Raw genomic sequence first — 141465 nt, 5'->3', positions numbered from 1 at the left:
AGTAAATTAAATTGAGATAAAGTAATAAGAAATTTAAATTTGAATCAGAGTTTTAAAGTATCTAAAGAAACTAATATCTTTTATCCGCAAATTTATTAACTGTAAGTTTTGTTAAGTAGATATTTCTCTATTTCAAAAGAATTGTACTATAAACCAACTACATGGATTCAGAGAAGTAAAAGAACTTTGACCGTATTTTGGAGGTACCTAAAAAAAATAAAATTGATCAAAAGTATAAGATACGGATTTTATCAGTATTACACGCAGATTCGTTCAAAGCCAGTTTTCCAGAAGGAGAGTAGCAAAGACCAAGAAAATCACATCACAAGCAAATCTGTTATATTGTCTCTCAACGAATGATTCTTCCTCACTGTCACGGCCAGGAAGCTTCTTCTTCATATTACTCATTTTTTCAACTCAAAAAGACTGTTTTTTGCAGTTTTCCTACTACACAAGGCAAAAAAAAATAATAAAAATTCCCAAACTTTCTTTGTGCATTAAGTTGCATCTTGACTCTATTCAGGCTCAGGCCATTTTCGTTTTTATCTTTAGTGATCCTCAGACTGTTCTCCTTTTAACATGTCTTTGAGGCGCGTAAATTCCAGTGGACTTGACTTGTCTAAACATGAAGAGAGCCCTCTGGCGTTGGCAAAACGTCAACAGTAGAAGATGCGATTGGCTTTTGCGGCAATATGTTTCACCAGCTCTGTTTCTTGTCAAGAAAAGCTCCGGAAAGGACGAAACATCTTTCGTTCCCTCTCTATGTTGCTATCCATGTCAATAACACATAGACGTCGGATGATGGCGCGGCTTTCTCATATTGATCAAACCTACTCTCCGCGGGTCAGAGAGAATAGCTTGGATCTTTGAGTATCTTGGAGGCGTGAACCAGTTGCTCAAATTCTCGAACCGATTAGAAGATGGTCTTGAAGGTACTGATGCTAAGCTTTTAACATAGACAAATATGTTTGGTTCAAACAGTTATGAAAAGCGCTTGCAAAAAAGTTTCTTTCTTCACGTTTCGTTTATGAAGGCATTCAAAGATCCACCTATTATATACTTCTATGTGTGCTATAACTTTCTCTGGCCTTTGTTATCAACAACACGTTGGAAAGAAGTGCTTATGATGGAGGAAGCATAATTTTTTGCTTTGGTTCTAGGTACATTTGGTGTTTGCTGTGAGTAACCTTCTAAGGCAACTCGACCTTTGAAAAAGCTTTCAAATGAAGTGGTGACTAAAAGTTTGAAGTAGTACGCGATGGCAGGCGTGCCAAGCCGTGTCAAATCTTTGAGTTGTAGTGGTGATGTTGTGTGACTTGAAGATTGGTGATCAGTTCCTGCTGATGGGTTGTCTTGAATGGTCACTCCTTGAAGTGGATGAATCTAGCTTAACGGGTGAAAGTGACCATGTTTAGATCAATGCCGCAAGAATCCTTTCTTGCTTTTCTGGCACGACGAAGGTCCAGATGGTTATGGTTCTATGCTTCATCATCTGTCAGTATAAAATCGGCATGGGAGAGAGATGAGTTCTATCATCCGTGACTTGGAATGCGGCGACTCCCCTGCAAGTTCGCCTCACAAGCCTGACTTCCTATATCGGAAAGCTGGATTGGCTTGGCTTAATGGTCCTTCTTGTTTTATTGATTCTTTACTTTACAGAAATACCACAGATGAAAATGAAACCAAATTCACCGGCGGCAAGGCGAAATTTGATGATATAATGATGCGTTGTTCGTATTATTTGTCTGCAGCAGTAACAATCTGGTAGTGTGGTGCGATTCCTGAAGGTTTGCCTCTGGCTGTTCCCTCACTCTGGCTTATTCTATGAATGTGGTGGCTTTTGAAAAAATAACGGCGTTGGTGAGAACACTCTCTGCTTTGTGAAACATGGGCTCGGCCACCACAATCTGTCACGGACAAAACAGGCACCCCTCACTTTAATGTAAATGAAAGTAACGAGTTTTGGGCTTGGAAAAGAAGCGATGAAGGATTTTGATATGGCACTAACGTTAATGAGTTGCTGCCGATGGGGTTGTTCAAACACAATTTGGTACTGTTTACCATCAAATTCCTGCTCACTCCGAATTTCTGGTAGTCCACTGAGAAAGCAATACATCTCTTGGCTGTGTCAGACTTGGAAATATCATGGATGAGTCAAAGCAAATTGTCATATACTCCTGTAAAGCCTTCAATTTCAGAGAAAAGAGAAGTGGTGTCTTGATGAGGAGATCAACGAAAGGCTTTCCACAACTGCTGGAAGGGAGCTGCCGAGATATCTGGCCCATATTTTCTCTATTATTATGACGAAGCGTACGATGAACGTCATTGTATGGACGACGAATGCACAATTGAGACATTAATTAAGGGTATGGCAGCTAAGAGCCTCGATGCATTGCCTTGCTCACACAAAAGTTGCAGAAGAAAATGGGAAAAGTCATGAAAGCTGAAGAATCCTGTCATTGACCTATCCTGGGTAAGGCCGTTGTTTGAAGGTCCATGTCGTCAGGTGTGGGTACAGCTTTAGATCCTGCAAGAGCTGGAGTGAATGTCAAATATCACTGGATACAACATCCCCCGCAAGAGCTCTATCTATTGAATGTGGAATAATTCGTCCTCGTAAAGATTTGAAATATCGAAGCTGTCGTCGAAGGTTTTCATTCAGGAATTACTCACCTGAAGAGAGAATGAAAAATTGATAAAAATCAGTGTAATGGCAAGCGGTCATCACCTTCGGACAAGCTTTTGATGGTACATGCTTGAAGCAAAAATCCAGTGGTAGCTGTTACCGAGATGAGACAATGATGCCCTGCTTCTAAACGAAGCTGATATTCGTCTCTCCATGTGGATCCAGGCACTGAAGTGGCAAAGGAGAGCTCAGACATAATCATCTTGGCTAAACTTTTCCTCTGGTCGTGACAGTTTTGAAGTGGGGAAGGTGTGGTCTACAACAACATTCAAGTTCTTCATTTCAGCTACAGTGAGGTTGCAGCCCTTGCATCAATTTTATTGCAGCAGTTTCTTCTGGTGATGTCCACTATGCGGTTCACCTTTGTGGGTTCATCTAATCATGGACACCTTGGGAGCTTTAGCATTGGCTACTGAAAGACCCACCAACCAACTTATGATCAAACCACCAGTGGGTCGAACCGAACCACTTATAACCAATGTCATGTGGAGGAACCTCACCGCTCAAGCATTGTATCAAGTAAGTGTGCTACTGATTCTGCAGTTCAAGGGAAGCTCCATCTTTAATGTGAATGAGAAGTTGAAGAACACCCTCATATTCAATACATTTGTCTTCTGCCAGATCTTCAATGAGTTCAATGCAAGGAACCTGGAGAAGAAGAACATATTCAAGGGGTTGCACAAGAACAAACTCTTCGTTGGGATAGTTGGGGCAACACTAATTCTGCAAGTGTTGATGGTGGAGTTTCTCAACAGGTTTGCAAACACCAAGAGGCTGAATTGGGTACAATGGGGTGCCTGTGTTGGCATTGCTTCCATGTCTTGGTTGATCGGTTGGCTTGTGAAGTGGATTACAGTTTCTGGAAAACAGTTTCTCTTCTTTTTCAGGCGAGGAGCACCTGCAACTTGAACAGTTCATTGGAAACCGTAAGATAGTAGAATTGACAAAAAAAAAAAAGATAGTAGAACAGTTCTTCTCTTAATAAATAAGAAGTATTTGTACTTTCTTTTAATGGAAATTTCTTCTCTTGCTCATAATTTACTGTTAAACTCTGTTGATGTTTCAGTCAAGTAGCTCCAAAAAGACTTTTCATGTGTGGGGTTCTTTTGACTGCCCAGCGACAGTAGTTTCATGAAACCATGGGTTCATCAATCTCCAGTTGACAAATTTCTGAATAAATAGGAACAGAAAAGACAACTTACAACCATGTTCCATTTAAATAAAGCTTTCTGTCTAATGTCTATGTTGGAGTTCAGGAGTGGTTTAATTAATAGAATGTGTGAAATATGGCCAAACCGATGAACATGTTCAATCCTTGGGCTGTTTAGGTTGGATTTCTAGGAATTTTGGTTCTAAAGCAACTTAATATTTCTTCTTTACGGCATTATTAATTTTCAAATCTTATATCCTTCTAGACTTATACAAAATACAACTCCATTTGATTTCTTTTTTCTTTTCTATGTTTTATATTTGGAAAAACTATTCAGAATTACATTGTTTAAATAAAAAAACTGATCATATGACCAAGAAATTATTAGAACTTGAATAAAATAAGATGTTTATGTTAATTTTTTTAGTGTTTTTATAACTGACAACTTTAGAAATAAAAGATATTATGAGATTTCATATCTAGAGTATAATATAATAAACATATTTATAAATTCTTACTAATATTTTTGAATATATAAAAACCATTGATACTATTTTTTTTTTTAAATACTGTTAATCTAAGGTAGAAGATGGGGTCTCCAATTTTAAGTTTACCCAAATTAGGCTATATTTGTCAAACTCAAATTCATCTCAAATCTCGCATTTATATATATAATTACTTTTATAAAAAAAGATTATAATTAATTTCCTGCATTTCAATATTATTAATATGATCTTGACTCTTAATCACACAAGTTTGTACGGACAAAGAATTCCATGCAATATCGAAATCAGTTTTTGGGCTCATTTTGGGCTTAGGTCCAAATTGATTGAGTTCAAATGAATCAATCCAAACACCATTTTAAGTTGTTTTTTAAAGGGAGAAATACTGATTCCCACCCAAGGTTTGGGGAAATGACTTTTCCCTCCCATTAAGTTTCAAAACGACACTTTCCCGCCCACCGTTATATTTTGTTAAGAAAATCCGTTCTCTAACACTGTATAACGGTGTAAAGACAAAAATACCATTCTCTTTTCCTCTTCCCTTTTCTTCTTTCTCCTTCACCGAAATCGCATCCATCGATTACTGGCTTTGACCAAATGCTGCGGACTGAACATATCCTTTCTGTTTAGATATTTCAATCTTAATTTCTTAATTTTCTCTTTGCTGCTTATTTTTGAGCTGTAAATATAGAATTCCTTGACTCCTAACAAATAGCTACTCTTGAATGGAATGAGTTGGGTAATCCTCATGATGATTAAGCCATGGCTACAGTTAGCACGCCACGGGCCCAAACTCCACCATCCAACCCAACAGAGGTGTCATCTACTGCCAATCTTGGAGGTTGAATCAGATATGTTGATAAATTAGAAGTAAAGGTAAATGGACATGTTTTTATCTACAACCTTGCGGGAGTTTCTGACTCAAGGTTCTGAGAGTTGCCTAATGTTATTTGAAATACGAGGCTGTAAAGAATAGGAATGAGGTGTTTAGGTGTTATACATTTGAGTGATACGAATGATCCAATGTGATATTGAAGTAAGTAAAGTTCGAATGATGTTGTAGTAGTTTGAATGATGCAAATAACAGGAAGAAACCTGATGGATGGAGATTCCAATTTACATTGGTAGGACAAGAAGAAAATAGAATAACAGACTTTTTATTTGGAAAGAAGGAAGATCAAATAAGAGAAGTATGGAAACCTTGCACCGTCGTGCAGTGGCGCGGAGAAATGCGGCAACGGGCTTGGGATGGCAAAGGAACCCCAACGATGTAAAGAAATGGACAATCCAGTTGACTAGTGGAGGCGGCGCAACTGGATTTGCAAGTGCGCACAAGCAAACATGCGTGAAGGACAACAACAACCTGAACGGCGCGGCCACCAGAGTGCAGGTGGCGGCGGGAAAGACGGGGGGAAGGTGAGGGTTGAAATAGGCATCAGAATAGTGCCAGAAATGGCTGACTGCGGCACCCCCTATAGCCAAGAGGTTGAGAGAAAATGACATTATTATCCTTTCATTGTTTTTAGTTTCCATGTACTTTTTTTTTTTTGTTTTTATTTGTTGTTTCCTTATGGCACCCCATTAAATTTCATAAATGCCCTTATTCCCTTTTTTTTAATAGCTTTTAAAAGAGAGTTTTTTATTAACATTTATTCCTTCACTTATGTTATATACTCCCCACCATCATTATTCCTAAATCAAATTCTGAAGTAAATTGAAATTCGGGAAAAAAATACCATACTTTGAACTTTGAGAAAAAAATCAATAGTAGATTTATATGTGAAGCAATTAAAAATCTAAACATTTTGTATGCTTGTACCTGATATATTCCATTAAATTTTCTTTCTATAAACTATCTTTTTGTCTGGCAGATTATTTTGAACAGCATAGAAGAAAAATTAGGGTTTATGAGGATAATTGTAGGGTGTCAGTATTTGTGAGCAATGGCGAGATATGATACGTGTTGTAATTGTTGAGAAGGTGCGGGAAAATGGTCGGATAATTGGGTGTATGGCAGTGGAATGATGGCTGAAATTACTGATTTTTTTTTTTTTTTTTTTTTTTTTTTTTGGGTGAATCAAGGGGTTTTGGCTGAATTCGGCTAAATTTGGCCAAGATAGGCTCTATCCAAATGGTTGAATCAACCAAATGAAATGATTTCGGCCATATTTAGCCACCATATTATCAAAAGGCAGAATTGGCCGAATCCGATCAACATATGGGTTTTGGCCAAAACTCGTCTTCAACCCTCCAACCAATTTTTTGTGTGAATCCTCCGAAATTATTATTTTTTTTTTTGGGTAAGCACAGTAATTTTATAAAAAAAAATAACACATCCTAATGCCAACCCCTTAACAATCCAAGGAGCTGTGAAACTAAACAAAAAAGGGTAACCAAAGAAGGATAACCAAACCTGGAGCCCAGTTGCAAAGCAAACTATAGCATAGCAAAAAGCACTCTAGCTTGCTACAAAAACAAAAGAACAGTAGACCCTTTACACAAACAGCAGAATCCACAAAAACCAGCCAAAGGAACATGCTAACCCCTGATCGCAACACTACACAAAAAGCCAATATAACCTAGCAGTCCCAAGACAAAAACAAATTCTACTGTATAAGATTTTAGTACTATTATCAAAAGCAAAAGTAGGGGAAAAAACGTATAAGCAATGATCCAATCTGTTACACTCCAGCCCTATACAGAGACAGCAAAAATTAAATTATAAACAGCTATAAGCAACTGCTGTCCAACCTAACCAATTCAACAAAACCCTAGTGAAGTTCAGATCTGCATAGTCACCAAAATAACCACCTAGATAACAGAAGAAAAAAGTTTCAAGTAGACCATTATATTGCCCTTTATATGTACAGATTCTGACCACAATAGCACCAACTAACACAATATTTGGTAACTCCCAGCAGCTATTATCCATCCTAACACAATCATCAAAACTATCAGCCCCACCAATCCTTATATTATAGCTACAAACAGGCAACCTATACATCTTCTGCCTACAAGAAACACCCTTGGTCCCAATGTTTCCCTTATCGAAAAAGGTTCTATCCCTATATCCACACAAAAAGTACCTGCAAGAAAGATAAAACATATACAAACCAAAACAGATCCATTGAATCTACCATCTCAACCAACATCCATAATCATAATCAACCAGCCTTCCTAGAGATCTCTGATCGATCCTCTTAGCAACCATCTGAATTTGCCAAGAAAGGATCACCATAAAGCTATAATTCCCACAAGGATAAGGAGCAAACCATCCTTGAATTTTCCTATCCTTGCTCATAAGATCGGTTGTTGGTAGGATTTCTACTAATAATACAATCTTTAAGAAGATTCCATTCTTCAACCCCTTTATGTGTTCTGGCTGTATCCTTTAGCTTTATGCTGCTTAACCTTAGTCTGACAACCTCAAAAAGTTGATGTTTCATGTAGTTAATGCTCTTGAATTTTCCTTTGAATAGATGCATATTCCTCTCTTACCAAACAAGATACACAGCCGCCCCAAATAAAAGCCGTCCTATCACAACTATAATATTCTTCCTTCTTAAGATTATTTGCAACCCAAACAACAATATTATCCTAGTCAATCACATTGGCGTAGAAATGACCTTTGATTGAGCAACTCTCCAAATGGGTTGAGGGCAATCAAAGAAGAGATGGTCATGAGTGTCTATTACATTATCACATAGGACACAAGCTAAGTCAACCGACCCTCTCCAAGCTTGCATCCTATCTTGAGTCAACAATTTTCTCTTGATAGCAAGCCAGAGAATAAAGGTGTGCCTGGGGATACAAGTACTATTCCATATGATAGTGCTCCAGCTCACCCACATGTTTGCATTAGCTAAATCCCGCCAAATTTGCTTCGATGAAAGTGTGGTTGGCTTACCCTTTGCGGTTCTCCAATAAGTAATATCCATCGATAAGTCCGGAAGTAAATGTGGAGATTAGTCAAAATATGGGGAAAGTTTCCCCTAAATATTTCTGCTCATCTCCACTGGCCATTAATCAACACCTCGCTAACTTTGGCATTATGCCCCAAACCCGTACTCAAAAAGATTCTTCAAGGGACGATACGATCAAATGGGCCAAGAGGATGCCAGGAGTCATACCATAGAGAAGTGTTCTGTCCATTGGCCAAATTGACTCCCACATTAGCCTTCAATAAATCTCTCATCAAAAGGATTTTACGCCAACACCAGCTAGCATCCCATGGGATATTTACACTCCAAAAGCTATGCTTGCAAAGCCTATATGAATGGATCCATTTCACCCATAAAGAGTCCTTTTGGGAAACCACATTCCAAGCATGGTAAGTTATCAGAGATAAATTCCACATGCTTAAAGACCGAATACCCAGACCTCCCTTTGATTTTGGTAGGAAAATATCTTTCCACGCCACTTTAGCTTTCCCTTTCCCCATATCATTACCAACCCAAAGGAAGGATCTAAGGATCTTCTTAATAGCCTTAGAGACAGAAGAGGGAAGAATAAAGATTGAGGCCCAATACACCTGCTTAGACGATAAAACAGAAATCACCAATTGAAGCCTACTCGCATAAGATANATCTATGTGCAATATGGTCTTTTTGGAATAAAAAGTTAAATTTTTAATTAATTTCATGTACTCTTTTTTTTTTCCTTTTTTCTCTTCATTTCTTCCCTTTTCTCTTTTCTCACTTCTTTTCACAAAGACAGAGTTGCCGGCTGGTGACTTTCTCTCTTCCCTCCCTTTTCTTCTCTCATTTCTCTGTTCCATCTCTTTTCTTCTTTTTTTCACTCTTCCTTTTCTATTTTCTTCTTTCTCTTTCCTTTGCTTCTCTCTCCCCTTTGTTTCTTCTCTTTACAAAATAAATAAATAAACCCTAGAACATAACACAAGCAAATCTAGGTTTTTAATTTGGTCCTCTGTTTCTTCTTTTTACAAAAAAAAATAAAAAATAATAAACTAATTAACCAGAACATGACACAAGCATAGCTAGGTTCTTAATTTGAGTAAGACATGTGGGTAATGTATTTGCTTTGCTTTGGTATGGATCTTGGTTCCAGTTTTGGTTCTCAGTTCCGATAGTAGTGGAACCGGAATTGAAACTGAAACTGCACAATACTAGTTCCAATTTTTGAGAATCGAAACCGACCTTGTGAGGGCTAGTTTCAGATAGGAACCAAAGCCGAGACCCTAGTTACTCGCCACTATTTTGACCAGTTCTTTTGCACACCCCTAGATTTGAGATATATTTTGGTATTTTGTATCCCTTGTGAATATATATATATATATATATATATATATATATTGCCACGCACGACCCAATAGGAACAATTTCAGCGCCCCTCCTAGATAAGACGCAAAACGCGCCATCACCTATAGCCCTAATGTATCCAGCAAGACAATAAAATATAGGAAAGGTTTAGATAAACGAATGGTAATGCTAATTGAACGGTGTGATAAGCTACTAATTCTTCAACCAAAAAAGATAGTAGAATTGGAATAATGGACTGCAAAAGCAGGCTAGCCACTCAGGAGAGTGTAGATGCAAAAAATCTACCGTCATGAAAATAAGGTCTGATCTCGTGAGGTTGAGGCCACTAACAATCTATTAGACCTGCACACATGAAAGGGCAAGTGTGAAGCTTCCGAAAAACACTGGGGTGGTGTTTGCCGAAGGCACTCCGACGCTCAAGTCAACAAGGCTGAAAAAGATTATTTAATAAGAATTAAGGAGATGATGAATTACCAGGAGTCTTGTCCGAAGCTAGGACTACGGCGGAGGCATCGAGTTCTTGGGAGCAAGAACTTTAGGAGCAAATAGATGGTTTTGAGTAGTCTAGATTGACTATGGGAGATTGCCCCTTAATGAGAAGGCAAGCCTCTGTTTTTATAGTGAACCCAAGGGGTTCGAATCCTAGTAGGACATTGAGTCCTCTTTTTTGGGAGATAATCCCTATCAAGAAAGAAATATGATTTCTTGACCTTATCAGATTAAGTTTAATAGTTTAAATAANGCACACTAAATTATTGGTTTAAATCATTAAAATTGACACATTCAGAAGCACACGTGATCAGATACGTACAGCCACACTGCATGCAAATGTGTTATCAGTTGTTGCTGCTTCAGTAGTTTAATGGTGAATATGATAATAGTTTGTGATGGGGCATGACTTTTGTTGACTGTTTAGCACAACTTCTTGGACTGCGTTTGAATTAATAATAATAAAATATAAACAAAAACTTGCATGTGTAGGAAGTGAGAAGGAAGCTGGAATAGACATTGTATGGCTGTAGAAGCACACTCTTAATTCAGAGCATCTTGATGATGATGATGACTATGACGATGAATCGATGATGATGAGATCTTAGAGATGAGCTGTAGCAATTGTCTTTGCCGGGAACTCTGCCCATTAGACAGCCAAGTCCTGTGCAATGTCAGTGAAACTTCTCACCTTCTTTCTCTCATCTCTATTATACAATATATATACATCCAATCAAGCTGTGAAGGACTATTATTATTATTGTATTCAATTCTATTCAATGAAAACAAAATCACCATTGTTTCATTTGCGCTTTCATCAAACACCTTGGATATATACTTTATTGGTACTTATTTTAATGTGTCTAAACAGATATCTTTCCATATAAAAATCCCTGAAATTAATGATTAAGAGTTGTCCAATTGTTATTAGTTTAGATAACCAAATATCACATTCAAAAAAAAAAAAAAAGGTTGGAATAATTAATAGGACCATCCTTAATTAAAATGGTTTAGAGAAGAAAAAATGCAATTTGTACAATAACTCTTGGTGAACATATATAAGGACATTTATATTGTTCTATCCAATATTATTCTTGGGTATATATATAGGAATGCTAATTGATTACTCAGATCTCAAGTTAGATTATAGAAATAATGGAATGAAGGTATTACATTTTTATGACATTGACACACAATAGTTAATATTCCAGTAAAATTATGTGTTGTGCAAGTCCGGATTTTAATTGACTTTTGGGGTATTACCCAATAAGTCCTAACTTCGATTCACCTCAATTGCTAATAGATGTGACCATTATAGGTTTACCTGACTGTTAACTTTAATGTCTCAAAGATTAGTTGAGATATGTGTAAGGTGATCCAGATACCGTAGTCACAAAAAAAAAAAAAATAAAAAAATAAAAAGTCCAGCTTATAAAGGAACTTCCAATTGGCAGTAGAGCTGGTCAAGGACCAGTCCCAAGCAGGTCCAGGTCTGGGCCCGTTTGGGACTGATCCTTTTGGGATTGGTCCCAAATGGGACCAGTCGCTCATGGGCTTGGGTCCCAGGCCCATGAGCAATTCTAGGACCTGGACCAGTCCTATGGGCCCAGGACTGGTCTTATAGGCCTAGAAAATTTATTTTCCCCTCTGATTTTTTTTTTTATATTTTAAGGGTGAAACGACATTTGGCACTAGTTAAATTCCACCTTTAACACAAAAAATTTAATGAGGTCCAACAACCCAAACGAATAAAGACTTTGCCGGATGACTAATGTTTGGTTTGGGCCCAAATCGACCATGCGATGTGAATGGTCATCGGTTTAATTATGTGTAGACTGTAGTCAAGAATTCGCTAAATAGTCAACGCAAACTCTCCAGACTAGGGCCCACAAAATCACAAAGCTCGTCCTCTCCAGATCAGCACCATATTATTGTTTACGTGCAAAATGACCTCGATTATAAGGATATTGTACTACTATTTCATATTATGATATTAAATTACAAGCAGTTTCTAAAAACAAAAACATAATTTTCTTTTTTATCAAAACAGAAGGAAAACTAAACTCACATTTCAACCCTTAAATTTAGAACAACAGTAAACTATTCATATTTAGATCTCATTTGTTTTGGTTAAATCTAGCTGCTGCAGCCATGGAAGACGCCACTCCACCAGGTGTGGTTCTCAAATCAGCTTTATTTCTTATCTCTGAGCTAATCACTCCTTCAGCGTCTTCACGCGTCACTGGTTTGTCACCAGGCAGTTTCGTGGTTGCATCCTGCCACAGAAAAAATTAAACAATTAACACACACACTATCCTTCAAAAAAAATGCATCCATCTATAGAAAAATAAATCAACAAGAATTACCGCCAAAACGTCCGAGATGGTGGTCTTATCTGCGAAGAACATTGTTCGTTGATTGTGGGCGGCTGCAGACTGCGCTATGGCACCAACCCCACCAGGTTTAATCTCATTATTACTGCTCGCTCTCACCTCCGCCGCATAAATAGCAGCGGCGTCGCTCTTATCCACCGGTTTATCCCCCACGGAAAGAGCCGTTGCCTCTAAAGCTTCACCGATTGTAACTGAATCAGGATCAAAAATTGCTCCAGGAGATCTCTTTGGCACATCTGGTTGCTCATATTGCCCCACAATTTGGTCACCAACCGCTTCGACGATAACACGTTGGCCGTCTATGACGGTTTCAGTAACGGTGACGCCTTGGTCTCTGGCTGTATCGCTAACAGCGCCGCGGTTGACAAGACCGGCCCTCTGGTTCACCGTGGCTGCCGATTGCATGACGGCAGCCGGGCCGCCTTTTTGGGTCTGTCCGAGGACCATGTTCTCAGCTGCCTGAATACTGGCGGCGTCTCGTGGCGCAATGGGATTCGATGCTAGCTTCCCAGAGACGTCGAAAACGTCACCGTATTTGATGGGTTCTTGCTGCGGTGACTGGTCGGCCTGGGGCCTTCGTGGCTGTTGCTGGCTCATATTTGGCTTAACTTAACGGAGTTTGGACAACAGAGATTGTGTTAAACCGAGTTCCAATGTGAAAGAAAGAAGACAAATGTGCTGGTTGAGAAGTGGTAGCGAGATGTTGAATATAAGCAGTGTGAGTACGAGGCTGCGGAGAGTTCAAGGTTTGTAGAGAATTTGACAGCAGGGTTTCTAATTGTACACGTGTGCAAGTGGGAAAGAGATTTTTGGAAGGTTTTTGACAGGTGGGGATATGTTTCATGACAAGTGGCATGGAAAAATGGGTTGAAATGTATAGGACTTGCCACCTGTTACATACATTTCTGGACCTAGATTTTCTTTGGGAAACACATAGCACCGCTTATATAGTTATATGCAGAAATGTTAATTGCATTAGTGCTAGGTTGTACACAACCGGTTAACCGAACCGGTTTTTCAGTTGAAATTTTTTTGACCCAAAACCGGTTATAAAAAACCGGTTACCAATTTGAACCGGTTTCCCTTTACCTTATTTTTTATTTTGTTAATTTTGTTTTCATCTTCCATATGAATATGTTCCCCACCTTGCTTGGTATGAATCTCACACTAAATTTTAAAATTTGTGTTTATGTGTAATAAAAGAGGAGAAATGCGTAAATCGTGAAGAGTAAAGGGAAACGGATTTAGGGATTTTAAATTTTAAATTTTAAAGTGAAAACCAGTTTATAAAATCGGTTCGGATTAACCAGTTTTATAAATTCTTTAAACCGGCAACCGAACTAGAAATTGAGTTTATGTATTTCTTTGAATCGAAACTGAACCAGAAATTGGGTTTATGTATTTCTGTGAACTGAAACCGAACCAATTTTTCGAAAAATCGGTTTGGTTCGATTTCTGCATTTTTATGAACACCCCTAATTAATAGAAGTCTTTTATGTTATTGCAAAAAAGTATTTTATATAATAGGATGTAATACAATGCATGCATGTATCCCTTGCTATGGCATGTCCATGCATGCATGCATGCATGCATACACTTAAGGAATAGAATAAAGTTCCGATGTTGCCAATTAGAATGTGTTGTTTTCTGAAAAGAACGACGGAATGGAGAATATGCTTTATAGAAAAGCAAAATGTTGAGAGTATGCTGCTTAGGGTAATGGGTCTTTTACTTTTGTGATGGATTGAGGTCCATGAAAGTTCAAATGGACCACAGTCCCAAACCCAACCCACTATCATTCATAAGAGAAGAGAGTGTGAGTGCTACAAGATTCTTGAAGCTGAAAGTGGAGAGCCCTTTTTCCTCCATCATCCATGGCGTGGCATGCACAAAGGGAAGGCAAAATTTAACAAATCCCTGACCTAATTTCCACATATCTTTCTCATATAAACAGTGCACCATAAAGCAAAAACAATAGTCTTTCAATAGTTGAGTATATTGTATTATATAATACGAAGTATATGTGTTAGATGTTCATGAATTATAATGTTGCATGGATTATAAAAGCCTTTGATTGAAACATAATTATTTATGTGACATAATTTTTATTTGATTTGGTCTACGGATTAAGTAGAGAGAGACAAATTAACAGCAAAACTAAGTGCTGAGTTTCTTCCTCTAACAATTGAATATGCATAATGATCACTCAACAAGAACAAGTCTTCCTTTTCCCATTCACTTCACCACAATCCGTTACCTCTTGAACTTGTTCTTCACAATCGTTTACTTTTTGGCACCGTAATAACCAACTCCCTGGCAAAACATTTTGCCGTTGCCATCTCTGGCCGGGTGCAAGCTGGAAGCCGAAACCGCCACAAATCAAGCTCGTATTTATCTAACAAAAAATCATCACCACGGCCCTCCATTTCTGTTATCACCACCTTCATCACCCCAGGATATATCTCAATCACATGAGCCCGAACATTCTGCAGGCTCATATCATCGATGGTAGCCGTGAAGAGGAAAGACTCTGAGGTTTCTTGAACAGAAACGTCGGTGTCGGAGTGAAAAGGGAGTTGAAGGACTTTGGCAAATACGTGAGGGAGTTTCTGGAGCTTTGATGGTGCAGGGTGGACCTTCATGATCAAAACTCAGAAAGATTCAATAAGAAAGGAGAACTTTCTTGAACGAAGTTGCTGATGGTACAATTAATTCATATACATAAAAAGAGGGAGAGAGATTCTTAGCTTGGATTAGAAAGTGAGGAGAAGGAGAGTCTCGGTGAAGTCAAGAGGTTATATAGAAGAGAAATCTCAGACTTTTGGTACAAATAAGGAACCTTTAAACTTGAAGAATAATGGAGGGCAGGGCAATACTTTATTATCGCACCATATGGAGCTGCCTGCTGTGCTTATCACTGTTCCACTCGTACAGTGGATTCCGTGATGGCACTCCACCGTCCATGCTCAATTTGCCACATAAGTTTTATTTCTTTCGATCTTTTTATTTTTTATTTTTCTTATAATTTAGAAATCTTTTTATGAATCCAAGTTTAAAACTAGAATCCTATCAAAATTCAAAACCTATAATTTTTAAATTAAAAATAATAAGTTCGATAGAGACTATTGAGCATAATACTCAACAGATCTTGATTTCGAATCCCTTTTCAAGTATAGCCACTGAAACTGTTACCCGACCGGTGGTTCCAAAGTCCCGTGGGATTAACTCGACTAACTACTCTCATTTAATACATAATTAATCATGCCATGCATATACATTTTGCTTATATCCTTCCCTCTTCCTAGTACAACTATTGGTAGAGTCAAGTATAAATGCCGGAGCCCGGCTAGCTTGAGGGACTCACCCTTATGATATATCCTTCATCCATAGTTGATATATTTGGGCGTCCACCACTCTATTAAATTAAGCAGCTTGCATCAACACCTTCTGTCAAAGAATATGGAATCCTTTATTGATTTATAAGCTAATTAAGAAGATGAACATGGCTATTCCTTGCTTGGTGCTCGGTGGTTGAGACATTAATGGATGTTTTTTTATGGGCAGACACTATTAATTGTGTGATAAATTCCATGCCTTTATTACGCTACAACTGATGCAAGAAGGCTTAGACTTATGTATTTATTTCTCAATTTGAATATGTGAAATTCTAGGAAATTAAGGTAATGACAATATTATACATTACAAACATCATGAATAATAGTTAGAAAGTGGATATATTCTTAAATTATAAAAATTGAAATAAGGGCATTAATGAAATTTGTAATATGTTCCAAGAAGAAAGATGATTTTAAAATCTTGAATGGGCGAGTTTTTCAATGTCGAATACTACCACTAATTTCTTTACTTTATTGTTTAAAAAAAAATAAAGTTAACATCCGGCCAATCAAATTTGTTCTATAATTTAATTAAAAGGCCAATATTTAAACTTTGTACGGTCATTATTTATTTATTTATTTTGGAAAGGTAATTGTGTTTGAACATTTTATTGTTAGACAGATCAACGCGAGCGACTGGTTAAACTCAGTGAGCGGAAAAAGGCTGACAAAACAGAACAAAATAATATGAAATAATTAATTATTTTAAGTCCATAAAAAATATCAACCTTAAACGGCTAATTTTTCCTGAAATTAAAAAAAATTATTTAAATTATCATAAAACCTTTGCAAAAATATAAAAAAATTCACTTAAGAAAAGTGTTTCACAGTTTTCAAAAATACTTTAAATTTAGAGTGAGGATACACCAATAAAGCTAGGGACACCGAAAAACCTGTACCGAAATTTTATATCGGCCTACGTGTAACACGCCTCTGATTTTTTTAACAATTTTTTTCTAGTAAACGACCGTCCATCAAATTTGGACAGCCGTTCACTCGTATGGACGCCCGTCCATATTATATGGATGGGCGTCCATATACAAGGGACGGGCGTCCCCATTTAAAGGACGCCCGTCCATAAATAAAATACAATAAATTTTTTTTATAAACATTTGAGATGGCCGTCCATTACGTTTGGACGGGCGTCCATTACTAAAAAAAAAAAAAAAAAAAATACACTGCTCAACTTCTACACTTTCGCTTCTTTCTTCTCTTCTTCTTCTTCTTCTCTGATCATCTAATAATTGCCACGACTTTAACTAATCAGACTTTTAAGTAAATGCATGTAGATATGCATATGGACATGTACATCTCCATACTCATACTGATTAAGACAAGATACATTATATTATTATATTATTATTATTATCATCATATCATCATTAGCTCGACTTGCCTTAATAACCATCCCATCCATTATAGATAGCTCGCTCTTGCCTTAATCACCACCCATCCATTATAGATAGCTCGACTTTGCCGCAGTTGCTGGATCTTTTTGATCCTTGGACATGAAACCATAAGTTTTTCGTGGAGTGGGAGTTCTGTATAATGGAGGTGGCTCGTCCTCATCTGGGATCACAAAGCTGTCTTGTACAGGCCAAGGTTGAGTACTTTTGCTGTTGAGGGTGCTGGTATAGGCTTTGATATTGATGGTTTAGTGGCTTCTTCCTAAAACCTAGAAATATTCCTCTCAAAAATTTCCATAGCAGATGATTCAGTGTTGACAAAAAGCTTGCAAAGGATCCAAAGAAGCCTTCTTCGTGCTTCTTTTGCTCATCCTCCGTAGGAATTAAAGGCGGCTGTGATTTCAGAGCCACTTATTCCTTCAACTCAGCAGAGTAGACGTCATGGCCTCTGGAGGCCACTGTAACAGGTACCATGAAGCTCTCTCTGATAAAAGCAGGGCCAGAAGCACCTAAATTAAGATCTACCAGTGGCTCTGGTCTTCAACTGAATAGCCTTCTAACTAAAGAATGCTAGTTTTAGAAAAAAAAAAAAAAAGAAAAAAGAAAAAAAAAAAGGAATAGTATGGACGGCCGTCCCAAAGTTTTTTTTTTTTTTTTTTTATATTTTGGTTAAGGACGGGCGTCCCTTATTTGCGGACGCCCGTCCAAAACAAAGGGACGACCGTCCATAACGGATGAACGGCCGTCCCTAATGTTTATAATTTTTTTTTTTTTGTATTTTAATGAGGGACGGGCGTCCTTTAAATGGGGACGCCCGTCCCTTGTATATGGACGCCCGTCCATGTGAGTGAACGGCCGTCCAAATTTGATGGACGGCCGTTCACAAGAAAAAAATTGTAAAAAAATTCAGAGGCGCGTTACACGTAGGCCGGTACACATTTTCGGTATAGATTTATCGGTGTCTGTAGCTTTGTTGGAGGATACACTTGTAAAGAAATCTTACAAAGATTCTCACACAAAGTGATGTGACAAAAAATGAATGAAAAAGTGATTATAATGAGTTTGACTTTTTGTTTCACTATTTCATTCATTTTTTGTCACCTCACTTTGTATGGAAACATTTGTAAGATTTTTTTGTAAATATAATATTATTATTAAATGAGTAATGATACACTTACAAAGAAATCTTATAAAGATTCTCATACAAGTGATGTGACAAAAAATGAATAGAAAATTGATTATAATGAGTTTGACTTTTTGTTTCACTCTTCCATTCATTTTTTGTCATCTCACTTTGTATGGAAATTTTTGTAAGATTTATTTGTAAATATAGTATTATTGTTAAATTTAACATTCTCTTTATATTAAAATAAAGACAAACGCCCAAATTATAATATAATAACAAAACTCTCCTTGCCTTGATTAATTGTTATTGAATCGTTAAACTTTCCATTCTTATGAGTTAACAAATATTACCAAATTACCTTCCGTCATTTTTGACACATCAAACTTATTTTTGACACCTAAAATTTAACAATAGAAGAATTTTTGCCATCTTTTAAATCTTAAAAGGATTAACTCTAAAATTAATCATTTAAAATACTAAGGTACTCCAAACTGCATATCTAGTTTATTATTTTGAATGTTACCTAAGGATCCTATGCTTTATATATATATATTTTTTATACATGTTATCTTTACAACCAACATCGATTATATAAAAGAAACAACTCTGTCTCACCTTTTGCATTTAAAAATAAACAAATGTAAACTTTGTTGGACGAATATGTGTCACAAATTAATCATCTTTCTTTTTCCAATGTATTTCTTTAATGCCAAAGATTTGCTTTAAAACAATGCCCTTTCCTAATAACACTATAAATAAATAAATTGAGGACTTACTTCCCCGCCCCAAAGAATAATGTTGGAGGCCCGTCCCGCCCCGTTAATTTTACATAAACATAAATTAATTTGAGCATTATCAAATACAATAGTTAATTCTCATATACATGACAAACACTTAAATTAATCGTTTACAAATATGAAATTTTACATAAATATGGATTAGAGTTTGTTTTTGTTCAATTGTTTAGGGTGAGGGAAATATGGGCATCACCTACCCCCGTCCCATCCCCGAGGACAGGGATTAAAACACCTCCCACCCCCGGCCCTATCCCCGAAAAAACTGGGGCTTCCCCGCCCCATATAGGGCGGGGTGGGATGAGTCACCAGAATTACAAGGAACATTGCCATGCCTAACTGGAAAGTCTAGTTATGTATATAAGGCCGAACGACTTACACCTACCCAAGGTTTGCCGTAATGATAAATTGGTACCCAAAAGGATTGGAAACGACAAACTGGTACTTTCCGTCATGTGCTGTTACTGATTTTCGTTTCCAAAATGATAATACAGTAATTTCATGTACAATCACCAAACTTTATTTGAGAAATATTAGTCTATTTTTAATTACTTTTAGACCCCTTAAGTTTATTAATTTCATCAAATACCCTCATAAAAGAAAGTTTAAAAATTAATAAAAACACCCCCACCCACCCATACTTGCCAGATTCGGGCAACCACCGCCGGTGATAGTCGGAACTGTCACAACGGCCTACACCATCACCGGAAATTGCCATTAATTATGGATCTGGTCGAAAAAGGTCAGATCGGGCCGTCAACGACGACCAAAGAAATAGCCGTCGTTGACGGTCAACAATGGCCAAATCTTGACCATCTCTGACAAATAACGACGGCCACACCTTTAGCCAAAGATGGACCTTTGCGGCCGTGTAAGTCATTCCCCCTATATATATAATAGTCAAAGTCCAACACATTTGCGCAATTGCCCTCCCCCCATAATACACGTAATGGGAATAACAAAATATTTATTTGAGGGAGCTCACAAAGTCCAACACATTTGTGAAATTGTCCTCCCCCCATAATACACGTAAAGGGACTAACAAAATACTTAAATATTCACTCATAATCTCTTAACACTTATAAACCCGATTCAAACTTGAGTTAAGACTTAACTTCATGATGTGCGAGTCTGAGGATTTATTATGTATTACCCTTGAGGTTTGACATGAAACTTTTCACCCTTTAATTTTGGGAAAACTAACACTACCAACCCATAATGGTTTATCTTACAATTAAATATAACGGTTTAAGGGGTAAAAAAAATATTTCGCATGAATCGTTTACAATTTTGGCCGGACGACTAGAAAATTTTCTTTTCACCAAACCTCAAGGATGATAATGTAATTTAATAAATATCAAAATGAGTGCGTTTTTGGTCTTTACTCCTAACTTTGGTTTTGTTTGAACAACTTGCCATCACTTTAGGAAAGCTTATTGTTTGGTGGATCTTAGACAATTATCCTCGCAAAGAGACAGCATTTTTACTCCAATTCCTAAGGGTTATTTGGACAAAACACTATGGACGGTGGGGGGTACATTTGACATTTGCCAGTGGAGTAAATGTTTGGCTTGAACTTGGAGTTACTAGCCTTCGGCGTGCAAATAAAAGGTGAATAAGAACAATTTTTTTGACAGCCTTTTTATTTATTTATTTATTCACTTTTTAAGCCTACCAAGCAAAGAACCCCCCACCTACTTTATTTTGGTTTCCCAAAGAACGTGTAAAGTAAAAGACAATTTGATTCCTCTCTCTCTCTTTAACCTGCCCTAACTTTTCATTTTCCCGTTGCTCACGAATACCTTGTTTTTCTGATTTTAATTTCTATTATAAATATATTCACGGCCAAATGACTTGTGCATACCCAAAGTTTATCATAATAACAAAGTGATACCTAAAAGGTTTGAAAATAACAAACAGGTATCTTCCATCATGTGCTATTAGTGATTTCTGTTTGTTAAAAGTGAAAAAACTAAAATGCCCTTGAAAGTTTGATATTTTAGTTTTTTATAAATTTAAAAATTTCTAAAAAATCTCATAGGTTTGCTAATTTAACTAAACACCCTCGTATATAAAAAATTTCTTAAATGACAAAAACACCCTCACCACCTGCAGTGCCAGATTCCGGCCACCACCACAGGAATTTGGCCGGAAATTGCGTTACGACACAGATCCGTCGGATCTGTGTCGTAACGCGTTGATCTGGCCATCAACGCCGCAGATGGAGTTTTGCGGCCACGACGGCCAGATCTAGCCGTAGATCTGGCTTTTTTCGGCCAGATCAGTCACAGATCTGGCCGAAAAATGCCAGATCGACACGTTACGACATAGATCTGACGGGTCTGTGTCATAACACAATTTTCCGACCAGTTTTCGGCAGTGGTGGTCGGAATCTGGCATTGCGGGTGGTGGGGGTGTTTTTGTCATTTAACAAACTTTTTATATATGGGGGTGTTTAGTTAAATTAGCAAACTTAGGGGATTTTTTAGAAATTTTTAAATTTATAAAAAACTAAAATATCAAACTTTTAAGAGCATTTTAGTCTTTTCACTATTAACAAATATAAATCACCTAACAGACAAAAGGTATCTGTTTATTATTTTTAAACCTTTTAAATATCAATTTGTTGTTACGAAAAACCTTGGTATGCGGGAGTCGTTGGCCATATATTTATATACTGAATTTACTTACCCACGAGGCTTTATTCGGAAGATTAGACATGTAATTTTTGCAGGGCATAAAAATGTCATGACATGTTATAATATTAATTTTTAAAAGATACATTTAATTTCAATCAAATAATGAAACTGACAGGTGTCAGTGCATGAATAGAGCCATAGCCCTCACCGTACCCACTACGCTCCAACCAAGCTTTTATCTCTATCTTTTGTCCGGATGTGTAGGACCCCAACTTGTTCCATGACTTGTGGCCACCAGGCCAACATCTCCATTTGTATCTTTTACTAAACTACCCCCATCCATATTGTCATTTCAAATTTGCCCTATTATAAGAAAAAATACATTTAAGTAAAAAAAAAGTTCCATATGTATATTAATTAATTGTATGCGTTATCACCATTACATAAGCACTTTGATCAGTTTCTTTGGTTATTATTTTCACATTTTTTCGACTAACATGATTATATGTATAAAGATACGATAACACTAAATTAAATAACAATACAACTCTTACTAATAATATAAAAGAAAATACTTATATAATTAAGTAAGGATAAATTTTTCAAGTACGATTATATCGCAATAAATGACAATAAATATTTGATTTTGTAATATAAAAAGTATTTTAAATAAGATAAATTTTATTTACTTTAAAACTTTTTAATAATTTTTTAAAATAATTAATATCTATTTTACATTTACGCAACAAAAATTAGGAGTTTTACAGCAAACAATGAACGAAAAAAATATAACAAACAAAAAACAGATAGGAGAAATTGAGAACGGACCCAGACCAATAGTCCTCTAATTACATTCACCAGCTGAGGACCATTCTCGTAATCATTTCAAACACAGGGGCATTTCTTATCACCAGTGACCATCGAAAGGCTGTGATATTTAGAACATGACCATTTGCAGTTGTGATCAGTCATTTCAGATCCGTGGTATTCCTTTCTCATTTCAATGGCAAATTAAACCCAAAAAAAAAATTCCCACTTAAACAAAAATCGAGAACATCAACAACCACTACAAAGCCCTCCCCTCGCGCCCTCTAGAATGACAATCTCTTCTAACCTACTTCACAGTCAACTTCCTTCAGGTCGGGTATTTTCCTTCTCGCTTCCTCTAGAAAATCACGTCAAACTCTTTGTTATCATGGTTTTTGGCTTTTATGATTTTTAGTTTTCCTTTCGATTTTTACAAATTTTATTGTGTTTGTTGATGGAAGATCTGGAAATAATCGATGTATCAACATTCGATCTATGCTTGGAGAAGATCTTCCAGTCGTATAGTGCTTTTCGTGCAGTTCGGGGCTTAAATTGTGATCTTTGACGGGTGATTGCGGCACTTGGCAGAAACTTAAAGAGTAGTGTTGTTTAAATCGTGATAGGAGACATCGTTGTTGTGGCTCAACCAAGAACAATATACGGCAGAGTCAAGCCAACGCCGTGTAGGGTTCGGTCGTAGAACTCAGAGATGTTAACTGTAGGGCTTTCGAACCGGAAGCAGGAAATATCCTCCAACCCCGATCAGTACTTCTTTCTGCTTCCCCTTTGACCAAAAATCTCATCTCTTGTTGTTTCGTTTTAATCTTAATCGTCGTCCCAAAAACACCAATCACAAGTGTTAATGGAACCGTGCATCCGCTGTGACAACCATAACAACGAAGCGGATAAACCAGGCAGAAGCAACCCTATAGCTAATCAACATACAACCCCCAAGAAATGGAGAGACCTTCACTGGGAAACTCCTGGGTGAATTGAAAACCCTCTATTGTCGCGAGCTGTGGGCGGGCCGTGCCGTTTCCAACTCCCGCCGCCGAGCTCGTTGCCGATTCCCAAGTTTTCCATGCAGCCGAACGCACCGGCTTCACTTGATTTGCCAGGAATGGCGAGAGGCTGCTGTTGAAATGGATCGTCCATGGCTAAATCTGCCCCTCGTCACCACCAGGGACCTTATGGTCGTATAGGGTATATTTCTTAGATGCTGACTCAGCGACAAAGACTCTGCGCTTATCAATCTTGACAATGTCGATGAGTGAAGTAGAAGGAGCTTTATTGCGCTCCTGTAATAACTTTAGCTCGTGAAGTGGGTTCGTGTTAGATTGTATATACAGTTAGAAAATAAGAGTTGGTTGGTAGAGCAAGTGGTTATGCGGTCGTTTCTTAGTTTTTGAGTGTGGTTGATAGTTTGAGTCGTACGGGTGTGTTTGTTTTGTTGGTGTAGTGGATGGCTGGTGTGGGTCAACAATCTCAGATATTTTCATTGAATTGAGCTGGAGTTGGGCAAGGTGGTAACATGTGTGGCTAAACGGAGGGAAGTTGACTTGAATGGAGCAGAAGGTACTGGGAGTCGTGGTGATGAATGCATGCTGCAATCTTATTTGGCGTGGGATGGAGCAATAACTACTATCTACGCTGCTGGGCTGAGAACATACGTCTTGTGTTAATTGGGAATCTATGATGTAACTTATCAGTAAATCTAATCTCTCGGGTAAAACTGTTGCTTCTCACAGTCATGACTTAAGCACAAGTTTAGGTCTCTAGTGTTGATACCGTGTATATATAGTAGATACCTTGATTAGACACATTCATGAAGTTCTTTAGATCTCTGTTATTCTTGTTATTCATCTCTATCTCCTGATTTCGATTTCAAAAAGCCCTTCTTTTTCTATCTGATAATCTTACATCGTATAGGCTCGTTTGTTTGCTTAGTTAACTGTGTCAATTGGCAACTTATATGATCCTTAATGTAACTCTTCTTCTTGGTTCAACTTCCTCAATTAGATGCTCAGCAACAAGCACCTTCTCTTGTAGTACCCATTTTACTATATCTCGTTTATTAGAATCTTAATCCTTGTATACATTGTTTTCTTCCCCTTCACCACATTTGTGTTTTTGAGAGGGAAAAGTGGGAGGGGGAGTGAAAGAGTTATTTGCAACTTCTGTCCTTTACGTTAAGCTCATCCGTGTTGCCCTGTCCTGTTCTAAGTACTATTATTTCTTGTTCTTCTGAGTTGAAACACCACTTGTCTCCTGGTCTTTCGAAAGCTTATTTCCTGGAGATTTCGTTGACTGTGCCAAGGCCATTTACAAGGTAATATTTCCATGTCTTTAACTTTCATCCTTTTGTAGATTTACTATCATGTTGAAGTAATTATATGTTTTATGACGTTAAATCAATTCGCTTGTGTTCCAGGGTACCATTGTGAGAAGTGTTGGAAGGCTTTCTCAGGACTAGAACATGTTCGTGATAGTTATGTCTTGCCGTTAAGTCTGTAGGAACTATATGAAATGTCTGTGTTCTTTCTTGTAAAGAACTGTATGCTTCCGTGAGTTCGTTGTAATCAATGTAGCTGTTTCCGATATATGCAATCTCTTTTCTTTTCACCTGTGTCTAATACTGCATGTTATTTGTCTTTGCGGTATGTACCAGGAGTCTCTTGAAGCAGAGAGTCATATGTAGTGTCAGACTAGATGTCACTCTTCTATTGGTCCATATGTAGTGTCAGACTAGAGGTTCACTCTTCGCATTACTTATGTTGATAGCAATGTCGCTGCTTTATGTTGGATTTAAAGGAAGTTGAGCTGTGTCATGTTGTGCTAGTTTTTGAAGAGTATTATATTGTTGACTCTCTTTTAGGAATGAATCAATATTCAGAATGATGTGTCTTTGGATCTTTAACAAGTGATAAAGCTTGAATACTGTTTACTTGAAACCTTAACTGTGTGCTGGTGTTCTACTACTTAGCTTTCTCTGTCCACATCTGCCAAATGGCAATTACATGATGTGCCAAGGCTCCTTCTCTTTCATATTGATTTTGGGTTAACTAGGATTTTGCTGCTTTGTGTATGTTGTTACTAGACCTGTCGTTTTGTCCATTTGTACAGATTGATGCTTTTTTAGCTCTTTTCTTACGGTAGTTTTGAGTTCCCAGATGATCCTCTAGTTTCATGATGTTGTGGGTTTGTGAGATGTAGAATCTTGAGCACTCATGACTAGGTCTAGTGTTTGTGAATTTTGATATTTCAAGTGGGGGGTTTCATTTTGTTTTACACATTTACTTGATTCATTTCCCGTTGATATCCGATCCTAAATTTCATCTTCTTTTGTCGTCTCTATTACCATATTCAGTTTGAAAGTAACAGCGCTCTCGTTTGGGGCTTACTGTCTTGTGCACAATAATATCGGCTGTAAGAGTCCGGGTGGGGTAACACTTCCTTTTGTTGGGCAGATAGTCACATTTAATTGTCCATAGATTAGATTATGACTCTTTGTCGGCCAGCCTTTAAATGAGTATGCATAGTGAAGTATAGTATTTAATCTGTGAAAAATCATCAGAGTAATATGTATACATAGCCAAAATGATGAATTAATATTGGAGAGGCCGTTACTTTCTTTTGCATTGGAACAGTATTAGTGTAATACTTCCGCTTGTTGAATACTACTAAACAAGGATATATAACATGTATCATATATATTAAAAGAAGCATGAAAAATTAACCACTCTTCTTTCTATTTCAATCCTACTCTGAATCATCACAGAAATTGAAGTACAACTTTATTTTCTTATCATTATCGTCCACTCTTATAGGCCTTTCTTATTTATCATATGAGGGATGAATCGGTTAAAACTTTACTTAAGATTGTATTAATTGATTGGATTTATGTTATCACACAAGACGACAAAGAGACTCTTTAATTAATATACAGTATTACAAGAGTTGAAAAATACAGTCCCATGTTTGTTGAGGTGTCAACCCCTCATTACCACCCCGAAAGCATGAAATAAAAACAGTTTTCTCATACACTGCACGACAGATGACAATTATCCCAGCAAGTATATATATATTCCATGAAGTTGGTAAATAGGGTTGAGCAGACATTGAACAACTAAAGATGACAGCATGTTTCGTTTCTATAACTATTCCATTGAAGTTGTCCGATGATAATTTCTGATCGGATAGGTCAAAATAAAAACTAATTGTCACATTAATATTTTTGAGGGTGGACAAAATTTAGAAATTAACATCCTGAGTACGTAAAAAAAAAAAAAATTGAGGGGTGGGACATGCCTGATCCGCCCTTATTCATGTTAAGTGTATTGTTTTGAACTCGAGCATTTTTTATTGTATTTTTCATGTGACCAGTACAAGCGATTGGTATCGTATCTCAAGCTTGTTTGTTACAATTTTCTATAAGTTGGTTGAGATCATATTCTTCATTAGGCATTATTTTAATATACAAGATATTGAGTTTCAAAATACGAGAGTGGTCAATCCATGTGTCAGCCACATCTTAATTAACAATTATACATCCTCTGTGATTATATTGATGTTTCAGCCATTAAGAAGGGCAGATGTTGTTATTATTTCTTATGATGTCAAAACGTTTTACATGAAGATTGAAATTAAACCTACAAAGTTAACGAATATTTATTTTCAAACTTGATTTATATTCATAAATTGTTTATTGGGTATTTGCCATTTCAAAAGAAAATGGAGTAATTGAATTTTAAACAGTTTGTAAATAACAAATATTTAAATGATTTATTATTAACAACTTTAGGAGGTGATTCTGTATTTATATTTTTCGTTTATTTATTATTTTTTGTTTCGTTTGAAAATCTGTAATATTTTATCACGGACGATTTTACATTGGAAATCCAAGAAAAAAAAATGTTTCATTCTTTACTTTTATTATAAGAAAATGAATCATAAATACAGTTCATAGCAACTACTATTTTGAACATCATATGTTTTATTTACCGTTGAATCATACAACTGGTTATACAAATAAACAAAAATTACAACAAAATTCATAGTAATAATTACTTATTTTTTTTTTTTTTTGTTGTATAACTATTGTCAGCATTATATTGCTCTTAATATCATAATAATGAAACAACATTTTAAATTTTAATAAATCATAAAATCCAGTTTTGTTTTCATTTTCAAAATTTTCTTATAAACAGAATACTAATATCCTAACATTTTGGGGGTTTTCGGCACCCTGAGGATTATTTGAATCGGCAAAATTTTTCTTAAAAATAACAAAATTCTCCTATCAATAATGAAACATTAGTTAGCCATTTCAACTTACACTATTATAAACTAATAAACATTTACCTAATTTTTCCTTAAAAATGGACTCACAACCTAATCTTACAATTTTTATGTTACAATTCGACATGATAACTCACAATTGGTGAGTTTGTAAATGGGCAGACATGATCCATAACGAGTAGCAAGACCCATTTACAAGCTGACTAATTGAGAACTGTCATGTCGGAGTTGTGAGATTGGGTTGTAAGTATAGTATTACTTAAATCTTGGGAGAATTATGTTATTAACCTTAAGTCTCAAAGAAGTCCACCTGTTTCTGGGGTTGGTGAGTAGTAACCCTCAATCTATCATGAAAAGGAAGAAAAAAAATATATATAGATATAAGGGAATACAAATCTGTTTAAACTTTATCTCTTGATCAAGTATATAATTTCCCACCTACTGCTTACTGAATTGGTGAAGAAAAAGACGTGAAATTTGGATCTGTCTCTCTTTAAAAAAGTCAGTTTCAGATTAATCTATCCCATAATATATATAAACCAATAATTAATACCAAACTGTAGTCATCACTGAACCATAATTCAGAAATGTTTATGGCCACCAGAGATAAGATAAAGAAACTACACTCATCAAAGGAAGAAAAGAATCTTCATGACTCAAATAATAATTGGTCCCATCAACAATAATCATTAAATAATAAAAGATAAGGCAAAGTTTTCAATCATACATCATCTTCTTCATCTTCTACTGCAACCCAAAAACGAAAGCTTTGGATATCAATAAACCCTAGAAAGAAGCAATCAAGTTTACATTATCTCTCTTCTATTATTTTGAGAAAAAAAAAAAAAAAAATTTAATTTTGTTGTCCCTCTACAATCAGATTCATGGAAATTTTTTTGGTTAATTCTCCAATTCATCGAGCAGTATTTCTTGGTAGCGGCATTCTTGACTGCAAAAAGCTTTTTCACCCCTGCAGTACAATTAGCTTATCAATTAATGATGATTAAAGAAGATAAAAAATTACTTTTTCTTTAAAAAAAAAGAACAAAAGAAAAAAAAAAATGAATTTAGCATGCAAACCTGTAGATGTAAATGTCGTTTTTCTGTTCAAGATTCTTCTTGCAAGTATGGCAAAAGCTGAGGAAGTTATTATTAATATTAATATTATTATTTTTATTCCCCAGTGGGGAGTTGGGTTTTTCGGATGAAGAACAGTAGCTCTCAATAATGCAGTTGTCAAATATGTGAGTGGTTTTCGGATTTGCTCCACGAGATATCACGCACGTATAATCTTCAGAAAGCTCCATTTCAGTCACAGAAATACACCCTGTGAAAACTCCTGGAGAAATATCGTTCGTTTTGACAGTAGAATTATTGGCTGGAGACTTAATCCCAAACTCAGTTGGAGATTTCGTAGACGGAGACGGAGAAAGATTAGAAACAGGCAATGGAGGAACTTGAACTCTGATTTTGTTTCCAAAGAAAACTTTTTTGTAATTTGGCTTGGAAGAAGGATTCTCTTCAATGGTTTTACTGTCAGTTAATACGTCAATAAGACCTAAACCAATGGATTTAGAGTCTAAACTTTCCCTGGAATAATATTTGTTCTGATCAGCGAGAAGTTTTGGGGTCTTTAATATGTCATCGGAGAAGAGATTTCCGAAAGGAGAGAATGGTTTTGTGTCGAGGATTGAAGTTGGACTTATCACAACCTCAGTGTCAGCGAGACCCTTTGTTGTAAAAGCTCGGAATCGTGGAGAAAATAAGAAAGAGATCGGTCTTTTGTTGTTTTGGGAGTTTGATGATGGTTGAAAACTGTGATGATCCGCCATTAAACTTTGCTTGCTGGTCGCTGCTCTTGATCTCTTTCTCAACATTACTAAGATTTTTCCGCACAGACAAGAAAGAAAGATAGATGTAAATTAAATGAAGAAAAGAGAATAACTGATGCAGGTGTAAACAAATATTACATCAACTCACCTGAATCAAGAGATTAAAATAAGGCAGAGACCGCCGTGATTATCAAACTTTTGAGGCTCAAAATCTCACAAAGGCTTTACTGTGACCGCGTCTATAGGAGTCTATGTTACACACAAACCCAGAAAAAAAGAAATGAAAAAAAAAAAAAAAACTGACGGCAGACACTCTCGGGAAGCTGAAATGCGTCCTAAATCTCTGTAGCCTCCATGTTTGAAGTAAAAACAAATGCATAAAAACTGGGTTTTCCCGTCTTTTGTGTTAGTATTTCTGTAATTGTTGCTTAACGAGAACAAGAATCAATTCCTGTACTCATCATAATTACACGCATACAACAACCCACATGATAGAACCGCAAACATGAACAAACACCTCTGAAAATTTACTGCAAAAAGAACTGTGATCTTTATATACCCCTGATGCTAATTTCTGTCGGAAACAGAATAAATTGTTTTGCTATTCCCAAAGAAGAAGAAAAAAAAAAAAAAAAAGATAACCCACTTTCTCTCTCCCTCAACTTTACTTTGTTTTTGTATGTCTTTGTTTAGTTACAATCCTGCAAAAATGGCCATGAAACTTTGCTTAAAGATAAACGTAAAGAGAAAACAAAAGGTGAGTAATCAAAAGAGATGGAGAGAGAGAAAACTTTAATAAGACTTTAAAGTTGAAAGGGAAGAGATAAGCCGAAGGGTTTGGGGTTATAAAGAGAAAGTTTTGAGTTGAGAGTCGTGTGCATGAGAATGAGCTGTGTTTAAGAGTTTAAATTATGCAACCAATAACGTGTAGTTGTTACCATTTATTGCATTGCATTGCATTATTTTTGTTTTGTGTGTCAGTGTTTGCGACTTTTGTCCTTGTCTGGAGAGCCTTTTTTCTCGCTATTTTGTCCTGATTCTCTCGTCTTGGTCTTCGTTTTCCAGTTTCCTGAATTCTGAAATGAAATACTCAAACCTGGTACCATTCTAATCGCCCTTTTACGATTAGAATGGTAGTATGGTACAGATTACACCGTAACGGTGTAGCAATACATCAACATAAAATTTATTCTTGTTTCAAAGCTAGCGAATGGAAGAATTTACTGTTTGATTTGATTGAAGAAAGAAAGAAGAAAAAGAATGTTTTATGGGTGAAAACACAAACAATTGTGTTGAGGGGATAAAGAGAGAGGAGGGTTTGGGGACCCAAAGGCAAAGGGTGCAGCTTTGGTTAGCCATGAGCTCTCTTTAAGGGACACGTGTGTTTGTACATTAAGCATTCATTGATTGATAGATAGGACCAGCTGCTGGCTCTTTCCTCTTTCTCCTCGATAATTTTCGCCATTATCTTCTTTTCTCATTTATAACTTATCTGGAGAAATAATAATACTTCTTTTATGATTTACGTTCAACACTAGTAGTTAATCAGTTCATAGTCGTGAGCAATGAATCTTATTGATTAATAGTAAGTTAATCATTTATAAACTATTATGTTATATTTATGAGAAAAAATTAATTAAAATCAATAATTCTTTTTTATTTGCCATAAGAACATAATCCATATGAGACTTGAATCCCAAATCATTCTAGATTTTTTTCCGTAGAAGATATTTGTATCAATTTACACGTTTCAATTAATTTTCTTGAACCTTAGAACTATCAACCAAATAAAAACTATAATGATCCCTCATATGAGACTTGAATCTCAAATCATTCTAGATTTTTTTTGGTCAAAGATATTTGTATCAATTTATATGTCTCAATTAATTTTCTAGAACCTTATAACAATCAACCAAATAAAAACTATAATGATCCCTCGTATTAAATGTTAAAGTCTTCCTTCATGAGTTTTTTTAAATTGTTTTTTATAATTAATAATGTTAGTATTGTCAATTTTAATGGGCTCACAGTGGTCCCAGTTATGGGGTAAGGCCCACAAGAAGATTAACGATGGTGAGAAATTCTAAAGTGTTTCTAACTGCAGAGACGTATACAACACAAACCAAACTCCACGCCGTTTTCTTTTTAAGTGAAAAGTAGGACCCACTTCGCCACTCAGATTGCTAGTTGGGGGCCCTTCTTGTTTCTTATAATTATTATTATATTTTTGACTTTTTCAACTTAATTCTGGGCCCGCGGCCCAAACTCGGGCCACGTACTATTTTTTTTCACTTTGCCCACCTTGTCTCGTCTCTTTTCTCAAAGAAAATCATTGTGAGAGAGAAAGCTTTATAAAAATTATTTTCATATTTTAATTGATTTATCATCTTATTAATGTCAAACCAATTTTTCCAGCATATAATAACAACGTCGATGTGACACACAAATTATTGCTAAACAGTATTATTACTGTTTAATTTCATTATTTTCTACAATAATTATTATTTATTTTTTAGTGAACTAATGCTTTTTATCTGAGAAGGGTATCGATGATAATGGGGCATATATTTTATTCGAGATCTTACAAAAAAATATTCCATGTCCTTTTTAGAGCATAACGCCATGTTCAAAGCATCAATTAACTTCTTAAATTTTGCCATGATAATTACTCTACATATTCGATTTAAGGCTGAATTACAATTTTTTTCATCCAATGTTTTTCTAAATAATAAATAATTTATCACCCTTTGATTATGGAAACTATCAATATATTACTCTTTTTTTTTTACTTTTTTCTTTCCAACATAAAGTTTAACCGTTAGAGTGCATTTTCGTCATTTTATGCAATATATATATATATATATATATAACCTTAAGAAAAAAGAATAAATCTAAGGTTTAGAAACCCTAATCTCTCTTAAAAATCTTTCAAATGGACAAAAAAAAAAAAAAAAAAAAAAAAAAAGTACCCCTTATTGCCCAATAGTTGACAATTAAGTAATTAAGAACAATCTAGCTTGAGTCACGCAAAAAGCTGGTTCGACCGCCTCTCTCTTGCACGTCGTTAATACTCCAATATTCGATTAATATCATCAAATGCTCATTGATCCCAAATTAAAGTTTTGAATTTTGAAAGTTATTATTTTTATAATAATCATTAAGGGTAAAATTGACATTTTAACGACCGATACTGTCAAACTCGGGTAGATTAGAGAGGAATGGCGGGTAGGTATTGGATAGTTTTGGAAAGTAAGGATAGCAGATTGTTCATTCACAAAAAACATAGTACGCCTTTGAATTAAATGATAATAAATAGCAAGACATGGACACAGTCCTATGATCCCATTCCCATCCCATCCATCCTCAATTATCAAAAAAATTCCAAAGTCTTTCATCTCATCTTATCTTTTTCTTCCTGTCCAACTCATTACTGCACCGCATTTTATTTCTTTTAAGACTTAATCACATTGACCCTCCCTAGGTTTAATTACTAACAATGATATCCTCAAGGTTTCAAAAGTAACAAAGAAAACCTTTCCCTTGTGGCCGGATGACAAGCTCTTTAGCCACTAGGGTTAGTTATACCTAAATAGTTTTGTCTTTAGTTGTGGAAAAAAAGAGTAACAAAAAATCTCTTATTTTTAATCTCAAAGGGTTGGCCTAGCGGTCAATAAGGTTTACTCCATTCATTAACTTCCTAGATTCGAATCATCTTGAGACCACCTACTATATTTGTGATTAACTTAAAATATTATATTTGTAGGGTATTTAATAGATCTCGATAATTAATCGAGGTGCACGTAAACTGGTTTGAACACCTCGATTATTAAAAAAAAAAAAAAAATCTCTTATTTTTAGTAAACTGTTAATAAGTTGTTAAAACTTATAATATTATATTTTAATAAATATTTATCTGATTCCTATCTTGTCATTTATTTTAATAACTAAAACTTAATAATAAGATAACTTTTGTTATTTTAGAAACTTCGGAAAATTATTGTAATAAACCTATTATATAATAAGATATCTTCAACCCTTATCCGCTTATCTACTCACACGCTGACAAGAACCAAACCAAGTCCCCCTCAACTCCAAAAATGATAAAAAGGCTTAGGTGGCAATATATTGATGGGTAATGTTAAACCATAAGGGACCCATGTAAAGGTCTTGTTCAATAAGTTTGAATGGTGATTAGGATCCTGTTTCCATCACCTAAAGTGGGAGTCTCTTTCTATCAAGTTTTGTGAAACACAAAATGAACAAACATCTGTGTAGAAATATAATTGGTTTATTGACCACCCATCCATGCATAATTTCAATCCCATCTCCACCTGGCTAAGATAAGATTTGGTTGAGAAACGTGATGGCTCCATTAATTAGTGATTAATTAACAAAAGAGACTAATTAAGAAGCACATTTGTAGAGGCTTAAGTGGGTTGATATTAGTATTTCATATATTAAGGAAGAGAGAAAGTAATTATGATTGAAAAAATCAGTTCTAGGCAGTTTGATGGTTCTTTTGACACTCTAATATGTAATATTTAAAATGTTTTAAATTTATATTTTTACGATTATTAATAAAAAATAATCACCGAAGATTTATCAGAGCTGTTAAATAAACTGGTCTGATAAGTGATAACTGCGGAGTTAAAAAAAAAAAAAAAAAATTTATGGTGGAAGAAGCATAATGGAAGTAGCTATAAAAGATATTCCCAAAACCAAAAGGAGGGGCTGGAGATTAATGATGGTGAAGTTGAATTGAATTTCGAGGTGACACAAATGTAGATTTCTTTATTTTGTTAAAGTAGGCACTGCTACTGCCTACTGCCCATATTATTTTGTCTCTTTGTGAGGTCTACTAAATATTTGGGTACGTTTCTTTTATTATTTCATTCCTTATTTCTAATTATATTCTCAAAATATACGTTTAATTATTTAGGAGGTAATATTATATTTTTTAAATTATTTTTAGATTTTTTAAATTTATTAATTTAATTAAAAAATTTAAAAATTTAAAAATTAATAAAAACATCCACACTCACCCATAGTTATCAGATTTCGACAACTATCATCGATAATAGTCAAAATCTATCACAACAACCTACAAACGATTGAAACTATCCGTTAATTTGTCGATCTGGCCTTTTCCGACCATCAACAACCAAATCTAGTATTTTTCTACTATATCCATGCATGAAGCTAGATTCTGACCAGATTTCGATGGTGATGGTCAGAATCTGACATTGTGGGTGGGTAGGGATGTTTTTATCATTTTATAAACTTTTTATATATTAGAGTGTTTATATAAATTAACAAACTTAAAGGGTTTTTTTATTAATTTTTAAATTTTCACAACTGTATACGTGGTTGGTTGAAGATCAACAAAATAAAGCTTCTAAATGTACTTGAAAGCAAAGAGTCAATGAACAGAAATGACTGCTTCAATGTACCTTTCAAATGGTCATTCCTCAAACCGCAAATCATAAAAGTAGTTTTTGTTACCTGAAATCTCACCATGTAATAGAGAGTTCGAATGAGTTATCATCAGTAGCAGCTATCTCAGGATCTTCAGCTCTTATACCACAGATCTAAAGAAACTCATGATTCCAGAAAGTTGCTTAATTCATACATAAATTCTCATGAAGGGTAATGTATCATTTTCTTAATAATGTCCTCTCAATTTCAACATCATTGATAATAAAGATAAATGAAAATCACAAATGGTTGCGGTGATTCATTAATACCAAGCATCACACACACACCTTGCCAGTAAAGTAAGATGTTACAATCATTTTCTTACTAATGGGCACAATTAACATTACAAAACTTCCTATCCGAGCAACAGCATTGGTTGAGATTCGGATCCCTACAAAATTTAGCGAAATGAAAAGAGTTGTCACCCTGACTGAAATAATGTTATTGTTTGATTTTTCTATCATTTCTTGTTCTCTTTCTAAATTCACGTTTCTCTGAAGAGTACTGCTTTTTGATCAACAAATTGCAAATTGATGTTTTTACAGCTTCAGCAGCCGCCAAAAAGACCTTCTCTTCAACACAAACACTTCCTTGTAACTTCTTGAGCAGTTCCATTCCCCCAGGTATGTCATTATCTTCTAAAACAGTAGGTTCATTCTCAACAGAATCAGCAGAGTTCTTGTTGAAACCCGAAATGACCTTCACTCGGGACAGAGAAGAGTAATCAAAACCAGGCACATTGGAGACGCCGGTCACCATCCACAATAATCCCACAGAAGAGCTACTCCCCAAGCTTGTCGGAATGAAGTTCTCTCCCTTGATGGAAACTACCTGCAAGAATCACACTATTTGAGAACAGTAAACTAAAATTATTTGTGATCAATGGTACAAACATCGGTGACTTAACCTTTGAAAATCTAATGAACGTCTACAACTTCCTACACATACTTTGTTGCAGAAGCCCAACACTGGGAATCAACCATTCATATACGCTTTCAGGAATATCCATATTTCATGTTGAATAGCAGCTAATATCTCAATCTAGATTTGAGCCATACATGTAACAACATGGCAGATTGGCTAAATTAACAGGCCACTGGAATTTGTGTTTTCAGGTAAGACATGAAACAATTCATCCATCAAAGACAACTATAGCAAGTTTAATTTTTTTTGTAAGTGCTGAATAATGGTTCTGTTGTTTCCAAGTCTGCTACTACTACTGGTGTACTTTGAATTTCTTACCTTGGCAAAATAAAGTGTTTGAGCAGAAATGTTGCAGCTCAATAACAATATTCCTTGCAAGCTGAAAGAGACAATATATAGACATGAAGTATTAAAATCAAAGACAGAAGTTGTTCAAAAAAGCAAAGGTAACACACAGATCACTGATGAAACTTGCCTCTGAATAGCCACCGCAACAAGTTGACTGTCCTGGATTGTGGAAAGATCAGTCACAGTAGAATGACCCTCACCACTTCCCTCAGACACTAAATGTCCTGCCTTCATGAAGCAATTAAAAAAGAAACCAAGTAAGCAAATAAAAATAACCTGTTAATCACTTGCTTTCACCTGTCCTATGATGCCAAGACCACTACCTACTTGTGGTCTTGTAGGATAAGTCACACATACAATAGAGGAAAAGATTCTCTCAGCAAGGTATCTAATATTGAGTTAATATAAACAGTATGTGTATGAGCACAGAAAATACAGTTTCACGTGTCCATCAAAATTGACAAGTGATATTTCAGAAACATCAGGGGAAATCAGTGCTATCATCAGCAACTTCAGGGAAATTTTACAAGTGAGATACCTTCACACCAACTTCACAAGTATCAAGGAGAGATCCTGAGGTAATATCCCACAACCGAACCTGCAAAAGCAATGTACATAAATTGTTACCACACTTTTGTACCTCAAAAAAGAGAATAAACAACATGATAATTGTCAGCTTATGGATACTCACTGTTGAATCACCACTTCCAGAAACAAGAAACCCTTGGGGGCATTCCAGAGTGCAAATAAAGGTAAGGCAGGACACAAACCTGTCAATAGATACATAAAAAATGAACATGTCAACCTTAGCAATTAGAAATTGTTATCCACACATATTTAGGTATAAAGTAATTTAGGATCAAATGTGAGAGTCTGTTGCTATGCAGCAAATCCACATGGTAAATTTAAAGTTAAGTTTGTTTTATGTTTGATACATTTCAGAAAGCACACAAAATGCCATCAATTCACTTCGGAAGTGTCATTTTGGAAGATTTCTTCCACCCACAAGCTTCAGCGCACAAGAACTTCCCGCGAATATCAAATGAATGCAATAAAACACTAGATAGTAAAAACTCACTCACTCTGTATGGCCAAGGCAAAAGCTCTGTATCTCATGGGCTCCATCTAAAGGCTTTTTGGGAAACACAGTAACCTGTCATAAAAATGATATGATGTAAATGAAGTGCAGAGACAGGCTAACAAGTTATGTCATTCAATGGGCTAAGAGAGTTTACACGAATCTTGAAATCTCTATCTGCACTAACAACGAACTGTCCATCTGGAGAAAATTCCTGCAAATAATTCAATTCAACAGTGACCAGTATACAAGTGAAAATCATGTAGGCAGCAAGGTTGCAAAACTAACTTCATCAACTTCCCCACCTCAACAGAAAAGGCAAGAAGAGATTGAAAAGTGAAAAAATAGCTAAAGAAAAGTGTTCACATGCACACAGAGAAAAAGCCTGACCAGCAGGTTTCTGAAAAGAAAATAAGGAAAATGGGATGAAAAAGCACAAAGAAAGAAATTCCTAGCGATCTGTTTCTTCATTGACAATTGGTAAACAACAAAGGCAGTCATCAATTCTCTGAACTCGAGAACAACATTTCATTAAAGACCCACAAATACTTAGACTAAAGTACAATAGCCTAAGCCTGCACAGAAATGTATAGAAAGTAAATTCAATCATCATGTTAAAGGAAAATTTGGTGCACTCAAGCGTCAATTTGTTGAAGATTCCTACAAACCACCCCTAAACCATATCTACAGTTAAAAAAAACAAACATCTATACGAATAAGAATCCTCACCAGACTAGTAATTATGCTACAATAGTGAGCAAGCAACGGTGCTGCCTTCTTATTGGCTGATGCTTGACTTTCATCAAGTTCACGCAGGTCCACAACCCAAACCACTCCAAATTTGTCAGCAAAACAAACATACTGACCATCATTGCTAATGGCAACTGCAGTCACTCTCTTCTCAGAGCACCTGTTAGATCCACAATATTTAAGCAATCCTCCATTGAAAAACTTTCATCAGACATAAAATTGAGTCATAAATAAATGGGATCACTGCATGGTGTAACGTTAAGAATCTTGAGCGAATAAGTGAAGAGATTGGATTTAACTCTTGCAGGTGACTACTACATGCAAAATGCTAAAGAGCACTCAGGAACCTGCTTTAGAGGACCATTATTTTTGTGAGGAACAAACAAAACTTTTAGAGGCAATCACCATACTACATCAATCCACAGACATTAAAACTTAAAATTTGTAAAATGTGGGATAGAAGCCTTCTGCGTTATTCATGCATGAACTTCCCAGTTCAAAAACTTAGACTATCAAGTAGGCTAAAATCTTTAAAACTAATAAAACCCCATGTGGGCTTGAATAACTTACACAGAACTAATACATTTCCAAGACTCAGCAGACCATATCTTGACAATTTTGTCATCACCGGCAGATACAAAGAGCTTCCCATTTGCTCCATATCGAATAGCTCTGATAGAATCCTTATGAGAAGGTCCACCAGAATCATCCAGCAAAGAAACTGCACCATCCCGACTGTCAAGATACCAGAAACATAAAAATAAAGTCAAATTACACAAAGAAAAAAAGAAATGTCTTCCACTAGATACATAATTTGTTCCAATAAAACTTAATAGTGACTTTTTACATGTACAAGCATCTCATCAAATTCTCCTAATTTCACAAATCATTAGAAGTTATCATAATGCAACTATTTGTCTTTGCTGGGTTTTGAACCCAACAGAAAATTCATTTACCCAATGATTAATGAGTACTAGTCAAGTGAAGAAGAAGAAGAAGAAAAGAGACAGCTTACAGGAGATCGTAGACGCGGAGGTCCGACCCGACAGCGACAGCAACAGAATTCTGATTAGGGTGAACGGAAACGAGGGCCGGAGCTACCTCCACGTCTTTGTTGTTTGCTCCCCCTTCCATTTGAGTTTCCTCCATTTTCTTCTTCTTCCCAAGTTAAGCCAAAGTCTCGAAGTTAGGGTTTGGGGGGGGGGGGGGGGGGGGGGGTGGTTTGAGAGAGGTGGGGATATGGGGATGTGGTATATGCCACACTCTTTGCGGGGTTAATGGCTCCATCATACTAGGGCGTTTGTTCTTTAAAAAGAAAATCAATGTTATGCTCAATGGGCCTCAGAATGGAAATGAGGCCCAATCGCTCTTTCTTTTTCTGATTTATATGATTATATCAAATTCTTGGCATTGTGATTTATGCGAATTTGCACTCTGATTTCTCATACCAAAAACAAATAAATAAATATAAACTAGCGATAAACAAGATTACAAGAAGTTTGTTCTCTCTTCAAATACCCAATAAAGAAATACTTTTTCATGCATGCTACTACATAAATTTCATGTACGACTCATTTTGTTGCCAGTCAAACGGATAAAAACCTTCAGTGTCGGCCTCTAAACTGGAGTAGACACAAGGCCAAATATTATGGCTTTACAACAAACAGAACAGGGCTTCCAGCAAGACCTTCGTTTCTTATATCCGATAAGATGTGCAGACGCCTCAACAAGAGTACAATTTTTCACAAAAAAGCAACAGTTAGGATAAAAACATAAACTAAATCTTTAGCTGCGTACATCCAAGAATTGTTCCGCGACATCGTGTCATTGGAGCAGCCTGGCGTGAGGTTGGTCTCTCAGCCCCGACTGTCACGACTTCAACATCGGACATTGGTTTGATATCCCAATTCCATCTATCAGGGCCGATCACCCCTCCAATTAAATAGATGTCACCGCCCATCCCTGTCATTGCAAACCCGATTCTCCTTCGAAACTCAGATGCCAAAACCACTACCTTTCTCAAGTTGCCCTCCTGCTTGCAAATGAATCCATGGCTCATGATGTAGATAGAGCCCTGAACAACTGCCATTGGACCCTGGAGCCAACCATAATCTTCAACTGTCCACCCAAGACCCATAGGGTCTAATACTTGCACTGTCGACAAGCCCTTGTGCAAGACGTGCATCTTTCCTCCAAGGACTAGCCCAGTGCATGCTGAATTATGAGTACGATGGAGATCAGGAATTTGGACCCAGATATCCTTATCTGGATCATACATTTCTGCTTGAGAAATTGATTTTCGACAGCTGGTGAAACCGCCTGCTACAACAATCTTTCCATTCAATGCACAGCATGCAAACATAGCACGAGGCACAAGCATGGATGCACATTGGGCCCACTGTCGTATTATAGGATCATATGACCAGACCTCATTTGTGGCAAAGCTCCCATCTTGATCTCCAGTCAATGGATCAACAGCGTCACTGCCACCACCAAGCACAAACAGCTTCCCAGCTGCCGAGACAACACCAAAGTGGGCAAGGTGCCTGATTTTTGAGGGAAGAACAGGGAGAGTAATCCAGAGGTCTCTTCGAGGGTCATAAAGCTGCCATAAATTCTCAGGGTCAAATGCGCACACACATAGCAGCTCCTCTGATGAACCAACTTCCTGCCGTGCTTTAAACAGCTCCTGGCTACGAATGGCTGCTCTCCAGGAACGAGAAACAAGCTCCAATTTAGGATGGAGGTAGAAAGGAACCCTTGCAAGGCACCTAAGGGCAACTGCGTCTGGAAGACCTTCAATCAGTTCAGACATAATAATCACAGTTTGATCCGCTTCATACAATCTTCACCACGGATTTGTCACTATACTGATGATAGCATTCACAAACAGAGCCTGAAACATACAAAATACGCCAATTTAAGAGATTCGTTTAGTAGTGCTCAAATTTTAAAATCATAATATTACACCAGGTGTCCTTAAATATTAATGAAAATTGAATTTCATTGCATTTGTTTTACAGGGCACAGGCCACATTTAAGAGAGAACAAATCCTTCAAAATTATAGTCGAGAAAGTTCAGACTCAACCATCTACAAGAAAATTTAAACTAAAAATTAAGAACGAAGTAGATTTGAGGTTAAAAGCATTTATTACTTCATTATTTTTCCTTCTTATTAATTCACATGTTCATGCTACAAGAACAAGTGATCAAATCAAACTTTACAATTCCAGTATTAAAAATTTCAATAAAGTTTCAAAATCCAAATTTAACCCGGATGAATTAATTCCAAAAATGTGATTTATCTGGATGCATGATTTAATTGTCAAAAAGTTCTTCAAATCCAACAAAATGAAAATAGCCAAATTTCAGACTCAATTCTATCTACACTTCACGGTGAGAAGATAAGATCATGGGCAACATAGCATCAGAAAACTGGTGTAAAGGAGGTCAATAAAACATACTGTAGAGAAACCTAATTCACAAAATTTCAAGCACGAGCAATCGCCACATTTGATAACTTTTGGGTGCCTATAGCACATAAAGAAACATATTATTACAAAACACCAAGAGACAATCAATAACTCGGCCAATTGGATCTGAAAAGAAAAAGCCCCAAATTCAATTGCTCAAGGCTCCAGTATTCTAGATCAAGAATCAGACTTCAGGTTAATATAGAATCTTCCAAGCAGGAATGCATTGGCAGTAATATTAGTGATAGGAACCCACTCCAATAACTCAATAATTTGGGCTGGGCCATGGGTCTTTCATGGGCTTGGGTAGAACTCTCCTTGGAAAACCGGCTTGCCAAGGGAGGGTGCCCAAGCCTTTATAACCCACATGCCCACCCTTTTTCCTTTCAATGTGGGATCCCAACATTCCACCACGCTTCCGCAACCGACGTCCACGTCGGCCTCTTTACCCCCGTCGGCCTCTTTGCCCCTTGGGTGACTACGCGGATCCCCTTTTCCCTCGGGCCTCCATGCCCTTTCTCGGGGTAGCAGCCCGGGCCCAAGGTCAGCCTGCCACGGGTCAGCCTGCCACGCGTGCGCTGCCACATAGGCGCAGGATCATGCTCTGATACCAATTGATAGGAACCCACTCCAATAACTCAACAATTTGGGCTGGGCCATGGGTCTTTCATGGGCTTGGGTAGAACTCTCCTTGGAAAACCGGCTTGCCAAGGGAGGGTGCCCAAGCCTTTATAACCCACATGCCCACCCTTTTTCCTTTCAATGTGGGATCCCAACAATCAACCACGCTTCCGCAACCGACGTCCACGTCGGCCTCTTTACCCCCGTCGGCCTCTTTGCCCCTTGGGTGACTACGCGGATCCCCTTTTCCCTCGGGCCTCCATGCCCTTTCTCGGGGTAGCAGCCCGGGCCCAAGGTCAGCCTGCCACGGGTCAGCCTGCCACGCGTGCGCTGCCACATAGGCGCAGGATCATGCTCTGATACCAATTGATAGGAACCCACTCCAATAACTCAATAATTTGGGCTGGGCCATGGGTCTTTCATGGGCTTGGGTAGAACTCTCCTTGGAAAACCGGCTTGCCAAGGGAGGGTGCCCAAGCCTTTATAACCCACATGCCCACCCTTTTTCCTTTCAATGTGGGATCCCAACAATTAGTATATACTTTCAAATGCTAAATGTTATGTCCACATATAAAACAGATCAATCAACAGTACCAGATCATCATATAGACCACAACTAAAATCTGAAGCCTTGTAATAGAAGTGAAAACGGCTTGGAAAAATTTATTCCTTGTTAAAAAATGTATAAAAGTTTGAGACTTTTCATTACATTCATAATAAAAATAATCCCTTACATCATTTCACCACTGCAATCCCGACACAAAAGAATCCAATTTCTTAAAGTTTGAAGTTTGGCTCATACCTACCAGCTATTTATCGTGATGAAACTCTAAGCAACATGAACTTATAGCACCCCATCATTCTACGTAAAGCCATAAAGGAACTAAACATAATAATTGTTTTACCATTAAAAAGTAGCAAGAACATGGATAGGCAAATTTTATGTTCTCATTATCAGATTGGAAAGCATACATCATATGGCGGAAAAGAAAACTGGTAAACAAAGAAAGACTACTGAAATTGCACCAAACCGGGAAAGTCATTGACTAGCATCAGGTCTTGCCATCTATGAATTTAAAGTGACCAAAATTCTAAGACTATAGATGTTTATTGCTTCTAAAAAAAGAATTAAGTTATTAACGCTGACATTGAGACATCAAATTCAACATTAATACACCAAGTTCAACTAAACTGTTGAAATGGATAACTCCTCTCCAATTATATAAAAAAAGAAAGTTCTAGTCTGAGCATTCTTGGCCTCAAATTATGAAACATTTGTATTGCATAGGTACCTATAATTCACAAACCTTATAGGGTATAGTTTTGGGTTCCAAGTAACATAAAATCTACAAACCCCACATAGTATTATTTCCAAAGGGAAAATTCTGAGACTAGAGCTCCATCAATAGCATGTTTGCCGAAAAACTTTCAAACCTAAAGCTTTGGAGTTGGTACCACATTCTTCATAAACCCTTTCTGAATGAGACAAACCAGAAAGATCCAATCAAATTTAAGCTTCGAAAAACCTTTGGGAAGGGCCTTAACAACCTAACAATTCCTTGTTAAGGAAAGATTTACTAGCAAAGGTTGGCTAACATATACCTCAACATGCCAACCTGAAAGTACACACAAACAAACTATAGCTACTCGAACCCAAAAAATCCCATTTCTTTTCATTATTTTTGCTTTGTTCAGGTAATCTTCTCTCAATCAGTAGAATCCCTCCAAAAAAATACTTACACATACACCACATGATCCCATAGTATGTGAAGAAAAAACATCACAAAACTTATCAAAAGGCAAGGGAGATTCAAATTAGAACCACTATCTGATCTCAATTAAAAAAAAACTATAAATTGTAGAACAAAATGAAAGCTTAAAAGCTACAAGATGAAATCCAAACTAACACATTTGCAACTAAAAAAGTATGCGTTTGAAACAAATTCTCCACTCGCGATTTGACAAAATGACTCCGAAACAAATGCATAATTTGTAGATATAAAGAATGTTGTTACATTTCTCAGCAAAATTTAACTGAACCACTAACCCATGATTCACTTTAGCTTCACAAAACCAAAACCAATTCACAATCACAACACGAAACACTTCACGAAAATTCACAGACTAACAACAGCAAACCACCACAACACAAAGGCGTCAATTGAAATAAAAATTGAAGCCCACAAAAAGATAACAACAAAAAATTCTACGCCATCCATTTCCCACATAAAATTCACTCCTAATTGAACTACCAAAAAAAAGAGACACTCAACAATTTCAAAAATAAACAAGCAATTCGGCACAAAAAAGAAAAGCTAAAATCCACAAGCGAATTTCCCAAAGAGATAAAAAAATAAAACGATTTACCTGAAAGAGCAAAGACGGGGAGAAACACGAAACTTGGGGTTCCGTAATTAAGAAATGGGAAATTGGAAAACGAATAGAAAGAAAGAGTTGGTGGTTTGGTTTCACGGCTAAGAAACCGATGAGTTTACAAAGAAAATAAAAATAAAAATGTGATTTTTAATAAACGTTACAAAGTGGATTTCAAGTTTAACGTTCTTGTTGTTGTTGTTGGTGTAGATGATGATGAGGAGCTTGGGGCTTTGTGTTTTGTGTTTAACCTAAAACAAACAGAATAGGCATGGAGGATATTCCAATCCTAGTGGCTTCATTCACCTCACCTGCTGCAATGGCATTTTCGTTATTCTCTTCTTTTTCTCTCATTCTTGCTTCCCACGTTCTTTGCACGTGTTTTTTTTTTCTTTTTTATTAAATTGTTTCCTTTCTTAAATGGATTTTTTATTTTTTCTTTCTTCTGCTTACTACGACGTTACGTTGTCGTTTCGGGTGATGTCATTTCTCTTCTTTGACCCGGACTCATGAACCTCGTGCCTTTGAATTAGATGAGATTTAGATTATATATATACAAATACAAGGGCAGTCGGTTAGAATATAGTTAAGATTATTGAAAAATAAAAATATTTATCCATTTAATGTAATAATTTGTAAAAAAAATATGCTAAAATTTTCATTTTTCAGTTGTTTTAATGCATTTATCCATTTTATGTAATAATATGTAAAAAAAAAAAAAAGATAAAACAAAGGGAATCTCAATTTTTGATGTAATAATATGTTAATTTTTTTTTAAGTGTTTTAATAGTGCTTTTGAAAAAATACATCTATATTTACAAAATTCAATTTAAAAGAATCAAACTGTTTTTTCTTTTTTCGAATAAAAGAGGCTAATTATAAAGAAAATGATTATATTTATAATAAACTTAACAAAAAAATGGTGGGATTGAGATTGTTTGAACTTGTAAATAGTTGTGTCGTTGATAACAATAATCGGTGTAAATGTCTTGTTATTATCAATGATCAGTGTAGATGTCTTGATATTTGTATGAAATAAATATTAACAATTCAATTCAACCATTAATCTTTTTGTTCTTGATGTACATGTTAAAAAACTTTAAAATGTTTATAATTGATAATTAAATATAAAAAAATTATGAAATAAAGAAATCCAAATTGCAGAAGATGTATAAAAGGATTACTTATACAAGAAGGAGGGAATGGAATTTCAAGAGAGCACGGAAGAAAATATAAAGTGAAATTCTATCTCTTAAATTTAATAAAATATAGATAGAGTGTGACGGGGGAACAAAACATAAGGCTCCGCTTGTTACATAATTTGGGAAAACTTTCTAGTTTTTCAATAAAGTTAAACAAAAAATTTGTTTTGGTTAACTTATTCTCAAAATATTATTCTATATTATTCAATTTCTTTTAAACTTCTTAAATTTGTTAATTTAATTAAACAATCTATTTTTTTTTAAATTGACAAAAACAATCTAGCAACCCACATTTACCAGATTCTGGCCACCATTGTCAGAATCTGGTGTAATGGTGTATTACCTGCTGAATCTGGTTGGTAGTGTGCTAAATTAGCCTTTTCTGGCTAGATCTACGGTCGTCGTTGACGATCAAATGCGGCCAGATCTAGTTGTAAATCTGACATTTTTTAAGGCCATATTAGTGCACGACCGACAAGATCTAGTAGACATGCGCCGATACGGTGACTCTGGCCGCCCTCTGACGTTGGTGGCCGACTGTCCATATTTAATGGGTGGGTTGAAGGTGTTTTTGTTAACTTTTAATATTTTATTATAGGGTGTTTAGTAGATAAACAAACATAGGAGACATTTTTGTTAATTTTCAAATTCTACATCGTAACACCCACCCAATTTAACTTTTTTCAAAATATTATTTTAAAAATTATTAGAATAATGAACCAAACGGACCATAACATCTCAGTCTATCAATCATTTTTATTATAAGATTAAAATACAAAATTAATTATAAAATAAATCCAAATGCAGAAATAAAGCAGTACCCAACAGTAGATAATATTCTTATCATTCTAGATGTAATAATTTATTATATCAATTATAATAATAATAATTAAGAGAGCTCAAAAGTCTAGAACCAGTTGGTCTGTCCACATTTTAAATTAGCTTTAGATTAATTAGATTTGATTAATTTAATTAGGTGTTTAACTTTTTTGGGTATTTCATTATGATGCAGTGAAGAAGAAGTCAGTATTGGAAGCTTGTAATTGATATGATCAAATTGTGTACCTAACTTTTTTTTTATTTTTGCTTTTGCTCCATCAGACATCATGATTTGTTTAAGCCAAATTTTGTCTTATGGATAATAAATTACACTTAATTATTGACCATGCCACCACATAATCTTTGAGCATTATAATGAACTTTATTATAAAATTGTAAAGAGAATAATACAATAATACAATAATCCAAAATCAATAATAATAATAATAATTATTATTATTCCCCCTATAAAATATAAATTAATCATACAATAAAACACTCCCAAAAAATATATATAAAAATAAAAAATGCAACACTTTTTTTATATGTAAAATGGTAAAAAATTAATTTAAAACTGAGTAGATGCAACGAAGAGCAACAGCAGAAGCAGAGAAAATGTGAGCTTTGTAGCATTTCCATTTGATGAATCCCCATCTGTTGATGGAACAGTCTTTGATCCCCCACCTGCACAAAATAATTGAATGACATTAATATATATATGAGAATTTTCAAGTGTGAAAACGTATCAACTGTTTATATGAACAAAAAGAGTCCAGTTAAATATGCACCTGAACCTGAAGGAGATCCCGAGGGAGAAGCAGCTGCCATTTAGAACCAAACAATTAGAGTTTCGAAAAGCAAATAAAGAATTTATGTTGGGAGAAATTGGATGGGAATTTTCTCACCGTTGCATTGGCTGACAGGAGGAGTCTGGACGTTGCAAGCAGAAGGGAGAGCCATAGCTTGAGTCTGATTAACATTGATACCGAGTGAGGAGCCGCCGCCATTGATGACTTGACACAAGCACTGAGGCTGCGACTTAACGACACTGGAAAGCTGAGAGCAGCATGAAGAAGATGGGCTCGAGGAGTTTCCAGTAATGTAATTCAGGCACGGGGACATGCTGATGAGCACATTAGAGCAGTCACTTGATTGTGCTGCAGCTCCTGCCCACAATGTTGCTGCAATAATCAGAATTACAACCGTTTCAATTCTCTTAGCTGCCATTGAAACTTAACTAGATTTTGAAGAATGGAGTAATATTTTTTTGCAAATTCTGAAATGGGAATTTTCCGAGAGATGATTTGTGATTGTGGGTTGCTGGGGAGAATCATTGGCGGTATATAAAGGGAAGATTGTGAAGAAAAAGATAGGCAGCTGGCTTATGTTATATGGGTTACCAACTATACCTACTTTATAACAGGTTCTTTGGTAAACAACCAAAACTTTAGAACTTTTTATTAAATCTTTTTTATTATTATTTTTATAATAAAGTTTAGAATTATGTGTTCAGATTCGCTTGGTTTCTGTTAAGAACTTTACTTAATTTATTGTTCCTTGTTGATGTAAAAAGATGCCGAGGAGTCTAATTTATACCGACTTTCTTTAGAAAATTCTAAGTAGATTTCATTTGCTTGACCCACCATGGGCTTTTTGTAACTTGCTTCCTAAGTAATGTCAAAACTGAGTTGACATTGGTATATCAAAGGTTAATTTGGTACCAATGAAGATAAGGTTTGAAGGAAAGACGACAACCCCAAATTTGAGAAATTAACACTATCATCCCTATTTTTGGTAATCTACCGTTTTTTAATACAAATAAATCATTTACAATAAAAAAAAACCATCAAGTCTTGGGGGGACACGATCGAGTGCCTTTCAACTAAAGTAATGTAAACGAGTCATTGGTCAAAAATGGTCAAAATTAAACGGATATTAACAAAAAGGTAAAGTTAGAAACTTGAAGGTGGTCTGTTTCAACTAAACAAGGGAGGTGTTGAGTGTCTTTCTCTAAACCAATGTAAAGGAGTCATTGATCAAGGTAGGTCAAAGTTAATCGGATATTGACAAAAGATGAAAGTGAGGTTGTTAATGGATGTTTTGGTTTTTCGAATCCTGGAGGTGACCTCTTACCACTAAACATGGAGGGTAGAAAGTAAATAACCTTATATTAAATGATAGAATGTTTTGATAAATAATATAATAGTAACAAAACTTTATAGATGAACTTTGAATGATCTTGTGTTATGCGTTGATTTTGTTGATAGATATGGTGAGAGTAAATGACTTTTTTCCACCCAAATAATGGTTTAATGACACTTTATCACCCAAAAAGTTTCAAAATACAATTTTACTATCCAAACGTAATGCTCTATTAACAATTTCTGTTAAATACAGTGATATTTATTGTGAAGACAAAAATACCCTTCTCTCTTCTTCTTTCTCTTCTCTTCTTAGCCTAAACCATGGTCGGAACCACCACCTATCGGATTAGGCTGGATTTGGCCTTATTTCGAGCACCATCGCAACCCCCTGACACTTCCCTCAGACTCCTTACATCACCCACACCAAAACCCGTTTCACTCCCACATCAGTGCACCTCCAATTGCCGGCCGACAACCATTGTCCTTTTAGCGTGATTTCCCATCTTCAAAGCCAGATTCTGGTCTATTTCGCCATCGAAAATCACCCTTGCCACCACCATTCAAACCCCCATCCTCTCCTCAATAGAACCCATCCAACCACCGGCTGTCTCCAATCGTCATTTGCTGTTCGTGAACCGCACTCATTGCCACGCGATAGTCGCATTTTGTGACACCAATAGTTGTTTGTGGAGTTGTTTTGACAGGAAGATTGGTGGGAGATTGTTGTGTGTATTGAAAAGTGTTAAATTGGTTGAGTTTGTAGGTGAATTTTCTGGTTTTTCCCACATCCCTAACCTTTCCCGCAGCTTCCAAACCTAGGGCGCACACCACCTGCTTGACAATTTGCCCCAACCAAAACCTAGGCCTCACCAGACAACACCACCCCACTTGCTCAACCATTTGTCCCAACCAGACTTCTCCCACCTTTTCAACCTCTAACCTCCCCTCTTCAAAACCGTTCAAACCCTGATACTTGGTTACTTTCTAGTCATCGACTATGAATTGTCGTCCTCCTTCGTCGTTTGTTGTTTTCTCAGCAAAGTGGAATTTTAAATTTTGATTGTTGATGAAAAATGTTAATTGACCATCACACCCTTACTTATAACGGACTTTTGACCATCTTGCCTTCATTCACAATGAAATTTGCTAACGGATTTGTGATGTGGGTGTTGGAATATTTAATAAATTAAATGAAATAAATGGAAAGAAAGTGATGGTGTAAGTTAAGGAGTTGAAAGATGAAAGGTTAGTGGATTAATGGAGGAGGTTTTAGAGTTGGAAAGTGAAAAGTTGGTGGAATTCAATGTTTTGTCCCACCTTGAGTAGTATAAAAAAAGTGTTTTTCCTCTCATTTCAAAGACACCAAAATTTCAATCTCCCATTTTCTCTCTAGTTTTTAAGGTTTTCCTTTGTTGGAGTTAATGTTTAATTTAGTTCGTTAGAATAGAAGAATGATGCTTCTCTTGCTATTCATCTGTCGTTGTATCCTAGGAAACAGATGCTGCTCAAATCCTTATGCACCCGAGTGAAGGAGGCGAATCTGTTTTAAGGAAACTGTGTGTTACACAGGCCTCGACATTCATCCTAAGGTTGTATTCTTTACCAGATCTCTTCTTGTCATTCTAAAGGATCTCTTGCACGTGATCACGTTGTTAGTGTTGTTAATTTTATTGTATTGTCATTTTATTTTATTGACATATAATTCTATTGTTTTTATATTCAATAGATTTATCATTTACGGTTACTAATATAATAGTTGATTATCTTTTAATACTGTGTAGTATAGTAAAGTTGAATTTTGAAAATTTTTGAGTAAAAAAGTGTGATTAGACCATTATTTGGGTGGGAAAAAGTCGTTTACTCTATGGTGAAGACTATTTTCCTTAGGCGCTTGAAATAATAACATTCACAAATGAGTTACAAAATTACATTAAATATTAAAATTTACGGATATATTATACTAACAACTTTTACAAGTAATAAAAAAATTAAGATGGCATGATATTTTGTACTATCATATATTATCATTTAATTAGTAGAAATTTTTTTTTTTAATAAAAAATGACAACATAAATATAAAAATATCTCCTCATATTAACATATATTAATTGATTATATTACACATTAACATCTCAAGATAGAAGACAAAATTATGATACTATAATAAGATTACAGTTACATCTAATACCTTCTCTTATTTTCTAATATTAAGATTAATGAGATAATATCACCCAAATTATAAATTAATTTAAAGATTACATATACATGGTAAGTATGTTGTATTCAATATTAATTAACACATCCATATGCTATGTTAGGCGACCTGTTATTTGTTCTTACTTAGATGGTCGGTTTTGATTTAAAGATTTAAATTTCCATAGATTCTTAGTTCTTGTTGGTTGGTAGGAGTCTAAACTCATTTTTATGAACCAATTATTTTATATTTGTATATTAAATAACATGTTAAATTTGTTATATAAATATTTCTATATGACTATATCATCATTCCAAATAAAATACAAAATTGCCAAAGTTCATTGATATATATGAACATGAAAGAAATGAAAAAATTACAGAAATTAATATTAACAAAGAAATTTTTTCAAAAGCAAATGTAGTTATAGTCTAAGATTATTCAAATAAACCATTGAGAGTTCGTATGAAAGTTGTTTTGACCAACCCAACTATGCTAGAATATTCTTGAGATGTTAATGAATAAAACTTGCTTCTATTTATCGACAATATCATTCGTGTGGAAAAAAAAAATTGTGATGGAAATTGCCATTGAAATCTACAGTTGGACCGCCTAGAGCCCATTTCAAACAAGCTAGCCTAGTCCACTTGATGAAACCTCATTAATTTTAGTCTGCAGAAGACTGATGATGGTGAAGTAATCCAACTCATGATGGTGGTGGGGAAAATAATAATGCGTCTATAGTTCAATTATTCACAGTTGAAAATGCATACATTTTTCTAGGTAAAATAGTTATTGCCATTGCGACTGCACTGTTGTTTGATAAGACTTTATGATAAGTCGATGCAAGCAAATATCCATGCGTATTTTCTTACAGTTTACGTTTTTTTAGGTATTTTGTGTTTTTGCTATGGTCTCTGTCTATTAGTGTGTAAATGCCGCAGAGTTACATGGCTGATACTAAAAGATGGTATGACGGCTACTGCGTACGCCCTTGTGGTCACCGCTGGGCACTTATTTCCCTTGAAGGTGATGTGTTTGATCACTTTCGTGCTTCTAGCAATATGCACACCGCCAATATTTTATTTTGTATGGAGATATTGATCGAGTTAGTAACTAATTGTTGTAAGATTGTGTAGAAAAAATATTGGCATTGAGAGAGGGAAAGGGTTAAACAATCATCCATTTGCTGATGATGGTGGTGTAAACAATCCTCCAACTCGTGATGGTGGTCAGGAAAATAATTGTTCACAGTTGAAAATGCATACATTTTTCTAGGTGCAATGGTTGCCACCATTATGACTGCATTGCTGTTTGATAAGACTCTATATGATAAGTCAATGCAAGCCAAAATCCATGTGTATTTTCTTACAGTTTGCGTTTTTCTAGGCATTTTGTGTTTTTGCTATAGTCTCGGTCTATTAATGTGTAAAGAGAAATGCTACAGTTACCGAAAAAATATACCAAATTTATGCACCAAGCAGACATGGCACCATCCGCTTTTTTCAAAAACAAAATTCATAATTAATGAATGGTCATGATGGTGCCATGTCTATCAGTGCATGAATTCGGTATCCCTTTTTCGGTGACTGTATCATTTTCCATGTGCAAATGTCACAGAGCTACACGATGGGTACTTAAAGTTGGCATGAGTCGCATGACAGCTATTACTATGCTATTGTGGCCATTGTTAGACTCCTATTTTCCTTACAGGTGATGTATTTGATACTTTCGTGCTTCTAGTAGTATGCACACCGCCAATCCTTTGTTTTGAATGGAGATTTTGATCGAGTTTGTAACTAATATTTTTAAGATTTTATAGAAAAATATTGGTTAAATAATTCATAAATGTTTATAGAGGTTTTGACCGTTTTTCATGGTATTTTGCTATCCATTAATATCTTTTTTTCTTTATTGTGGAAACTTTTTTTTTTTTTTTTTGTTAGATAGATTAGCATGTTAATTCCAAAATTGTTACAAGTGGGAAATTCATGTTTAGCTCACTCATTTATCTAATTGATTAACTCTGGAAAGAATACTTAGAGTACCCATAAACACTAAAACATATGTAAGAATGAGATACATGATGTCCCTTTCGAAATGGTCCAATACTCTGATCCCTTCCATCCCATTTTTGTTGGAGGAATTGGTCTTGGTGACGAAATTGTTGGATACATCCAATTTCCTTTTAAGTTTTTTTTGTTTTTTTTCAACCGTGTTACATTTTTAGTTAACTTATTTCAATTGATATGTCTTTAATTATATAAGTTTTTTTTTTTTTTTTTTTTTTAATAATATATGATTATGTTAGAAGAAATGATTTAAAATGAACATAAAGATGTCAAATGAGTTGAGTAGATTAACATGATAAGGAATTATATGTCTGTATTCACTACTAGAAAAACCCCCTTCCTTGACAGAATGCGTTGACAGATTTTCTTAACCATTTTAAAAAACAGTCAAGAATTGTAATTCTTGACTGATTGTTTATCGTTTATGAACTGTCAAGAATTTGAAATAATCCCTGATCGTTTTGGAGATTCTTGAAGGAATTGGTTAAAAATAAATTTCGTAAATTTTGTTCTTGACTATTGTAGTCTCAATCCTTGACAGTTTTTAACTATCAAGGATTAAGTATATAAAAAACAAAAAAAACAAAAAAAACAAAAAATTTGCATAAAACTTTTCCCACCCATTTTTTGCCACCAATTTTTCATTCACTATTCCTACAATTTTTTCCTTAAAACTTATGCTTATCCCCTATTTCACTCATTTTTGTAAACCCTCATAGTCGACCTATTTTTGGCATTGGAAAAAAAAGTTCTCATTTCTACCACTCCCGTTCAGTAGACGATGACTCGCTTAATGACTCTGGCGCTTATTCTATGCCTATTCCGATGGAGTTTGTTAATTTTGATGAGTTCTTGTCGAGGTGTATCCCCAACACCCAAATTTAGGGGTGTTCAGAAAAATGTAGAAATCGAACCGAAGTGGTTTTTTGGTTATCTAGGAAACTAGTTCGACTTTGGTTTATAGAAATAGAAAACCAAATTTTTGATTTTACTAAAAAAATTAAAAAGTTATACAAGATGCATATTGGGCTTCAAAAGGAGTTCCAAAAGATAAAGAAGCTCTCTGTTTGGATGCCACATGCTACGGAAATGTTGCCAGGTTCTTAAATCATAGGTAATTGTCCAAATATTACTAATTTTGTGTGTAACTCTCATAGATTTCTTCCTATTTCAAATGGATAGCCTCATTACTATCATGTAAAGCATACTAGAAGCTCCATCTTCATGCTTTTTTTTTTTGTCTTTTGTTGCTGACACTGGTTTCACTGATACAATGACTCTAAATAGTGTATTCACCTGTTATGCAGCTTGCTTTTTTCATAACAAGAGATTTGGATGCATTTAAAGGGCTAACCTGGGATAGGAGACTTGTTTTTATAGATTTTAGTTGATAGTTGTACTCATGGAATGAATTAGGAAATACTTTATGGCAAACAAACAACAAAATGATGATTGATTCCTTAAAGGCTTGTTATCAAATGTACTCATGCAATGAATTAGGAAATACTTTATGGCAATTGTAGAAGGCGAGGGATGGTGTGAATTAAAGATCGTGGGCTTAAGTATTTCTGTTAGTATTATTTTGCTGCATTGGTATAGTTCCATAGTCAGTACTCAGTATAGGCTGGAACATACTAATGTGTCAACGAAATACATTTGCGTAAACTTTAATAGAAAGGAACATATTTTAAAGTTTTAGATTTGCTATTATATAGATAAAAATTTACAGGGATGCAACTTTTGTTATGTGGAAAGTAATATGTACTTGCAAAAGGATTAGTCAAAGCCAAACACATTCCCTTTCGTCTTTCGTCCACCCACCAACTCCCATCCACTACATTTCCCGTTCTTTTCATTCACCGTCCTCCATCTCTAACCCCCCCCCCCCTCCTCCACCCCTTTCTCTATCCATCCTCCACCTCCGTTCGTATCCATCCACCACCTCCTCCCCTTCCCCCGTCCTTTGTTTTTTTCTTATTTTTTCTGTGTTTTCGTTTTAGTCATGTTCAATTCAGTTGTGTGTTTTTCTTCAAGTTCCAGTTTGTTTTCTTTCTTCTTTGTCTAGTTTTGGGTTTCCTTTGTTGCTTTTTGTGTGACCCGTTTAGGTTTCGTTCAGGCCTGCTTTTCTCTGGTTGTTGTGGTGTTGTTGGAGCTGTTGTGTAATGCTAAGTTTGATTTGCGTGGTTGTGGAGCAAGTTTGTGTTTGTTCTTTTGAGGTTTTGTTATTATTTTGATGTTCTTATGCGACTCTGCTTGGATGATCTGAAGTGGGAGTGTGTTGCTTTTGGCTGGTCACTGAAGGTCAAGGTTTGTGGCTAGAGTTCTTTTAGTTTGTTGGCCGGTTTTGATCTCCTTTGTTTGAAAAGTTGGAGTGGTTCTTTGTTTGTTTCTCCTTCATTTTCTTTGGCTAAGATTTCCCTTTGTTCCTATTGGCTTGGTGATTTTCTCTTATGCCTTTCTCCCTTGTGACCGGTTAATAGCATGCTTTTTAAGTGGTTAATCTTGATTTGAATTTTGTTTGAATTTTTCATCTGAATTTGTTTTCCCTCCTCCCTATCTCTTTGGATTTCCTTGCTTTCCTATTGGAGTTAATAGCAAGCTCCATAAGTGATTTTCTTTTCCACCTCACCTCTTCCTATTGGTTATTGTGATTGCCTTATCATTTTTTTAACAAATTTCCACATCACCTTATCCTTTCACTTATCATGCCACCTCACAGCTCGTCATCCCCCATCCTGCCATGTGTGCCACATCACCCTAAGTGCCACGTCATCAGGTGAGTAAAAAAAAAAAAAAAAAGAACAAAAAAAAAAAGAAAAAAAAAAGAGTACAAATTTTTTTTTAATTTTTTTTTTTTTTGCCACTTCTCTTCCTTGCCTCCAATGGGGTCTGTTGAACGTGGAAAAAGCTCTGGTTTGAGTGAACAACATCCAAACATTGTGGAAAAGAAGATTGAAAGTGTGAGGAATGATCATTTGATGAGCCAATTAATGCCTAATGAAGTCTTGAAAGGGGCTGCCATTTCTAATAAAGAGTATGTCAAGTTCGGTTGGTGAAACCTTTTAATGGAGGGAATTTTGAATTTGAAGACGGTGAAATTATTTGGGTGGATAAAGCAGCTGTTTGTGCTGAATCCAAGAGTGCTTTGGAGGGTAACCGAGTTTCTTCTAGGGCTGGTGAAAATGGGAAGAACACAATCTGTCATGGTGTGGATAAGGGTCGTGAGATTGAAGGGGCATCTATTGCTATAGGAAAATTAGGTCTGAATGATGTGCTATTGGCTAATGGTGATTTCAACCAGAAGCTAGGGAGCTATTCTAATGGAAATAGGAGAATTTATGAAAATGTGACAGCAAAGGTTGATAAGATTTCTAAGGATTACCCTCCACTCCTAAGCAAAGCGGTGGATGGAATGAATAGAATTGAGAAGCCAAATGGTTGTGGTGATGAGAAACCGGTGAAAAAGGAGGAAAAAAGAGCTTGGACAAGTGTTCTTGTCTCAAAGAGGTCTGATATTTGTCTTGAATATGTCAAACTAAATATGAGCAAGGAGGGTGCTAAGATTGGACTTTCAATCCCTATTGAAATTGCAGCTTTAGGTATAGACAAATAGAGTAATTGTCTAGTCGGGTTTTTTCTTGGGAAGAAATTGTCGTTTTACTAAGTAAAGAGCTATGTTGAGAGAAATTGGAGCCGTTTTGGAGCCGTGGGGGTCACTTCATATGGGCATAGGGGCTATTTGCTCAAGTTCCTAGATGAGGTTACTAAAATGGATATGCTGGAGGGTGGTCCATGGTTTATAGGAGAGCAACATTCCTTTTTGAAGTTATGGGCTCCTAATTTGTCGTTGGGCATGAATGGGGTTACTAGGGTACTCATATGGGCGAAATTTTATGGTATTCCTCTTGAGTTATAGACCCCTAAGGGTTTAAGCCATATAGCAAGTGTAATAGACATCCCTCTTTATATGGACAATATTACCGAATCGGGCGAAAGGCTTGAATTTGCTAAAGTTTGCATTGAGATTGATTCTTCGGCAGAGTTTAAGGAGGAATTTGAGCTAGAGATTTTGAGTGGTGAGATTGCATTAGTTAAGGTGGAGTATGCGTGGAAGCCATTTACTTGTGCTTGGTGCAACACATATGGACATGTCCAAAGAAATTGTCATTTGGCTCCTAAGGAAACCAGACCATTGTTACCTAAAAAGCTGACTTCTCCTCATGTGCAAGAATGGAGACAAGTTGCTAGTAAGAAGAAAATGAGTGTCCCTCGAGAAGTAAGTAAGGAAAGGGTAAATGGAAAGAAGGAAGGTAAGGCCCCTAAACCTGGTGAGAGTGTGGACCAATTTATGGTGCTATCCAAAGAGCTTGAGGAAAAGAGAGATATTGCCGATGGGGAGGAGAGGAAGAGAGGGAATGGTATTGAGGAGGGGTTGGAAAGAGAAACAGAGTGTGGTAGAGCAGTTTTGGGGGAGGAACTTGCGAATGCCAATGAGGATAGAGAGGAGAGAACTCCAACTACGGAGGCTATTTTCTTGAATAAGTTTGAGGAGGGTGATATGGGAACTAGCTCTCTAATTTGTCAACCGTTTGGGAACTTGGTGCTTGTGAATGAAAAGGAAAGATTGGAAAAGGAAAAAGGAAGCCTTTCTAAGAATTAAAGGAAGAAACTAGTAAAGAAGGCGAGAACTCCACCTAAGCTACCTCTTAACCATGGTTAAAGTTGCTGCATGGAATGTTAGGGGGCTTAATTCCCCTATTAAACAATAAGAGGTAAAGAATTTTATTAGTAGCAATAATTTAAGTTTATATGCTGTTTTGGAGACTAGAGTTAGGGAGAATAATATGGATGTTGTTAGGAAAATGGTGTTTCGCAATTGGGATATGGTTAGGAACTATTGTTTTTGTGAAAGGGGGAGAATTTAGGTGGGTTGAGATGAAGATATTTGGCATGTGCTGGTTATCCAAGCTTCGGCTCAAGCAATTCTTTGTAAGGTTAGAATATTGAAAGATAATTTCATGCTCTTTTGTTTTATCGTCTATGGGATGAATAGTGTGGGGGAAAGGAAGGAGCTATGGAAGGAGCTTATTCACCATGCCAATGTTAGCCACCGTGAGCCATGGGTTACTATGGGTGACTTTAATGCGGTTAAATTTGCGGGGGAAAACAAGGTAGGTTCTAATAAATGGAATTCGCAATGTAAAGAGTTTAATGACATGTGTAAGGAAGCTGGTATTAATGATCTTAATGACATTGGGTCATTTTTCACTTGGAATAACAAAGGAGAGCTCATTAAGAGGATTTGGTGCAAACTTGATTGGGTGATGTGTAATGAGCATTGGAGCAGCGGGTTTCCCAACTCTTTTGTTTTCTTCCTTACTCCAAGTATATTAGACCATTGCCCAATGGTGGTTGATAGTGGGTTGAACTTTCAAGGTAAGAAATCCTCTTTCAAGTTTTTCAATTTTTGGGTGGAGCATGAGGACTTTTCACCTATGGTAGAGAGAGTGTGGAGTTTGGAGGTAGAGGGCAACTCCATGTAGAGGCTGATCTCTAAGCTAAAAGTGTTGAAGGTTGAGCTTAAAAGACTAATCAGGAAGGAGTTTTGGAACATTTCGAAAAGAGTGAAATTTGCTAGAGATGATCTAGTCCTAGTCCAAGTCCAAGAAAGGCTTTTTGTGGATCGGGTTGATTGTGCTCTTTTGCAAGAGGAGAAAGTTAAGGTGGAAAAGATGGTCAAGCTTTCAAAAGCTGAAGAATCTTTAGCTAAGCAAAAGTCTAGGGTTAAATGGTTACGGGAAGGGGATGTCAATACTTCTTACTTCTTTAAATTGATTGCTGGATGGAGGAATAGGAATAGGACTGTGTCCTTGGAAATTGGGGAAGATTCAGTTACTAGTGATCAAGATAAAATCAAAGAGGAGTTTGTGTATTTCTACTCCAATCTTTTCAAAGATAAGTGTGCGGGCGTTTCCTATGAGGGCATGGAGGAACTTATCACCCCTGTTATTTTGAAGGAGGTCGTCAACTTCATGATTAGTGAGGTTTTCAAAGAAGAGATTCAAGAGACCATGTTTGGAATGAGTAAAGAAAAAGCACTGGCGCCGGATGGTTATGGAGTTTTATTCTTTAAAAAAGCTTGGGATATTGTAGGTCATGATGTTGTTAAAGTGATCTAGAATTTCTATAAGTCTGGAAAGATGCTTAGAGAGGTGAATTTTGTCAGTATTGCTTTAGTCCCAAAGAATGAAAACCCTTCATCTTGTAGTGAGTTTCGGCCGATCTCATGTTGTAACACCATCTACAAATGCATATCCAAGATTATGGCCAATAGAGTTAAATTTTTTTTGCCTAAGTTCATCAACAAAGCCTAAGGTGCCTTTGTGGGGGGGAGGAAAATTGTTGACAATATTTTCTTGAGCCAAGAACTTATCCCCAACTATGATAGGAAGTCGGCCAAAGGGGCTAGATGTGCAATGAAGGTAGATCTTATAAAAGCTTATGATTCTGTAAGATTAAAGCTCTGGAGCTTTTTGGGTTTCCCTTGAAGTATATTGAGTGGGTAGCGGAGTGCATTAAAACTCCTAAATACTCCATAGCCATTAATAGGGAATTAATCGAATTCTTTAACAGGTCTAGAGGGCTTAGGCAGGGAGATCCTATCTGTTCCTATCTCTTTGTGATTGCGATGGAGGTGCTATCAAGACTTCTAAATAAAGTTGTGACTGAACCTTCTTTTAAGCACCATTGGAGGTGCAAAGAGTTAAACTTAACCCATCTTTGTTTTGCATATGATTTAATGATCTTTTGCCACACGGATGAAAACTCTCTTGGCATTGTCAAGAGAGCATTGGATCGTTTTACTTTTTGGGCGGGGTTTGAAGCAAACCCCTCAAAAAGTAACATTTTCTTCTCTGGGGTGAGTGAGGAGAGCAAACAAACTCTTTTGTCGATCTTTGGGTATCAAGAAGGAAAGCTACCAATGAAGTATTTGGGTGTCCCTCTCATAACCAAAAAGTTTTCCTTTGCTGATTGCAAACCTTTGGTGGAAAAAAATCTTGGCAGAGCAAATTCCTCTTCTATGCTGGTCGGATAATTCTCATTAAAGTCATTCTTTTTAGCATTCAAGTTTATTGGTCATCTACTTTTGTGCTCCCTTCAAAGATCATCAATGAAATTGATGCTAAGTTAAGGGCTTTCCTTTAGTCTGGGAGTGACATGAAAACCTCAAAGGCCAAAGTTGCATGGGAAGAGGTTTGTGTCCCTATTGAAGAAGGTAGGTTGGGGATTATGAGAGCTAAAGATTGGAATAAGGCAGCCATGATGAGACATGTTTGGAACCTTAATCAAATACGTAGTGGCTCCGGATGGGTTGAGTGGATCAAAACAACCTACTTGACAAGGAAGAGCTTTTGGGAGATTCCTATACATTCGAATGCTTCTTGGGCTTAGAGGAGCATTTTTAAGCTTAGAAGGGAAGCTAGAGAGCATATCAAAATCATCATCGGAAATGGTCAAGCAACTTATGTCTGGTATGATAATTGTCACCTAAGAGGCCCTCTCAAGGATAGATATGGCAGCCGCATTGTGTATGATTCGAGGCTACATCATCTTGCTTAGGTGTGTGAGATTTGGGATGGGACAAGGTGGAGATGGCCTACGGCTAATTCTTGGGCTTTGATGGACATGAAGGATTCTATCGACTTTGATCCAAATGAGGGCGAGGACGTGGTTGTTTGGAAGCCTAATGCATCTGGTAAGTTCTTTATAAAATCGGCTTGGGAGGTCACTCGTGTGCACCAACACCAAGTGGAGTGGCATCACCTTGTATGGTTCCCAAAAGCTATTCCACGATACTCCATAATTATGTGGATGGCATGTAAGGATCGGCTTCAGACTAGGGACAAACTGATGAGGTATGGAATAGCTTCTAGCAATGTGTGTTGTTTTTGTAATCATGGGCAAGAAATAATCGATCATCTCTTTTTTGCTTGTCCTTTCACCCAAAGGATTTGGACCCATATCCTTGAGCCCTCTTCTCTTGGGTATGTCACCTGACCTTGGAACGATTATGTTGAGCACATAGTTAGTAGGTGGAGGAAGAATAAGCTAAAGTACTCTATAAGGAAGCTAAGTTTGGGAGCCACCATTTACTCTATTTAGAGAGAGAGGAATTGCTAGATTTTTGGTGGGGAATGCAAGGATGCACATAATCTCTACAACTCCATCAAGAATGTGGTGAGGGAGAAAGCTATGGACCTTAGCAAGATGATAAAAGATACCTACAATAAAAGACTTGTCGAGAAAAGGGGTCTTCCCATGTCTATTTTTAAAACATCCCATATGAGCTAATTTTATGGTTTGTTGTTATGTGATGGGTTTTCGGTGGTGTAAGGGGATTTGGTTATATGACATCCTGGCAGTTGATTATGCTAGACGAGGCTACTTTGGCAATTGGAAGACCTGGGTGGTTGATCTAATACTTTGTCTTTGTGTCATTAACGGGCCCTACCTTGTTAATGTCCATGTTTATGGAATTCTTCTTGTAAATGCTTATGCATATGGTTTTTGTATTTTGATACTTCTGAACCTAACCCAGGGCATGCCCTGTGATAGATGGGATTCATTGTATTCTTTAATCTCCGCTTGGGTCCATTTCTTTGATAAGAGGAATGGGAAAAAGAGAAGATTAAAGGTAGACTAAGATAGAATCATTCTTTTGCTCATAACCCAGGGCTTATCCTGAGGTAGGTTGGCTGACTTTTAGGCCTTTTGTACATTCTTTCCCCATTTCTATAAAAGCTTACTTACCCAAAAAAAAAAAATATGTACTTGCAAAATTTGCAAGTTATCTTTTGTTTGCAAGCTTAATGTTCTACATTATAAAGCTTCTAGATAATAGTTTTTAAACATATCCTAGTTTTAATAGTTGAAACTGCTAAAGTGTTGTTCAATGTTCCAGAGTTCAAGAAATTTGTATGATAGTTTGAAATCTAGGCATGTTATTGGTTTCTGTAGCAATTTCATACTAATAATATTTGATGCTTCTTTTTATTGGTAAAAGCAATACCTTCTTTTCTTTTTCAGCCTTCTTCTCAAGTATTCATATTTTATTCCAATTGTATGCAGTTAATGTGACCGGGAAATAGAGGGAATTTGCAACACTTCTTAATCCTGCAAATAAACCATTGACACAAATTGTTCAAGATGACTCATTCATGGAATTTGAATTTAGACAATATCTATTTGCTTGTCAATCAAAGGTGTGCAAGACTACGAATTTCTTGTTCAACCTTAAATTGGTTGTATTAAGTTATTTATGATTGAACTGCACTTGTTAAGCTTAACATAAGGTTGGATAAAGAGGATTTTCATTTTTGGTTAGCTTGAAAGCCTTATTATCAATGATTTATGTTAATTTGCAGCTTTTATTCAAAGTTGAATCATCCCTTTGAGGTTGCATCAAGAGGTTATTCATTTATAATTACCTGTTCAAAGTCCCTGGCACAACATGAGGTATCTAATATCTTTTTGTTCATCTAGTTAATTTATAATGTTGTATATTAAGCACTTGTTAAGGAGTATTAGTTCTGATCATGCAGTTCTGCTCTTTTCTTTTACTCCTCTTGGAGTTCTTCTAGAATATATTACCTTTCTATGTGTGAGAAGTTTGCGTAATTACTGCGTGCTTCGCTTTAATCAGTGCAACCTCTTCTTATTACAATGAAGGACTTGCTGCACTTGATATAGGAAAGGAATTCCATCGGCTCCTCGGTGATCTATATTCTTTATGTAGAGTTAAGGTAATTTTTATAGCACTTCATAATGAATCATCATATCTGGTATTTGATAGCAGTTTTCTTTATGGTGCTAATGTTTCCTGCTTTCACTTTAAAGTGATTGATTCATTTTTCAACTGATAATGGGGCTAGAATTCTGGCAATACCAGCAACTTTCTCTGAATATATTTTGTAGAATTTCACACCATTATGGATTGTGAAACTTGTTTCTTTTCTTTCTCTCTTTCTCTTTGAACCTTATATATAGAAATATTGTTTAAGTGGGTTTATGATTATGGCAGTTCATGAGGCTTGCATACCTAATTGGATATGGATCAAATATAGAAAGAAGCCCTATCAACTAGTATGAATTAATTATTTAAGACCAATATCAATTTGAGCCTTTTATTATGGGTGTTGGTTATACCATTCTATAAGCTTGACCTTTGTGACAAAAAATGAATTATCTTTAATCGTGCCGAATTTTGACCTTCTTCTCGCTTTATTATTCATCTGTTAATTTATTTCCTCTTCCTTTGAGCAGTACCTCTCTCAACTTGCTACCTTGGCTAAAGCCATCGGTTTGGCCTTCAGTTCCACTTGATGCTCCTTTGAAGTGTTTGCTAAAGAAAAGGTAAGTTTTAAAATGATAGATGTGAATAAGAGGAGAATGGGCCACGTAAGTATCAAACTTATTTTAGTTGTTGATGTTTCATTGATGTCATAGCATCACTGACGGAAAAAATATGTGTTAAACTTTTTTGAATAATATACCACTTTTGTTGAGTTTCGTTTACTAAATTAATTGAAACATTGTTGAATGTTTAAATTTATTTATAAATTGTGATAATTGTTGTTGGTTGAGGAATATTATGAAGATTTTCATTACATTATTCAATTATTTAATTGGTAATAATATGGAAAATAAACTAATTACAACAAAAATATTTTAAAAAATACTTTACAAAAAAATTCTTGACAATTCGAAGACTGTTAAGGATAGAAAATTATTATTAATAAAATTTTATTATTATTATTATTATTCAAAACAATTTTTTTTGGTTAAAAATTCTTGACAATTCTAAAACTGTCAAGGATTGGTTAAAATTCGACAAAATCCTTGATAATTTATAATTGTCAAGAATCGGTTAATAAATTCTTGACAGTTTCAAAAAGGGTCATCACCCTTTCTTGACAGAGACTTCAATGACGGGTGAAAAACTGTCAAGGAACACCCATCTTGATAGGTATTACCCGAAAGAAAGGGGATTTTTCTAGTAGTGATTTTTTTTTTTTTTTTATAGTAGCACCAAATATGCACAATATATGCACAAGATGTGCATAATATAATTTAGTGTTTCTATCAAACAAAAATATATGATAAAAAAACCCATTTGACATAAACAATTAAAAAGATATTAAAAGACAATAGTTAAGATAAAAATTTTGAGAAGTTTAACATTTATCACTTTTTTTTAATAAATATATTAAACTCTTAATTTAATTTTTAGCTTCATAGTTACTCGTATTGAACATCAAGTATATCATCATTTATAGGATTTAGTACATACTTAATAATTTTTCACACCATATCTAGTTATTCAATTCTTGATCAATCACATTTTTCTCTTTTGCTTTATTTGCTTTAGGCAAATTTTTAAATAATTTTTCAGATGTATGGTATTTTCTCTTATTCGAGTGATTTCCTATTAATAGACAAACAATCCTCCACTTGTTGATGATGGTGGGGTAAACAATCCTCCAACTCATCATGGAGGTGGGGAAAATAATAATGGGTCTATAGTTGAATTGTTTACAGTTGAAAATGCATACATTTTTTCTAGGTACAATGGTTGCCGCCATTACCTCTACACTGTCATTTGATAAGACTCTATATGATAAGTCGATGCAAGCCAAAATCCATGTGTATTTTCTTACAGTTTGCATTTTTCTAAGTATTTTGTGTTTTTGATATGGTCTTTGTCTATCAGTGTGTAAATGTTGTAGAGTTGCATGATTGGTACTGAAAATTGGCATGGTGGCTACTGCTAGGCACATATTTCCCTTGAAGGTGATGTATTTCATCACTTTCATGCTTTTAGCAGTGTACACACCGCCAATCCTTTGTTTTGTATGAAGATATTGATCTAGTTGATGACTAATGTTTTTAAGATCATGTAGAAAAATATTGGTTAAACAATCCTCCACCTGATGATGGTAGGGTAAACAATACTCCAACTCGTGATGGTGGTGGGGGAAATAATAATGGGCCTAGAGTTGAATTGTTCATATTTGAAAATGCATACATTTTTCTAGGTACAATGGTTGCCACCATTACGACTATACTTTTGTTTGAGAAGACTCTATATGATAAGTCTATGCAAGCCAAAATCCATGTGTATTTTCTTACAGTTTGCATTTTTTTGGGCATTTTGTGTTTTTGCTATGATCTCTGTCTATCAGTGTGTAAATACCGCAAAGCTATACGACTAGTACTGAAAGTTGGCATGACGACTACTGCGTATGCCCTTGTGGCTTAGCATGCATGGCCGCTACTGCGTACACCCTCGTGGCAACTACTGAGCACCTATTTCCCTTGAAGGTGATGTATTTGATCACTTTTGTGCTTCTAGCAGTATGCACACCACCAATCCTTTGTTTTGTATGGAGATTTTGATCGAGTTTGTAACTAATGTTTTTAAGATTGTGTAGGAAAATATTGGTTAAATAATTTAGAGATGTTTATAGAGGTTTTGAATGTTTTTCATGGTATTTTGCTATCCATTAATATCTTTTTTTCTTTATTATGGAAACCTTTTTTTCTTTTTGTTTGGTTAGATAGATTGACATGTTAATTCCAAAATTTTTACAAGTGGGAAATTCATGTTTAGTTCACTCGTTTATTTAATTGATTAACTCTGGAAAGAATATTCAGAGTACCCATAAACACTAAAACACATGTAACATTGGAGATACATGATGTCCCTTTCGAAATGGTCGAATACTCTAATCCCTTCCATCCAATTTTTGTTGGAGTAATTGGTCATGGTTAGGAAAATGTTGGATACATCTAATTTCCTTTTAAGGCTTTTTTTTTCAACCTTGTTACATTTTTAGTTAACTTATTTCAATTGATATGTCTTTAATTAGTTAAGTTTTTCTTTTTTATAATATATGATTATGTTAGAATATATGACTTAAAATGAACATAAAGATGTCAAATGAGTTGAGTAGATTAACATGATTGGAAATTATATGTCTAAATATGATATGTGTCAAATAATATATTTTTTCATAGCAACACCTAATGTGCACGATATATTCGCAATATGTGCAGAATATAATTTAGTGTTTCTATCAACCAAAGAATATATGATAAAAAAGACCCATTTGACGTAAACAATTAATAAGATATTGAAAGACATTAGTTAATATAAAATTTTTGAGAAGTTTAACATTTATCATTTTTTTTTTATAAATATGTTAAACTCTTAATTTAATTTTTAGCTTCATATTTACTTGTATTGAACATCAAGTGTATCATCCTTTATAGGACTTAGTACGTGCTTAATAATCTTTCACATCATATCTAGTTATTCAATTCTTGATAAATCACATTTTTCTCTTTTGCTTTATTTGCTAGGCAAATTTTTAAATAATTTTTGAGATGTGTGGTTCCACTCTTGCTTAAAACTACAAAGTCTTTCTTAGAATGTTTACATTCAATCCATTCCTTCCTACCTTCTCCTTCATACTTTGTGAAGTCATACTAAACCTTTGATTTCGACTTTCTTCTTTTAGCAATTGATTTCTCGACATGTGGATTCACCATGATCTCAATCTCTTGATTTAGAATAGGTTCAAAATTGGTATTTTCTGTTATTCGAGTGATTTCCTATTAACAGACAAACAAATCTATCAGCTAATAAGTAATAAATGGCAAAATTAATTAAGCTCAATGAGAGAAAATGAATCTGAGAAATATCAATTATTTAAGGCAAACAAATTAATCTGAATGAGAGAAAATGAATCTTAGAAATATCAATTATTTAAGGCAACCAAATCAATTTATATAGTTTGCTAGAATAATGGAGACATTGTTCAAGAATTCTAAGAATACTTAATATATTTATTTTTTTTTGAAATTGAGCTATATACATACATAGTACATACATAGGATTATTGTACATGATTGTATAATAACTAGGTGGAAGGCTCGTGAGTTTTGTGGGTAACTTTATTGCTTGTATATCAAGTACTGTTGTTTGGTTATAATATAGTGTTGTTTATGAAAGTGGCTTTGATGCTATGTTTGTTTGAAGAATTGGATGTTTCAATTGGTTAATATTTACAATAGAGTTACATGCATTATGTAGGTAGAAAACGATCCACTGAGTCTCATAATTATGTCAGTTACGAATTACACAATATACTAACATATTTAGAAGATTACACAATATAAAGTTCCTAAGACTAACAAAAATAATAGATTAGAAAATATATGTGATAGTATTTACGTGAATGTGAACTGTTTGTATTGAAGTTAATTTAATATTGAATTAATAATTAAAGCAATAAATAATAAAGAAATTAAGAATAGCAATTTGATATAAATATTACATGTGTGAAATATATATTTACATATTTACACATGATTCAATATACACCAATTTAATCCAAATAAGTAATACTCCCTCCGTTTTTTTTTTTTTAATAGTCGTTTTAAGGGTTTTTAATTTTTTCAAAATAAAAGTCGTTCCTGTCTTGTCTTTTCTCCACTTTTCAAAATGAAGGAGAAATGCAGAATAAATGAAATGCAATAAGACAAAAATGTTAATTATTTAAATAAGCGGGAAAGTTTCCTTGCAAAGTCTTCTCCCACCTGCAAAATCAGGGGAAAAAGTTGGTGGGAGAGAGAAATTTTTTTTATTAAAACCCGTGCCCAAACTTAAAACAACTATTAAAAAAACGGAGGGAGTATTAAATAGTATGATTAATATTAACATTGTGAAGATATATGCTTACCGAATTGTTGAATCCATTCTAATACATTAATCTTTTCCCTTAAATAAAAGTAAAAAAATTAATTGATTTTGATATTAACATTGTGAAGAGATATGCTACCGAATTGTTAAGACCAACTATATTGTTGAAACCAAGTAACATAATGTGACAATAGGTGATCAACGATGTCATGGTGGAATTGTATCATATCAAATAAATATAGAAAGATATTTAATGAAAATGTGGAACGTTTGTATTTATGTGAATATGAAGGTACAAACATGAATCTATAGATCTTATTTGAATAAACAAAGTTTGAAGTAGACCTTTGGGATGCCACTATTTGATATCATATCTTTCCACGAGAATGTGAAGGGTCTACAACTATCCAAATTTAGCATATAATATATTAAATTAAAGTCATGTTTGACTAGTTTCCCATGCTTCAATCCGTTCATCAATTAGACTTTTATTGAGCAAGTTATGACCAATTTACTATTGATTTTCATAACCTCAATTATTATTAACTTATTCAGATAAATGGTTCGGCTACAAGGCATATTCCATATCAAAGGTAGCATTATAGTATATCAAATTAAAGCCCTGTTTGTCTAGTTTCCAATGCTTCAATTCGTTCATCAATTGGACTTTTGTTGAGCAAGTTATGACCAATTTACTAATAACTGTCATAACCTCAGTCATTATTAACTTATTCAGATAAATGGTTCAACAACAAGAATGATTCCATATTAAAGGTAGCATATAATATATTAAATTAAAGCTCTATCTGTTTAGTTTTCAATGCTTTAATCCGTTCATCAATTGGACTTTTATTGAGCAAGTTATGACCAATTTACTACTGACTACCATAACCTCAATTATTATTAACTTATTCAAATAAATGGTTTGGCAACAATGTAGATTCCATATCCAAATTTTGCATATAATATATCAAATAAAGCTCTATCTGTCTAGTTTCTAATGCTTCAATCTATTCATCAATTGGACTTTTATTGAACAAGTTATGGTCAATATTTTACTACTTGTTGTTTAGTAGAAACCAAGAAACATAATAGTTAGATGCGAACCATTTGGTTTGGCATCTGACTTAATTTATAATGGGTTGTTTTCTCGCTTATTTTGGTTCATCCAAAGATGTCAAACACCACAAACTCAGACACATGGTTCACTCTTAAATCAAAATTAAGATGAATGGTTTAACATTCATCTAAGGGAGATAGTAAGATGCCGAACCATTCATCAGATGCTAAGAATATACACAGTTTGAAGATAAACTTAAGAACAACATAACTAGATTAAGATGTTCGGCATCTGACATCATTAAATGAATTATGATGAATGGTTCGGCATACAATTTTCTTGACATATCTCAAAAGTAAAAAATATTGACAATAATGGTTGAATGGTTCGGCATACAATTTTCCTAATAGTTGGTATTATTGTCAATGTTCTGCATACAATTTTATGATTCAAATTTAACAACTGACAATGACATGGTAAAGCAACACAATACTTAAAATATATATCATAACAAGAATCATCATAATACCATCCATAAAAGTCGATTGCCAAATATGTTCAATAGAAACTTTTGGCATAACCAAAAATAAAAAAACCAAAAGTGAGTATGTCAAAGACATAACATTTTATTACAAACCATCCATGGCTTGCATACCAATAATATATTTAATATTACATATTATATATCTAAAAGGAGTCTTTATCCCAGCAATAACCAAGCAAGCAACCACACATGGCCCCCTCCATCCTTAAGCAGTAGCCCTTCCGACCTTTCGTTTCCATGATTTCTTTCTGGTCGATCATATCAAGCTACTCCATCACAAAGTCCATGTGGCATAATGGTATTAAACTCGCTTTGCAGAGACATCATGCAATGCCCCTAATAAAAAAAGATATACGATGATATACAGAAAAAGGAAAATTATTAGAAATGAACTCCAATTATAGACAAACATGGTGTAAACCCAAGCCATCAAGACAAAGCAAATACACATGACAAAAAATAAATAAATATATACCTTTGTAGGATTAAATAATAGAACTTTGAAAAACTTTTGAAACACACACACACAAAATAAAATATATATATATATATATATGTCACATCACATAAATATATATAGATATTTAATGTGGACGTGAAAGGTTTGTATTTGTGAAGTGAAGGGATTAAACACATCCACCAAACATCAATCTATATATCTTCTTATTTGAAGTAGACCTTTGGGATGTCACTATTTGATGTCATATCTTTTTTACCAGAGTGTGAAGGGTTTACAGTTTTCCAAATTTAGCATATAATATATCAAATTAAAGTCCTATCTATCTATTTTCCAATGCATCAATCTGTTCATCAATCAAACTTTTATTGAGCAAAGTTATAGTCAATTTATCACTGACTGTTCAGTGAAAACCAAGATTGATATCATATCATTTTTCCCAAAATGTGAAGGGTCTATAGTTATCCAAGTTCAGTATATAATATATCACATTAAAACTCTATCTGTCTAGTTTTTAATGCTTCAATCCGTTCATCAATTAAACTTTTATTGAGCAAATTATAACCAATTGACTATTGACTGTTCAATTTCATATGTGCCAATATTACTAAAAAAATATCAAACACCAATTACATTAAGCCACATTTAACCAAAAATTATACTTGTCCACATATCCCACGTCCTCACTAATCACAGGCAGCCACATGTCGAACAATCATTTAACATGTCAAAATGAAACAATTCTGTAATTTAAAAAATCATACATGCCAATCAAACAGGGAATGTCCCATGATTATATTAATATATAGATATAGATAGGTGTGCATAACCCTTCATGATTGGATTGTTGACCCTCTAATTAAATCAAAATACGTAGATATTATAATAAATAAATAAATAAAATTCATTCACCAATGAAAATAAAACATTGAGAAGTGAAACCTATGCAACTCTATCGGTAAAATACAGCAGCAATGTGCTCAAAATCTAAAAACAAGGCTCAATACAGCAGCAATGTGCTCAAAATCTAAAAACAAGGCTCCAAATTTCCGCACATATAGAAACCTTATACATTTATGGTCCTGGAAAAGCATGAAACCGTGAAAACGATGAAGACAATGAGAGGCAATGGCATTCAGATGCTGCTTCCATTTGACATGGTCCCATCAGTTGTGGTTTTCGACCCAGTCCCTGCAATATTTTTTATTTTTTATTTTTTATTTTTCAAACTTCTTTTAGAATAAAAGGCCTATTCAAATGGGAAGTTTAATCAAGTCCAAGATGAAAATTTCAATGTACCGGAAGGGCTGCTTGGCATTGTTGGTGTAGTGGAAGAATCAGGTGTTTCGTCTGAAGAATCTGTAGGACTCACAGGAGAACTTTCCGGACCATTAGCACCTGATGACATTTAAAACATAACAAAATTCATTAAAATTCTGCTTTTTTTGTTTGTTTATTTGTTTGAGTTATTAAGTTGAACGTACCATTGCAGCGGCTAACTAGTGGTGTCTGCACGTTACAGGCTCTCGGTAGTGACATAGCGAGAGTTTGGTTCATAGAAATACCCAATTGAGAGCCGCCATTGACCTCCGAGCACAGACACTGCGGCTGTTGCTGGACGACACTGGCGAGCTGCGTGCAGCAGGAAGATGATGAGGTTGAGGAATTTCCAGTGATCTGGTTTACGCATGGTGATAAACTAATGAGGGCGCCCGTGCAGCCTGAGCCTGATTGAGCTGCAGCTTCATGATGACAAAGGAACATTGTCACAAGGACCAGGCCCAGACCCAATTTAATCCCTTTCAGAGCCATTTGTTGTTAATTGCTGGAGTTTTTTGGGTGCAAATGCTGGTAATTCTGAGAGGTGGTTTGATTACTTATGCAAAGGGAGGCATGCAAAAATCAAATTTATAGTGACCTTAGATTGGAAAGAGTCCATAATATTAGTTGTATTTGGGTGGCCAACTTGACTTTTCCTGAATTGGGAATTACTAAAGTAGATTAGACTTTAAACTACTAGGTGGAGATGATGAAATTAGTCCATAATGTTTCGGGAGATGATGAAATTCTGGCAGTTTGCATCATCAAAAACATAATTCAGACTAATATTATAGGGAGTTCATGAGCCATTTAAGTTATTTTGGGTGGCCAAACTCTGAGGGTGGTTAAAATAATTCAGACTAAACTTTCTATTTTGATTCTTCAATATTTCAGAGTTCTGATTTGTTAAAGTTAATGATCCTAACAAACCATTTGAAGTTATAAAGCTGGGTTCTTGTCTGTTAAGTTTGATGTATCTGATTAGTTTGATAATAATATAACTAAATTAGTTGTAGTCTACGTGATTACATTTAGACAAATAAACTGTCGAGAGTTCGCTTGAATATTTAAAATTAAAAATTATTGTAGTTATGTAACTACAATCAAACAAATAAACAGTAGAGAGCTCGTATAAGAGTTGGTATGACCACCCCTGCTATGGAAGACTTGATTTATGTATATAATTTTTCAAGGTTAGCTTCCATTAAGTTATCGACCCTTTGATTAAATCTTCATTTGTAGATATTTATTATAAATAAACAATAAAAATTCATTCTCTAATAATCAATAATAAGATACATTCATTAACAACTGACAACCCAATACAACTCAAGTCGGTAAATTATTAACTGGAATGTGCTCAAAGTCTAAAAACAAGCTCCTGTTTCGCACATATAGAAACCTTATGCTTTTATGGCCCCGGAAAAGCACGAAACCATGAAAACGATGAAGACAGTGAGAGGCAATGGCATTCTGATGCTGCTTCTATTTGACATGTTTCCATCAGCTATACTTTTAGACCCAGTTCCTGCATTTTTTACTTTTTATTTTTCAAATTTCTTTTAGAATAAAAGGCCTATTGAAATCGGAAGTTCAGTTAAATCCATAATGAAAAAATTTCAATGTACCTGAAGGGCTGCTTGGCAATGTCGGTGTAGTGGAAGTATCAGGGGTGTCGTCTGAAGAATCCGAAGGAGGAATCGCTGGAGCACTTGCTGGACCATTAGCACCTGACGAAATACAAAAAAATTCATTAATCTTTTTTTTTTTTTTTTTTTTTGAGTTAATTAAGTGTATTTTTAGTTTGTTGAACGTACCATTGCAGCGGCTAACCGGTGGTGTCTGCACGTTACAGGCCCCAGGGAGCGACATCGCGAGAGTTTGGTTCAAGGTAATACCTAACTGCGAGGCGCCACCATTGAGCACCGAGCATAGACAATTGGGCTGCTGCTGAACGACACTGGCGAGCTGTGTGCAGCAGGAGGACGACGGGGTTGAGGAGTTTCCAGTGATGTAGTTTAGGCATGGAGATAAACTGACGAGAGCGGTCGTGCAGCCTGAGCTAGATTGAGCTTCAGCTTCATGATGACAAAGCAATATTGTCACGAGGACCAGGACCAGACCCAAATCAATACCTTTCAGAGCCATTTGCTGCTGTTTCTGGGAGGAAATACTGGTGATTCTGAGAAATGGTTTGCTTAATTATGCAAAGGGAGGCATGCAAATGCAAATTTATAATGGGCCTAGATTGAAAGTCCATAGTATTAGTTGTATTTGGGTGGCCAACTTGACTTTCCTGAAGAGCGGATTTTTAAAGTAGATTAGACTTAAGGACAAGAATTCCAGTTACCTAAAATGTCTTCTAATAAGATGAAATTTCTGGCAGTTTGCATCAATGTGTGAAACTACTAGGTGGGGGAGTTTGATTGGTTTGAATTCCAGCGACAAGTAAAGGAAAGACATGTGGCTTATGGAGGAGCCAATGAGCCCATTTAGATAAGTTATTTTGGGTGGCCAAACCATTGGGGGTGGTTAAATAATTCAGAAGTAAAATATTCATATGGAATTATAAAATGGGTTCATGTCTTTAGGTTTGGTATATTTGATTAGCTGCATCTTTTCTTGTCAGCATCTCCATGTTTCTGTAGTTGACCCTCTACCTTTTCATGTAGGAGAAAGAGAGATAAGATAATTTTATATTTTTATTCATAAACCAAGCATGAAAACAATAACGAAAGAAGCCTAATCAACTCATAAATGATATAAAATTCCGAAAATACTAATCCTAAAAACTATCCTATTCCTCTTACATCACCTTTTATGCCATATTTTTTTTTTTTCCATTTCCGTTATGCCATCAGAAGAGCAGACATGGACATTTTTGTTAGATTATCATTACCCTCAAGACGAAGAAAATACTCTACTTAGCTTCACTATCACTACGATTCAAGCATGAGCATTTCATCTCTAGGTTTTTAACAGTGCAGCAGATTTTTCTCCTCAGTCAATGGTAATTTGTCCTTGAAGTTTTAAGGTGTCATTCTGGATTTTGTTGCAATGAACCATTCAAGTCTCTGAAAGCACTTACAGGTTCTTTTGATTTAAGCACTTTCTCTAAAAGGGTCTGAAAATTTCTATATTTTGCATGGGTGGAACAGAGGAAATTAAACCTAAATGTTGAATAGAATCAATATAGAGACGGGATTCGGTATCATTAAAATCTCTGCACATGTTTATTTATATAGTTCAATTCTGTCATGTTGCTTTTAATTGTTCATTGCCATAATTGGTAGATGAAATTCTGAAACCAATTGGCAAATGGTTGAAGATTTTTAGTTATGAGCTGTTTCCACTTTCCAGAGAAAAGGAAATTAAGGGAGGGAAGTTGACCAATTGATCTGTTAGTTTTTATGAAAGAATCAATAGAGAAGCCAATACTCATTCATCGTTTATTAAACAACCCAGATAATAATACAAAAACCACACTTCTGTAATTCAGAATCATCCTCAAGCAAAAACTGGAAAAAGAATAAATGGTATTTGTTCACTAGTACAACAACAGGCTAAAAAGTCTTAGCAGAAGACTCAGAATTTGGCGATCATAGATGCGATGAAGAGAAGGAAGAGAACAAAATGAATAGGTACTCTTCTGATGCCTCCATCAGATGAATCTTGTGTTGTTGATTTAGACCCCGATCCTGCCATTGCCCAAAAAGTACGTCAATTTGCATTCTTTACCATAAATAGTAGTTCTCGTGTCCTACGTTATTTTTTTCAGGAGTGAAATGACATTTTACAACTCATATATATATACACAATCCTGACAAAAATATATTAGGACGTACTGACTAGAGAAAATATGGTGTTTCTTATGTTTGTGCCATACCTGAGGCTGGTGGCGTAATTGTATTTGAAGAGCCTGAAGGAGGGCTAATCGTTGTTGGAGAATCTGAAGAAGGGCTAATCGTTGTTGGAGAATCTGAAGAAGGGCTTATCGTTGTTGGAGAATCTGTAGGTGAAGCTGCAGGTGCAATGGCTTCTGGTAAAAGCAAATCAAAATCCAGTTAATGTTAACAAACTTTCACCTGTTTGAACTCAAAAAAGGGTGATCAATTATGAACTAATTAAAGTTGAACATACGTTTACAATTATTAAATGAAGGAGTTTGAACTTGACAGGCACCAGGAAGAGTCAGAGCAATAGTTCGATTAATATTGATCCCCATTGAAGGAATACTACCGTTGAGAGCAGCGCAAAGGCAATCCGGGGAAGATTTTACGACGGCACCGAGCTTAGAGCAGCAAGAAGTTGAAGGAGTGGATGAGTTTGCCATCAGGTAGTTGAGGCAAGGCGCCATGGTGGCGAGCACATTGTTGCAGTTTGAGTTTGACTGAGCCGTGGCCCCACCCCAAAAGAGGGCCGCCAGGATCAGGATTAGAGCCATCTCGAGCACTCTGGAAGCCATGAAAATGAAGAGAATTGCTTGTAAAGTTGGGTTTGTTGGTTGGGAAATTGGGAGATTTGAGTGTTGGAGTTGGTAAAAAGGATGGGAAGAGATGGGATTATATAAGGAAAGTTTTTTGAGAGGTGACAAAGAGACTGGTACTTTTGGATGAACAACTTTTATTAAACTAAGGTTTGCTTTATAACTAAACAGATTCTTGTAGTGTGCGTGTTACTTATTTGGTGTAAATTATTACATTTTTATTGCTTAAGGATTTGCTTTGTATAATACTATTGTTGGATATATGATAACTAACAAAATATATCTTATATATATAACTCATTACCAATTTAACTGTCTAAAATCAATTGATATGAAATACACTCAGAGGGCGCTTGGTTCAAAGAATGTTGTATTATTGGAAATGCTATATTAATGGGAAAATAGACTACCTTGAAGATTATTATAAATATTATATTAAATGTGTTTGGTTAGATGAGAATAAATTGATGAGTATGTTATATTAATATGTTTGTTTGAGAAGAATAAATTGGTGGATATGTTATATAGATTACTGAATTGTCCTTCTATTTTAATATTATTATTATTTGAACTATTTTTTTAACCCCCAACATTTGAGATTTTGCTAAAACACCCCAGCCAGCAGCTAGAATAAAAGTACAAATTTTAACAAAATCACCCCCACCCACCCAAGCCACTGCTGGCCTAAACAGCGCACCACCGGTCAGTTATGGTCGATCGTGAGCCGATCTAGCCATTTTCGACCAGAGATTTGGTTGAAAACGACCAAATTGGTACACAATCGGCCAGATTTGGTTCAATCGTGCACCGTTCTGGCCATTGCTGCCGACGTCCGGCAATGGTGGCCAAATTTGGCCATCTGTCTTAGGGTCTGCTTGGGAGTTTTTTTTTCACTGGTTTTGGGGGGTTTTTAATTAGACTGGTTTTGAGGTGTTTAAAAACCTTCACTTGCCAGATTTTTAATAGGCTGGTTTTGACTAGTTTAAAAACCCCCCAAAACCAGTGTAGTGTATTTTTTAGGGGTTTATAAAAGACCCCAAATTGGGGTGTTTTGGCTGGTTTAAAACTTTTAACCCAAAAAAACCCCTTTCCACTCCCTTTGTTGCACACAAATCTCTCGCTCCTGTTGACTTCTCTCTAGCACACAAATCTCTTGCTGCTGCACACGAAGTGAGTGAATGGTTTTAATTTGCTACACACAAATCTCTTTGCTGCACACAACTCGTTTGGGTTTGTATTAGATTCTTCTCACTTTCAGCAAATTAGGCGCCAACCAAATTAGGCATTTTGGTTTCTGATAATGTATTAGGCGTCAACCAAACCAGTGTAGTTTCTTTCTCAAAAAATCCTTTCAATAATAATAAGTATTAACTATTACATCTTCTCAAAACCTGAAAAGAAAAAGTTGTCAATTCGCCAGCTATTTAAAAACCACCATTTTCAACGCCTCTCAAGCAAACCGTGTCCAGTATTTGATCACAATCTGTTTCTCCCATTTAAATTAATTTACAATCTTTCCTTTCTTTTCAAATTTTATTTGCTTGCTATTATTCTTTACAGGAGTCAAAACTATGTCCAGCATTCCAATTTGATAATTATAGAGTCTTCTACTCTTACTAAATCGGATAACCCAAAACTCACTTAAATCTGGACACAGACTAATGATAATGGAAGTAAAACCCAAAACCAGGTGTTAAATAAGAAACATAAGTACAACTTTGTAAATACACCTTTTTCACAAGACTGAGTAGCTAAAAACATGTAAGTCAAATTTATAACTTCAAAGTTAATTAAGCAAAAGAGAGAGTTTTTTAACTTTATGGGTATTTATGTAAATTTATCATTTAAAAAAACTATCAGAACCGTTGGAAAATAAACTCCCAAGCACAGGTTGGGTGTTTTAAAAACCGCTACTAAAAACCCCTCAAAACCGCTACGGTGGTTTACCCTCAAAACCGCTACGATGGTTTACCCTCATAACCGCTACCATAAAACTCCCACGCAGACCCTTAGGTAATTCGATGGAAGTGCAAGGGTAATATGTCCTAAAAATATTGTATAAGGATAAAATAGTTCATGAATATTCTTGCAAATTGTTTTCAAAACAAGGTATTGTCCAAAAAATTTAATAGTTAGAGGTAAAACTATAACAAAATTAAAATTACCAAGTAATCTTATAATATCAAAGAAAATTGTAGTATTTAGATTCTCACCTATATAACCAACAGTGATTACTATTGATATTGGAAAAGTACCATAATCTTATATTACTTGACAATCAAACATAATAATATAAGTAATATAATATGACATTATTGGAGTAATTGAGGATAACCTCTAACCAAATGCACCCTCAGCGTTATTTGAAAGTATTAAACCAATAAAACTCTTGAGATTATTAGAAACTCTTGTGATATCTCTTTTTAAGAATTCTCAATTGGAATCCTATTCATTAAATTTTCTTTGATTTTATTTTGGTATAATATAAATCTCTTATACAAACAAATAATATTCAAATAATCGAAAGAGCCAAGTATAAAAACAGTAATCAGTACCCTCTACTTAGCTTCACTGTCACTACCATTCAAGCATGAACTTGTCCTTTATCCAATTTCATCATTGAATTTTTTAGGTGTCTTTCTGGTTTTTGTCATGAACCATTCAAGTCTCTGCAAGCTCTAAAATGGTCTTTATGAAGATTTCTCTATTTTGCAAGGGTGGAATAGAGGAAATTAATCCTAGATGTTGAATAAAATCAATATAGAAATGGGATTCTGTATCATTAATTAAAATCTCTACAAAATTTTATTTGAAGAGTTCAATATGCTATTCAAACGGTAAAATCTACGATTGATTCGGAAGGGAGTGGTCCTGTAAGGATAAAGCCACTAACGATCTTCTAGACCTGCACACAAAAGAAAAGTGAACACGAAGCTCATGGGAGACACCGGTGTGGTGTCTGTCATAGGCACTCTGACACTCAAGTCAGCAAGACTGAAAGATAATTTAGGGAGGGTTGAGAGCACGAAGGTTATCGAGAATGGCTGGTTAGGGCACAATAATCATCGTAGAATGGCCGGAGCACAGCTCAACGAGATCATAGGAACTAGAACTACGTCAAGGAGAGACAAAGGTTCTTGAGAGCAAGATCTTAAGAGTAAGTGAGAAGCATTTGGGATTGAGTGAATAATGAGAGGATGTACCTTTGTTTATATAATAAGCCATGAAGGCTTGAATCCTAATAAAACTATGAGTTCTACTAGTTTAGGAGTTTGAGTAAACAGGAAAGTTGTATAACTTATCCACCTACCATTAAGAGTTCTAATTTAGGTAAGATTAAAAATCTTGGATAAGTTAAAAAGTGTGTGGGACTCTGACTCTTATTCTGGAATAGTCATGGGCCAATGGGCTGGAGCCCAATTAGGGTTATGGCAAGGCCCAAGTCGTTGTGGATTAGAATAATCCCATTCGTTTAAATAGCCCAACTCGTGTAATGGAGGCCCAATGGGAATTAGCCATGGCACCGGGCCATGTAATGATTATTTCATGTTTGGGCCTAACAAGACCTGTTATGATTTTTTGCCCATAGAGCTGTCATATTGCTTTAAATTGTTCATTGCCAATTTCATTCATAATGAGGTGAATATTTGGAAAACTTAAGTGTCTTGCCTTGTAGAGAAATTCTAAAACCAGTAAACAAATGGTTGAAAGAAACTAATAGAGAAGCCAATAGTCATTGATCTTTTATTAAACAACCCCGATAAATAATAATACAAAAACCACACTTCTCTAATCAACAATGAGCATCATCCTCAAACGGAAACTGGAAAAGAATATTGTTATTTGTCAATAATACTACAACAGACTAAAAAAATCTCAGAAGAAGACTCAGAATTTAGCGATTGTTGAAGCACACGATGCGACGAAGAGAAGGAAGAGAACAAAATGAATAGGTGTTCTTCTGATGCCTCCATCAGATGAATCTTGTGTTGTTGATGTAGACGTCGATCCTGCAATTGCCCAACCATTATATCAATTTACATTCTTTACCATAAATAGTTTGTTCTCACGTCCTAATATTAATTTTATCAGGATTATGCTTATAGAATGTTGGATTCATCTTATGGGACTGAAATAGTATTTTACAACACAGATTTAATGGTATATATGTATAATCCTGACAAAATTATATGTCCTTCTGATTCATCTCATGGAACTAAAATGTCTAATGGAAGTATATATGCATGATCCTGGCAAAATTATATAAGATGTCCTAACTAGAGAATAAAATGTGTTAGTTGTTTCTTATGTTTGTACCATACCTGAGGCCGGCGGCGTAGTTGTATTTGCAGAACCTGAAGAAGGGCTTGTCGTTGATGGAGAACCTGGAGGTGAAGCTGCGGGAGTAATGGCTTCTGGTAAAAGAAAATCAAAACCCAGTTAATGTTAACAAACAAATCCCTGGTTTAAACTCAAAAAGGGCCATATATTCTGAGCAAAATTAAAGTTGATCATACGTTTACACTGGTCAATTGAAGAAGTTTGAACTTGACAGGCATCAGGAAGGGAAAGAGCAATGGTTCGGTTAATATTGATCCCCATTGAAGGAACACTGCCGTTGAGAGCAGCGCAAAGGCAATCCGGGGAAGATTTCGCGACGGCTCCGAGCTGAGAGCAGCAAGAATTTGAAGGGGTCGATGAGTTTCCCGTAAGGAAGTTGAGGCAAGGCGCCATGCTTGTGAGCACATCGTTGCAGTTTGAGTTTGACTGAGCCATGACTCCACCCCAAAACATGGCCGCCAGGACCAGGACTAGAGTCATCTGGAGCCCTCTGGAAGCCATGAAAATGATGGGAATTGCTTGTAAAATTGGGTTTGTTGGTTGGGAAATTGGGAGATTTTTGAGTGTTTGGTGTTGGAAAAAGGAAAGGAAGAGAAGGGGTTATATAAGGAAAGGTTTTCTCGAGAAAATTTAAATTTTTTATAGATTGCTTAAGGATTTGTTTGTTTGTTCTTTACATAATTTATTCGTCCAAGATCTATTAACTATGAAACACACCACCAAGATTATTAAAAAGTCTTAAGCCTCTTGAGATTGCTAATAGAATTTAAAAACATTATATTCAATAATTTTAATGATAAAATCATTCTTGAAATAAAATGAAATCTTTTTTTTTTATTGTTGTTTTATTATTTTATATATAGAACATGATTAGAATGGTATTTCAAAGGATCTTGATTTAATTTTGAACTTTTCTCAACTACTCACTAGATTTGCATTTTCTTCATCCCATGCAAAAAATGAAGAAGAATCTTTAGTATTTAAAATGTGAAATAAAACTTTCAAACTAAATGCATGTTCTTCGATCATTTTCTAAATGAATGTAATTTTAAATTGACACAAGTTAAAATATATCCTTAGAATACACGTTATGATCATTAAAAAAATTTCTTTATTTCAAACACTTTATGTAAAAAGACAAAAAAGGAAATTTCCAAAACATTAATATTGAGATATTAGACATTTTTATTAAATAGTCAGCCTTACATTTAACAATTATCTTACTTTACAACAAATAAATTCGAACTATGACACTATTAGAAGTTTATTAATCAAACTCATTAAGGGTTATGGGTTACTTTACAACAATTGGTATTTTGTCTGTAATTTCCAATTTAAAAAATCATTAATGGGGTGTACATATAAATTTCGTGAAGCTTCAATAACACCACTTTATATTTAGATCTAAAAATAAAATTTATATTCCGACAATGAACAAAGAACAAACTTGATACAAGCTATTAAGATTTTTAAAGAGGGAAGACCGACGAGCCTTTTGGTAGCAGAATGTTAGATTTTGGTAATTGAGATTGATCGAAATTTGACTTAGAATGGGCGATTGTGTAAACCCTAATCGCAAGATTGCCAGTGATTAGCGAGGTCGACGAGAGTAGAATTTGATACGTGATGATCGAAGAAGAGAATGTTGGTGGTGGTGTGGGGTCGCAACGATGTCAAAATCAAAAACAAAATATAAATTTAGATAATAAAGTGATATTTAAAAAGTCGACGAGTAAAAAAATGTTATCAAGTCATTATTTGGATGAGAAAAAGTTGTTAACTCCGGTAAAGATGAATAGTGTCACAATTTATCATTTTTTCCTCTTCATATTTCCCGCTTTTCGTACTCCTTCCTGATTAATTAAATACTTATATTTATTTATATGCCATAGTTTAGTTTTAGAAGTCAATATATTTAAAAATAAAACAAATTCTACCATATTTAAAGTATAGATATATACTATATTATACTTTAAAAAAATTACAAAATGTGAAACTAAACTTATAATGACATGAACTATGCTACTTGTTATGTGTAATATAAAAGTTTCAAAATTATTAATTGAATTAAATTCAATTATGAATGAATATGTTAAAGTTCATTAATTATATCTTAGGTTTAATTAACAGTATTAGAATTAAAAATTTTGAAGATTAATTGTAGTTTTATATCAAACATAAACTTATACAATATTTTAAACACATGTAGAGATGATAAAATATTTCATATACTATTTATGAAAATAAAAATAAAAATAAAAAAGCGAAGAAATTAAATTTCTTGAAGGGCATAATTGCAAATAAAAAAAATCTTATATTTGCTATATTTGAAAGGGAAGATGGATGATCAATCAAAAAATCTATACCTTTCGAATTCTAATTTAGAAACAATTTTTTGGTAGAATTAAAATGTTAAAGCTTTTAACTTAAAATTTTCAAAATTCAAGGGGGCACGTGCCCCCCTTGTGTACAATATAAGTCCGACACATCAATGATGTCAAATATATCAAGTTTGTATATAAACTGAAGTAACACAATATGTATGAATAAGTAGGTGTAAAAAATCAAACTTTATAAATCTCCAACGTAAATATGAAGGAATAATGTATAATATATACATCACAAAGCNATAACAGAGGTATCACCTCCAAGTGTCGCCATTAAAGATATTGTGGATGGCTTGCTCTGGATTTCGCCGCATGCAAAGACTTTGGCAATAAAGTCTGTTTATAGCCACATATTCTGTTTGGAGGTACTTTAATTTTTTGTATTCAATACTTCGTTTATCCTATGAGAAAGATACTTAATATATTTGTACCATAGTTTGTTGTGCTAATCATTTTTTTCGCTATGTTTGTGCAATCCTGTTAAAGTAGAGTTCAAAGGCTCGGCAAACTTGCCTTATTTTCATCTGTTTTGGAGCACATAACAGAAAAGAGAGTTTTTGGCTGTGCAGTTTTAAGACTAGATTTCTGCATTTTTTTTCTTTCCATGGTTAATGCCTTTTACATGCTTAAAACAAATGTTTATAATTTCCATTTACTTGCTTTTCAGTTTGAGTTTTCATATAAAAAGGAGCCAATTTATGAAGGAGAGATTTGTGAATGCTGCAAATCTGTTCCCATATCGTGTTGGCGGCAATGCATAGAGAAAGTTGAGATCAAATATACAAGTTACAAACAAATAAAAGGGTATGTTTTTGAGGGTGAAGAGATTTGGGAGATGACGGATTGTCTTACAGGGTTGACCACAAGTCATTAGATATGTTTCTTACTTAAAGGTCATTATTTTATGGATTGAATTACATTATTTACTTTCCCTTTGAAGTTATTGATAAGGGATTATTTCCAATGAGCCAATGTTAAATACAGGAAATAATGGGTGTGCTTGGTTCCATATTTCTATCCATATTTCCAATCATATTCTCCGAATATTGTTTGGCACATTACTTGAGAAATATTATTATATTTTTTAATTACTTTTAGAGCCCTTAAGTTTATTAATTTCATTAAATACTGCAAAAAAAAAGTTTCAAAATTAACAAAAACATCTCCATCGACCCATACTTGTCAGATTCCCGCAACCACCATCGATGGTAGCTGGAGTCTATCACAACAGCCTACACCACGACCGGAATTAGCTAGCAATTCACTGATGACGGCAAAAGAAATGGTTGCCATTGACGGTCAACGACAGCCAAATCTTGGTCATCGTTGACCGACAATGATGGCCAAAGATGGACTTTTGCGGTCATCGACGACTATATCTAGTCGTAGATCTGACATTTTTCGGCCAGATATATGGTCGATCTAGTTGAAAAATGTCATTTCGATGTCATACCCATCAGATCCAACTGGTATGTGTCGTTATACAATTTTCTGGCCAGATTCCAACGGTAGCAGTCGAAATCTGGCATTGTAAGTGGTGGGGGTGTTTTTGTCATTTTACAAAATTTTTATATATTGGGGTGTTTAGTTAAATTAGCAAACCTATGAGGTTTTTCCATAAATTTTTAAATTTTACTTCGTAATACTCCCTTATTCAACTACCCAATATTAGTCTATATTGAGTTTCTTATTACTTTTGCTGTCAAATCAACCAGTAGAGAGAGGCGCATTACCATACTTGTATGCTTCCCAGACACTGAGGGAGAGGTGCATTACAATAACCTTATTAAAAATGGGAGCATATGGGTTGATTCGGATCAATATTAAACTATTAACTGTATGCTCATTCAATACTTACTTTTCCCTAGCTTCAACATCTCCTAGCAAATGGAATTTTAAAAATCAATAGAGATTGGCTAACAACCTAATTTTGCAAATTTTTTCTGACTATCCTGACATGACGACTCATAATTAAATAGGCGAAACTTATTGCGAATTGACCAATTAAGAGTTATCACGTAGGAATTATGAGATAACGTTTATAAAATTAGATTGTAAGTATAGTATTGTCTTTTGAACAAAAGAATACCTTATTCCTCCGAATCTCACAATGGGTTGTATAAGGACCATTACATGTGACCGTTAAACCATGCAAATTCACTTTCAATGTAGTCACATATAACTTATGCGTTAACCTAGGTGAATAATAACAATTACGTGATGAAATTGGATGCAATTTACAATATACATATACTTTGATAGTTTAATTAAAGTATGTTAGACTATGCTTAAAATTCACAACATAGTAATATGATCATAGGCATCACCAATCATCCAGTTTTTAATAAATTCAAGAAATAAAATTCACAAAAAAGATATAAACCTTAAGATTATTAAATGAAACATTTTAGTTTGTGCATAGTCCTGCAAGAAGACAATCCATCTTTCCCAAATCTCTTCACCCTAAAAAATATATCGTACCATTTTATTTGCACATTATAAGTAAGCTTAATCTCAACTCTTTTTATGCGTTGCAGTCAACATGATAAGAGAATAGATTTCCTCATCATAACCAAGACATATTTTGTCATAACTCGTTCCTACAAAGAAAAAAAGTGTAACGGTAATAAACTTATGAGAAATTATTTGTAAAAGGGAAATGATTTTTAGTCCTCGTCTAATTGATTTTCATCCCCCAAGGTTAAGTATACCTCTTTTATGATTAAAAAAATCTTTTTAAATCTTATGTAAGAGCATCTCCAAATGACTTTTTATATCTTTATTATAAAGAGTTTATCCATAAAAATAAGAGTCCAACTGACTCTTTATCTTGAAAATATAAATTAGAGAGTGAGTTTAATTTTTCATATTTAGAGAGTCAAATTTCACTCTTTATCCTAATTTTAATTAATAAACTACAAGTTCATATGCATTTTATTTATTAATTCTCTCTCCCATCAAGTCTCTTTCTTAAAAATAAAGAGCATCTTCATTAAATTTAAAGAGTCTATTAGATTTGAATAAAAATTGTGTTCTTTATATTTTAAAATTAATGAAGATGCTCTTTATTTATATGAAAGACGCTCTTCAAAATAAAGAGCACCACTGGAGATGTTCTAATACTGAAAATAACTTTTTATGCTTAATTAAGTTTATTTCCCCAATTTCAAACTTAATTAAGTTTTTTGTTTTAGAAAACATTTCCCAAATTAAACTTAATTTGGTTTTTTCTTTGCACTTTTTTTCACCTTATGTCCTAATTTCAACTTATTTTATCTTCTTCATAATCAAATTCATCCCATTATGTTTTTCAAAGTTTTATAGTATTATATATTCATCAAAAAAACAAATATTTAAAATAAAACAAAACGTTTCAATGATTGTGAACATTTAGGATTAGATTATGAAAATTTAGGGTTAGGGTTTATGTATGATTAAATGTTAAAAATTGAAACAAAAGTATAAAACAGTACATGAGTGTATTTAAAAATTAAAATGTTATTTCTTTTAATTTAAATTTAAGGTTAAATTTGTAAATGAAGATTCTTGAACTAATTTGAGAGAAAGTGAATGAAAAATCAGAAGAAAAGTGTAAAGAGGGCTAAGCACAAGCTGTAGCTGAAGAAAGGAAAAAAAAAGTGTGACTTAATTGCTAACTGATTGTATTTCTTGTTACTACTGAAAAACAAACAGTAACAGCCCCTTATATAGAGACTGGGATTAGTACAAAAATGATGCGTTTTATTTACTTACAATCTTTACAAAAAACACCCTTTCTTGCTTTTATTTCTAATATTCCCCCTTAAACTAAAGTGTCCAAGACACTTGTCACATAGCTGCTCATTCTTATACTTAATATTCCCCCATAAACTACACGGTCAATGAATGCTCCAGCAAACTTTTCCAGTCATACATCATACTAGAAATATTTTGTTAATTCTCAGAGACAAATCCATCACTATTTCCCATTCGCATACCAGCAACAATAGCATGTCAATGTCCCTTTATCAACATTCTTGATTAGAACAAACCATATAAGAGAACCAAACTCAACACCTTAACCTTCCAACATACTACACAATCTCAATCATGATTATCCAGAAACACCAATGTACACCAGCAACAAAAAGATTAACCAAGCAAATGGCATAGAAGCTGCAGTCAACATATCAGCAACAAATTAAACATTTTGATCATCCAACAATAGAAAAAATTATGCAGGCATTAAGCAGATAGTAGATAAACAAACTCAACACTTTAACCTCCCAACATACTACATAACCTCAATTCTGATTATCCAGACCACCAGTGCATATTAGCAACCATATTCTAATTATCCAGACCACCAATGCATATCAACAACAGATTAAGTACTCAACAACTGAAAAAAGAAAAACCATTCTGATCATACAGAACACCAATGCACTCAGCAATAGATTAAAAAACACTGTGATCATCCGGCAACACCAATGCACATCAGCAACAGAAAAATTAAACAAGTATTACTCAGGTAGCACAGAGGTCACATTTAGTTTGTCTTTTAAATAAGTGAACTGATTGCAGGGAAGAGCTTTAGTTAAGATATCTGCCACTTGATATTTAGAAGCCACATATTGAAATCTCACTTGCTTCTTTGCCACCAGATCTCTAACATAATGCACATCAATTTCGATGTGCTTCTCCTAGCATGAAATGCAGGATTCGAAGACAAGGCTCCAGCACTCATGTTGTTACACCAAATAACTGGACAACCATTTACCAAGATACCTATTTCTTCAAATAAATTTCGAATCCATACAAGTTCTATAGATGCTGTGCTTAAAGACCTGTATTCTGCTTCTGTAGATGATAAAGAGACCGTTTTTTGTTTCTTTGAACTCCACTGGACCAGATTACCACAATGAATATAGCATACCTACTGGTAGACATTCTATCATCCATATCACTGGCCCAATCTGCATCAGCATATGCTTCTTCTAAGAAATCTATAGTAAACAAAAGACCATGGTTTAGAGTGCCTTTTATATACTTAAGCACTATCTTGCAGGCTGTCCAGTGATTAACAGTAGGTTGTTGTAAAAATTGACTTAATTTGTTCAAAGCAAAGGAAAGGTCAGGTTTGGATAAAGTTATGTACTGCAATTCCCCAATGATGCTTCTGAACAATGAAGGCTAATCTAAAACAACAGTATCTTCCTTCCCTAATCGAACTCCAGTAGCCATAGGTGTATTACAGGGCTTTGATTCATGCATACCAGCCTTTACTAATAATTCTTGAGCATATTTGCTTAGTGTCAACAACAGTCCCTTGCTATTTCTATTGACTTCAAAACCAAGAAAATAGTTCACAGGACCAAGTGTTTTTAAAGCAAAACTATTGTTCAAATCAGTCACCACTTCATCAATCAATTTCTTATTATTACCAGTCACCAAAATATCATCTACATAGACTAGTAAGTAAACTATATGAGAATCCTTCTTATAAAAAAATAGACTAATATCAGAAGAGTTCTGAAATCCCCAACAAAGAAGAGCAGTTTTTAACTTCTCAAACCAGGTTCTTGGAGCCTGTTTAAGGCCATATAAGGCTTATGTAGTTGGCACACCTATTCAGGCTAAGATAAATCAGTAAAATCTTCTGGTAGAGTCATAAACACTTGTTCAATCAACTCTCCATTAAGAAACGCATTGTTGACATCTAGTTGCTTCATTTCCCATTCATTATAAATAGCTAGAGATAAAATAATCCGAATAGTTGCTGCTTTAACTACAGGTGAGAAGGTCTCAAAATAATCAAGGCCAGGGGGTTGTTGAAACCCCTTGGCCATAAGCCTAGCCTTATACTTGGATAGTGAACCATCTGAGTGAAGTTTGGTTTTAAAAACCCACTTACCACCAACAACATTCATCCAGCTTCATAGGGTACAAGAGTCCAGGTTTGGTTCTTCAACAATGCTTGATATTTAGCCTACATGGCTTCTTTCCACTCAGGAGTTTGTAAGGCTTCTATAATGGATTTTGGTTCAGGTAAGATATTGTTGGTAGATAAATGAGCTTGGGGTGGGTTATAGTGAGACCACAACTCTTAGACCTAGTAATCATTGGATGGGCATTTTCAGTTATGATAGAAGGTTGAATAGGTTGAATAGAGGCTGTACAAGGTGCTATGGGAAGTACAACTTCAAGGTGAATTATAGGATTGTGTGTGGTTGTAGCTAGTACTTCAGAGATACCTATGGGAGAGGAGAAACGAGGAGAATCAATATTAGGGAAGGCTTCTTTTGGAGAAGAAAAGCTACAGTCCTGAACAAGTGGTGTAATGGAATCTGTGGATCTGAGAGAATCATTCTGACATATAACAGAATCTGAAGTGAGTTCTTAGATATTGAGGAGGGTTGTGGAAGAGGCCAGAATTGAGGAATAATATTAAACCAGAAGATACAGTAGTGGAAGAGGCAAGTTTTGCAAAATGAAATCTTGTTCTGAATGGAAAATCTGTCTCTTGAAATTTCAATTGTTTCATTATAAACACTCGGCCAGAGGCATTCATACATTTGTACCCTTTATGATCAAGACTGTACCCTAAGAACAGACACTTCTTAGCATGGAAAGATAGCTTATGTTTTTGGTAGGGTCAAAGAAATGGATAACAGGAGCAGCCAAACACTTTCAAATCTGTATACTTTGGTGACTGCTTGAATAATGTTTCATAGGGTGAAATAAATTCTATAGCAGCTGAAGGAAGCCTATTTAGAAGGTATACTGCTGTGCTAAACGCAGACCACCAAAATTTTAGGGGCATGGCAGCATGAGCAAGTGAAGACAGTCCATATTCAGTAATAGTCCTATGTTTTATTTCCACTCTCCCATTTTGTTGATGAAGATATGGATAAGGATGTCTAAACTTAATACCATGTTTTTGTTAATAACTAGAAAAAGGTCTGAATTCTCCTGCCCAATCTGTTTGCAAACACTTAATTTTTGCATCCAGTTGTTTCTCAACAAAATAGTGAAACTGAATGAACACACTAAATGCTTCTGATTTTAGTTTTAAGGGATAAATCCAAGTGTATCTACTAAAATTATCAACAAAAATAATATAGTATTTATAAACTTCTATGGACAGAAAAGGTGCAGGCCCCCATAAGTCAGAATAGACTATTTCTAATGGTCTAATAACCCTAGAAGTAGAAACTGGAAACTGACACTGCTGTAGCTTTTCATATTGATAGGCGTCATAGAAAAAATGTTTATTTTCAGAAGCAGAATGTTTTACATGTAGTATGTCAAGTACATTATGTAGAATGTTCTGATTAGGATGACCTAGTCTTGCATGCCAAAGAGAAATAACATTCAATGACTCATCAAAAGCAAAATTCTTAGACTTATTAGTAGTAGAACAATCACTATCAGAATTGTGACAAAATTCTGAGAACTGCTCTTTATTCGATAGATATGAAGTAACTCCATAGGAAGTAAATTCTGAGGAACCTGAGTATTCAGACTGAAAAGTAGAACCAGCAGTGGAGCTGCCAAGTGATGGCAAAGTGAGTTGGTAGAGACCATCCTTCACTACCCCTTGTAAGAGCACAACCTTGCTGTGTTTATCCTTTATTAAACAACAATCAACATGAAATTCCACAATCACATGATTATCCTTAGTGATTTGAGATATGCTCAACAGATTTTTTGCAATATGGGGCACACACAAAATGTTCTACAGATGTAAAATCCTATTAGAATCAGTAAAGGGTAGTAGTAGTATACCTGTGTGGAATAGATTGACCATTACCAACCTGGACTTGAGATCCTTCCTGATAAGGTGACTTCAACATCAGATTAAGGACATCTGCATTCATATGGTTTGATGCCCCAAAATCCATGTACCAGGATTTATCAGCAACTGTTTGTGGCGCTGCAACAGCTTGTGAATTTGAAATTAGCAGCACAAGTGCAGCAGATAGTTGCCCCATGGTTAAGTTGTTGGTAGAAGTCACAGGACCAGACTAAGGAAAGAACTGAAATTCAGGCACTTGTGAATGATATCCAGGTGTAGTGGGACTTGGTGAAGAACCTCTAGTACCACTAATGGCTGAGAAATCATGACAACCATCATAGGAGCTGACAACATTTTTTGGTTGTAGGAAATTTGCTGCATAAGGAGCTTGAGCTTGAGCAGCAGAATCATGAGAACTTGCAGAGTATTGTTGAGTATTGGTAATAGGAGGACATATGGGTGAGTTAGCTGGTTGGATTGGAGAACGGTTGTGAGGTTGAAACCCATGATAGTCATAGTCAAACCGATGGTAACATTGCAGAGCTGAATGACCAGGTTTGCCACACACTTGACAAACTAGTCTAGGCCTAAAATAGCCTCTACCATGACCTCTGTCTCTCATTCCATTGTTATTAAACTGAAAACCACTGGTAGGGGGATATTGGGCAGTAGCAAGGTGAGGTGATACAACAATGTACATGGCCAGATTAGGAGGCTGTTAAGTATACCCTTCATGATGTGTATATGTCATATTCAGTTGAACTAAAGAGTCAGACCCAGGATTCTAAAAAAATGCCTCCTCTAGGACCAAACTTTTGAACTAGTGAAGTGCTACTAAAATTCTGAATTTGTGACGCATTATTTGGATCAATCAAAACTTGCTTAGCAGCTAGTAAAGCAGAGGTCATTTGCTCATGAAAGCTGGTCATTACATTGTTATCTTTTTCAATAAGCATCTAATGTTTATGTAACAGTAATTATGCTTCCTGAATAGTGGTATTGCTACTGTTAGCAATAAGGTTTGCTACCATGGCATCACATTCTGGACCTAAACCATCCAGAATATATAACAGTAACTCTTCTTCTCCAATTTGAACCCCACTTGCTACCAACTCATTGACTATTTCTTTCATCCGCAAAATGTATTCATTAACACTCATGGACTCTTTTTTGGTACTTTGCAACAAATGTCGTAAGTGCAGAGTCCTAGCCTTAGAGAATGATTGAAAATACAACTCTAATGTGTTCCAAATCTCATACGCACTTATACACTTGGCTACATGTCTAAACATGGATTTCGAAATAGAAGACACTAACCAGCTCACTAAAAATTGATCAGTTTTCTTCCAATCAAAGTATTTTGGATTAGGTTTCTTAACAACTTGTTCAGAATCAACCATTTTCTCAACTATAAACATAAGAGGACATGGATTCACATGTGTTACAAAGCCGTCGAGCTCGTAAGAGGCAAGTGCAGGTAGAGTCTAAGATCTCTAGTAACTGTAGTTCTTTTCCCCTGATTTGACTGAAAGAGTTGGAAGTGAAGAGTGGGCTACTGAACCCATGCCCTCGCACTGTCAATTTGCTCTTTAACAACCTTCAAACTAGAATCCAAGATCTCAGAAGTCAGATTCGCCATGGACGTGTGTCTGTGGCTCTGATACCATGAAGATTCTTGAACTAATTAGAGAGAAAGTGAACGAAAAATCAGAAGAAAAGTGTAAAGAGGGCTAAGCACGAGCTATAGCGCTGAAGAAAGGAAAAAAAAAAGTGTGACTTAATTGTTAAATGATTGTATTTCTTGTTACTACTGAAAAACAAACCGTAACAGCCCCTTATATAGAGACTGAGATTAGTACAAAAATGATGCGTTTTACTTACTTAAAATCTTTACAAAACACACCCCAAGTATACTTACAAAGTTTATAGAAAACACCCTTTCTTGCTTTTATTCCTAATATTCCCCCTAAAGTGTCTCAGACACTTGTCACATAGCTGCTCACTCTTGTACTTAATATTCCCCATAAACCGCACGGTTAATGAATGCTCCAACAAACTTTTCCAATCATACATCATACCAGAAATATTTCGTTAATTCTCAGAGACATATCCATCACTATTTCCCATTCGCATACCAGCAACAATAGCATTTCAATATCACTTTATCACCATTCTTGATTAGAACACACCATATAAGAGAACCAAACTCAACACCTTAACCTTCCAACATACTACACAATCTTAATCAGTAATATATATATAAAAGTAAGGTTGGTAAGCATTATTTTCTGTTACTCAGCTAACAAGAACACCATTTATCTTCTGGTGATTTCAGATGATGAAGAAGATATGCTTAAGCATTATTTGGCTGAGAAATCTAATTCATAGGTATTTTTGCCCCATTTGAGGAGATGATTAAGTGAAATGAGAGTTTTTCTATAATCATCTTCTTGTGGGTTCCTCACCAGTTTTTCAACATAATGAAGCAAGTTGAATATTATGGCTTTAGCTTCTTCCAGTGTAACCATGACCATTCCACCAATCTTGACGAAAGAAATTCATGTTGAACTCCAAAATGGGGGAATGGTATGCCAGGCTTTTTGCCATGTTTTAAAGACAATATTACTAGTTTGAGCGAGAGTTATTGGAATGGAAGGAATAAGAAGATGTTCTGGTAGATCTGATATCCTGTCCACCCTATCAATACTCTCTTCTTCCTCTTATCATTACCTTTATTTAGAATCCGAAGAAGGTTTGAAATAGGAAAACAAGAGATAATGATAAGATAATAAATACCCTTTACACAAACAATCTCTGTTCTGGAAATATTTACTGACTCCTTTATCACCTGCCTACGCCCACACCAACCCCACCAAGCCAACCCACCACAAACAACACCATGGCCAAGTACAAGGCCCCAAAACCAGCCACTACAACACACCTAAAATGGGGGAGAAAGCAACCTAGATGGAATGTGTTATGCTTGGAAAAATAGGGTTTATGAGGAGCCCTGTCAGTGCAAGAGGTCAGAGCTTAAGTAAATCTTGCAGCCACGTCGCGTGCTGACATGAGCAGCATGTTCCTGCCAGTGCAATGGGTGAGCACCAGAGTTACGAACCCACTCCCAGATTCAATAATCATTACCTCAATTCATCTTATTATAAATAGAGAGCTCCTCTCTCGTTTGTGGGATTAGCTAATTTCTCTCTAGAATTGCATACTTTCTCTCTCGTGCAATCATTTGTAAGTCAGCTCGCTGAATGCGAACTGACCTCATATATTAATACAACACCAGTGGACGTAGGATTCGCTTGCGTAAGCATCCAAACCACTTTAAACATTGTTTCTCCATCTTTTATTCATTTCAATCTCCCATACATGTGTGTCTTCTGAGTCAACTCAGCATTTCTCATATGCGTTTAGTTGGTATTAAAATCACGCATCAACAGAAGGAAACAGAACAATCAACCCAACAATCAAAGCAGACCCAAAGAAGCCCGATTCAAACAGCTGCAACCACAACCGGGAGGAGGGGAGAGGACCGCCTTCTCAAAATCTGGCTAGCAATAGGAACTTGCAGAAGAAAAGAGTGATTAGTAATATAAAAATTTTAAACTTACCCCCATCAACTTGAAACTCATCCAGAGAATAACTTAACAGCAGCCAAAAGTCATTGAGTGTGTTGAAGAGTTTAATTCTCCATCATAATCCGTAAATAGCCTTCCGATTGGAATTGAACAATCCAACCACACTGATGAGTTTTGGTTTGAGATTATAGCAAAAAAGCCGGTTAGCAAATATGTTGAAAGAATAGTATTCCCATAGTTCTATCTAACTGGATTGATGGTAGATATACTATTAAAAAACACACATGATATTGAAGAATATTATTGTTGAGGGAGTTTTCGACTCCAATGAGGATTAAGTTGAATTATTGGTTTGTATATTCTTTTAGACTTATAATTTATACGAAAATAAATAATTAGGTAAAATTAAAATATTACGAAGAGCTGTAATATAATAAATAAAATTTCAAATATTTATTATTTCATTTGATATTTCTTAATAGAATTATAATTAATATTCTTCAAACGTGTAGCTTATCAAATATAATTTAACGTATAAGTCATATGTGTTATATAAGATAAAATTTCCATTTGTTAAATATTCTATTTATGTTAACGATAAACAGAATATAGACTATAGACTATTACCCTTATTTCCATGATAAAGTCGAATAACATTTTAATTCCCAATATTATGAATATAGATATTACCCTTATTTCTGAGAGCTTAACAACATTTGACCCATTTTCACCGTCAGATATTTCAAAGTGATAACAGTAAAATAAAGTCTTGTTGGTTGTTGACTCTGGGTTTTTTTGATTTAATTTTTATATATTTTTTTTTTCCTTTGATGTTTTCATCATGAATTTGTGACTGTGGAGCTAGAGATGATAGATGAACTTGTTTGAATAATTTGGAGTTGATGAATTTATTTTATTGTATTCTTTATTAATTTTGCATGGAATTAGAAAATAGTCAGAATTAATGGGGAGGTAGAGATGGAGGTGGAGGATAAATTATGGATGGAGATTAAACTGTGGGTGATAAGTTGTTAGTTATTGAAACTAAGGATGGTGAATGATAAATCACCAAACATAGGGGTACAATATGTCATTTAACCTTCGAAGGGCGTAAAGCCTGTTTTAACTGTACCATGCTGTGTTGCAACTGGAGTTGGATTCTCACAGCAGCTAGAATTGGAAGAGGAAAAGGAGTCTCTGGGAACCCGTATATTTTCTTTAGTTCCTTCAATTCTGTGGATAAAGAAAACCATAATCGTCAGATCTCTGCTGCATCCCCAACAGAAGATTGTTTGCTTGCTGCAAGGTATTATTCCACATACTTTCGTTTCTACCGTTAATTCCTTTTTATTCAAATTTGTTGTTTGGTTTCAATGTTGCTATGCGGGATGAAATATTTATAGAAAGATGATGGAAACAAATCTTCAGGTTATATATATTTGGTTCAGAATATAAACATGTTATAATCTTTCAGGTAAATATGGTACGGGAAGAGAGTATGTTGAGGGTGGACAGGATATCTGATTTACCAGAACATTTATTACATCACGTCTTGTCATTCCTTTCCTTCCAACAAGTTGCTCAAACTTGTATTGTGTCTAAAACATGGGAAAAAGCATGGCATACATTCCCCATTCTGGCGTTTGATTATGATTTCTTTGAACGAGATATCTGTAATTTCCCCATTTTGGAGTATGATTCCTCTTTATTTGAGCCCGATATGCAGTATTTGGCCCTTTTTATTCACCCTTATATGAATTCGGACAATAGGCTAAAAGGTGAGCGGAGAAGACGAATGTTGTTCTACGCATACTTATTAAATTATATGGAGGGAAGTCTGCGAAATCGATACAATGAGATGGTAACTATAGAGAAACTCACAATTGAGTTTATAAATTTAACAGAAATCTTCTCATCAGTCATAGATCGTTGCCTTGGTTATGCACTAGGATGTAATGTCAAAGAGCTTTGTTTTAAGTTAGGTTACATTCATATCCCTGATTATGGTAAAAAAAGGATTTACCTTTTGCCCCAAATGGTTCTATGTGCAGAATCATTACATGTCTTAAACATATCGGGCGCTAAGCTGGAGTCACCAAAAAATGTGAAGTTATCTTTTTTGCGAAAATTATCACTGCACTGTGTTTTAGCAGCTGAGGGAGTCATTGAGACTATTATTGCTGGATGTCCTTTGTTGGAGGATCTATCAGTTTGTTATAGTCGAGGTTTTAAAAGTCTAAAGTTATTTGGTCTTCCTAAGCTGAATAAAGTTGAAGTAGAGGAGATGAGCAATCTTGAGCGGCTGGAGATGAAAGCCTTTAATGTCCAAGTATTTAGTATCGCTTGGTCGGACATCCCACGTCATCTTGATATAACCCTTTGTAAGAATCTTATTTCTTTAAAGTTTAGGCGGACTTCTTCGATAATGGATGAGTGGCTGTGCGACCATATTTCTAAATTTCCACTCCTCGAGTGCTTATACTTTGATCATTGTTCCAGGTTGAGGAGTATTAAAATTTCAAGTTTCTCTCTTAAGAGATTACATATTTATTTATGTGAAAGGTTGGTTGAAGTTAAACTTGAGACTCCTAATTTAAGTGTATTTCACTATGAGGGTGACATAATATCATTCTCTTTAGATGATGATTTCACTCTATCAGAGAGTGCTAGTCTTTGTTTCTTCTCAAAAACTGAAATGGACACTGAGTGGTATTTCAAATATATTGAACTCCTTAGAAAATTCCATACTCTTTCCAAGGTATTGAATCTGATGACTGAAAGGGGTGAGGTATGTCTTTTCTTTTGGACTTATCAAGCTATTTGTTATTATATATCCTGAAGCTCTTTTTTTTTTTTTTTTTAATTTTCCTTTTCAATTTCTTTTGTCAAGAATGTGATCTTTCCGGTGGCATTGAGGCAAACCATATCACCTCTATTTTGTGGTATGAAGCATTTCGAGCTTATAACAGTGGTATCACCTCCAAGTGTCGCTATTAAAGATATTGTGGATGGCTTGCTCTGGATTTCGCCGCATGCAAAGACTTTGGCAATAAAGTCTGTTAACAGAAACAGATTCTGTCTGGAGGTAATGAATTAATCTACTTTTTCGTATTCAATACTTCATTTATCCTATGAGAAAGCTACTTAATATATTTGTACCATAGTTTGTCGTGCTAATCATTCTTTTCGCTATGTTTGTGCATTACTGTTAAAGGAGATTTTCCTCTAATGGTAATTACGTAAATCTTTAACCCCTTAATTTTAGTTTGTAGTAATTGCCAAAGGGAGAAAATTTTGTCCCTTTTTAAATAAAAAAAAAAAAAAAGGAATGTTTCTTAGTCTTTTCGGTTTGTAGGATATTTAATAGATCCCGAAGATTAGTTGAAATACGTATAAAATTGTCTGAACATCCTAGTTATAAAAAAAAAAAAAAAAAAACATAACTAAAATGAACAGTGAAATTCTCAATGCAGATGTAAAAGCTCTATTCATAAAGTTTGATGTTGAACCCTTTAAAAATTTGTAAAGAAGACAAATGAAGCACAGGTTTGTTATGCAACGGAAACATAAACTCTAACGCTAGCTTATTGAATATAATAATACAAGTAGTAAAGCATAAATAAATTGCCAAAATTAAATGCAAAAATAAAGAATACCAGGAATTAACGAGGTTCAGTATTAAAACCTACGTCCTCGGGCGCTGCAAACGGAAGCTCCACTATCTCCAAAACAATATTACAAATATTTGGGCAATACAACAAATACCCAAAACAAAGGGGAGATCCAACAAAACTTACAAACTAAAGGGTCCTTAAAGAAAGAACCCTAAACAAAAGAAGTATAATGGAATTACAACTTGGGATACAATTAACATTGATTTAGGTCCTTATATATAGGCCCCAAAAGTTTCCCACTTTTCATTCNCAATGCATAGAGAAAGTTGAGATCAAATATACAAGTTACAAACAAATAAAAGGGTATGTTTTTGAGGGTGAAGAGATTTGGGAGATGATGGATTGTCTTACAGGGTTGACCACAAGTCGTTAGATATGTCTCTTACTTAAAGGTCATTATTTTAGGGATTGAATTATATTATTTACTTTCCCTTTGAAATTATTGATAAGAGATTATTTGATTTATTTCCAATGAGCCAATATTAAATACAGGAAATAATGAAATAATGGGTGCGTTTGGTACCATATTTCTACCCATATTCCCAATCATATTCCTCAAATATTGTTACTTGAGAAATATTACTATATTTTTTAATTACTTTTACACCCTTTAAGTTTATTAATTTTATAAATACTCCTAAAAAAAGTTTAAAAATTAACAAAAACACCCTCATCGACCCATACTTGTCAGATTCCGACAATCACCATCGGTGGTAGCCAGAATCTATCACAACGGCCTACACCATGATCGGAATTGGCCAGTAATTCACCGATCTGACCTTTTTCGACTAGATCCACTGTCAACGACGGCCAAAGAAGTGACCATCATTGATAGTCAACGACAGTCAAATCTTGGCCATCGTTGATCGATAATGATGGCCATATCTTTGGCCGTCACTGACAGCCAAAATGAACTTTTGCAGTCATCGATGGCCACATCTGATCGTAGATCTAGCCTTTTCCTTGGCACCATCTCCTTTAAAAAACAATAGAGACTGAATAACAACTTAATTTTACAATTTTTTCTTACAACCCTGACGTGTCGGCTTGCAATTGGATAAGCGAGACTTATTGTAAATTGACCAATTACGAACTATCACGTCGGGGTTGTGAGAGAAATTTTATGAGATTGGGTTGTAAGTATATTATTATCTTTTGAAAAAAAGAATACCTTATTCCTCCGTATCTCACAATGGGTTGTATAAGAGCCATTACAGATGACCGTTAACCATGCAGATTCACTTTCAACGTAGTCAATATAATAACAATTACGTGATAAAATTGGATGCAATTTACAGTATATACATTAACACTTCTCACAACTAAAACAATTCATATGACTTAAGCCCTTTAACTGACTATACCAAACTATGCAAGATGTGACATTTTATAGTATAATTTGATAGTTTAATTAAAGTATGTTAGACTATNTAACAGTGGTATCACCTCCAAGTGTCGCTATTAAAGATATTGTGGATGGCTTGCTCTGGATTTCGCCGCATGCAAAGACTTTGGCAATAAAGTCTGTTTATAGCCACATATTCTGTTTGGAGGTACTTTAATTTTTTGTATTCAATACTTCGTTTATCCTATGAGAAAGATACTTAATATATTTGTACCATAGTTTGTTGTGCTAATCATTTTTTTCGCTATGTTTGTGCAATCCTGTTAAAGTAGAGTTCAAAGGCTCGGCAAACTTGCCTTATTTTCATCTGTTTTGGAGCACATAACAGAAAAGAGAGTTTTTGGCTGTGCACTTTTAAGACTAGATTTCTGCATTTTTTTTCTTTCCATGGTTAATGCCTTTTACATGCTTAAAACAAATGTTATAATTTCCATTTACTTGCTTTTCAGTTTGAGTTTTCATATAAAAAGGAGCCAATTTATGAAGGAGAGATTTGTGAATGCTGCAAATCTGTTCCCATATCGTGTTGGCGGCAATGCATAGAGAAATTTGAGATCAAATATACAAGTTACAAACAAATAAAAGGGTATGTTTTTGAGGGTGAAGAGATTTGGGAGATGATGGATTGTCTTACAGGGTTTACCATATGTCGTTAGATATGTTTCTTACTTAAAGGTCATTATTTTATGGATTGAATTACATTATTTACTTTCTCTTTGAAATTATTGATAGAGATTCTATCATTTCCAATGAGCCAATATTAAATTCAGGAAATAATATTAGTCTATATTGAGTTTCTTATTACTTTTGCTGTCAAATCAACCAGTAGAGAGGGGCGCATTACTGTACTTGTATGCTTCCCAGACACCGAGGGAGAGGTGCATTACAATAGCCTTATTAAAAATTGGAGCATATGGGTTGATTCGGATCAATATTAAACTATTACTGTATGCTCATTCATACTTACTTTGCCCTGGATTCAACATCATCTGGTCAACGGAATTTTAAAAAGTAACAGAGATTGGTTCTTACCATTTTGACGTGACGGTTTGTAATTAGATAGACGAGATTCATTATGAATTGACCAATTACGAGATATCACATTAAGATTGTGAGAGAAAATTTATAAGATTGGGTTGTAAATGTAGTACTATTCCTCTGTGTCTCACAATGGGTTGTATAAAGACCATTACATATAACCATTAAACCGTGCAAATTCACTTTCAACGTAGTCAAATATAACTTATGATTCAGTCATTGTCCCTTGGTTATAATGTTCTCTTCGCGTCTCGCGGTGTTGGGGTGGCCTTGTTCGATGATTTTGCATGCTTGATGGTTATTGCCATCAGGGTGTGTTCGTTTGGCATGACTGCTTCCAAGTGAACACAACGGGCGTGTGAATCGAGGGATAGACACAATTTGTCTAGGCGTTGCGAGCATCTCATCATGTCCGGGATCACCGTACGCATCTCTTGCACTATGATACACAGGCTGATAAACCTGCAGGGCGAGGTGCACAAGAGAAAGTGTTAACCTAGGTGAATAATAATAATTACGTGATGAAATTGGATGCAATGTACGATATATACATTAACTCTTCCCACAACTAAAACAATTCATATGACTTAAGCCCTTTAACTGACTATACTAAACTATGCAAGATGTGACATTTTATAGTATAATTTGATAGTTTAATTAAAGTATGTTAGACTATACTTAAAATTCACAAAATAATAATATGATCATCGGCATCAACATTCATCCAGTCTTTAAATAAATTCAAGAAATAAAATTCACAACAAAGATATAAACCTTAAGATTATTAAATGAAACATTTTAGTTTGTGCATAGTCCTGCAAGAAGACAATCCATCTTTCCCAAATCTCTTCACCCTATAAAATATATCATACCGTTTTATTTGCACGTTATAAGTAAGCTTAATCTCGACTCTTTTTAAATTTCATCATGATAACCAAGATATATTTTGTCATAACTCGTTCCTACAAAGAGAAAAAGTATAACGGTAGTAAACTTATGAGAAATTATTTGTAAAAGAAAAATGATTTTTAGTCCTCGTCTAATTGATTTTCATCCCCCAAGGATAAGAATACCTCTTTTATAATTAAAAAAATCTCTTTAAATCACTTGTAATACTGAAAGTAACCTTTTAAGCTTAATTAAGTTTATTTCCCCAATTTCAAACTTAATTAAGTTTTTTGTTTAGACAATATTTCCCAAATTAAACTTAATTTAGTTTTTTCTTTGCACTTTTTTTCACCCTATGTCCTAATTTCAACTTATTTTATCTTCTTCGTAATCAAATTCATCCCGTTATATTTTTCAAAGTTTTATAATATTATATTTTCATCAAACAAATAAATATTTAAAATAAAACAAAATGTTTCAATGATTATGAATATTTAGGATTAGATTATGAAAATTTAGGGTTAGGGTTTATATATGCTATAGATTTTTTCAAGTTTTTTTATATTCAAAGTTAAAAAAATAATAATAATAAATTTTCAAGTATTTTCTCAAAGAGAACTTCGATGTTTCACGTAAAAATTTGCACTCAAAATTAAAAAATTATCGAAATAATATATTTTATTGAACTGGTTGAGATCAAAGCTTCTGTAATATGAAAGAGTCAAAAGAGAACAAAAGGCTGAAAAGTCAAGTCATAGAGCTGATGGAGTACACGCATGAGAAAAAGCTAGAATATTTTTAAGTTACTTGAGCAAGTTTAATTCTCCAACCCCATATAAATTCAGCAATAACAATCTGTTGTTTCTCAAACAAGTGCTGCAGCAGCAGCCAACCATTAGCCATGTCTGTGAAGAAGACTCTTTCTTTGAAAAGCAAAAGCAAGAAGAAGAGAAGCTGGGAAGAAGATTACGGGAACTCTTCGAAACGCAGCGTTTCGATAGCTGTTTCTCCTTCAGGGAGATATCTATAGAGCCTGAAGGTTCATCTCTGAGAGACGTGGACTCAAATGAGTTGAAATCTAAGATCGTGAGGTGGGCGAAAGCTGTTGTTGCTATGCCCGCCAAGTCAGTGGAAAATTCGGAAGCTCAAGAGGTAGTGACAAGTCTGGAGGTGAAAACTCTTGAGAACATAATTCTTTAAGCTGGAGGTTGAGGTACATTTTGTTGTTATTTTTACGATGAAAACCATGTGATTCAATTCGTTTTCAGTATGTATTATCTCCATTCTTTGAGGCTGCTGGTATGTACATGAGCTTGTCGAAGATTGAATGGTGGATTGATTCAATGAAAGATTACAGAAAAGCTAGAAGATGAGATGAAACTACAATTAGAAAGTGAGAAAGTGATGCAGACAAAAGTAAAAAACTGAGAAACAGAGGGTGTCCTTTTTTTTTTTTTTTTTTTTTTTTTTTTGTCAGCTGTGTAGGAAATATTTCATTCAATATATAATTCTTTTGATCTCTTCTTTTCATGATATTCTTTACTGTTTCATTGTGTTATTAAAAATATGATCAAGGTTAAAGAGGAAATTTCATAATGTATTTAAAAACTTGCTATCATTACTATAAAGGTAATATAAGTTTATAATCCAATCTTATAACTTTCTTTACAACCTCAACATAATAAACGGCATTAGTTAACCGCAAATAAATGTTTACTTGATATAGGTGTCTCGCCATCCATTTGTGAGTTGTCACGTGAAATTGTAAAAGTAAATTGTAAGATTGGATATTGAGCAAATCTTTATCCTTTTCAAAAGTAAGCCAAATCCATTTAAACTACTCCGTTGGAGCTGCAGATAGCTTGCATGTTGAGAACTGATTCTCAATTCTTAAACTTATATCAAGAAAAAATTTCTGAAAGACAATAACTGGTATTCTTTTGTGCATAATCTGCAAATGTAAAATCAGTCCTGTTTCATTTGGATTTTGTTATTTTTTGGGATTATTTTAGTCTTGAAGTTACCATGTTTTCAATAAAAAAAGGCCAAAAACCACAATAATTGCAGCAAAACAACTAAATATCCTTGAAAAAACACTCAATTTACAGCAAGCAGACGAAACTCAAGACAAAATTCCCTATATACACCACTACCATCAAGTTTCATAATTCGCTCTATAGAACAATTGCAGCATCAGCTTGGTTCTTAAGTATTCTTCAGAGAGTCTTGACTAAGTAAATGACTAAACCTGAAAAATCGATCTTCACTCGTCTTGTCTTGTCATAGAATGTTTTTTCTCCACCGGAAATGCTCTCAATAGCTGTTTAGAGCATACGTTCTGTGCCTGTGTAGCATTATTTACCCGCTTCGCTCTTACCCAAGCAGGCTCCTGAAGAAAAAACAGGCCTTAGATTCATATATAGTGCTGAAAATCTTCTATTTAGCTACTAAGAGGAAAGCGAATTGGATTAATTTTACATGAGGATCCACGTAGACATTACCTCAGGAACTAAGCCGAAAAGCCAAATTTGATCAGCAGGAGAACATGTTCCATGATGAGAATTCCTGCAAGCCCCGGCTCTACTTTCCATTTCCCTTCCTCATCATATAACCATACTAGAAGGGCAGAATTGGTGCAAATTGACATCACTATTAGAAACTGTTGATTTGAGTGGTAGACCGATGTTAGTAAGAAAAAGGTAACTAATAAACATTGAATATAGAAGAATAGAAGATGACGGCAATGGTGTCCTGAGGACCTGAAATATATTTATCCAAGCTCAATGATGTTGCAGCACGAGGAAATGGTCGTTTCAACATAGAAAGTAGCTTCAATGCATCTGTTCTAATTTCCATGATGTTGTTCTACATGCCAAACTTTACTTTATATTAAACTTTCAGGGTCGAGCCAATGTTAAAAACTATTCAGAAATGCGTCAAAATACCAATAAAAAAAATGTATACCACCGCACTGAAGGCAAATGCCAGAGGAAAGGCACAAGCAAAAATCATGATCATAAGAACTGCAATGCCAACTCCAGAAAATTGCACACAATTGAGTTATTCATTCGCAGAGGCCTAAATGTTTCATGATGTTGACAATGCTTCAAATCCAAATGGATGAGACAACCAAAATACATTGAATTATATTACTAAAATCTAACTAAATTGCAAATTACACTAGTGCATCTTTTTTATCAAGTATGGAATCCATATCTGATTCTAGATCATCCAGCAGGCATAAACAGTTTTTAATGCACAACATGGTTTGAAATGATATAAAACGGAATTCATATGCTTTAAGCTTTTATGGTTCGAAGATGCACCATTCCATGTTTTGATAGTGGCAAGAATCGTTCATATTACCATCAAACAGACCATCCTCTACCTCGTCACCAATACTTGCAGAATATGCAGGTTTCAGGTACTTTTCTCCACCCTGGAGGTGAATGGATCTTCTCACTTTTTGATCTTATCATGTTTTTTCTTGTTTCTAGATACAGAAAAAAGTGTGACCCATTATCTGCAAACTCAAATGGGATATAATATAAACTCGCTTATAGTCACATTAAGAAGATAATTGGAAATGCTCACCTGATGTCTGTATTTTTTATAGCTGTACTTGAGATACGGCAAAGAATTTTCCAACAAATTTTCCACACACTAAACAATAATTTCAAATCCAAAGAATAAGTAATCCAATGAGTTGAGAAAAACTAAAAAACAAAGAAATCTAATCATATAGTTTATACCTCAGAGATCAGAAGGCGCTGCATCGACATTGACGAAGAGTTGTAAAATTGCGATGTAGAAGGGCAGATAGAAAATTCCTATGTAGACTGCATAAAATAAAGACCAAAGACCTGCAATATAAAGTGAGCCACTTTAGTGATATTTCCAGAAATGGAGGGAAAACAAATATGATGTATTAATTGCTGCTCATTACTTTGTACACAAGCTGTCAGCCGTATTCTGTATTTTCATTGTTTCATATTTGATGAGCTGACAGATATTTTACCCCAAACTGTGAAAATGCTGAATGACAAAAAGATAAATGCCTGTCAAACCAAACCTGAAAAACCACAAGAACAGTGTCAAGATACCAAACCATTTTCAGAAACAAATACAATAAGAATTTACTATACATATAATGGCAAGTACTAAAATGGAAGTGATATCCATCATCAACAAATAGCCCAATCGGAAGCCTGTTCCCCGAATATAATGTGGAGTGATGTGGAATAGAACTCAATAACATGATTGCTTAAGACTATCACTAGAGATCATGATTATTGTGGAATGTCAGATACTCTGCTTCACTACATAAAAAAAACGTGAAATATGTAGTAGTAAATTGATGTAGAACTATACGAATAACAAAATGATATTAAAATATGTAGTACTATGCATCAACATGTAGACTAAAACTGTATAATTCCATAAATATCATAATAAAACACGATACCAAGCTAGTAGCTCACAAAGTAAAGTAATCATAAGCTGACACATACAAGAATGTAGATAGCATGACTAAAATCTTACTTCAGTAAGTCAGATCCAATACTCGTAAAGATGAGCATAGGCCAACTCAAATGGCAACTGGAGGCAGATGATGCTCAGATAATAATAGCTCATTCTGAATCGCATGAGATATCCCAGCCATTCATATCTTTGGTATAACTGCTCTCCTGTGTGTTATCCATTCCCATTTTTTTCATAAGTTCCACAGGAGATTGAACGGAGCCACAATCCATGCCCAAAAGTTTCTGTCCTTGGCTGGCACCAATGTATAGTTATATGCCATCTACACAACTCAAATCCACAGAAGGAGTAAGAATACTGATAGATTATATAACAAAGCTAAAAGAGAGAAAGAGAGCCCAATTATGCACATATATAACAATTGCAAAACCACTCAAAGTAAACCAACATACCGAGCTAGTAGGGCATAGTTTTTACGTTTCCAGAACTGGAAAAACAACACAGCCCATAAAATTATGCTTATGAAAACACTGGGAGCACTAGCAACTGCAATGATCTGAGAGAAACATTAAGCAAGACATGAAAAGCTTAGTGTACCGCTGCTGACATGAAAGACATTAACAGCCTATAAACATATGAAAAGAAAGTGAGACTTACCCAAAATCAACGAATTGCAAAATAAGCCCAAATGCAGCCGGAAAGAACATCCAACGTGTTACTTTTCAAGAAAGCAAAATAGATAGCAACCTAAACAGCATAACATGATCATGATGAGAATCAAGCAAGAAATTAGACATGATGGTCAGTGAACATAGTGCAGCCATGCTCACCTTGTCCCATAATATGATAAATCTCATCGATTGGCTGGTCAGTCAAATCCCACAATTGAGTGCCCAACTTCTCAGGAGCTCTTCCTCTTGGTTTCATCTATAAGCCATAGTTATCTTACTTCCAGAGTTCAGATGACACTAGATTACACATAATTGGTAATAAAACTAACTTGACCGTGTAAAGGAAAAACTTGTTAATAATGCCCTCGCATTCCAGCTTTCAGAAAGATTGTCCAACTTCCCAAGGGAATTCTTGCCATCAAAATTTAAAACTATAACTGAGTCACTCTGTGTACCTGTCAATTTAAACTATCTAGATTGTGAAGAATATATTGATTACATGTTCAAGCACATAAGTATTAGTGTATTTTACACAGATTCCGTACATGTACAAGTATTTAAAGACAGGCACAAAAGGACAAAATTAGAGGGATATATGTGAACCGAACATACAAGAGATAATTTAATTCAAAATATCGTTTAATAGTTTGTATGAATTTAAACTATCAGTTTTAAGCCACATATAAAGAGAACATAAACCCCTAGATACATTTGTTCTTTTCTATTTCTCTTATGAGGATAAAGTCATAAACAGAATGCATCCAACACTAGTAAGAAAAACTAAGTTTGTAACATGAACCACAAAATAATTGAGATGCCACATAAATTATATTAAGTGCTTATTTCTGTAAAACAAATTCAAATTGACTGTCTGGGAAGATAAACAAAGTTCACTGGAAGGAAAATAAAATGGTGGAAAGACTCACGATCCTGTAATAAGTGTTGGTGCACTGAAAACGCTACACCAACTAAACAATGAACCATCTGGCTGTTTCACAAAAGCATTGACCTCTTCCCATTCAAATGGAGATCCATTCCTGAAAATTAAATGATGGAATAAATATTCACCCAACTATGACCACTTTCTTATGAAAGTGGGATATCAGGACTAATCATCAAGGAAACTTAGATGATAATAGTAGAAATCCTTGACATAGAACTGCAAGCAGTAATACCAATACGAGTAGGTTTCCTCATCATCTCAGCCGCAGCCCTCCCAAGTCTCCAGCGGTGCTGCACCTGAACATTGTTATGAATCAGCAATTCAACTCAAGAAAACTTGGGATTTTCCAAAGGGAGAGAGTATCCAATGCTATCGGCAAGATACAGAGAAGACCATTAATTAGTAAATCTGTATGACATTATATTAGTTTCAAGCCCCAAAATAAAGAAAAGACAAAGAAATAAACTTCCCAGGTGCTTCCATTATTACCATCATATTACTTTGAACTTCAAGCATCAGCAAACCTACATTGTCTTTGGAATATCTATCAAAATAATGAAAAGTTTCAACTTCAGAGGAATGAAACGGCTTTCCTTAAGTAGATAAATTAATATAATAAATTGGTCAGTATTAATAAATTCCTTACCGTTGCAGGGATTAGTTGCTACACAAACAAGATGGGGTGATGAACAATCAGTAAAGTTAAAACCTGATTTTCTTCCACACTCCTCTTTCATGACTTCATTTTTATGTGAAGCCCAATTGTTTCAAATGGGAAATGGAAAGGCATGAATCCTTTGAACCTAAATTCAAAAACAGAATATTCTCCTAAACACACACTGTTGCACCAAAAAAAAAAAAAAAAAGAAAAAAAAAGAAAAAAAACATCAGTCGAAATGAAGCAAGGAATTTTCTTTACAGAAGGAACAAGATTAATATGATTGCAAACCATTTATGGCAAACAAAATTTAGTATTAATTAAACATCATGGGCTGGATATTTTATCATGAAGAAGAAGTCTTTTTCCTAAAAAGAAAACTTTAACATAGAGAGAATGAAAAGAAACAAAACCTGATAAAATCATCTGAACTCCAGAAACTCTATCAATATCAACCCCACTTTCCTGAACTCAGCTTCAAGAATCTCAACGCAATCACGACTCTCCTTTCTTCTGGGACATTGCTCTGGGACACACACCCCAATCTCATAAACAACCTCATCCTCTTCATGCCCATTCATTTCCAACAGAATTCACACAGAACCAAGAGGAATAAATCAAACAGGTCTTCTACAGCAGCCCAGAGGATCCAGTGGCGATTATATCAATGAAGACAAAAACTTTCTTGCTGAAACGGCTCAAGTAACCGAAACGGTCTTATTTCCACCCAAATTTGCTCTCTGTAATCAGGATCAAATCAAATTTGCTGAAATGCAAATGCCGGTCACCAACAAAAGAGTGATTTTTGGTTTAAACAGCCAAAATTGCCAAAGGGTCTACTCTTTCGAATCAGACAACCAAACAGAAAAATTTTTAGTCCAAATAGCTCAAAAAACAGAAGGGTTTCCCAATTTTAACTCAAATAGCCAAACGGATATCTGTTGTAGACAAACAACCCTGGTAATCAACCAAATAGACAAATTTATGCTAAAAAACATAACATAAAAACTCAAAAAACAAAAAACAAAATAAAACGACGTTTTAGATCAAAACAGCTAAAAAATAGCAATTTATTAGGATCACAAAACACTCAAAAAACAGAGACCAAACAGTTAGTTGCTGCCTAGGCAACGGGGCTCACCTTGAATTGTAATAAAGGAGAGAGAGAGAGAGAGAATGGCACATAGGACGCTGTCCAAGAAGCGACACACGTGGAGTGTTAAGGCTGTCTTTGGCGGTACGTTTTTGATTGGTTCGGTTTTCTGTTCACTTATCTATCATAACCTTTTTGGTGACTCAAGAGGCACACCATTCAATGCACAGCCTTGATTTTATAAAATAAAAACTCCTCTTAATGAAGAAAAAACAAAGCTTTATGATCCATGAACTCAACTCAAAAGTCTCCATCTCATCCTGCAATTTGCATAATGAGATAATGGCAGAAATTATTCTTCACATTTGCGGCCAAGATTGTGAGGATCATATTCATATAAATTGATTATATTCCTTCAACTATTAAATACAAGTATCTGATTAATTCTTTTTAATTTGAGATCTCAGATTATTATTATTCTTCTTTGACTCAATGTAGCAAAAATATTGATGTGAGATGAACAGGGCATTAAATTACAGGAGCTACTGTTACATTACATTTGGTGAAACTTTGGTTCAGAAAAGTCAATTATAGAATTTAATTTCATTCATGTCATTTCAGAGTTTACAGGTTGCTAAATTTTTTTATTATTTTTAATTGTTATTTCTAATATTTTTATTGATTAAAACTGAATATTAAGGAGCTTGATTTGATATATTTCCTTCATTTTTTTTTTAATTGTTTTAGCAATAGGGAATTAGGGACAGGTTGAATTGATAAGAGATCAGAGTTTATTTTATTTTTATGATTTTTTTTCTACTTTTATATTATTTTCAGGGCTAAATTTTTTTTCCACCCAAACTTTAGCAATGTACATTCCCTACCCATAAACTTTGAAAAAAAACATATTCCCACCCATCATCAATATTGGTCAAATGGAATTTGTTACCTTACAAGGATAAAGCTACGAAAAGACAATACTCTTTACTATTTGACTTTATAATTTTTAACGATGTTAAATAACAGTTTCTCATCCAAACTTTATTAAATATATTTTTCACCCCTAGTTTGGTTTATGTTAATTTTATGGTTAGTAAATTAAAAAAAAAAAAAAAACTAGTTATCAAAATAAATAAAAATCTAAAAATAAAAAAATAAAAAAATTTAAAAAAAGAAATTCAAAAACTAAATCGTAATCGCACTAATCGAATCACACCTAGCCCAATGCGATTCAAGCAGGTTGAAATTGCACTTGGCTAGGTGCGATTCTGGCCAACTGAAATTTTTTCAGTTTTTTATTTTATTTTTAAAATTTTCATTTCTAGATTTTTCTTCTTTCTTACAATTTTTGAGTTTTTTTTTTCATAAATTATATTGTTATATAATTTCATAAAATATATAAAATTTTAATGAAATATTGTTTTGTAGTTTTATAAATATTTAATTGACAAATATTGTTATAATTTATAAAAATAAATAAATATAATTTTAATTTTTTTTAAAAATACATATACTTTAAAAGTGGAACCTCCATTGTAATTATAGAAATTGAAGATAGGGGATTTAAATGGCTGATTCCCAAGTTGGTGAAGGTAATTTATGTGTTTATAATTTAGAGGTGTAAGTAACATTAAACCTATAATATATGTTGTGCAAGTTTTAATGCTACAACATGGTTTGAAATGATATAAAACGGAATTCATAGCTTTAAGCTTTTATTTGGTTCGAAGATGCACCATTCCATTGTTTGATAGTGGCAAGAATCTGTCATATCCATCAAACAGACCATCCTCTACCTCGTCACCAATACTTGCAGAATATGCAGGTTTCAGGTACTCTTTCTCCACCCTGGGTGACATGGATCTTCTCACTTTTTGATCCTTTATCATGTTTTTTTCTTGTTTCTAGATACAGAAAAAATGTTGACCCATTATCTGCAAACTCAAATGGAGGAATATATAAACTCGTCTTATAGTCCACATTAAGAAGATTTGGAATGCTCACCTGATGTCCTGTTTTTTATAGCTGTACTTGAGATACGGCAAAGAATTTTCCAACAAATTTTCCAACACCTAAACAATAATTTCAAATCCAAAGAATAAGTAATCCAATGAGTTGAGAAAAACTAAATAACAAAGAAATCTAATCATATATTTATACCTCAGAGATCAGAAGGCGCTGCATCAAGACTTGACGAAGAGTTGTAAAATTGCGATGTAGAAGGCATGATAGAAAATTCCTATGTACGACTGCATAAAATAAGACCAAAGACCGCAATAAAAGTGAGCCACTTTAGTGATATTTCCAAATTTGGAGGGAAAACAAATATGATGTATTAATTGCTGCTCATTATTGTGCACCAAGCTGTCAGCCCTGTATTCTGTATTTTCATTGTTTTCAATTTGATGAGCTTGACAGATATTTACCCCCAACTGTGTAAAATGCTGAATGACAAAAAGATAAATGCCTGTCAACAAACCTGAAAAACCACACAAGAACAGTGTCAAGATACCACCTTTCTCAGAAACAAATACAATAAGAATTTACTATCAATATAATGGCAAGTACTAAAATGGAAGTGATATCCATCACAACAATTTAGCCCAATCGGAAGCCTGTTCCCCGAATATATGTGGCAGTGATGTTGGAATAGAACTCAATAACATGTGCTTAAGACTATCACTAGAGATCATGATTATTGTGAATGTCAGATACTCGCTTCACTACATAAAACAAACGTGAAATATGTAGTATTAAATTGATGTAGACCTATACGAATAACAAAATGATTTAAATATGTGTACATGCATCAACGTAGACTAAACTGTATTAATTCCATAAATATCATAATAAACACGATACCAACTAGTAGCTCACAAAGTAAGTAATCATAAGCTGACACACTACAAGAATGTAGATAGCATGACTAAAATCTTACTTCAGTAAGTCAGATCCAATAACTTCGTAAAGATGAGCATAGGCCAACTCAAATGGCAACTGGAGGCAGATGATGCTCAAGATAATAATAGCATCATTTCTGAATCGCAGAGATATCCCAGCCATTCATATCTTTGGTATAACTGCTTCTCCTGTGTTTATCCATTCCCATTTTTTTCATAAGTTCCACAGGAGATTGAACGAGCCACAATCCATGCCCAAAAGTTCTGTCCTTGGCTGCACCAATTGTATAGTTTATATGCCATAACACACTCAAATCCACAAAGGAGTAAGAATCTGATAGATATATAACTAAAGCTTAAAAAGAGAGAAGAGGCCCAATTAGCACATATATAACAATTGCAAAACCACAGTCAAATAAACCACATACCGAGCTAGTAGGCAAGTTTTTACGTTTCCAGAACTGGAAACAACACAGCCATATAAATTATGCTTATGAAAACACTGGGAGCACTAGCAACTGCAATATCTGAGAGAAACATTAAGCACAGACATGAAAAGCTAGTGTACCGCTGCTGACATGAAAGACATTAACAGCCTATAAACATATGAAAAGAAGTGAGACTTACCCAAATCAACGAATTGCAAAATAAGCCCAAATGCAGCCGGAAAGAACATCCAACGTGTATACTTTTCAAGAAAACAAAATAGATAGCAACCTAAACAGCATAACATGATCAGATTGAGAATCAACAAGAAATTAGACATGATGGTCAGTGAACATAGTGCAGCATCATGCTCACCTTTGTCCCATAATATGAATAAATCTCATCGATTGGCTGGTCAGTCAAATCCCACCAATTGAGTGCCCAACTTCTCAGGAGCTTCTTCCTCTTGTTTCATCTATAAGCCATAGTTATCTTACTTCCAGAGTTCAGATGACACTAGATTACACATAATTTGGTAATAAAACACTTGCCTACCGTGTAAAGGAAAAACTTGTTTAATATGCCCTCGCATTCCAGCTTTTTCAGTAAAGATTGTCCAACTTCCCAAGGGAATTCTTTGCCATCAAAATTTAAAACTATAACTGAGTCACTCTTGTTTACCTTTCAATTTAAACTATCGATTGTGAAGAATATATTGATTCTGTTCAGCACATAAGTATTAGTGTATTTCTACACAGATTCGCTACATGTACAAGTATTTAAAGACACACAAAGGAAATAAAGAGGTATATGTGAACCGAACATACAAAGAGATAATTAATTCAAACATCGTTTAATTAGTTTTGTTGAATTTACCTATTTGTTAAGCAACATATAAAGAGCATAAAACCCCTAAGTACATTTGTCTTCTTTTCTATTTCTCTTGAGGAAAAGTCATAAACAGAATGCATCCAACCTAGAAGAAAAACTAAGTTTGTAAATGAACCACAAAATAATTGGAGATCACATAAATTTATATAAGTGCTATATTTTCTGTAAAACAAATTCAAATGACTCTGGGAAGATAAACAAAGTTCACTGGAAGGAAAATAAAATGGTGAAAGACTCACGATCCTGTATATAAAGTGTTGGTAGCACTGAAAACGCTCACACAACTAAACAATGAACCTCTGGCTGTTCACAAAAGCATTGACCTCTTCCCATTCAAATTGGAGATCCATTCCTGAAAATTAAATGATGGAATAAATATTCACCCAACTATGACCACTTTCTTAGAAAGTGGGATATCAGACTAATCTCAAGGAAACTTAGATGAAATAGAAATCCATTGAAATAGAACTGCGCAGTATACCAATACGAGTAGGTTTCCTCATCTGCATCTCAGCCGCAGCCCTCCAAAATCTCCACGGTGCTGCCACCTGAACTTGTTATGAATCAGCAATTCAACTCAAGAAAAACTTGGATTTTCCAAAGGAGAGAGTATCCAATGCTATCGAGCAGATACAGAGAAGACCATTAATTAGTAAATCTGATGACATTATTATTTAGTTTCAAGCCCCAAAAATAGAAAAGACAAAGAAATAAACTTCCCCAGGTGCTTCCATTATTACCATTCATATTACTTTGAACTTCAAGCATCAGCAAACCTACATTGTCTTTGGAATATCTACAAAAAATAATGAAAAGTTTCAACTCAGAGGAATGAAACGGCTTTCCTTAAGTAGATAATTAATTAATAAATTGGTCAGATATTTAATAAATTCCTTACCGTTGCAGGGACTTAGTTGCTACACAAACAAGATGGGTGATGACACAGTTAAAAGTTAAACCTGATTTTCTTCCACACTCATTCTTTCATGACTTCATTTTTTATGTGAAGCCCAATTATTTCAAATGGGAAAATGGAAAGGCATGAATCCTTTGAACCTAAATTCAAAAACAAATATTCTTCCTAAACACACACTGTTGCAACACAAAAAAAAAAAAAAAAAAAAAAAAAAAACATTCCATCGAAAGAAGCAAGGTTTTTCTTTACAGAAGGAACAAGATTAATATGATTGCAAACCATTTATGGCAAACAAAATTTAGTATTAATTAACATCATGGGCTGGATATTTTATCATGAAGAAAGAATGTCTTTTTCCAAAAGAAAACTTTAAACATAGAGAGAATGAAGAAACAAAACCTTGATAAACTCATCTGAAACTCCAGAAACTCTATCAACTATCAACCCCACTTTCCTGAACTCAGCTTCAAGATCTCAACGCAATCACGACTCTCCTTTCCTTCTGTGACTTGCTCTTCGGACCACCACCCCAATCTCATAACAAAACCCATCCTCTTCATGCCCATTCATTTCCAACAGAATTCACACCAGAACCAAGAGGAAATAAATCAAACAGGTCTCTCACAGCAGCCCGAGAGATCCAGTGGCGATTATATCATGAAGACAAAAACTTTCTTGCTGAAACGGCTCAAGTAACCGAAACGGTCTTATTTCCACCCAAATTTGCTCTCGTAATCAGATCAAATCAATTTTGCTGAAATGCAAATGCCGGTCACCACAAAAGATGTGATTTTTTGTTAAACAGCCAAAATTGCCAAAAGGGTCTCACTCTTTCGAATCGACAAACCAAACGAAATAATTTTTAGTCCAAATAGCTCAAAAAACGAGAAGGGTTTCCCATTTTAACTCAAATAGCCAAACGGATATCTGTATGTAGATCAAAACCTGGTAATCAACCAAATAGACAAATTTATGCTAAAAAACATAACATAAAACTCAAAAAAAACAAAATAACGACATGTTTTAGATCAAAACTTTAAGTTACTTGAGCAAGTTTAATTCTCCAACCCCATATAAATTCAGCAATATACAATCTGTTGTTTCTCAAACAAGCTGCTGCAGCAGCAGCCAACCATTAGCCATGTCTGTGAAGAAGACTCTTTCTTTGAAAAGCAAAAGCAAGAAAGAAGAAGCTGGGAAGAAAGATTACGGGAACTCTTCGACACGCAGGCGTTTCGATAGCTGTTTCTCCTTCAGGGAGATATCTATAGAGCCTGAAGGTTCATCTCTGAGAGACGTGGACTCAAATGAGTTGAAATCTAAGATCGTGAGGTGGGCGAAAGCTGTTGTTGCTTATGCCCGCCAAGTCAGTGGAAAATTCGGAAGCTCAAGAGGTAGTGACAAGTCTGGAGGTGAAAACTCTCCGAGAACATAATTCTTTAAGCCTGGAGGTTGAGGTACACATTTTGTTGTTATTTTTACGATGAAAACCATGTGATTCAATTCGTTTTCAGTATGTATTATCTCCATTCTTCTGAGGCTGCTGGTATGTACATGAGCTTGTCGAAGATTGTAATGGTTGGATTGATTCAATGAAAGACTACAGAAAAGCTAGAAGATGAGATGAAACTACAATTAGAAAGTGAGAAAGTGATGCAGACAAAATGTAAATAACTGAGAAACAGAGGGTGTCTTTTTTTTTTTTTTTTTTTTTCCAGCTGTGTAGGAAAATATTTCATTCAATATATAATTCTTTTGATCTCTTCTTTTCATGATATTCTTTAACTGTTTCTATTGTGTTATTAAAAATATGATCAAGGTTAAAGAGGAAATTTCATAATGTATTTAAAAACTTGCTATCATTACTATAAAGGTAATATTACGTTTATAATCCAATCTTATAAACTTTCTCTTACAACCTCAACATAATAACTCGTCATTAGTTAACTCGCAAATAAATCCCGTTTACTTGATATAGGTGTCTCGCCTATCCATTTGTGAGTTGTCACGTGAAATTGTAAAAGTAAATTTGTAAGATTGGATATTGAGCAAATCTTTATCCTTTTCAAAAAGTAAGCCAAATCCATTTAAACTACTCCGTTGGAGCTGCAGCATAGCTTGCATGTTGAGAACTGATTCTCAATTCTTAAACTTATATCAAGAAAAAATTTCTGAAAGACAATAACTGGTATTCTTTTGTGCATAATCTGCAAATGTAAAATCAGTCCTGTTTTCATTTGGATTTTGTTATTTTTTGGGATTATTTTAGTCTTGAAGTTACCATAGTTTTTCAATAAAAAAAGGCCAAAAACCACAATAAATTGCAGCAAAACAACTTTAAAATATCCTTGAAAAAACACTCAATTTACAGCAAGCAGACGAAACTCAAGACAAAATTCCCTATATACACCACTACCATTCAAGTTTCATAATTCTGCTCTATAGAACAATTGCAGCATCAGCTTCTGGTTCTTAAGTATTCTTCAGAGAGTCTTGACTAAGTAAATGACTAAACCTGAAAAAATCGATCTTCACTCTGTCTTGTCTTCTCCATAGAATGTTTTTTCTCCACCGGAAATGCTCCTCAATAGCTGTTTGGAGCATACGTTCTGTGCCTGTGTAGCATTATTTACCCGCTTCGCTCTTACCCAAGCAGGCTCCTGAACAGAAAACAGGCCTTAGATTCATATATAGTGCTTGAAAATCTTCTATTTAGCTACTACGAGGAAAGCGAATTGGATTAATTTTACATGAGGATCCACGTAAGACATTACCTCAGGAACTAAGCGCGAAAAGCCAAATTTGATCAGCAGGAGAACATGTTCCATGATGAGAATTCCTGCAAGCCCCGGCTCTACTTTCCATTTCCCTTCCTCATCATATAACCATACTAGAAGGGCAGAATTGGTGCAAATTGACATCACTATTAGAAACTGTTGATTTGAGTGGTAGACCGATGTTAGTAAGAAAAAGGTAACTAATAAACATTGAATATAGAAGAATAGATAGATGACGGCAATGGTGTCCTGAGGACCTGAAATATATTTATCCAAGCTCCAATTGATGTTGCAGCACGAGGAACTGGTCGTTTCAACATAGAAAGTAGCTTCAATGCATCTGTTCTAATTTCCATGATGTTGTTCTACATGCCAAACTTTTACTTTATATTAAACTTTTAAGAGTCGAGCCAATGTTAAAAACTATTCAGAAATTGCGTCAAAATACCAATAAAAAAAATGTATACCACCGCACTGAAGGCAAATGCCAGAGGAAAGGCACAAGCAAACATCATGATCATACCGAACTGCAATGCCAACTCCAGAAAATCTGCACACAATTTGAGTTATTCATTCAGCAGAGGCATAAATGTTTCATGATGTTGACATATGCTTCAAATCCAAATGGAAATGAGACAACCAAAATAACATTGAATTATATTACTAAAATCTAACTAAATTGCAAATTACACTAGTGCTATCTTTTTATCAAGTATGGAATCCATATCTGATTCTAGATCATCCAGCAGGCATTAAACAGTTTTTAATGCTACAACATGGTTTGAAATGATATAAAACGGAATTCATATGCTTTAAGCTTTTATTTGGTTCGAAGATGCACCATTCCATTGTTTGATAGTGGCAAGAATCTGTCATATTACCATCAAACAGACCATCCTCTACCTCGTCACCAATACTTGCAGAATATGCAGGTTTCAGGTACTCTTTCTCCACCCTGGAGGTGACATGGATCTTCTCACTTTTTGATCCTTTATCATGTTTTTTCTTGTTTCTAGATACAGAAAAAAGTGTTGACCCATTATCTGCAAACTCAAATGGAGGATATAATATAAACTCGTCTTATAGTCCACATTAAGAAGATAATTGGAAATGCTCACCTGATTGTCCTGTATTTTTTATAGCTGTACTTGAGATACGGCAAAGAATTTTCCAACAAATTTTCCAACACCTAAACAATAATTTCAAATCCAAAGAATAAGTAATCCAATGAGTTGAGAAAAACTAAAATAAACAAAGAAATCTAATCATATAGTTTATACCTCAGAGATCAGAAGGCGCTGCATCAAGACTTGACGAAGAGTTGTAAAATTGCGATGTAGAAGGGCATGATAGAAAATTCCTATGTACGACTGCATAAAATAAAGACCAAAGACCTGCAATATAAAGTGAGCCACTTTAGTGATATTTCCAGAAATTTGGAGGGAAAACAAATATGATGTATTAATTGCTGCTCATTACTTTGTACACCAAGCTGTCAGCCCTGTATTCTGTATTTTCATTGTTTTCATATTTGATGAGCTTGACAGATATTTTACCCCCAAACTGTGTAAAATGCTGAATGACAAAAAGATAAATGCCTGTCAAACCAAACCTGAAAAACCACAAGAACAGTGTCAAGATACCAAACCATTTCTCAGAAACAAATACAATAAGAATTTACTATACATATAATGGCAAGTACTATAAAATGGAAGTGATATCCATCATCAACAATTTAGCCCAATCGGAAGCCTGTTCCCCGAATATAATGTGGCAGTGATGTTGGAATAGAACTCAATAACATGATTGCTTAAGACTATCACTAGAGATCATGATTATTGTGGAATGTCAGATACTCTGCTTCACTACATAAAACAAACGTGAAATATGTAGTATGTAAATTGATGTAGACCTATACGAATAACAAAATGATATTAAAATATGTAGTACTATGCATCAACATGTAGACTAAAACTGCATTAATTCCATATATATCATAATAAAACACGATACCAAGCTAGTAGCTCACAAAGTAAAGTAATCATAAGCTGACACATACAAGAATGTAGATAGCATGACTAAAATCTTACTTCAGTAAGTCAGATCCAATAACTTCGTAAAGATGAGCATAGGCCAACTCAAATGGCAACTGGAGGCAGATGATGCTCAAGATAATAATAGCATCATTTCTGAATCGCATGAGATATCCCAGCCATTCATATCTTTGGTATAACTGCTTCTCCTGTGTTTTATCCATTCCCATTTTTTTCATAAGTTCCACAGGAGATTGAACGGAGCCACAATCCATGCCCAAAAGTTTCTGTCCTTGGCTGGCACCAATTGTATAGTTTATATGCCATCTACACAACTCAAATCCACAGAAGGAGTAAGAATACTGATAGATTATATAACTAAAGCTTAAAAAGAGAGAAAGAGAGCCCAATTATGCACATATATAACAATTGCAAAACCACAGTCAAAGTAAACCAACATACCGAGCTAGTAGGGCATAGTTTTTACGTTTCCAGAACTGGAAAAACAACACAGCCCATAAAATTATGCTTATGAAAAACACTGGGAGCACTAGCAACTGCAATGATCTGAGAGAAACATTAAGCACAGACATGAAAAGCTTAGTGTACCGCTGCTGACATGAAAGACATTAACAGCCTATAAACATATGAAAAGATAGTGAGACTTACCCAAAATCAACGAATTGCAAAATAAGCCCAAATGCAGCCGGAAAGAACATCCAACGTGTATACTTTTCAAGAAAAGCAAAATAGATAGCAACCTAAACAGCATAACATGATCATGATTGAGAATCAAGCAAGAAATTAGACATGATGGTCAGTGAACATAGTGCAGCATCATGCTCACCTTTGTCCCATAATATGAATAAATCTCATCGATTGGCTGGTCAGTCAAATCCCACCAATTGAGTGCCCAACTTCTCAGGAGCTTCTTCCTCTTGGTTTCATCTATAAGCCATAGTTATCTTACTTCCAGAGTTCAGATGACACTAGATTACACATAATTTGGTAATAAAACTAACTTGCCTACCGTGTAAAGGAAAAACTTGTTTAATAATGCCCTCGCATTCCAGCTTTTTCAGTAAAGATTGTCCAATTTCCCAAGGGAATTCTTTGCCATCAAAATTTAAAACTATAACTGAGTCACTCTTGTTTACCTGTCAATTTAAACTATCTAGATTGTGAAGAATATATTGATTACATGTTCAAGCACATAAGTATTAGTGTATTTCTACACAGATTCAGCTACATGTACAAGTATTTAAAGACAGGCACAAAAGGACAAAATTAGAGGGATATATGTGAACCGAACATACAAAGAGATAATTTAATTCAAACTATCGTTTAATTAGTTTGTATGAATTTAAACTATCAGTTTTAAGCCACATATAAAGAGAACATAAAACCCCTAAGATACATTTGTCTTCTTTTCTATTTCTCTTATGAGGATAAAGTCATAAACAGAATGCATCCAATCATAGTAAGAAAAACTAAGTTTGTAACATGAACCACAAAATAATTGAGATGCCACATAAATTTATATTAAGTGCTATATTTTCTGTAAAACAAATTCAAATTGACTGTCTGGGAAGATAAACAAAGTTCACTGGAAGGAAAATAAAATGGTGGAAAGACTCACGATCCTGTATAATAAGTGTTGGTAGCACTGAAAACGCTCACACCAACTAAACAATGAACCATCTGGCTGTTTCACAAAAGCATTGACCTCTTCCCATTCAAATTGGAGATCCATTCCTGAAAATTAAATGATGGAATAAATATTCACCCAACTATGACCACTTTCTTATGAAAGTGGGATATCAGGACTAATCATCAAGGAAACTTAGATGATAAATAGTAGAAATCCATTGACATAGAACTGCAAGCAGTAATACCAATACGAGTAGGTTTCCTCATCTGCATCTCAGCCGCAGCCCTCCCCAAAGTCTCCAGCGGTGCTGCCACCTGAACATTGTTATGAATCAGCAATTCAACTCAAGAAAAACTTGGGAATTTCCAATGGGAGAGAGTATCCAATGCTATCGAGCAGGATACAGAGAAGACCATTAATTAGTAAATCTGTATGACATTATTATATTAGTTTCAAGCCCCAAAAAATAGAAAAGACAAAGAAATAAACTTCCCCAGGTGCTTCCATTATTACCATTCATATTACTTTGAACTTCAAGCATCAGCAAACCTACATTGTCTTTGGAATATCTATCCAAAAATAATGAAAAGTTTCAACTTCAGAGGAATGAAACGGCTTTCCTTAAGTAGATAAATTAATATAATAAATTGGTCAGATATTTAATAAATTCCTTACCGTTGCAGGGACTTAGTTGCTACACAAACAAGATGGGTGATGAACAATCAGTTAAAAGTTAAAACCTGATTTTCTTCCACACTCATTCTTTCATGACTTCATTTTTTATGTGAAGCCCAATTAGTTTCAAATGGGAAAATGGAAAGGCATGAATCCTTTGAACCTAAATTCAAAAACAGAATATTCTTCCTAAACACACACTGTTGCACCAAAAAAAAAAAAAAAAGAAAAAAAAAGAAAAAAACATTCCAGTCGAAATGAAGCAAGGAATTTTCTTTACAGAAGGAACAAGATTAATATGATTGCAAACCATTTATGGCAAACAAAATTTAGTATTAATTAAACATCATGGGCTGGATATTTTATCATGAAGAAGAATGTCTTTTTCCTAAAAAAGAAAACTTTTAAACATAGAGAGAATGAAAAGAAACAAAACCTTGATAAACTCATCTGAAACTCCAGAAACTCTATCAACTATCAACCCCACTTTCCTGAACTCAGCTTCAAGAATCTCAACGCAATCACGACTCTCCTTTCCTTCTGTGACATTGCTCTTCGGGACCACCACCCCAATCTCATAAACAACCTCATCCTCTTCATGCCCATTCATTTCCAACAGAATTCACACCAGAACCAAGAGGAAATAAATCAAACAGGTCTTCTACAGCAGCCCAGAGGATCCAGTGGCGATTATATCAATGAAGACAAAAACTTTCTTGCTGAAACGGCTCAAGTAACCGAAACGGTCTTATTTCCACCCAAATTTGCTCTCTGTAATCAGGATCAAATCAAATTTTGCTGAAATGCAAATGCCGGTCACCAACAAAAGATGTGATTTTTGGTTTAAACAGCCAAAATTGCCAAAAGGGTCTCACTCTTTCGAATCAGACAAACCAAACAGAAATAATTTTTAGTCCAAATAGCTCAAAAAACGAGAAGGGTTTCCCAATTTTAACTCAAATAGCCAAACGGATATCTGTATGTAGATCAAACAACCCTGGTAATCAACCAAATAGACAAATTTATGCTAAAAAACATAACATAAAAACTCAAAAAACAAAAAACAAAATAAAACGACATGTTTTAGATCAAAACAGCTAAAAAATAGCAATTTATTAGGATCACAAAACACTCAAAAAACAGAGACCAAACAGTTAGTTGCTGCCTAGGCAACGGGGCTCACCTTGAATTGTAATAAAGGAGAGAGAGAGAGAGAGAATGGCACATAGGACGCTGTCCAAGAAGCGACACACGTGGAGTGTTAAGGCTGTCTTTGGCGGTACGTTTTTGATTGGTTTGGTTTTCTGTTCACTTATCTATCATAACCTTTTTGGTGACTCAAGAGGCACAGCATTCAATGCACAGCCTTGATTTTATAAAATAAAAACTCCTCTTAATGAAGAAAAAACAAAGCTTTATGATCCATGAACTCAACTCAAAAGTCTCCATCTCATCCTGCAATTTGCATAATGAGATAATGGCAGAAATTATTCTTCACATTTGCGGCCAAGATTGTGAGGATCATATTCATATAAATTGATTATATTCCTTCAACTATTAAATACAAGTATCTGATTAATTCTTTTTAATTTGAGATCTCAGATTATTATTATTCTTCTTTGACTCAATGTAGCAAAAATATTGATGTGAGATGAACAGGGCATTAAATTACAGGAGCTACTGTTACATTACATTTGGTGAAAGTTTGGTTCAGAAAAGTCAATTATAGAATTTAATTTCATTCATGTCATTTCAGAGTTTACAGGTTGCCAAATTTTTTTTAATTGTTATTTCTAATATTTTTATTGATTAAAACTGAATATTATGGAGCTTGATTTGATATATTTCCTTCTTTTTTTTTTTTTATTTTAATTGTTTTAGCAATAGGGATAGGTTGAATTGATAAGAGAACAGAGTTTATTTTATTTTTATGATTTTTTTTTCTATTTTTATATTATTTTCAGGGCTAAGTTTTTTTCCACCCAAACTTTGGCAACGTGCATTCCCTGCCCATAAACTTTGAAAAAAACATATTCCCACCCATCATCAATATTGGTCAAATGGAATTTGTTACCTTACAAGGATAAAGCTACGAAAAGACAATTTGACTTTATAATTTTTAACGACGTTAAATAACATTTTCTCATCCAAACTTTATTAAATATATTTTTCACCCCAAGTTTGGTTTATGTTAATTTTAGGGTTAATAAATAAAAAAATAAAAAAGCTAGTTATCCAAATAAATAAAAATCCGAAAATAAAAAAATTATAAAATTTTGAAAAAGAAATTCAAAAACTAAGGCTCCGTTTGGTTCAAGATTGGGAATACTACTCTTGATATTCCCAAAAAAGTTAAACAGTAAAATACCCAAAATCTCTCATTTTTGGGAATATTATTTTCAATATTATTTAATTTTTTTTAAACCCTCTAAATTTGTTAATTTAATTAAATACCCATAAATATTTTTTTTTAAATTACAAAAACACCCCAACAATCCACATTTACCAGATTCTGGCCACCACTACCAGAAAATGGCCGGAATCTAGTAGGATGGCGCACTACCGGCTGAATCTGGCCGGTAGTGCCCCGATCTAGCCCTTTCCGGCCAGATCCACTTAGATCTGGCCTTTTCCGGCCAGATCCATAGTGGATCTGGCCGGAAAAGGCCAGATCTAAGGCCAAAGATCTGGCCGTTGACTGCCAGATCTTTGGCCGTAACACTTGGTCACGACGACCAACAAACGGTCGTCATTGACCATCAACGACGACCGTTTGTTGGCCATCGTTGAGAGCAAATACGGCCAGATTTGACCGTAGATCTGGCCTTTTCCGGCCAGATCCACTGTGGATCTGGCCAGAAAAGGCCATAGCGACGCATGACCGGCAAGATCCAACCGGTCATGCTCCCATAAGGCGACTCCGGCCACCTCCGGTGGTGGTCGCCGGCTGGGGGTGTTTGAGGGTGGGTTAGGGGTATTTTTGTTAACTTGTTAATGTTTTATTAAGGGGGTATTTGTAAAAAAAAAAACATAAAGGGTTTTATTATTTTATAATTCTACATCGTAATACCCGCCCAATTCAACTTTTTTTAACTTTTTTCAAAAAACTTTTTCCAAAACCGTCAATTTTGAACCAAACGGGCCTAATCATAATTGCTGATCGAATCACACCTGGCTCGATGCGATTCAGGCAGTTGAAATTGCACCTAGCTAGCTAGTCTGTGGTACTCAGTATGCTTCCCAATTGACTATAGCCCCTTAGTCTTGGGTTCGAGTGGTGAGGAAAGCGAAAGAAATCTCCTTAAAGGAGGGAGAGATATCCTGCCATGCTTGTGGATCATGGGCGGCCACCTGTGTGGGGCCGTTACATGAAGGTAATTTATGCGTTTATAATTTATGTGTTGTATTAACATTAAACCTATAATATATGTTGTACGAACCGGCAAAATGTCCCTTTTTTTCCCCCTGTCCAAAACTAACTCTAATTTTAAAGATGGGTGGGAAAATGTCAAACCTATAATATATGTTCTGCGAACCGGCAAGAATGCCCTTTTCCTGTCAAAATTAACGTCTGAATTTTAAAGATGGGTGGGAAAATGTCAAACCTATAATAAATGTTGTGCGAACCGTCAAGAATGCCATTTTCCTGTCAAAACTAACGTCTGAATTTTAAAGATGGGTGGGAAAATGTCAATCCTATAATATATGTTCTGCGAATCGGCAAGAATGCCCTTTTCCTATCAAAACTAACGTTTGAATTTTAAAGATGGGCGGGAAAATGTCAAACCTATAATATATGTTCTGCGAACCGGTAAGAATGCCATTTTCCTGTCAAAACTAACGTCTGAATTTTAAAGATGGGTGGGAAAATGTCAAACCTATAATATATGTTCTGCGGACCGGCAAGAATGCCCTTTTCCTATCAAAACTAACGTTTGAATTTTAAAGATGGGTGGGAAAATGTCATTTCCAAAGTTTATGGGTGGAAAAATATATTTGCCAAACTTTGGGTAGGAAAATGTCATTCAGCCAGTTTTCAGTGTGTGTGTTCCGTGTATTTCCATATCCATTTGGTCAAAGGGCATGAGTCTTATTATTTTACATTTCAAAACGCGGTTTTTTTATTTTTTTCTTAACATATAAGTTTGATTTAATAAATAAAATATGTCACAAATTCAATATAATTACATTTTAAATTCAAACTATTCACCAAATCTAATACTAGTAGATAGGCTGTTGCACCTCCTACAATTATAAAATCATGCTACATTTTAGTTACCATAAATAATATTTCAATTATTCATATTTTACACCCTAAATTACACTACAACAAATCATATTTCAATTATTCATATTTTACGCCGTAAATTACACTACAACAAATGCTTGCATATGGGTTTGTTCTAACCTTTCGTACTATGATAGGTCTTTTGGTTAATCGTATGTACTAGTATTTTAATTATTATACACAATTTTTATGACGTTCAATATACCATTATATAAAACTACTTTATATATTATACTAAAACATTATTATATGAAATCATGTATTTTTCCAAGATTTGGTTATTTTAGAATTTAGACTAAAACGTAACTACTTATAAATAAAATATTGGTCCCAAATGTTTAGTGATGATGCCAAAGATACCCAATCGTAACATTTTTTTTTCTAAATGTACGAACCACTTATACGAACTTCAAATAATCTAATCTAGAGGAGACTGAAACTTGAGATCGTATACTTTAATCACACATCACACATTTCGTCGTAAAACTTAAGCTAATCCAAGGGTGGGCTACATTTATTCCTTCTTCAATAAGAAATTCAAACAAAGACTAGAAGGGATAGTAGGCCCAATTTCTATTGGGTCCACATTTTTTCTGTCCTTCAAATATGTGTAAATTAATGATCTCTTCAAAGGTTTGTAAAACTCTCATAGAGACCCCTATAAAGTTTAATTTTTTTTCAAAAAACTTAAGAAAATTGTAGATTAATGTTATGAAATCATGAAACTAGGAAATGTAAATGGGAAATTGTAGATTAATTTTAATTTATTAAACATTCACAAGAAATAAGATGAATGTGAAATATTTGGAAATATAGGGGATCTTAAAAATTTAGTAAAGCTGAAGGACGGTGGGGAGAGTTTTCCGTTGAAAAGGAAAGAAAAGAAATATCTAAAAGCAAAACTTAAAGACTTGGAGGAAAAAAATTTGATTCAAAATCCCCAAATCGCAATCTCTCTCGCTCGGAAACCCTAATTTTCAAATTCTCAGATCCACCATGGGGAACACGGATAAGCTATTGAATCAGATCATGGACTTGAAATTCACGTCGAAGTCTCTGCAACGGCAGGCGAAGAAGTGCGAGAAGGCCGAGAAAGACGAGAAATTGAAGGTCAAAAAAGCCATTGAGAAAGGCAACATGGACGGCGCCAGAATCTACGCTGAGAACGCCATCCGTAAGCGCACCGAGCAGATGAACTATCTCCGGCTCGCTTCTAGGCTCGACGCCGTCGTGGCTCGGCTCGACACCCAAGCAAAAATGACCAATATTAATAAGTCCATGGGTTCTATCGTTAAATCGCTGGAATCAACTCTTGCTACAGGTAAAATTTTGATTTTGATTTTTTTACTTTTTGGAAAATTAATTTAAAAGATTTTTTTTCGAACAATAATAATAAAGTTGTTTGGTTACATAACTACGGTGAAAATTTTGATTTTTTCTCAAAAAGTTGGTAATACGGTTCTTATTTAATTCGAGTTACAACGTTTTCATTTTTTTGTTAGGTTTTGTAAATTTTTTTTTTATTTTACTTTTTTATATACTGTTGTTTTTGTTTGGAATAAATGACATTATTGGTGGGTTTAATTAAGTATGATCCTTGGGTTCTTTGGATGACTAATGGTATGAACTTTGTGGAAGAAGTCATGGCGGTTGTAGTGGCTCTGAAAAATATGGATTTTTCACCTATTTTGCTTTAGGGTTGCTGATTCTGCTGGAAGATTTTGAGTACTTTGCTTTTCTTTTGGGTGATAGTTTTCTGGATTTGGGGTTGTAGTTTGTGGTGGGGTTCTAGGAGGTTGGGGGTGGTGTTTATGTTACTAAAGAGCTCTGTTGACAGGGTGCTCAGACCTGTCTTATGCTTCTACGAAGTTTGCAGGTCACTAGTTTCTTGCTTCCTAAAGATCCAGGGTTTGGTGGAGCCCCTAGTTTTGAATTCAAGTTAGCTGAGCGGATATGGGGGTTTTTGGGTTATTAAGAAGGCTAGTTATCAATGTGAAAAATTCTTTAGTCCAAATAATTGTTTGTGGACAAAATAATCTTCAAATATACGATAGTTTAACTTTTTGAGTGTTCAATTATAGGAGTTTGGTTTTGATACTATATGAAAGGTTCACGTGCAATAAGTTTCAGTTCAAGCTTGGTATGACTGGTTTGATTCATAGTTGGTGTTATACATAATAGTTCTAATTGTTTCTTTTTTGCAGGTAATTTGCAGAAGATGTCAGAGACAATGGATCAATTTGAGAAGCAGTTTGTGAACATGGAGGTGCAGGCAGAGTTCATGGAGAGCTCAATGGCAGGGTCCACCTCACTGTCTACTCCGGAAGGGGAGGTTAACAGCTTGATGCAGCAAGTGGCGGATGATTATGGTCTTGAGGTCTCTGTTGGGCTCCCACAACCAGCGGCCCATGCTGTACCAACCAAGCAACAGGAGAAAGTTGATGAGGATGATCTGTCAAGGCGTCTTGCTGAGCTTAAGGCTAGAGGTTAAGGAAGTGTTATAATTGAGTAATTCGTATGTGATGTGTGATTATATGTATCGTCATTGGGATCATATTGAAAGTTGGAAGAACTTATTATGTGTAAATTTAACTGAATTGGGTTTTCCTAATTTTACATACACTATGGTTGTCGCATTACGGATGTTGGTGCCATTTATGTGATATCTTGTAGATCTTTTATGCGATATCAACTCTAGTGATTCTCAGTTGCTTTCTAAATACCATATATTTGATGATGACTGCATGCTTGGGTGTTCGAGTCAATGTAATTGTGTCGGGATATTTGTCTGGATAGTGATTTGGCTTCAGGTACTTCATATATTTTAAGGGTCAAAAATAGATTAATGTTAACCTTTATAAACCTTTGTCTTGGATCCATTCATCTTGGGAGTGCATCTAAAAATGAGAACTTTAGCCTGTAAATAGAACTTCTTGGTGTAGAATTATGATTATTGACAATTAGTGCAGATCCTTTTCGCGTAGTTTTGTTCCAGCCTTCTTAATGACTGAATTAGAATTCAGTATTGGAATCATAGTGGTAGTTTACATGCTCATATTTGTAGATGAACTAAGTGCATGATATGACTTTTTTTCAAGGTCTGAATCCTCACAAAGTTGATGATCCTTATAAAGAGAAATTATTCTAGTCTTTACTGGATTCTGCTAGAAAGTATGCGTGTAATATAAAATGCCCTTAAATTTCGTTGTCGTTATCTTCAATTCATATATATTCTATAGCACTTTGTTACATTTTAAATTTTCTACTGGCAGTGGTTTGCGAATTTGTATTGATTTTCTTCTTTTCCACAACATGAAAATACTTTTGATTTCGATGTTTTGGATTGACAAATAGTTAAGCATAGTTGTAGTTGAGGCAGCTTTGTGCACAAAGCTATGTTTATTCAGAAAGAGTAGCAATGAAGATACAACCAAAAAAATCAAAATATAAGCTGTATGGACTAAATATATATTCCGTGCATGAGCTTCACCCTCCTAAGTATTAGTTCATGAAACATCTCAGACAAACTGTGTTAAATCTAAGATATTTTGTGAGTCTCCTTGGTAGCAGAAGATTTCGAAGCCGTACTTGCAAGTTTCTGAAACTTTTTCTGAACCTTCTGAAGGAGTCTTGTTGATTGTTTCTTGGATAAATGGAAGCCAATTGCATCAAGATACCAACCACTCCTTCCTTTGAAACCTACAACAAGCCCTCCATCCATAGAGAAAGTAAACGGGGTTCCTTCTTCAAACCCATAAGGGCCATAGGTTCTCTTGTTGCTCTTAAACGTCAGTGATCTGATCACGGGGCTGCCACCGTAAACCACCGGACAGTAGTGGCCGCTCACACTGATCAAGAATTCCTCTGGGTATTGCAGCTTAATCTGAAACAAGATGAAAAATTCACAGTGAAGATGATAAAGAAAACTGTCTTTTGCGAACTGAAAATAGAGGAAGAATTGAGCAAACCTCAGCAGTTTGATTGCCTCCAACACCTCCATGCTTATCAGCTGTGAAAGGCTTACCGTTCTTATCATACACCACATGGATGGAGTCGATACAACGGTCAAAAACAAGTTTGATCTCTCTCACACCATTGAAGGTTCCGTCATCCCAGCTGCTCCCTCCATTTCCTCCCCATGGTCCTACTACTATACTCTTCTTTTTCGCACTTGCCTGATCCTTCCCACCTTCCTACAACAGCTTAATGGTTACTCAAAATATAAGAAAAACAAAAGAAATAAACACAAGTACATGTAAACAGATTAAAACTTTAGTTCTATTTCATTTAACCTATAAAAGAAGAGAAAAGATGAAGTTCAATTGTGGGGTTTCAGAAATTTGTTAATAATGGAGATTCATCAATCATCAAACATCAGTAAGTTTACCGAGTTTGCATTTCATACCATTGGGAGTACTAGAAATTTGAGAGAAAACCGCTGAAATGAGAGATGAAAAGATTACCAAGATATTGCTATGAACAAAAGGGTATGATTTACTGGTAGAAAGTGATGATAATATAGAGAACAAGTGGTGATAGATATGGAGAGTACCTGATTCTATATTCAGCACTATCCAAAGACAGCGAATTTTGGCCTTTGCTTTACTTTTAAGTGTGGTGACTCAAGATTCTTGGAAAGTCCTATTTATGCCAGTTGGTGGAAGAGACAGTTTGATCAACAATAATAATATGGCGTCAAGTGCTCCACCTAGAAAAAGTTATTGAATTGTATTAGAATATGTACCTGAAATGTCAACTTCTGTTCTTGATTACTAATAATATGCTTTGAAACTTTTAACCTGAGAAAAAGTAGAGTTCCTGAAACAGGTAAGCCCTTTCATATGCCAATGAAAATCTAGCACACTATCTGGTCGGCTAGCGCCATAAGCACGCAAGGGATATCTTCAATTATCTTGTGATGCCCCATAGACATATTTTAATAGTAGAAGAATACAATCATTCACAAGAGGTCTTTGGTGCTTGATTCTTTGTTGATGCTGCTTGAAAACAATTAAGACAAACAAAACTTTAGCATGGGATAACGAATTTTGCTTAATATATGATTTCGGGCTTGAATAGTGAAATAAAAATTACTGTATTAGCTTGCCATTCTACCAATAAAATAAACATGGAATCTCTCCGTTTCCATCTTCATTTGTTTTTCTTCTCCGCAATCTCAATGTGATCAAGATTCTGTTGTAAATAAGTGATGAGAAAATCAACCTCAAGATCAAGCAACTGGGTGAACAATCAAATATAAATAAGAGAAAAAAAGAAGAGACAACACAAGAATTTACGTGGTTCACAGAATTGGGCTACGCCCATGGCAATGTGATAATTGAAAAGTTTCACTATAGGCCAAAACTGTTGAGTTTGCATTCCACAAGAAGAAGCTGCACTGACAGATGAAAAGAAACTAGGATGTGCTATGGAGAAATGGTTTGGTTTTCTGGTAGAAAGTGATGCTAATATAGAGAAAAAAAAGAGATTATAAAATGGTCCAGTACCTGAGTTAATTTTAAGCATTATCACAAAGGCAGCCAGAAGTTGGTGACAAGAGATTCCTGGAAAGTTCTCTCAAAAGGGATCCAGCTGTTCAAAGAGACAGAGCTGGATGAGCATTGAAAATGTACCAGAAAGTTTACAATTCAAGTTCGCGTAGCCAACTTTTCATCTTACTTTGAAACATAATTTCTGATTCTAGTAGGTGAGACTCTGCGATGTAACAGAAAACTAATATGTTAATATGCGGCCATATTTCTAATAATTTAAGCAACTAATAAGCACTGCTAGTGTATCAATTTTCCAAAACAGAGAATTTAAAAACATATGTTTCTTAAAGTTTCACCAGCTTGTCGCATCTTGATACTCTTTTGTACACCAGAAAACACTAATTCTGCTGAGAAATCAAATATCTTCTCCTATAACAATATAACATGATAAAATTGATCATTAGTAAGGTATGTAGTGCTTTTGTTATTTATTGAAAAACTTGTAAAACGTTGCATTTTCACAAGCATTAACACTAAAGAATCTCATCCAAAATTTCATTATAAAAAAGCAATTGACTGATAGGGAGAGAAGAAATAACCTGTAATTAATGGCGATTGTAGCATTTTGAGAATTCAAAGGTTCTCCCCATGTAAATACACAGAATCAAATTTGAATTTAAGACTTAAGAGCTCTTGTTCATAACTGGTGTGGATGACGATGAGCTATCAGTTCATAGAAGTTCTTTCAGGAACTAAACAACCACCAATCTCTGATTCTAGTAGAGATGTTCTTCACTTCAATAGAGAGGCTGCAATGTTCCCAAACCTACTGCAGCAACACAAAACTAATATGTTAATAACTTCCATATGTTTAATAATTTAAGCAAACTAACAAGCACTGCTAGAGTATCAATATCTCCAAAACAGTGAAACTAAAGAACACATGTTTCTTAAAGTATCACCAGTTGGTCGCCTCTTGATATTCTCTCTTTTGTATGCCAGAGAACACTAGCTCAGCTGAGAAACTAATTAATCTCCCCTAGGGCGACTAACCGTGTCCAATTCACATCCAACAACTAGCACACCAATTGCTCAATAAAACCACGGCAAGCTGAAGGAGCCTTTTCAGTTTTAAAATTGCAATGGTGCCTCATATTCAACACTTCTTTCACAAGATGTCTCCATGAGGATTTCCTGGTTGTTGCGGCTTGAAAAGAGAAGAAACAAAACTTTAGCATGAGATAACTTTAAATTACAATGATAAAACTCTCTTAAAAACAGGAGAAAATGATAAAATTCTTAAACCACGATGTAAGATCACATTATGAATTAAAATCCAACAGTAAGTGCGGAGATGTTAAAATTGTTTTTTGAGTGACATTTTGACTTCATGTTGCTTTTATTATTTATCAAAAAGTTATTAAATATTGCCTATTCACAAGCATTAGTACTAAAGAATCTCATTTGAAATTTATTTATCATAAAAATAAAGCTAACCGGTAAGGAGAGAAGAAATTACCATTGATCACGATTGTAGCATTTTGAGAATTCAAAGGTTGTTCCTTGCAGAATAAAAGTTGAAGTTAGACTTGAGAGATGTTGGTCAGAACTGGAGGAATGATGATGAGCTATCAATTCACTCAATTTCTTTAGGGAACGTAACAACCACTAATTTCTGGTTCTAATAGACATTTCTTGCTATGTTCTTCACTTCAACAGAGACCCTGCATTGGTTCAAATCCTAGTATTTTGAGTAGACAAATGAATTGTTACGTTTACAGAAATACGTAAATAATCAATGAGAACCGATCCTTAAATTACAAGCCTTATATTAACAATATAATTATTTTCATTAAGATGATTAAAGAATACAAAAATTGTGATTGATATTAGGGTATTAAATATTAAAAGATGTGAGTTATTCCTCCCAAAAAAATAATGATAAGAATGTAATAAAAACAAATAATTAAAGGAAAAGAGAGGAAATTACCAGTGGTTTGAAGGAATATTAGTGTTGAAGTTGATAATTTCAGAGACTTAATCAATATCAGACGAAGATTATCATAAGCTATCGATTTTCTGTTCTTGAAAGTGGACTCCTTCTATTTCTTTCTTCAAAGTTGTCACCTGATGAAGGTAGTTTGGTAGAGACTTCAATTTGCGGCAATCTAATATGTTCAAGGTCTGAAGAGATGGCGACTGTAATATCTTCATCTCCTCCTTTGTAATCTCATAATTCCACTCTTCCCATTCGTACATCTCCTCGAGGGAAAGAATTTCAGTTTGGGAAACAATAATTGATGAAGATGATGACTGACATCACTCTCTATTCCTAGAAACTCATTACCCACTCTTTTCACACTTATCTTTCCGATATTTGAAAATTTCAAGGGATGTAACTTACCCAAAGGAGGCAGAAGCTTGCAGTTTATACAACTAAAAGAGATAACTTTCTCAATTTGTAGATGACATCATCCAATTAGGGAACATAGTGTAGCCTTTGTAATTTAGTAGCGCTAACTTCTCTAAATTTGGATGTGGCTGCAATCCTCAAGAAGTTCTTGATTTTGCTCTCAGTCATCCTCCCCTCAAAGTCTACAACACAAACACGCAAGTTTTTCTTATTGTTTAGCTCTATTCGCTTAACCTCATCCACATCTCTCAAATTTCCCAACCCTTTTATACCAAATTCTCGAAGGTTTTGAAGTTTTTAAGGCATTCAACAAAACATGATTTGCTATCATTATTGCCCTCACTTATAACAAATCTTTCTAATGTTCGCATACTTGTTAATCTCTCAAAACTTTTTGGCATGTAACTTATACTAGAGTCCCCCAGCTTAACAAATGTCTCCAATTTGATCAAGTTTCCAATTCCTTGCGTGGTTTTTTGATATGTTGACACCAATTGATGGTTAATGTTTGTAGATTATATACCTCACAACGTCTCAGGCAATTCTTTTATGTTTCCATTGTTGGACAAATCAAGATACCTCAAGTGTATTAATTTTTTTATTTCTACAGGAATTTCTTCAATTGAGCATCCTTTCAAATAATGACCTTAGACATGTAAATTGACAACTATTTTGGACAAAACTATCTTAGGGTTAGATACAAAATTACATCAACTCGAAGGCTATGGTTAAAAGTATTTCTAGTATAAATAGAGGTAGAAATGAGGCCCCTTCTTGAATTTTTTCATTAATGTCTACTTTATCATAAGAAGTTCTAATTCAATGTCTCTTGCACCACCAACCTCTATTGTAAACATCTCTTTGGGTAAAAATTGAGCAAAATCATGCACAATATCATGCATCTTGCAAGAATTACTAATATATTCATTTGCTCAAAATCTGAAAGAAAGAACGCATTGCCAAAGCTTCGAAATACTCTTTACCACTACTCCTTATCCTTGTTTGCCTCTGACCTTAAATAACCTTGTGCCATCCATAACTTGTCAATCCATCTTTCTGTATTTCATAATTCTTTGGAAAAATAGCGCAATATGAGAAACACTTTTTAGTATAGAGACAAATCATAGTAGCTAAATAATAGAGGTGGAAAATCCTTTGTTCTACCGCTTCTATTCCCATATTTCACTATTTAAACATTTTCCCAGTCTCTCAAATTTCTTTTAAAGCGTAAAAGACTCCCTAAAGTCTTTACACAAGAGGCAAACCCTTACACTTTTGAACAATCTTTTTACCAATTTCTTCAAATTGTTTATTGGTTTTTCCAGAAAATGCAAGTTAAAAAACAAGGACCAACATTCCTCCTCGGAAGTATCCCTAGTGGAATTATGTTGGTAGTTCCAATGGCATTTGCAACATTCTCTTTACGTGTGGTCCCTAAAATTCTACTTTCTAAGATCCACACTTGAGAGTATGTTTCAAATTTTCCCATTTTCAGGATTTTCAGTCCTACATCATCTAGTACAAGAAGAAACTTCTTTCTCTCAATATGTCCATGAATCTCTTGCATTATGTTTTCTAGTTCAACTAATTTGATTCCTTATCAAAAGATTCAAGGATTGCTTTGCAATCCTAAGCTCATCAAAACTAGAACACACACCCATATTTTTTTATCAAAATGGGTGTTCACTTTTATCATCATTAAAAGCTAATCGAGCAGAGTTGTCTTGCCGATTCCTCCCATCCCTACTATCGAGATTACGGAGAGGACTTGTTGTTGACTACTTTGACTCAAGAGCAAATCGACTAGTAAATTCTTATCTTTATCTCTTCCACGAACCTCTGTTAAATCAATAGCAGAGGTGTTGATTTGTTGTTCTACTTTTTTGCTACCCTCGGTGATTGATCTAAAGTGGAATCTCTCTCTCTCCATAGCACAATATCAAGTTTTCTACCGAATCTTTTATATTGACAGCAATTTCATAACGCTAACCAATGGTCTTACCCTGAGATAATGAACGAGAACATACCTTTTTCAGAGGCTTAGAAGCATGTTTAGCTCTTTTATTTTGTAATTTCAGAAACTTCGTGTTCCACTTGTCCAGACATCATCTATGTCATAGGACACGTCTTTGAGCTTGTCTAACCAATCTCTCTCAGCGTTCTCCTTCACTTGGCGGTTCACATCAGCCAACACGCTTGATGGACAGGAAGTTGCTTTGAAGCTTTTCAACTTCTTGCTCACACCTGCAATTAGGCTTATCCCTTCTCTCCCTGTTGATGAATGAAAAACCAGTTGTTCCACGGCTTGGATACAAGAGCTTGAGCCATATTGAATAATGGTAAGTGATAAACAGATTGATCAGAAATCAAATTTTTGGTTTGGTTATGTTGTTATATGCGGCAACTTCCATTCAACTTTTATAGACGTGGTGAGGACCCATGAGTGAAAAACAAGGAACGGTGATGACGCATTAATGGTGGTGGGGGATTCAATTACTCCAAGTCCAATTGCACCAAACTTTGAAATTCAAAGGAGTGATATCATGGGTTACGTAGCTGATTGAAACGTGAGAATTACTCCAAACTTTGAGGAAATCAAATGGATCTCATGGTGACACGTTGTCTAGAAAATTATTTCCATTAAAAGTATCTTTACGTGTTATAAATGAAAGAATCCTTGTTAAAATTATTCCCACGTTCACACCTTGTCTTAATGCTATTCTAAAATAAAATTGATAAATTTTCTACATTATAAAAAAATTTAAGAAAAAAAAGCTAAAAGCAACTTAACTTTGTTGATTTATCCCATAACATGGATTTTCTTCTTCTTATTATTATTATCAAAATAGTGATATAACCAAAAGTAAGGTTATAGGACTCAATATGTTCCCTAACCTAGGTCTGAAAAGAAATGAAATATCACTTAATTAGCCGCTAAATCAGTGCTTCATACATCAAACTATTATATAACAAAGAAATAAAGAAAAACGGATAAAAGAAATAATTGTACTCAATTAACTTGTTTCATAATCTAACTTGTTTCTGCTGTAGCTACAATTGTGGGAACAACTAATAAACGATAGAAATTTGTAGTCAACCAATTAGCAAAGTGGGTATGGTAGGTTAGAAATATCTCAAGACTTTAGTAGCCCGATTCCTAATTGAATGACTACCAATTTGTTGACTTCAACTATTTTTTCTTAAACTTTCTTTTGAATTGCTTACCTAATACTGGTTTGGAATTTAGTTATATATCATTAACTTAGATCTTAAGGAAATGACATAATCCCCCTAGATCAAGTGGCTTGATAACAACCACCTATATATATATATAAGCAAAGAAAATAGAAGAAATTGATAAAAGAGATGATATTAACTTGCATAGAAAAGTAAAAGAATATAGAATTGTATAATGTGTTTGTGTATTGAATAATGAAAAGTGCTACAATATGTGGCCTAATTCTAGTTTATACAAGGTAATGTGATATTCGCATTAATAACAGCAATCCTATATACTGGTAACAAAATAACATAAATCATGCACATATGGAAATAAATAAGCATAATATCCATGCCTTATATATAATTATGCCTAATATGATGTGATCCTTTATCAATAAATATCCCTAAACTGAAAGGAAGCTAATAAATACAAAGATTGAAACTAAATATACAATAATCTTAACAGATAAGACTAATGATTTACGCGGTTCACTCATTTGGGCTACGTCCACAGTAATGGTATGAAATAATTTTTTACTATAAATCAAAAGAGTAGAATAATACAATCATTTCTAACAAACTATTAGAAAACCAGTCTCTAACAAAGATAAGTACAGTAAAACCTCTCTATAGTCATATGATGGGATTAATTATTTTGTTACTATAAGGAGGTTATAACTTAATAAGTGTGATAACAAAAATTTCTTATAATTCATGTTTTAGTATATAATATTAGGATTTCAATTGATATTTTAATACTATTAAGATTTCAATTCAGCGCTTCATTGCCTACTTTTGAAACGGATAAAAGATCGTGTCTTAAAACCACACAAGATAAGTGTCCTTGATAGAATTATAAATGCAATTGCTGCATAGTCAAACTGATGTGAAGCCACAAACTATTGCCAATTGTTTTAATTATTACAAAATTATGCTGCAAATTGATGTGAAGCCACATATTATTGCCAATTGTTTTAATCATTACAAATTTAACAGCAATTTAGTGAAGTCACATACTTTGCTAATTGTTTAATCATTAACAAATTAGGATCCCCGATGTTGATGAATTGCAAGTTACAAATTAAGTGGATGAGGAGAATCAAAGAGTGATTTTAGAATAGTGATCAGATTCGACAACTCATTACACTAATCGATGGATATTTTGTTGTCTCAATCATCCAAATGGCAATACGTCCTTTAACTAAAGAAGAAATCATTACTACAATTAGACGAAGATAAAAGAAATAATCATAAGATAATAATACGGAAATACAAAAAGTTGTGCCAAAAGCTCTAAATATATTTGAGAAACTAAAAATATATGGTTTCAATAAGAAGATGTTCATGCTATGAGTAATCTACCCGCAAGTTAAAGATATAGTAACAACTCTAAAGCATAAATCATTATCTCAAACAACTTTAGATAAATATTTTATTTCATCTTAAACCTTAATGTAACATAGCATATATATTTTTTTTTTCAATATACGATACTTATTACAATGTAGAAACAACTTTTCTAAGACGAGAATTAAAAAATTATAACTTATTACAATATAGAGTTTTTTCTTATTTACAACTATCCCAAATTAGAATTAAATTTTTTATGACTATATAGAGTTTATTCTATATAAGTATCACTATAAAAATGTTTTATTGTATATTATAAGTAAAAAACTATTGAGTTAGCTTTCCTATAGGGATGATTAACCAAGACATGAAATGAACAAAGAAAGTGATGCTAACAGATACTTCATTCTATTTCAGCATTGTCCATATGTGAAAAGGGATGATTAATTTGCTTAAGTACAAAGAGACTCTTGAATTTGCTTACAAGTAGTATTGCAGATAAAAGGTCTAAATATGATAACACATACCAAAACACCATTACTTGTAAAACTCAAAACTCCATTCCCTGGGGAAGATATTCCCATCAAGCTAGAGAGAAAAGTAACATTTTGCAAAGCATAAACTAAATAGACTAAAATACACCTCTGAAGAGCTTGAATCCCCAGAAAACGAGAGGAGAATAGCTAAAGCTAGTTTGCTTGATTTTGATCATTGATGTGTCGTTTTGCATACATTTCTTTCAGTGTGAAATGTGGAAGAATTGACAGTAAGTTTAGTAAAAGCGCGGGGGAGAATAGAGGAGTCTGGTTCTCATACGAGAAAGACTTGCTATTGTAGTCAGTTTTACATAATTTACGCGCATTTAAATGTTTCGGAGAATTGCAATTGCCGGAGTCAAATGAAGTCATGTGACTTCAAAGTTGATTTTCCGGGAAATTTAGTGGCAGATGATTTCGCCGTTAATTATTGATTTAATTTACAACAAAGCAGGAGGGAAGTTTCATTGGCATTAGTGGTGGCAATAATATTATTATTAGTACTATTACTTTTTAAGACGACAGTATCATAAGTTAAAGAAGTCCCCATAAAGTAGTTTGTATGGTCTGTGATTGGGGAGAGTTAAATCCAATCCATGGGGTTCGGGCAGAGTTATAGGACTGCAACCATTTGTTTGTTCTCAAAGGGGAGTGTTTCACAGCTTCACCCATTGATGTCTGTCACTTCATATGAGGGCGTAATGCAGAAAGGTCAATGGTAATTTGGGCCAGGGCTGTTTAGGCCGAGTGGGCGACTATGCAACTCATATTTGAAGCCAGAGCAAAAATCTTCCAAACAATTCTGTACATAATCATGTAAAATTGGTGTAATCGGATTGGCTCTTGTGGCAACACATTCAGATCATTCATTCCCCAATCAGAGAAGTAATCAAATTTCTCTATCAATTTTGTCATAAATAACATGGGCACCATAATATTCAATTGTGAACTAAAATGCCAAATAATATACCCACCCAATTTTTGCACTTGTTGGTATAGACTGAATGTTGACCAGAGGAGTAGTAGCTCAAATGAAAGGACAAGTCCTGTACAAGGCATTCTTTCTTCAAATATGCTATGCTTATAACTAAGACATACAATTAACAAAAATTTTATAAAATTCTGTTGAAAATAAATGTAAACCGGATTATGAAGTTAAAATTCCGAAGTAATTGCAGAGGAAGTTAAAACTGAATTATGAGTAACAATTTGACTTTTGTTGCAAATATTTGTATCTTAATTACCCACGTAGTATGTACTGGGTGCTTTAATTATTATTCAATGTTTATTCATCATAAAATGAAGCTAACCGGTAAGGAGATAAGATTTACCTGTGGATTGATCACAGTTGTAAATAGGCAAAATCAAAGTTGAAGTTACGACTTGAGAGACGTTGGTCAAAACAGGAGATGATTGAGCAATCAATTCACTAAGTTCTTTCAGGAACATAACAACCACTAGCATACGTTCTTGCCAGCTAGCATAGGTTTCATAAAGTTGAATAACTGGTATCACACTTTGCTATTCCTTCCTTGCATGACACAGAACACCAAATGTGCTGAGAAATCCAAATTTAATGTTCAAATACTATTACAGAGATATAAGACTAATATTTTCTAATGCAGAATTACATCAAATGATCACTTAGTATGGATTATGGACGAAGAAGTCATTCCTCACCATATAAATGTAATTCTCTTAATGTTTGTTTGTATTTGCCCAACTTCTTAATAATCGTTTACACTGCCCAGCAGTCATTGGTTGGTCATACATACCGAAAACACCTTGAGCGGCTTTATTCATAGTGATACCACCAGGTCCCTGCAGAATGAAGGATGGAAGATTAATGAGAATTGCTTAGACAAATTGCTGACTTTGTTTCCGAGCTAATATAGGGACAAGTACCAGAAGTTGGAAGAAAGCTGCTCAACGTGTAGATTCGGTGAAAACCAGAAAAGGATGCTGACATAGAGAACACTCAATACTGTTTCACTTATACTAAGTTTAGCCACTCGAGATTCCTGGAATGTTCTTTCAAAGGCAGCCAGTTGTTTGAAGAGAGAAAGTTGGATGAGCTTGAAATTGAAAAAGATAGTTATTCAGTTTCACATCACATAGATTCAAAAACATAACTTTGGTTCTTTACTATATATTATGTTTTGAACTTCAAACCTTGGAAGGACTGAAGTTATTGAAACAGAGCGGTTCCTTCTTGCCAATGACAGCTAGCATGCAATCAAGCTAGCGTTACTCCCAGAGATTTCTGCAACTTTCTTCCAATAACCAAAGAGCATTGTTTTACTGGTATTGAGAAGAAAATGCTATTAGCTAATGTATAAAACTTAAGTTGTTTTAAAATAATTATATGTTATGAAACATCGAACCTAAGATTGATTGAAACAGAGCAGTTTTTTCATGCCTAGGATATCTTCTTCTTGTGACCAAAAGGCATATTTTACTGGTTAAAGCACCAATTATTGAAAATTTAATCATGTGGCCTTAAACTGCAATACATCATTATTTCTGTGGATAAGAGACATAACTATATATGCTTTATTTATCAAAGTTGGAACTTAAAAGCAGACCTTGGTCAAAACAGGTGGAGAAGATGTTAGCTATCAGTTGCTGAAGTCCTTTAGGGAACAGAACAACCACCATTTCTGATTCTCATAGAGATGTTCTTTACTCTATAGAAAGCCTGCAATGTTTCCAAATCACATTACAGAAATACCTCTATGTGGTAAAACAATGAAAGATGGAGATGCAGAACAAAATTACCTATGGCCTGCAATGTTGCAGCTTGAAAGAAAAGAAATAAAAGCTTTTGTTACAAATTATAGATACAAGAATATAAAGATTCCACCTATGGCCAGATTACCTAGTCCAATTATCATCCAACAACATAACATGGCAAGCCGATGGAACCTTTCAGTTTTAAAATTGAAGAGGTGCCTGATATTGAAATTTTCTTTCACAGGATGTCTCCAGTGCAGGATTTCCTGGCTGCTGCAGCTTGAAAAAAAACAAAACAAAACTTTAGCATGAATAG

General features: G+C 34.8%; 16 protein-coding genes, 1 long non-coding RNA gene and 1 pseudogene across 24 annotated transcripts; 4 read left to right on the top strand and 14 right to left on the bottom strand.

The window, feature by feature from the left end:
• The first annotated feature begins 3067 nt into the window (after window positions 1–3067).
• Window positions 3068–3603, top strand: LOC116112933 (putative calcium-transporting ATPase 13, plasma membrane-type). The gene is made up of 2 exons (XM_031399061.1): window positions 3068–3205; window positions 3308–3603. Exons 1-2 carry the CDS (start codon window positions 3068–3070, stop codon window positions 3593–3595), a joined length of 426 nt encoding a protein of 141 aa, XP_031254921.1. The 3' UTR covers window positions 3596–3603.
• Window positions 3604–12190: 8587 nt separating this feature from the next.
• On the bottom strand, window positions 12191–13097 carry LOC116112977 (late embryogenesis abundant protein D-34-like). Its single transcript, XM_031399097.1, has 2 exons — window positions 12474–13097; window positions 12191–12383 (listed from the first exon to the last, which is right to left on the bottom strand). Exons 1-2 carry the CDS (start codon window positions 13095–13097, stop codon window positions 12225–12227), a joined length of 783 nt encoding a protein of 260 aa, XP_031254957.1. The 3' UTR covers window positions 12191–12224.
• A 1676-nt stretch (window positions 13098–14773) lies between these two features.
• LOC116112948 lies at window positions 14774–15464 on the bottom strand. The gene is made up of 2 exons (XM_031399072.1): window positions 15390–15464; window positions 14774–15136 (listed from the first exon to the last, which is right to left on the bottom strand). The coding sequence occupies exons 1-2, from the start codon at window positions 15462–15464 to the stop codon at window positions 14774–14776; spliced, it is 438 nt and encodes a 145-aa protein (XP_031254932.1).
• Window positions 15465–28599: 13135 nt separating this feature from the next.
• On the bottom strand, window positions 28600–30199 carry LOC116112957 (FCS-Like Zinc finger 8-like). The gene is made up of 3 exons (XM_031399080.1): window positions 29946–30199; window positions 29046–29844; window positions 28600–28935 (listed from the first exon to the last, which is right to left on the bottom strand). Exons 2-3 carry the CDS (start codon window positions 29840–29842, stop codon window positions 28866–28868), a joined length of 867 nt encoding a protein of 288 aa, XP_031254940.1. The 5' UTR covers window positions 29843–29844; window positions 29946–30199; the 3' UTR covers window positions 28600–28865.
• Window positions 30200–35498: 5299 nt separating this feature from the next.
• On the bottom strand, window positions 35499–39521 carry LOC116112955 (tRNA (guanine-N(7)-)-methyltransferase non-catalytic subunit wdr4-like). Its single transcript, XM_031399077.1, has 10 exons — window positions 39388–39521; window positions 38943–39107; window positions 38352–38532; window positions 37780–37836; window positions 37627–37697; window positions 37236–37314; window positions 37083–37142; window positions 36672–36772; window positions 36515–36575; window positions 35499–36103 (listed from the first exon to the last, which is right to left on the bottom strand). Exons 1-10 carry the CDS (start codon window positions 39519–39521, stop codon window positions 35714–35716), a joined length of 1299 nt encoding a protein of 432 aa, XP_031254937.1. The 3' UTR covers window positions 35499–35713.
• A 289-nt stretch (window positions 39522–39810) lies between these two features.
• On the bottom strand, window positions 39811–43618 carry LOC116112966 (F-box/kelch-repeat protein SKIP30-like). Of its 2 annotated transcripts, none has more exons than XM_031399087.1 (2): window positions 43274–43618; window positions 39811–41268 (listed from the first exon to the last, which is right to left on the bottom strand). In XM_031399087.1, the coding sequence occupies exon 2, from the start codon at window positions 41185–41187 to the stop codon at window positions 40150–40152; it is 1038 nt and encodes a 345-aa protein (XP_031254947.1). In that variant the 5' UTR covers window positions 41188–41268; window positions 43274–43618; the 3' UTR covers window positions 39811–40149. The 2 variants fall into 2 exon arrangements, with proteins under 2 accessions (XP_031254947.1, XP_031254948.1); XM_031399088.1 differs by having other exon boundaries at window positions 43270–43294.
• A 3708-nt stretch (window positions 43619–47326) lies between these two features.
• LOC116112967 (non-specific lipid-transfer protein-like protein At2g13820) lies at window positions 47327–48218 on the bottom strand. Its single transcript, XM_031399089.1, has 3 exons — window positions 47767–48218; window positions 47650–47682; window positions 47327–47545 (listed from the first exon to the last, which is right to left on the bottom strand). Exons 1-3 carry the CDS (start codon window positions 48086–48088, stop codon window positions 47430–47432), a joined length of 471 nt encoding a protein of 156 aa, XP_031254949.1. The 5' UTR covers window positions 48089–48218; the 3' UTR covers window positions 47327–47429.
• An 8822-nt stretch (window positions 48219–57040) lies between these two features.
• LOC116112947 lies at window positions 57041–57931 on the top strand. The gene is made up of 2 exons (XM_031399071.1): window positions 57041–57142; window positions 57188–57931. The coding sequence occupies exons 1-2, from the start codon at window positions 57041–57043 to the stop codon at window positions 57929–57931; spliced, it is 846 nt and encodes a 281-aa protein (XP_031254931.1).
• A 385-nt stretch (window positions 57932–58316) lies between these two features.
• Window positions 58317–59450, top strand: LOC116112946. Its single transcript, XM_031399070.1, has 2 exons — window positions 58317–58793; window positions 58845–59450. The coding sequence occupies exons 1-2, from the start codon at window positions 58317–58319 to the stop codon at window positions 59448–59450; spliced, it is 1083 nt and encodes a 360-aa protein (XP_031254930.1).
• An 11767-nt stretch (window positions 59451–71217) lies between these two features.
• LOC116112934 (non-specific lipid transfer protein GPI-anchored 2-like) lies at window positions 71218–71908 on the bottom strand. Its single transcript, XM_031399062.1, has 3 exons — window positions 71581–71908; window positions 71396–71494; window positions 71218–71287 (listed from the first exon to the last, which is right to left on the bottom strand). The coding sequence occupies exons 1-3, from the start codon at window positions 71906–71908 to the stop codon at window positions 71232–71234; spliced, it is 483 nt and encodes a 160-aa protein (XP_031254922.1). The 3' UTR covers window positions 71218–71231.
• Window positions 71909–72668: 760 nt separating this feature from the next.
• Window positions 72669–73606, bottom strand: LOC116112968 (non-specific lipid-transfer protein-like protein At2g13820). 2 transcript variants are annotated; one of them, XM_031399090.1, is made up of 3 exons: window positions 73234–73606; window positions 73045–73146; window positions 72669–72956 (listed from the first exon to the last, which is right to left on the bottom strand). In XM_031399090.1, the coding sequence occupies exons 1-3, from the start codon at window positions 73562–73564 to the stop codon at window positions 72820–72822; spliced, it is 570 nt and encodes a 189-aa protein (XP_031254950.1). In that variant the 5' UTR covers window positions 73565–73606; the 3' UTR covers window positions 72669–72819. The 2 variants fall into 2 exon arrangements, with proteins under 2 accessions (XP_031254950.1, XP_031254951.1); XM_031399091.1 differs by having other exon boundaries at window positions 72686–72944.
• A 1235-nt stretch (window positions 73607–74841) lies between these two features.
• LOC116112944 (non-specific lipid-transfer protein-like protein At2g13820) lies at window positions 74842–75860 on the bottom strand. Its single transcript, XM_031399069.1, has 4 exons — window positions 75557–75860; window positions 75376–75455; window positions 75303–75342; window positions 74842–75114 (listed from the first exon to the last, which is right to left on the bottom strand). Exons 1-4 carry the CDS (start codon window positions 75858–75860, stop codon window positions 75002–75004), a joined length of 537 nt encoding a protein of 178 aa, XP_031254929.1. The 3' UTR covers window positions 74842–75001.
• Window positions 75861–79626: 3766 nt separating this feature from the next.
• On the bottom strand, window positions 79627–80969 carry LOC116112970 (non-specific lipid-transfer protein-like protein At2g13820). Its single transcript, XM_031399093.1, has 3 exons — window positions 80420–80969; window positions 80225–80317; window positions 79627–79912 (listed from the first exon to the last, which is right to left on the bottom strand). The coding sequence occupies exons 1-3, from the start codon at window positions 80742–80744 to the stop codon at window positions 79791–79793; spliced, it is 540 nt and encodes a 179-aa protein (XP_031254953.1). The 5' UTR covers window positions 80745–80969; the 3' UTR covers window positions 79627–79790.
• Window positions 80970–103215: 22246 nt separating this feature from the next.
• LOC116112943 lies at window positions 103216–115122 on the bottom strand (annotated as a pseudogene).
• A 1106-nt stretch (window positions 115123–116228) lies between these two features.
• LOC116112965 (anoctamin-like protein At1g73020) lies at window positions 116229–122493 on the bottom strand. 2 transcript variants are annotated; one of them, XM_031399085.1, is made up of 17 exons: window positions 122299–122493; window positions 121552–121886; window positions 120685–120754; window positions 120429–120544; window positions 119820–119946; window positions 119637–119737; window positions 119459–119550; window positions 119252–119356; window positions 118847–119116; window positions 118236–118368; window positions 118037–118150; window positions 117875–117945; window positions 117638–117768; window positions 117224–117306; window positions 117014–117121; window positions 116754–116912; window positions 116229–116639 (listed from the first exon to the last, which is right to left on the bottom strand). In XM_031399085.1, exons 2-17 carry the CDS (start codon window positions 121723–121725, stop codon window positions 116511–116513), a joined length of 1983 nt encoding a protein of 660 aa, XP_031254945.1. In that variant the 5' UTR covers window positions 121726–121886; window positions 122299–122493; the 3' UTR covers window positions 116229–116510. The 2 variants fall into 2 exon arrangements, with proteins under 2 accessions (XP_031254945.1, XP_031254946.1); XM_031399086.1 differs by lacking the exons at window positions 116229–116639; window positions 116754–116912; window positions 122299–122493 and having other exon boundaries at window positions 117014–117133; window positions 121552–122171.
• A 3906-nt stretch (window positions 122494–126399) lies between these two features.
• Window positions 126400–128104, top strand: LOC116112954 (ESCRT-related protein CHMP1B). The gene is made up of 2 exons (XM_031399076.1): window positions 126400–126724; window positions 127608–128104. Exons 1-2 carry the CDS (start codon window positions 126400–126402, stop codon window positions 127892–127894), a joined length of 612 nt encoding a protein of 203 aa, XP_031254936.1. The 3' UTR covers window positions 127895–128104.
• A 558-nt stretch (window positions 128105–128662) lies between these two features.
• On the bottom strand, window positions 128663–131119 carry LOC116112978 (jacalin-related lectin 19). 5 transcript variants are annotated; one of them, XM_031399102.1, is made up of 9 exons: window positions 131083–131116; window positions 130911–130995; window positions 130701–130796; window positions 130498–130596; window positions 130203–130400; window positions 129956–130111; window positions 129809–129838; window positions 129372–129596; window positions 128663–129286 (listed from the first exon to the last, which is right to left on the bottom strand). In XM_031399102.1, exons 7-9 carry the CDS (start codon window positions 129809–129811, stop codon window positions 128942–128944), a joined length of 573 nt encoding a protein of 190 aa, XP_031254962.1. In that variant the 5' UTR covers window positions 129812–129838; window positions 129956–130111; window positions 130203–130400; window positions 130498–130596; window positions 130701–130796; window positions 130911–130995; window positions 131083–131116; the 3' UTR covers window positions 128663–128941. The 5 variants fall into 5 exon arrangements, with proteins under 5 accessions (XP_031254962.1, XP_031254958.1, XP_031254961.1 ...); XM_031399098.1 differs by having other exon boundaries at window positions 130519–130596; XM_031399101.1 differs by lacking the exon at window positions 130701–130796 and having other exon boundaries at window positions 131083–131119.
• Window positions 131120–131677: 558 nt separating this feature from the next.
• On the bottom strand, window positions 131678–134157 carry LOC116112962. The gene is made up of 4 exons (XR_004125336.1): window positions 132886–134157; window positions 132415–132619; window positions 131858–132102; window positions 131678–131724 (listed from the first exon to the last, which is right to left on the bottom strand). It is a non-coding gene; the product is annotated as an uncharacterized LOC116112962 (long non-coding RNA).
• Window positions 134158–141465: the final 7308 nt, after the last annotated feature.

The sequence above is a fragment of the Pistacia vera genome, unplaced genomic scaffold, assembly GCF_008641045.1.
Source record: "Pistacia vera cultivar Batoury unplaced genomic scaffold, PisVer_v2 Contig671, whole genome shotgun sequence".
NCBI lineage: Eukaryota > Viridiplantae > Streptophyta > Magnoliopsida > Sapindales > Anacardiaceae > Pistacia > Pistacia vera.
The sequence above is the reverse complement of the archived record's forward strand: the minus strand, read 5'-3'. Positions and strand labels throughout refer to the sequence as shown.

What these genes read in the sequence shown, in the direction of transcription:
- LOC116112933 (XM_031399061.1), top strand. Translation starts at nt 3,068, where the DNA reads ATGGACACCTTGGGAGCTTTAGCATTGGCTACTGAAAGACCCACCAAC. An exon ending in CCGCTCAAGCATTGTATCAA is followed by an intron (nt 3,206 to 3,307) that starts GTAAGTGTGCTA and finishes GTCTTCTGCCAG; the next exon opens with ATCTTCAATGAGTTCAATGC.
- LOC116112977 (XM_031399097.1), bottom strand. Translation starts at nt 13,097, where the DNA reads ATGAGCCAGCAACAGCCACGAAGGCCCCAGGCCGACCAGTCACCGCAG. An exon ending in CCATCTCGGACGTTTTGGCG is followed by an intron (nt 12,384 to 12,473) that starts GTAATTCTTGTT and finishes TTTCTGTGGCAG; the next exon opens with GATGCAACCACGAAACTGCC.
- LOC116112948 (XM_031399072.1), bottom strand. Translation starts at nt 15,464, where the DNA reads ATGGACGGTGGAGTGCCATCACGGAATCCACTGTACGAGTGGAACAGT. An exon ending in ACAGCAGGCAGCTCCATATG is followed by an intron (nt 15,137 to 15,389) that starts GTGCGATAATAA and finishes TTGATCATGAAG; the next exon opens with GTCCACCCTGCACCATCAAA.
- LOC116112957 (XM_031399080.1), bottom strand. Translation starts at nt 29,842, where the DNA reads ATGTTGAGAAAGAGATCAAGAGCAGCGACCAGCAAGCAAAGTTTAATG. An exon ending in AACGACATTTACATCTACAG is followed by an intron (nt 28,936 to 29,045) that starts GTTTGCATGCTA and finishes ATTGTACTGCAG; the next exon opens with GGGTGAAAAAGCTTTTTGCA.
- LOC116112955 (XM_031399077.1), bottom strand. Translation starts at nt 39,521, where the DNA reads ATGGAGGAAACTCAAATGGAAGGGGGAGCAAACAACAAAGACGTGGAG. An exon ending in CTTGTGAAGTTGGTGTGAAG is followed by an intron (nt 36,773 to 37,082) that starts GTATCTCACTTG and finishes TGCTTCATGAAG; the next exon opens with GCAGGACATTTAGTGTCTGA. An exon ending in AAACACTTTATTTTGCCAAG is followed by an intron (nt 36,104 to 36,514) that starts GTAAGAAATTCA and finishes TGATTCTTGCAG; the next exon opens with GTAGTTTCCATCAAGGGAGA.
- LOC116112966 (XM_031399087.1), bottom strand. Translation starts at nt 41,187, where the DNA reads ATGTCTGAACTGATTGAAGGTCTTCCAGACGCAGTTGCCCTTAGGTGC.
- LOC116112967 (XM_031399089.1), bottom strand. Translation starts at nt 48,088, where the DNA reads ATGGCAGCTAAGAGAATTGAAACGGTTGTAATTCTGATTATTGCAGCA. An exon ending in TCCTGTCAGCCAATGCAACG is followed by an intron (nt 47,683 to 47,766) that starts GTGAGAAAATTC and finishes TCTAAATGGCAG; the next exon opens with CTGCTTCTCCCTCGGGATCT. An exon ending in GGGATCTCCTTCAGGTTCAG is followed by an intron (nt 47,546 to 47,649) that starts GTGCATATTTAA and finishes TATTTTGTGCAG; the next exon opens with GTGGGGGATCAAAGACTGTT.
- LOC116112947 (XM_031399071.1), top strand. Translation starts at nt 57,041, where the DNA reads ATGGATATGCTGGAGGGTGGTCCATGGTTTATAGGAGAGCAACATTCC. An exon ending in GCATGAATGGGGTTACTAGG is followed by an intron (nt 57,143 to 57,187) that starts GTACTCATATGG and finishes CTTGAGTTATAG; the next exon opens with ACCCCTAAGGGTTTAAGCCA.
- LOC116112946 (XM_031399070.1), top strand. Translation starts at nt 58,317, where the DNA reads ATGAATAGTGTGGGGGAAAGGAAGGAGCTATGGAAGGAGCTTATTCAC. An exon ending in AGAGAGTGTGGAGTTTGGAG is followed by an intron (nt 58,794 to 58,844) that starts GTAGAGGGCAAC and finishes AAAGTGTTGAAG; the next exon opens with GTTGAGCTTAAAAGACTAAT.
- LOC116112934 (XM_031399062.1), bottom strand. Translation starts at nt 71,908, where the DNA reads ATGGCTCTGAAAGGGATTAAATTGGGTCTGGGCCTGGTCCTTGTGACA. An exon ending in ACTAGTTAGCCGCTGCAATG is followed by an intron (nt 71,495 to 71,580) that starts GTACGTTCAACT and finishes AAATGTCATCAG; the next exon opens with GTGCTAATGGTCCGGAAAGT. An exon ending in AATGCCAAGCAGCCCTTCCG is followed by an intron (nt 71,288 to 71,395) that starts GTACATTGAAAT and finishes AAAATATTGCAG; the next exon opens with GGACTGGGTCGAAAACCACA.
- LOC116112968 (XM_031399090.1), bottom strand. Translation starts at nt 73,564, where the DNA reads ATGGCTCTGAAAGGTATTGATTTGGGTCTGGTCCTGGTCCTCGTGACA. An exon ending in ACCGGTTAGCCGCTGCAATG is followed by an intron (nt 73,147 to 73,233) that starts GTACGTTCAACA and finishes GTATTTCGTCAG; the next exon opens with GTGCTAATGGTCCAGCAAGT. An exon ending in ATTGCCAAGCAGCCCTTCAG is followed by an intron (nt 72,957 to 73,044) that starts GTACATTGAAAT and finishes AAAAATAAAAAG; the next exon opens with TAAAAAATGCAGGAACTGGG.
- LOC116112944 (XM_031399069.1), bottom strand. Translation starts at nt 75,860, where the DNA reads ATGGCTCTAATCCTGATCCTGGCGGCCCTCTTTTGGGGTGGGGCCACG. An exon ending in TTCATTTAATAATTGTAAAC is followed by an intron (nt 75,456 to 75,556) that starts GTATGTTCAACT and finishes TGCTTTTACCAG; the next exon opens with AAGCCATTGCACCTGCAGCT. An exon ending in AATTACGCCACCAGCCTCAG is followed by an intron (nt 75,115 to 75,302) that starts GTATGGCACAAA and finishes GGGCAATGGCAG; the next exon opens with GATCGGGGTCTAAATCAACA.
- LOC116112970 (XM_031399093.1), bottom strand. Translation starts at nt 80,744, where the DNA reads ATGGCTTCCAGAGGGCTCCAGATGACTCTAGTCCTGGTCCTGGCGGCC. An exon ending in TTCAATTGACCAGTGTAAAC is followed by an intron (nt 80,318 to 80,419) that starts GTATGATCAACT and finishes TTCTTTTACCAG; the next exon opens with AAGCCATTACTCCCGCAGCT. An exon ending in AACTACGCCGCCGGCCTCAG is followed by an intron (nt 79,913 to 80,224) that starts GTATGGTACAAA and finishes GGGCAATTGCAG; the next exon opens with GATCGACGTCTACATCAACA.
- LOC116112965 (XM_031399085.1), bottom strand. Translation starts at nt 121,725, where the DNA reads ATGAATGGGCATGAAGAGGATGAGGTTGTTTATGAGATTGGGGTGGTG. An exon ending in ACAAGTTTTTCCTTTACACG is followed by an intron (nt 119,738 to 119,819) that starts GTAGGCAAGTTA and finishes TATGGCTTATAG; the next exon opens with ATGAAACCAAGAGGAAGAAG. An exon ending in AGAGGATGGTCTGTTTGATG is followed by an intron (nt 117,307 to 117,637) that starts GTAATATGACAG and finishes AATTGTGTGCAG; the next exon opens with ATTTTCTGGAGTTGGCATTG.
- LOC116112954 (XM_031399076.1), top strand. Translation starts at nt 126,400, where the DNA reads ATGGGGAACACGGATAAGCTATTGAATCAGATCATGGACTTGAAATTC. An exon ending in GGAATCAACTCTTGCTACAG is followed by an intron (nt 126,725 to 127,607) that starts GTAAAATTTTGA and finishes TCTTTTTTGCAG; the next exon opens with GTAATTTGCAGAAGATGTCA.
- LOC116112978 (XM_031399101.1), bottom strand. An exon ending in GAGGCAATCAAACTGCTGAG is followed by an intron (nt 129,287 to 129,371) that starts GTTTGCTCAATT and finishes ATCTTGTTTCAG; the next exon opens with ATTAAGCTGCAATACCCAGA.